This window comes from Coturnix japonica, chromosome 11 (assembly GCF_001577835.2).
Source record: "Coturnix japonica isolate 7356 chromosome 11, Coturnix japonica 2.1, whole genome shotgun sequence".
Lineage (NCBI taxonomy): Eukaryota > Metazoa > Chordata > Aves > Galliformes > Phasianidae > Coturnix > Coturnix japonica.
Genome location: NC_029526.1, coordinates 8,589,905 through 8,731,833, shown reverse-complemented (window position 1 = coordinate 8,731,833; position 141,929 = coordinate 8,589,905). Strand labels below are relative to the sequence as shown.

Below are 141,929 nucleotides of genomic sequence, written 5' to 3'. Positions count from 1 at the left end.
GCAAAAAAAAGTGCCGAGCTCCTTTTTTTCTTGACAGTATTTCACTTCTTAGAGGAAAAAACTGCTTATCCAAATTTCTAGTCAATATTACAGACCCATTCAGAATTTCAGATACATAACATAGAGCTGTAATGGAAAGCACAGGCAGTAAGAAGGCCTGAATGATATTTTCTTTGCTAACCACACAGGAAATTGCTGTTTTTATCAGGACTAAGGTCTCTGCATACATCCAGTAAGCCCCTTCCTAAAGAACTGCCGAATACTTCCAGCCAGCTGAGACATCCATTATTTTTACAGCCTGCATGGATTGTGTGCTGCAGACAAATAGAAGGCGCCCTAAGGACTTTGCTCTCAAAGTGATGGCACAAAGTATTGCCAGACCCCTGCATTTTCTCACAAACACTGTCATATTTAGTGCTTTCTTTCCACATCCAATTCTTGAAATACTTTAATGAGAATTCAGCTTTTGTTTAAAAAACGAGTTTCAACCTCCACATTTGCATTGAAAAACACCAAATCCTGACCCCAAATGCACTCCCAGCAGTTCAGAAGCCAAAGGCATGCTACAACCATTGGCTTTTCCAGCAATGTCCTGTGCCCTGATGCCTGCCAGTCCTGCAGCTTTGGAACACACACATCTGCATGGGGTGCGTGTCCATGGGCAGCTCCTACACTGTACAACAGACCGCTCTGGGGAGTTCCTCACAGGGCCAGATCTCAGCACCTGAACTACAAGCACAAACAAAGCCGTGTATTTTCACAGGAAGGAATGGAGGATGGGCTCTTCAGCATTCTGTTCAGCAAAAGATCTGGAGTAGGAGCTGCTTCCTGAGTTCAGTGGGGATGGAGCATGGCTGATGGCAGAGGGACTGAGCTGCTTCCAAGCTCCTGGCGAGCTTCAGTTCCTTCTGTGTGGCTCTGCTGCAGCAGCTCGTAATGCAGTGCCCAGAAAACAGCATCCGACACAGAAAAGACGCCCTACAGCCACTGGGAGAAATATTACCTAAAATCATAGGGCATCATGAAACCATAGCACTAATGCTATGCACCAAGGAGCAGTTCCTTTCAGTGGCTTGGAGAACCAGCACTATCCCCCCCAGCACACCAAGCTGCAGCTCGTACAGTTCACGACCGTGCTACAATGGTGGTTTTGTTTCCATCAGTTCTGCGCCGGGCTCGGTGTCACCAGCAAGCGCCCTCGGTCACAGCCCGCCTGGGCTGTGAATGCCACTCACAAAGCACAGGCTGAGCTGCCAGCTTGGGCAGAGCTCCCCAGCAGCAGATTGCAGCACTGCATACAAAATGCATCTGGGAAAAGACCACTCAATATTTTTTAAAAAGCATGAATTCCTACATTATGGGACCTTTTCTTTCTCCTTTTTCTTCTGAATCCTTATTACCTCTTCATACTCAGCTGCAGCAGTATGTATTCTTTCCTATACACAGCATCTCAATTAGTCAGCCCTGGTATCTGTGTTGTGCCTTTTCTTCTCTCCTTTCACAAAAACTCTTTAAGGGATGTTACTCCATAAGAACATCAGTTTTTGCTTAGGAGGGATATTCCTCACCCTCCTGGGCATTTTAGAAAATATCTTCTTAATTTGAAACATGGAGCCTTAAAAAGAAAAATAAATACAAAGCTCGGGAGTGAAATAGCCTGAAATAGACCATTTTGAGAGCGTATGGTTTTAATCCTATCTCTTTATTATTATTATTATTCTTTTCCCCAATATTGAGTGGTTTCCATATCCCAGAAAAATGGGAAAGGAAAGGAGGGAATGGCTGCATGTCTTCCCCTCTGCACTGCAGGCACACATCTGCCCCATGACTGAGGGCTGTGTGACCAGCAGTGCTGCAGCAATCACCTGAGGTCTCGCTGACATTGGCAGTACTGCAGGGGTCATTTTTCCCACACAAATGAGCAATGACTGACCAGTTTTATGGCCCAGTTTCTTTAAGTTAAGAATAAAAGGGCTTTTCCTTAACATCAAGCAAGCACTGCTGTGGTTCTACCTTTAGACAGAGCCATGGAAAGAATAGTGTAATTTAAGAATTAGTTTCCTCTAGGTTTGAATAGGTAGTTTTGTTGCAAGAAACTAATAAACTGAAACAAATTATCCCCAACCTCTCAATCACAGCAATGCAACTCCTGTGCTGCACAGTCAGTTTCATTTCTGCTGCAGAGTTACTCTCCAAATTGTCGCCAATTCTTGCTGACCAAATTTTGCATAGAAATACCTCTTTGTGGGTAAAGCTTTTGTCTTCCTGCTTAATCTTCCATCCAAACACATGAAACCTCCTGAAAATTCTGCTTCTCATCAGGCAGTTTCTGACACTTCTTTGAGCATTTCCTCATCTCCACTGTATCTATTTTTAAACACATCCTACACTGAGCGAAGTGAAGGTGCTTCCCAGGCATATTGCCACAGCTATGGCTCATTTCCATGTGAACATTTTGCTGTCAGAAGGGGTGTAGCACTTCCCCTCCTGCTGATATGACTTTCATACATGTTGCATGAAAAAAATAGGAAATCCATAAGGAGTTTAGAACTGAATTTTGCCTTATACTCATTCAAGAAGTACGTTAGACTTCAGAAGCAACAAACTACGTAATTCAACCAAAAAACATCCGTGAATGTTTGCATGAAAGAGCCTCCAGAAGGCTTCCAGTCCCTTCTCATCCTGCCCCTGCAACAGCTACACCAGAAGGCATTAACCTCGAATAGACAACCTGTAGCATAGTGCAGCGCTGCACTGGCAGCCCCAGCATGGCAGGAGGGCAAGCACTTGAGGCCGTGCTGTGCCACGCACCGCTCCTCCCCACAGCCACCTGAGGCCGAGCAGCAGCTCTCTGCCACCCTGCAGTGCCCTCTCCTTGAGGTGGAAACACGAAGCACAGAAAATCAGGGCTTTAATTTAGGCCAAATACACATCTGACAATGCACCAAGCCACCAACCTTCTGGCTATGCATTTAGCCTGCCCTTCATCACCACCACACCACGCTGCTGCCCCTTGTCTCTGCAGGTGCACCTCCCCAACACTCACTTCTTTCCCCTGTCCCTCCAGCCCATCACAGATCTGCTATTGTACCCAAGCAGCTGAGAAGGTGGAAGAAACCAGATACAAAGACAGCCTGAAAGCTGCCCTAGCACTTGGATGCCCCAGATAGCAGAGGGTTTTCTCAATTTCTTGTACATTATCAGTTTGGGAGATACCATGCTGCAGTGGAATTTTCTCCGTTCTACACTTAGTAACACAATGTCAAGGTGACAAATTACATGTGGAGGTGGCAGCTCTGAGCTCGCAGAAGGGCAGGCACTCACATTAACTGATGGCTGCTGAGAAGCAAAGTAGAGTCAAGGTATACATGGGCTCTGGGCAGTATAACCAACACAGAGGCCCTGCACCTTTGTGCAGCTTCTGTGGGCTCAGCACCAGGGCTGCCAGAGCAGGATGTTGTACTGTCCCAAGGAGGGAGTTAAAACCTACTACCTCTACAGTGCTACCGTGCTTTGCAGGCAGGGCTCCTGACCTCCAGCTTGTGATCGCTCCCTTCCCCCTGTTATTTACACAGAAGTTAAATTTGGACATCCTCTTGCTTAGCCATCGGAGCAGCTTGCTGCAGAAGGAAGCATCAGCCTGGCCTCTCACCATTCCTTCTGGCTTCTTCCCAGCCCACCACATCCTCCTGCCTGCCTCCCTCTGCTGTCCTTGCCCCTGGAAGGGAAGGCAGGAAGAACATGGGCAGGAAGAGCTGGGTGTTGCATTTCCCTCATACATCTCCCTGCAGCTTCCCAGACTGTCCTATTTGCCCCCATCTCTCTGTATACAACCCATGGTACAAAGGAGCAGACCTACATCTCAACCCCTCCTGGAGCAGGGTGGGGGGTTCACATGGCAGCGTAAATCAAAGTTTACAATCAAAATACACATTTTGTGTATTTCTTCAAGTGGCAGCTGCAACTATCAGCTTTCATCTAAAGAGATAATGATTGTGGTCTTCCTCTGTCTACAGAAAGACTCTTATTAGTGGGATCCTCAGAGACTCTTATTAGTGGGATCCTCAGAGTGTAATGATTAAAATGAAAAATTGAGAAGAAGTTTGGTCAACATCACTTTTTAAAGTGATTTTTCAACTTGTAGGTTTGTAACATTTCCAGACTTAGAAGTGACTTTTCCAAGCACAATCTTCAATCTGTCCTTTCCAGTACAGCCTCTCTTGGCCCCCAAATTATGGATAACCCAACTTTTTTTTTTTTTTTAGTTTAACCTCTGAACTCTCATCTTTAACTCTCATCTTAAAATCTTTATCACAGACACGTTTTAACTCCTTTCAATCAATTGTTGATGAGAAGTGACAGCAGGCAGCTTTTCAAGCTGCCCAAATTCACACCACAGAACCACAAGCTCTAAAAACAGACGTTCAACAGATTCTTGAAGTGCTTCAGCAGATCCAAGTGCTCAACCTGCTTCATTCCTGATCCATGGCAACTTTTTACCTGGGGCTTAACCAAATAAAACACAAGCAAGCAAACTTGGTGAAGAGGGGTTGGGACAGGGCAGGGGCACCGGCTGGATTTGTTTGCTTTTAAAAAATAAAGTTAATTTCTCATTTCTCACTGCAAACTTTCTGTCCCTTCCAGGTAACATCATTGGTTCTGGGATCTTTATATCACCGAAAGGGGTTTTGGAGCACACTGGCTCGGTGGGACTGGCTCTCATTATTTGGGTGCTTGGCGGCGGGGTCGCTGCCCTGGGATCTCTGTGTTATGCTGAGCTGGGAGTTACCATCCCCAAATCAGGAGGGGACTATTCCTACGTCACAGAGATCTTTGGTGGGCTAGCTGGGTAAGTACCACATCTCCTCAGAGTCATTGGAATACATGCTTACATTCAGTATTTAGTGAGGAAAAGACAGCTGGCTTAGAAGAAACAGAACATTCATAAATAATCTCCTTTTGCAAAGTCACCCCTTCTATTCTCACCCAAAATACCAAATTGCCCCTTTGCAGCACTCCCAGTTCTGCCCTCAGACTGCAGGATGCTTTCATTTTCCTCTCCAGCTCAATAAAAATCAATGGCTGGAAGTGATGCCATATCCATATGATGTTCATGCATGCAAGCAGTGAGTGGCAGCACAGAGTGTTTGAAGGATGCCAGTCTGGGACCACTCGCCATAACCCAAAACCTTGATTAATATTGATTCAAACTGCAAATAAAACTTACCTCAAGTATGTTTCTGTATTTCCTTTGTTGTTGCCAAAATCTAAAATTTCCAAGCAACTTAGGATAACATTGATAATGATCAAACTACCTCGAGCTTTCATAAGTCTATTCAGCTTCTCCTGTGATCAGATGGTGTGCATAAGTTTCCACTTCAAACTGTTTTGTTAATGACATCCAAGTATGGTTCACTCTGACTTCATTTTCATTGGCTGCATGCAGTCCACTGGTGAGGGCATCCAACTGTTAGGGCTCTGAGACCTCCAGCAGACATAACTGAGGTATTTCTATACGGGAGATCTGTAAAAGATTTTTTTTTTTTTTGCTGGGGAAATCCTGTTCTTAATTTTTCCTGTACAATATTCAACTAAAAGGTGGTACTTGAAAATCAGCAATTACCTAGTGGGCTCAGAGGGTTGGGTAGTGCATCAGGACCCATTCCTGCCAATGAGCCATAGCATACAGCACAAGGACAGACATCCCCAGCACACACCTGGGGTGAGCCACAAGAACAATGCAAGGGCACAGCAGTGCTGCCCCAGCACCAACATGATCTGAGCAACAACAGCTCTCTCACAGAACTAGGCTTTGTGCAAGATTTACCTAAAAATAAGACAACATGGGACCTAAATCATAGGCAAGTTTCCTATTTATTTTAATGCTATTTCCTCTCAGCCCCCATTTTGGCAGTGTGACTTTGCGACCCTCTGCTAAAATTCTGCATTTAATTTAATTGGTGCTATCAGCCCTGCATGTATTTCAATTCAGCATGAAACAAATTGACTGTCAAAAATCTGTTGAATTATTCACAATCCCATTAAACCACATTCTAGCAGATACCAACTTCAATGCACTTTATATTACAACATAGAAGCAAGTGCCAATTTCACCTGAAATACTGTTTTCTGAGTCATTTTTCCCCATTGAATATTTTTAACTGCATTCATTTCTCTGGTCTACACAAAGCACGTGGGATAAGACGAAAGCTGACATGGAGGAACCAGGGGGTTCTGCCCAGAAAACCTATCACCTGCATTTCACTTAGAAATGTTTAATTTGAAATCCAGATTGTGCTAGGAACATAGGAAAAGGGATGAGGAGAAGCAAAAGTGGGTGACTGCTGGCTATGAGTGAGATTACAGCACTCGAATCCAGTGTCTTGGGCATTTCCCAACTGCAGCACAGCTTTTTGTGTGTTACTCTCCTCCAGCACACCTAGCCCAGCTTTCTTGTGCTTTTTCTTGTGTTCTCAGGTTTCTGCTGCTCTGGAGTGCGGTGCTCATCATGTACCCTACAAGTCTGGCTGTCATCTCACTGACCTTCTCAAACTATGTCCTGCAGCCTGTGTTCCCTAACTGTATTCCCCCGTATAATGCCTCTAGGATCCTCTCCATGGTGTGTTTACGTGAGTATTTGCTTCTTGTGCACACAAAGCTTGCCTCATTTTGCAAAGGATCACTCAGCAAGGCTGGGTTGATGGCCCCAAAACCAAAGAGCAGGAGTGTGCCCTATGTGGGGCAGCCAGTCCCTCCCCACCTGCCTGCAGGGAGCACAGTGGGCTGCAGCTCATCCCTGTACAGAGGTGGCAGATGAGCTCACCCAGAGCAGGTTTCCCACCACTGCCTCAAGCCCTCGTCATCTTTTAACATTCCCAAATGCAGGCATGTAGGAAGTGCATATCACCACTGGCTTTGCATTCATTACTTACAGAGCTGGTGGGACTGGAGCAGAGCCACAGGGAAAGAAGACATTCTCCGTGTCCTGTAAGGAGGCCGAAACCCCAGTTCAGGTAGCAGATTGAGCTCTGAGCAGGCACAGCCTTCGAGCTGGAGAAGCCAGGCAGCAAAGCCCCAGGGAGGAGAGCTGTGATGGATGCTCCTCTGCAGCTAGGCACCTCATAGGGCAAAGCCAGTCCCCTCCTCACCTCAGTTATTGCCACGCGGGAACTATGCAGCAGTCAGTGTTTTACAGCGCTGTGTGTGTTCTTAAATAAACATAATTTCATTTCACTGAATTCCGTCTTTTGCTCTCCAGTACTCCTGACCTGGGTCAACAGCTCCAGCGTTCGATGGGCAACGCGCATTCAGGATATATTTACGGCAGGAAAACTCTTAGCCTTGGCCCTTATCATTACTGTGGGCTTCATACAGATCTTTAAAGGTACTCTGTGAGACAGCTCCAACACGGGTATGGTACTGTTGCTACACTTGCTTCTCTCACCCTCCTTACAAAGCCACCCAAAAGGACTGCAGGGCAGTGGAGCAGTCTCTGTGCTGCTGAATGGGCTCTGGGTGCTGCGGGTGCTCTCTGGGCTGGAAGGAGCAGGAGAATGACATCCACAGAGCAGCTGTGTGTTCCAGTGGAAAGGCATTTGTCTTGCATGCTGCTGAGGGATTTATTCTAGGCACAGGTGCACTGGAGGTTTATTCTCTGTGTGACAACCGTACACGGAGTCATGAAAATGATGGCACTGCAGAGAAATGAGCTGTATCTTTCCTAAACATATTCCTTTCTGTCCTGTGTTGTCGGTTTTGATAAAGGAGAAGTGCATCTGAAGGAATCTCAGAGTGGTTACAGGAAATTTATGATTTGTTGCATGGTCTTTAAATTTTAAAGTGCTCTGAGTGCAAACTGATAAGCAGTGCTGGGCCCAGTTCAGGAAGATGCCGCATTTGTTTTGGGCACAGAGTGGTTTCCTACAAGAAGCCACTTGTAAGACTGAGTACTACAAAATGCCTCCTTCTTAGGATGCAGAAATGTCTGACTGAATCACCAACTTAATGGAAAGCAGAGAGCACAAAAGGCTTGTGACGTTTTTATCATGTCTATGATGAGTCATGCAAAGAAAGATGAAATAGGGCATTTAGAGAGCAGGACTATTTCTCAGTGATATCAGTCCCACAGTCTTAATAAGTCTTCCAGCCCCATAGATATTTTCCCAGCACTCCTACTGAACAACACCAAGTTCTCACAAAAGTAAATAGCATTAGGAACAGAGAGTTTACCCCATTGCAGAGCCATCCTCCAGCAATGTGCATGCAACGGCAGGTAGCAGTAGTGTGAGCACTGCGGGAGGGAGCTACAGAGCCCACTGCCTCCCCAGGACACCCTCCCACAGAGAGCACTACTAGTGCAGTGCCAGCCAAAGCTGACTTGTGGAACATGAAGAGCACAAAGTCTCAAACATAACTGAGCAATGAAAAGAATGGGAAAAAAAACAAAGTTCACCTGTTTTCTGGTGTCTCTGGTGGGCAGCACTTCCCTCAGGGGAAGGTGTAAACTCTTGCTTGTGCTTTCTGTGCAGGAAACTATGAAGAGCTGACACTGAGCAAAGCATTCAATTTTTGGATGACTCCATCCGTGGGGCATTTAGCACTAGCTTTCCTTCAAGGGTCGTTTGCATTTAGCGGCTGGAACTTCTTGAACTATGTAACAGAAGAGTTGGTTGATCCCTGCAGGCAAGTATCCCTTTCCAAATCAACCACATTATTTTTTGAAGCGCTGAGACATCGGAGCCATGTGATAACATAGTTCATCCAATGAGCTGCAGCAATATCATTACCGGTCCTGTAGGACTGGTGTGGCTAAAGGAGAGACTTTTTGTTTGGAATGCAAGCAGGCTAGTTAACAAAACACCGTGATGAAATTAGGAACAGACTGCACAAAATATCAGTTCAATTAAAATGGACTATGGACAAAGCAATGTCATCATAGCCTTGACCAAACATACAATGCATCCTTAGCAAAAAATTAATCAATGACATGCACCATGTATCTATAGGGAGAATCACTGTCCCTTGTTAGAAAAATGTTGGGCTCTACTGCAAGTTACTTTGCTTTTTCACCCAAAGGGGATGTTATACAAAGCCCTGAATGAGGAGATGGGAAGGCACCTGACCCACAGGCAGCACTCCCTGCCCTGCACCTGTAGCACAGCCTGGCTGCAGGACCTGCCCCTGGGGCGCCCCATGTCAGCTCTCTGCAAGCTGTGTATGTGGGAAGGAGCTTTGAAATGTCCTAACACCAGCAGACAGGGGGGAGCCAGAGGGAGAACAGTTCTACTTTAGTAAAGCAAAGCTCAAACGTTTCAAAATTTCCGAGATGATAAAGTAGAATGATGGATGCCAAGAGCAGCTCTCAGAGCATCAGCTATTTCTGGGCATGCCGCACACACAGCAGTTCAACAAGAAGTTCAAGCACTTGCACAGGCTGGCTGGAAGTGAATGAAAGCTGCCGTCTCACGAGCAGCCCTGCACAGGCCTTCACACCAGTGAGTGGAAAGTGCACACTCAGAGACCTTGGCAGGAATAGAGAAAGATCAGCATTCCCTCCATAAAACAGCAGCACTGTAATGGGTCACCACAATCACAAACCTGAACGGTGAAAAGTTATGACTTCTATAAGGCAAATACGGACTCAGTTAAGAAATAAAAATGGAGGGAATAGACTGAAATACTATTATTTTTGCAGGCTCTAGAGGGAAAATAGAATATAAAGAAGTAATTTGGTAACAACAAAAACAAAAAATCTTCCGATTTTTACTAAATCCATTCAGGATCACAAAGATTAAAGTACTTTTCTTCTGTTTGTTTTTTAACTTCTTTCCAAGTGTGACACAGAGACAAAAACGCATTACTGCATTAGATAGCGATCTGTTCAGCTGCCCACCTCTAAAGAGGGCTCTGGACTGGCAACTAAGTAAAATATTCACCCCTGGAAGGTACCACAGCATTGTAGCAAATGAACGCACGCGGCTGGTTGAGTGCCCCAGGCTGTCTAAGGTTATTGTGGTCTCTCTGTGTATGACTGTAAATTCTTATCTACCCTCCTAATTCTTTTATTAGGAACCTACCTCGTGCCATATTCATATCCATCCCATTGGTGACATTTGTGTATACGTTCACCAACATTGCATATTTCACTGCCATGTCACCCCAAGAGCTCTTGTCCTCCAACGCTGTGGCGGTAGTAAGTAAACCATTCCCTGGATGTCTAAAATACACTTTGATTTCAGTGCTGTGCTTTGCAGTGTATTTCAGTTTCTCTGCCTTCTGTTGCTTTAGACATTTGGTGAAAAGTTACTGGGCTATTTTTCCTGGGTTATGCCAGTCTCAGTGGCCCTATCTACATTTGGAGGAATAAATGGATACCTTTTTACCTCATCAAGGTTAGATGGAGTACAATTTTATGAACATTATCTAATTTGGGGAGGGGCTGTTTTAATTTGATTTGCTAAAGAAATGCTAGATAGACATTTTGGATGTTATAGCATGGTGAGATCACTGTTGGGCATGTTGGATACATTCAGTTATGAAGTGCTCTGTTTCAATCAGCAAATGTAATATTGAATCACAGAATCTCTTGCAAAATAATCTTTATGAGCTACTAAAAGCGCCTGCAGATGTGGAATAACTTGCAGTAAGAGCTAAACACAGCTTTAGTATGGAACCAAAGCAGTTTTACATCAATAAAGTCCCAGTAGCTACAAGCTGAAGTATACTTAGCTGAAAAAGGAGTTGCAGGGCCTGGTTCAGTTCCCAGTTACAGGCATCACTCCCGCAATGAAGAAGCTCCTTCCAGGCAAGATGCTTTGCATGCACACTGATGATAGCAGGACCAGAATCTTCAAAGTCTATTTGTATTAATTGACCTCCTGAACTCAATTGAAAACTTATAAATTCTTTTTAGAGGAAACAATCCAGCTCTGAAATACCTCAGGAAAGTTATCTGAGTGCTTCCATAATTGTTATTATTATCATGAGATAATAATAATGCACGTGTCTGAATGCACGTGTAACACGTTATGCATGTAAAAGTGAAATCTTAAGGCACATGAAACCTCGACCAAAGTCCTTTTGACACTGGAACTATTATCTGTGAGATTTTTGGTGCCTTAGCGACATATGGCTTGATAATCTCACAGCTTCCCTGTGTCCATGGACAAGCAGGCAGTGCTGCTGGCAGATGGGGACTGGCAGATCTCAGTCCTCATCCTCAGAGATAATTGGGCAACTCAGATCAGGTGATTTCACAAATTGCATTAACCATTAAAGGCCTCCTGCACGGAATGATTGAGGTGAAACAACTTACACCAAGTTATTCACAAATCTCTAGTGGAAGTGAGGACCAAGCTGTGGTCTCCCCCAGATTCAAACCAACAGCCGGAGAGCAGCTTCCTTCTACTGCAGCACCCACAAGGGCAGTTGAGATTAGAGACATTGTACAGCTAGATACTGAGAAAAGCTGTTTTGCATGCAGTGCATTAGTGCTCCTATTCTTTTTTGCAGGTTATGTTTCTCTGGTGCCCGAGAAGGCCATTTGCCAAGCTTGCTTGCCATGATCCATGTCAAGTACTGTACACCCATCCCAGCCCTGCTTGTCTGTGTAAGTCCTGTTGTCTGTGCCCCATTGTCCTGTACCCTGCTCAGACCTGGGCAAGCTCTTAGAAATACTGATTCATGGAAAGGAGAGCCGCCCTTGCAGTTGGGAGCAATACCCTGGTATCTAATTCAAGCTGCTATCTAGGCCCAGTATAACCTGTTGACCCTACTGGGAGGTAGCGAGTGTCTTTGTCTGGAAATGAAGATATCTCATTTAAGAAAAAATGAATTATTTTCACCAATTTTGCTGGCTTTCTGCAATATTTCACATGGGGGAAATCCCTGTGGTCACTGCTAATCCCACTGTGGCAGGTCTAGTATAGACTCTGCTGCCAAAGCCAGAGACACGGCAAGACCAAGGAGTTTATGAATATAGGATGAGCAGAATATGTGACGTTTTTTGCTGTGGCAAAGAAGATATTAACGAGAAAAATGACCTTCAGCACTGCAGTCCCTGAGTGCACAGTGCAAGCAGGGGAATTCTTCCAAAGGGCATCTGCTCTAAACACTGGCTGCATCAAAACAATGAGGATTTGATGCAAGATGCACTAAGATGCACATCTGTGTGACTCTCCTGGCTCTAACAGCAATTCTGGCACAATACACCCAGACATAATTTCATCAGATAAACCTTCTGCACATTCCACTTTCTGGACAAAATACCTGCATAGCTGAGGCCTATGGCATTCCCAGGGCTCAGTGCCCGACCACAAACATCTCGTGCACTGCCTGTACAGGATCTGGGGGCAAACCCCACAGCCCATCTGTCCTGCCTCGAGCAAACAGAAGGCGCTGGCTCCATCCCGACCTCACGCCAGGCAGCTGAACTCTGCTGATGCCAACAAAGCAGAACTTCCTCGTCCTTAGAAATACATCAGCTCAAACAACATGCTGAGTTTCTGTGCTGTTTCACTGTGAAATAGCCACACCATGAGCAGGCTGCCTGCACCAAACAGGCCTGATAAATCAGGCGTGTGTCAGCCTCTCAGTCTGCTCCAAACATTTCCCTTAAATTACAGTGCAAATTACAGAACCAACGCTGCATATCAATTCATCATTTGAAGGTGCTTTAATGCAGCTCAGAGTATATCAAATGCTGCAATGAAATATTAATTCCTTAACAAATACAAATGTAAAAATAATATAGTGTAGGCAGCTACAATAGCAAATGAGGTCAGACCTCAGGCAAACCTAATTAATACATCAGATTCTCTTTCCTTTCTCAGTTAATTGCACCTAGTTTTTTGCATGCACAAAGCTTTCTTTGTACACAGAAAAAGACCAGCAAGACCTGTATTTTTATGAATCCTCCCAGAAATGAGGGGTCCAAGCTAAATGCAAAATAAACAAACAGGGTTTTTTGCAAGACAGCAGAGTGACAGGTTCTCCTGCCCACTGCATCAGGCTGCCGTCAGGCCTGGCAATCAGGGGAGGAAACACACACTCCTCTGCAGCCCAGTGCCACTCAGAAACTAAACCATGTGGCAAGGAGCTCTGACACATTCATGTCACCTACACAAGAAGCATCAGCGCCCCAGGTGCCTTCAGTGCAAAACCTGTTAGTGGTAGATGTGTGTCTGCCAGCATGCACCTTTCAGAGGAAAGTAGGAAACATTATGACACACTGGTATAAAGCAATGCCCTATTTTAAATGAATGTTGTAGTGCAACAGGATCAATACACTGAAATCACCCCCACCTCCACATAGCTTTGAGGATTTTAACAGAGGGATGGAGAGTCCAAAAGGTCATTTGACTGTGGTGGTGCATAATTACTGGTGTCAGTGGTACAGAACTTCCCCCTCCCTAGAGACTGTTGCTATTAAAACAGCTAATTAAGGAAAAAGAAGACATAAGCAAAAAGAGTGTGTGCAGTAACATGAAGCCAAATCCTGAAAGCTCTCTGAAAGGATCTGGACATTTCATTTCCCTCCAACTTTGGCCACCAGGAGACAACGTTTGCAGGATGATATGCAGCATGAAATGGGGTTCATGCCTGGGATAGCAATGGGCAGGTGGGGCAGGATCTGAAGAGCAACTCCATGAATCCTGAACCAACTTTCCTGACATCACAGAGTTACTCAGAAATAAAGGACAAACAAACAAAACTATGCATGTAAATTTCCACCATCTGTCTGCCAGTTTCCTAACACAAGCAATGCCCAAGAGATTAATGATGTCAGTCATCTGCAGCATGAGCCACGGGCCACTGGGAAGAAAGGGCAAAGCTTTTATTCTTTATAATACACACAGGGCACCTGCAATAAAATGATGCACTGACCACAGAATATTAACCTACAAGAAATCCCTCTTGTCTCATAAAAGACAACTTCCCCTTTGCCAGAAGTCCTCATTATAGGGGCCAAATCCAGAAACTGGTGGAGTGCAGCCACTGAAGGCAGGTACAGGAGTGTCCAGCTCAGGCAGCACAGTGGGACCATAAGCAACAAGAGTTAAACTGCTTTTAGCTTCTTTAGCTTGTTTTTATTGCTTTTAAGCTACCTTGTTAGTAGTGATTCACATTAGATCACCTTTCTCTTTTTACAGTGTCTGGCCACTCTTATCATCATGCTTGTTGGAGACACGTACACACTAATCAACTATGTGTCATTTATTAACTACCTCTGCTATGGAGTGACAATTATAGGCCTGATCGTGTTACGCTGGAAGAAACCCAAAATCTTCAGACCTATTAAGGTGAAAACGTTAAAGCTAAATCCCTTGGCTTCAATGCAAAATGCACGGGAGGAACTACTGAAAACCCTGTATCCTCCATTTTGGTTTTTGTTTGTTTGTTTGTTTGTTTGTTTCCTTTTGAAGATCAGTTCATTTTTAGATATAACGGTGAAGTTTCAGTTTCAAACCATGCCCCAAAGCACCAAATGTGTAAAAACAGGATACAAAGGCTTCCAAAAGCAAACTTGCTAGGTTGGGCAAGTGACAGTGGCAGAAGGAAGGGGACACAACCCATGAGGCTCTTGATGCCACAGCCCTCGTTGCCAGCCCAGTGCTGCCCTCACTCTGCCATCATGCTCTGCTCTGTTCTCTCCCTCCAGGTGAACCTCCTCATCCCCATCACTTACCTGGCATTTTGGGCATTTCTGCTGGTCTTCAGCCTATACTCCGAGCCGGTTGTCTGTGGAGTCGGACTCATTATCATTTTAACTGGAGTGCCTGTGTTTTTTCTTGGAGTCTACTGGAGAAATAAACCAAAGTGTGTAAATAGGCTAATAGGTAAGCACTGCTCGGTGTGCTCCTCAGGCCCACTGCTTGTGGCTTGCAGGGCTCAGCCCCCACCAATGATGAGATCTCAAGGAGCCCAACCACCACTGGCATGCACAGCCTTCAGACCCCCACAGAAAGCAGGCTAGGTGCTGCTTGTGGACGGCAGTACTTCAGTTTTAAATTAGAAGGAATGACGAGCCACCAGGCAGACAGGCATGTTGCAGGTGAGCCATGGACAGGAGGTAACATGCATTTTTGTGGCTGTTTGTGCAGGTAACTGCTTTCTTCACCACTTGCAGTATTTGCCTCCACTTGTGCCCCTGTGCATCCCCCAGCTCACTCACCACAGCCTCAACCACAAAGCAGATGCACAGGAGCATCACTTTAAGCACATAGAGACTGAACAAACCATCACAAAAGAAATAATAAATGACAGAACTCTGCCTGTCCCTCACCCCGCTCTCACCCCAACAGCACTGCAGAACCCCCACGCGGCACAATGAATTATTTCTCACTTAAATAACAAAAAAGCCTTGCTTTTTCCCCTCACATCACAGTGCACATGTTGGTTGTGATTGGGCTGTGCTTGGCTTGCAGCTGTTCTGTGGTGAGGACTTTCTCTAAGCAGGAGCAGCTGCCCGCCCGGCCACAGCCTCACTGCAACTGCCGGGCACTGGCGCTACCTCAGGGACAGCCCAGACCTGCGGGCCTCTGGGCAGCACAAAGGGCTCTTCACAGCAAAGGGACATTCCTAAAAGCACCTGATATTAACCCACCTGTGTTTTGCAAACACTGACGTGTCACCCCAACAGAGATAAAAGCAGCCAAAGGGAAGGTGGGTGGTGTGGAGGGGCCAAGGCCTCTGTAGGGAAGATGGCTGCCGGGTCCCGCACTGCGTCACACAGCGGTTGAGCAGCCATGCTGACAGCACTAACCGCACACTTGCTCCCTGCAGAGTCGGTGACGTGCTGGGGACAGAAGCTGTGCTTTGTGGTGTACCCCCAATGTGGGGCGGCCGAGGAGCCTGCAGCCCACTGCCACCTGCCCAGCAGCGACAAGCCACCAAGGAAATAGCGGAGCAGCCTCCGGCACCGAGGGAGCTTCCTTGTTTACATGCCCATTTTTTGCAATACGATTTTCTGGAATTAAAAAAAAAAAAAAAAGAAAAAAAAAAAAAGTTTTAGAGAATAGTGAGCTACACCCTTCATGGCATCTGTAGCTGGTAGTCTTTTCCCTAAGAAAAAAAAATAAAAATAAAAACATTTAAAAAAAAAAAAAACGGAAATAAAATATGAAATAAGGCACTGGTTGTTTTTCTTTTTGGCAGCACACTCACTCAGCAGGGGAACGCAGCACAGCTACGGCTCTGAAATACTGATTCTAGCAGCCATAAGGGCTTGTTTGAGAGATTGGGGCATGTAAAAGCATTTCTAAAGCTCCCCATCACAAAAACAAAACAGAAAGGCAGAGGAGAAGAGATGCTGGGATAACACTGCTGCTGCCCCAGCACAGGCACAGCCCAAAGGATCATTTCTCCATAGGAGAGCTGGTGGGGCACCCACATGGCCAGGGCTGCAAGGGGCAGGGGAAGCACATGGGACAGGAGCAAGCCTGGGTTATTGTACAAAAGAAGTCAGCTCGAGTATTCAGACATAATTTGACATCAAGCATCTTCATTTCTGAAACGTTTCTGCAGAGGAGGGGTTGGGCTCCTGCACAGCAGGAAGGAGCCAAGATCAGAAACCAGTGCTGCTCTTTGCTGTGAGTGAGTCAGGTGACAGTCCTCATTTTAACAGTGCTCAGAGAAGCAGCAAGTCTACATCATTCTCACATCAGATGCTCTTTAGAAAGTGTTTTGCATATTTTATTTGCAGCAAACACTAAAAAAAAGGCAAAAAACCTGGTTCATACATTCAATAAATTCAAAGAGATCTGCTGCTGTAGCAATATGGCCACTTTCACACCAAAGCATCTTCCGAAAATGCAAAATAGCTCTAAGCAACATTTTGAACAGCTCGTGTTCTTTTGTAACTTTTGAAAATAAAACCTATCACATTCAGTAGCCTTGGAAACAGCCACGGGAATTTAATTCTTAAAGCAGCTCTGTGATAGCAGCCTTGGTAGAAAAATTAGGGGTTCATTAATCTCTTAGTTTGTCAGGTACCACACGTTATACAGCGACTGAAGGATAGACTTGAGAAAAGTGTCTTTCCTTTACAATGCATTATTTAGAAGTATTCTTATCTTTAAATACCTGTCCGTGTCTGTCCAAGCCTTGAGATGGTAAACACTGAAAAGGAACAGTTTACACTCTTCTCCTTCTATTAAGCCATTAATCATAAGACATTAAAAGACATATCTAGCTAAAGAAAAACATGGCTTTGTGCATACATATGCACACACATCTTAGGTAGCAGTAAAAATGAAGCCTATAACTGCTACCCAGGCAATCACAGACTAACTTGAAGAAGCCACTGCCTCACAGTTGTTATCTAGCTTGGGCTCAAATCTTCCCTGAAGTATTTCAGTGCTCTAAAACAATAAACATTTGCCCTTAGATCAGAAGGCTGAATGTAAAACAGGGGGGTTGGGTAGAGCTCATCTTTGAATTACATACCACTCTCCAAAAGCAGTTCCAAGATGTCTCATTTCATTTTTAGAAACAGTTTCATCTGTGCTACCAACATCACGTATGTTTGTTTTTTTTTTTAAGGCTTTGCAAAAGTTACTTCCTAGCGTGCACTATTTCTAGCCACAGAAATCAACGTGCGCAGCTTGGAAGACAAGTTGATGTGCTGACTGAAATTCAGCAGCGTGCTCAACTTTGTCTGGGTAGGACTTTTCCAAAACCTGAAACAAAACTCCTAGAGAAGACATAACTGTTGTTATTTCTAAGCCCACTGAACAAAAGCAAAACCCTAAAACTGTTGACACCACAAATATGTCAAGAACGTTGCATGACTCAATGCAGAAAAGTTAGTCCCTTCTGGATCTGCTTCTGAATCTGCTCACAGATTCCAAAGAAAATAGAGCAAAGAACATCTCCACCTGAGCTGCAACAAGTACACCTTGTCCTGGTCATTCTCTTCAACTAATTTGTACAATTAGCTGAACTACACTGATAGGAACAGCAGTGTTAAAATGAGTTTAAAGCCTTAAAATCAATCAATTTCTCTACAAGCCTGTCTGTTATATATTACTATATTTATGTAGCTGTATACATACACAAAGTATGAGAGGCTACCATGCAGAAAAATACTCCGCTGTTCATTCTTTTAGTGCTGGCAATATCATTCAGCAAATTTCACAGCAGTAACAGAGGTAATGCAAATACTTAGAAAAGTACCACCTTGAAGTTAGCTTTTGAGACCGAAGCCAGTAGGAGTTGTATTGGATTGTTCTCATTGCATCATCACCATACAATTATCTCAGATCACACTGTCACTGTGCCACGCAGCGCACACAGCAGTGGGAAAACAGACTGTCTCCCAAGAAAGACGGCATCCAACTGGCAACAGGAGCTGCGGGGGCACATGCAGGAGAACCCCGGACTGATGAGGCAGAGCTGTGTGGCACAGCTGCTCCTGCAGGTCCCATTGCTCTCAAATGTTTTCATGACCTTGGTACAGGAATTGGCTGATTCCAGCTGACACCGGTACATAAGGCAAAAGAGCTTGATCTCATCAAGGTCAAATTAGGACACTCATATCAGTCCAGAGCTTTTACCCAACTCAGCAAGGATTCATGAGTCACCATGTATTTAATATTCCATACACAAGCATATTAATTGAAAGTAATTTGACAAATATGTATTGAAAGAAATACAAGCAATCTTCAAAAAGCTGAGCTCAATGATACGCTGTCCCACACAACTTTCAAAGATCTTCAGGAAAGATTCTCTTATTTTTCATAGTTTGCAATTCTGGAAACAAAATACATTTTCTTTTTGGCTCTTTCAAGAGCCAAATGAATGACAAGACAAATTACTGAGCTTCTGAAGTATGTGTCATAAATGAGAGCTTCATTTAAAAAAGTGTGAAGGGTAAAGCCTTGCTTGGAATTTGTCTTTTCCTATATCTGAGTTCCAAGTGCTTTGGCTTCTTGCTTGGGAGCAGGCCCCTGTGTGGAGCAGGCACTGTTTCCTGTTACTAAAAGCAAAGCACCTTTTGTTTAATTTTAAAACTCCTCATTCCTTGACACTTCTCACTGGTGCTCTTACTTCAATTACTTCAAATAAGAGGATTTGAAAGTGGGCAAAGGACACTGTTTTTATTAGATACCAAAAATAAATGTCTTAAAACCCTGGGGTAAGAGATAGGAATAGAAAGGAAGGAAACTCGGAAGGCACCACAAAGCAGGAAATGTATGAAGTGCAAAAAGAAACTTCCACCACTCGATCCCTGTAGCCAAGAACTCAAGAGCCAGAGTCTGAAATGAGAAGGGTGGCTTATTTAACAATTTGCCATGTTAACAGAGACGTGAGATGAGGCAGCTACCTGCGAAGTTTGGGTCATGGATGGAGAGTCTGTGTCTAAATCCTACTGCCGGCTTGGGAGATGAAAAGATGCTTCCTGTTCTTAAATAAGCAAAAGCAATTCTTCTCTCAAAAATCTGTCAAAAGAAATACATAAATTACTTCAGACTTTTCAAGCTAGCTCCTTGGTTTGTCACAAGGCACATCTGTTGTGCTACACAGGCTGTCAGCAAAAGCTGCTGCAAGTGCACAGGTATCATTTATTACTCTGTCTCCCTTTTACGGGCTCTATTCATTTCAGCCATGTTTACAGCAGTATTAGGGTTGTAGTATTACTGCTTGTGTCACTGTTATTGAAGCTGAATTAGCACTTCATGGTGAAGCAAAGCAATCACCCTTTCCTATGAGGCGAGGCAGTGTCAGCCCTCTATATGAGGCTGTGCCCTCCCATCCTTCATGGTTATGGATAAATCCTGATGACAATGAAGTCTGTACAATTCTCTACCACACAGACAAATATTTCCAAGTTTGCAGAGCAAATCTCTGCCAACACAAAAGAACTCAGCCTATGTCTTCTACTAAAAGGAAAAAACAACCACAGCAGAACAGTCAATGGTTCCCTCCAAAGACATAAACAAACACTGGAGAGAGGAAGCATCAGCAAAACAAACACAGCCCCCAGCAATTGGCAATGAGGTGCTACACTTCAGGAATGGTGGTTTTTGTCTGTTTTTTTTCTCTGCAACACAGTCATAAAGAATCACATACTCCACGGCTATGTTTTGTTATTTGAGGTATATGTGTGTGTCTTTTAAAGACATCTGTATACAGCAGGAAATTGCTACTGGCAACATTTCACACGTACTTTCCAGAAAAAGTGATGCACATTTACAGCTTCAGATACCAGCAAAAAGTGTACAGCCAAGAAAAACACCACACACCACCTTCGGATCTTCACACCGAAGGCTCCTAACTGACTCTACATATGGTGTCAGCAATGGGCAGCGCTTACAGATGGCACCATCAAGTGACAGTCAGAAATCCACAGTCTCCAGACACGTTCAATTTTATTAAAAATCAAGAGATTGAAGCAAGAGCAAAGTATGGTGATGCCCAGCATCTTACTTGTATAGTATCATTGTCCAGGAGCCAGCAAACACAGGTAACCACGATGCCATACCTGAACCATTCATCTGTACATACACTATGGTAAAATGTCTTTCAGTGAGTATTTACAACACACACACATCCCAAAAAACAGGCAAAAAGAAAAGAAGGCAGAGAACAGAATAGAAAACAAGTACATTTAAGGGATGTTACAGAGTCATACACAAGCTGGAAGGAAAGTGCTGCAATTTCAAATAGAAATACACCCCATGTTTTAATAGCAATAAGAAAGTAAGAGAGCACTTCAGTCATGATGCTGCCTGTGAGTGGTTCTTCTTAGATCAGGAAAAGGCTTAAGGATTCCTCTCTATTCAGAGTTATTTTTAGGAAGCCGTTTTTTAGGGAGATTGGACGGGGGAGTTTTGTAGGGTTTTTTGGTGTTGTTGCTATTTTTAAATCTTAAATACTTTTTCCCTTCCATGAAAATCTCTAAAGAACGCAGAAAAGCATATAAAAATCAGTTTTTTAAAGGTAAATTCATTAGCTCGTTAGGTTACACAGTCAGTGAAGTGCGATTATTATTTTTCCACTGAGCAAAGAATGAGATTTTCTGTTCACACTTCTGCCATAGTAGCAGTTTTCCACGTTTTTTTTAGTAGGTTCTGAATATAAGAAGGCAGCTCGCATGGAACAGAAGCTGGGTGAGCTTCAATGACAGTCAGTTCTCTGCTTAATGCTTACAAGTGATGGAGAAAGGAGGGGCAGGCATATACTAAGGCAGACTCTGAGGTTTCCTTCACATATCGACATTTTAACACATTTGTTTGTGCCCGCAGCACACACGTACAGGTTTCTTCTGCAAAACTGACTCTTGCCTCCAAGGAACGGACCAGGGGAGCTAGGAGAGAATATACTATTGGAGAATACAAAACATAGGTGTTTACAAAAGCACCAGGCTTTTATGTCTCATTTATGCAAGGCTGTAAATGCCAGCAGTGATGGCTGTGAATATTTCTGTACACTTCAAGCATCAAATTTTCATTAACCTGGATTTTTGTCAGTTTCTAAATATAAAACCCTCTTGCTGGAATTTCTGCTCAGTTACCAAACGGATCAGTACACAAAATATGCATTATATATGTAAGAAATTATGTTAAGTTGCATCATAAAAGAAAATACAGTTCAGGGTTGTTCCCAGAATTTAGCAGTAATTTGAAGCACATATTTCAACTCTAACATTTCAACATATTTCAACTTCAAGAGCCTTACACTGATGATAACTTAAGGCATAGTATGATCTAAATTATTCTTCTATAGTAACACATTTCCGTAAGAGAATTAAATATACACTTACTCTGAAGATCCTTCATATCATCCCAATATTAACCCTGAAACAGTCCTCCTCCCCACTAAGATTAGGCTTACTTTGTTACAATTAGAACTCCTAAGTAACTAAAATTACCTCTAGGAAAAAAACTAGACTGTTTTTTTCTACTAAACTGCAGCCTTCGATGCAAACAACCCTGGCAGCGTGATGACTACAGTACATGGCAAAGGTGGAATGCACCTAAAATGTTGATAAATGTATGAAATTAACATCTCTTTCAAAGCTTCATTTCCTTTGATGGAAGGAATTCTGATCACAAAAGCACTTGAGAAGAAATAAGTGAGTAGTACTTACTTAATGTAACTATGACTTTTGCCCATTATGCATTTTGCTACAATCCTTTCTATGCTCTTATAGACTTCGAATCTTCTGCCTCTGGAAAACACACCATGAAACCAATTTGCAACTGAAGACAAAAAAGTAATTTCAGAGTAATTCTCTCACATTACATTCCAGTAAAGCCAAAGTCTTAACCCTTATTTTCTTAAAGCACTCCCAGAGGGAGTCCTAGCAGGAGATTCAGGGCACATGTAGTCTGTATAAAAAGCATTCTTGACACTTCAATGTAAACTGTTCACTGCAAAAGCCTGTGTGCTGCAGACAGCACACCCCACTTCTACAGACACCCAAGTCCACCCCAGCTTTACTAGCTCAAGTTACCAGTTAATAACTTCAGGCAAGTTGAATTCCTACAGCATTAACAGCAAAAGAGCACTTACTTGCAGAGAAACAGCTGAGATAACGTCTTTGTTCATTTCTGCATGTAGCACTCTAGTTCGTTACTGCCTCACCACGGGACTGAAGCAGAGCTCCTAAAAGGGCAGGGGGAGAGCCCGGCCTGCACTGGTTCATGGCACCATCCTATCCATTGCAGAGGGGCCAAACTATCAGACCATAACCAGCTGTGATTCTGCACCTGGTCACTCCTACTTAAGCAATACTATCCTTCTTCTGTGTAAATACCTTGCTTACTTCTAATTGCATCCTAAAAAACAAAACAAAAGGCACCAGTTTAAAGCAGTACACAATTCACAGTGTCAGCTTTGAAATTGGCACTGTCCTACTTCAGTCCTTAACAGAAAGCAAAAGCAAACCCCTAAAATTGGCTAGAAAAAAAAGTTTCAAAAAAGCTGCACTTAAGTAACAGATCTACAAGCAAACCTGTGAAGTAGATTTTATTACAGAATAAAGAGACTGATCCTGACAGTTCCCAAGTGCTCAGTGCTTCCTACTGCAGCCAGCCGTGAAACCTCAGAAACCTTTAGAGTACAACCAAAGTGGTATAACCATAAAAGTCCCTGAAATCAGAGGAGAGAAAAAAGGGCAGGAAGACAGCAAGCAATTCTTCAACCTTTGCAACATCACTTTGAACAGAGTAACATATGACAACATAAAAAATATTGTTGAACACAGGGTTTGATGCATTTCACACTGCTGATCTCTTAGCACAAAGCCATAGCAGACAGGAATATTCTGTATACTCTGTACAGAGACTTTGGTTCTAGTGGATGTTTCAAGTTCTATATGGCCATCAAAACATTCCTGAAGGAGCAAAGGAAGGAAGCTACTTCTAGAAATAGTGAACAACAAAGGATTTTATTTCCTCCCAAAGTTTTTAATGATATTTAATTAAATTTTAGTTAAATAATGGCGTCTAAAAGGACAACGTTATTTTTTGATTGGTACTCACAGTCACAACTGGTGCCTGCCCCAAGTTCCAACAGTGTTAATTTCTGTAAGACCACTTGAAAAGTAAAGAAATACCAATTCCCTGAATGGAAAGTAAAATAAAGCATAGAAGAAATAAACAGTGGAGATGCCTCCCCAGCTACAGTGACACTTTCTTGCTCTCCTGACATCACATACTGGCCTACTTCTGCCCCATTGGAGTTTCAGGAATAGCAACAAAGAAAAACTTGTCCCATTTAGTCCTGCACTGTACTCCCTGGGGATTAAAGCACATTGGTTTTCATGGACAAAGCTGAGAGCACAAACCACCTAAAATCAAAGTGCACAGTCATATAAACAATGAAGTTACAAAGTTTACAGGGTCAAAACAAAAGCTTCTACTAGCAAACAAGTAAAGATTCATCATCGCTTGTACTGATTTCAGAGAGGGGAGCAGAGGACTCTAACATTGGCACTTCCACAGAATGGCAACAAGCCGCATGAATACCCAAAGGCTCCTCCCGATGAGAGTTAGGGCAACTCTGGTTTTGTCCATCCACTTGGATATGAACATTCAAGGGGCTATCTGAATAAGCAGATTCCCACTTTTTTAAGGGTAACCTACATGGCTCTTCACTCGGTGGATGACTTCTACTTAAATTACTGCCCTCTGGGACAGTCCTCCTGGATGCTGACCCTCCATGGATCGTTTCTGCGACACTTTCAGACAAAGGATCTCTGAAAGACTTTCCTGAATCCACTTTACTGGGCTGCTGGAGCTCACTGCCTGATGTCTCAGCACCTGCAGATTTATCAGTGTGTACAGACTCAGGCTCTGCTTGAGTAGCAGTGCAAGTGTTCTCTAAGACATTCGAAGGCAACGGCTCTGTGATTTCAGTCTCTGGCTGCAAGGTGCTACATCCAGCTTCTTGCAGGTCACTGGCAGGGGCGTCTGCCTCTAAACTAGGTCCTTCAAGTGAAGGCAGAGGACTCCTAGTAGTCTCATCAGCATTGTTGATGACTCCATCACCCAGCGTTGTCTGCGAAGTGTGGGCAGGTGTCAGGAGAGGGATCTGTCCTCTCACCCGAGGTCTGTGGAAGAGTCTGTTCCAGAGACGGCCAAGGCGCCGCCGAGACGAGCTTCGTCGTGACGAGTGACGTCTCATCTGCCTCCTCATGGCTGTCCGGATGTTCTGCAGCACAGATGCCTGTCACACAGATGTAACCGATTTAGCACACATTCCAAACACTTCTCCCACAGCTCATTCACTAAGATCTCCCTTTTAAGAAAATTCTCCTCATTAAATTTGTATTTTCTAACAAACTATTAAGATTGTCAAAGCCAGCTTTGTCTCTACCAAAACATTCTCCACTAGAATGCTTTCTTAATGAGTTTAATCTCTTCTTGTTTGCCCAGCAAGATGCTCCACACTTGCTATGAGATCACCACCAAAGAACAAGCTACAGACCACCAAGTCCTCTGTCATCAGCAATAGCAGAGGATCCTCAAAACCTGGTAACAGGAGAAAGGCAAACGCACAGTACTGCTGCCACTGAGTAACAAGCCATGAGTGCTTTATCACACTCAGAACGGCATCACAGTGGGATAATTTTAAGAGTTCGTGAGAGATTTTTAAGAACTCAACAGTAAAATATCAGTTTGACTTAATGGCTTCCCAGTGTAATGTATCTGTAAACAAAAATTAATTTTAGAATTGCCCAAAAATCCTCCTAGAGACCTACTTTCTTATCACCTCAGACATTTACAGTTTCAGCTGTTTCAGTTCTTTTTTTAAATATACTTTATCTGTTCATTCTGTCTTGACATACAGAAAAACAGCATGTGCATTTCTCACTGCTGTTCCCTAACAAACAGATTTAATGTGTTCAAAACTACCCAGAGCACCAAGATAAATGACTACGATCCTACAGCTCGAAGTAAAACTTATATATTTCAGTGAGAGCATTTCCATATAGTTAGCACAGCTTCTCTGCTACTGACAGAACACGGTTCCAGATCAGCTCTAACTTAGAGCAGTCTGGCTGCTACTAGGTTCATCAGCACTCATGTCACCATACTTGTGATGCATTGTACACAGGGAAGTCTTCGACTGGGGGGATCAGTCCTTGTGCAATCAGCTGCCCATAGGAAGGTGGAGCTTCCCGCCGCACAAATTCTGCCTCAAGTCGTGTCATCTGGGTCTCAAATGCTCTGGGAACAGAACCACAGCAGAGAAAAACAGAAGAAAACTTGCAGTCAGTTCTGCCTGCTCTCATGTTAATGCACAGACACAGCACAGAAGGCTTCAAACTAGCAGCAAAAAGGCAAATCTGTACCAGAGCTCTGTGAAAAACCTTATCAGGACACTAAAACTAACAAAAGGCACAATAGTAACAGTGAATCAAATCAGCAAACACAGTCTCAGTTTGGACTCCGTAGTAAATGAACGTTTTCCAACAGGACAACTTACGCCAATAAAGGCATTAATTTATTCTGCTTATTTTTGGATAATATAACATGAAACACCACAACAAGCACACACCAAGGGCAGGTCCTACAGCTGCCCTGCCAGAACCAAGGCACAGGGCTTCCCAGCACAGCATGTCAGCTTTTGTTCCAACTCCTGGAGTTATCAGGAGAAAACAAAGCACACCGTGCCCTAAACATAAGTGTCAGCAACATGACACAAAACTGGTGCATATGACAAGGGACAGGCACCAGGAAGTCCCTTCTGACTCTCTCCAAAAGGGCACAACCACAGTTGCACAAACATACAAAGCACACACAAAGAAAGGAAATTTCTCAAAGTAGTCTTGGTATCTGTTACATTCAGGCTCTGCCAGGCTACACAATAGATGTGTATTTTCCATAGATCATAGGAGAGATGACATTTTCCCTACTTCTGAACATCCTGACTACTCTTCTCTAAGCCTAAATGCAGTAAGTTCTATGTAACACATTACACAGTATTTTCTCAATTCTCTGGCTAACAATTTACTTTTTTTTCTCCTCTGAACAAAGAAATACGCAGTCAGTTATTAAAGAATCATAAAACCAAGATGTTTTTATGTACCTGTATTCTCTAGTCCTCAGAGAATATAATTTAAACGCACAACCCAGAGCAATCACCAGCAACAGGCCACACACGAGACTCCCAATCAGAGCAGCTGTGATGACCTTCCTGGGTACGATCACCAGGCAGTTATGCTCATCGCTTCCATCCTGGCAGTCTTCCTGGCCATCACAGCGCCAAGTCTCAAAGATACACAGATTCGTGCCACAATGGAAGTTCCCTGGCTGGCAAGTGAAGCAGTTTTTTTCATCTGAGCCATCTGGGCAGTTCTTTTGGTTATTGCAGCGGTCAAGTATTGAGTAGCAAAGCCCACTATTTCCTTCACATGGATATTCATTCTTCTGGCAAGCCGGACAGTTCTCCTCATCCTTGCCGTTTGGACAGTGCCACCAGCCATCACAATGTTGCTTATCCGTGAAACACTCCTCGTCACTTCCACAGGGGTGTTCCCAAGGAAGACAATAGCCTTTCACCTGGTAGGTTGCATTGAACCCATGGCCGGTGCTCTTTGAGCGAGCATGATATGAGACCGTGAGCTGGCCCTTTGATGACTCCACGCTCACCGGATGCCTATTGTTGTGAAACGAAAACGTTTGCAGTAATTTATCGCCTCTCTCTTCAATGCCATCATACACCTTTACGTAGTCATTGTAGCCTAACTGCAAATCAAGCTGCAACAGAACATGTCGATTATCTTGTGTATCCACGTACCACGTGCAACGAAGGTCTGATTTGCTGTGATCAGCACGGAATAAGTCTGGGGAAGCAAAAGATCCATAAAAATTACCCAGCTTTTTGCCACAGGAAAGATCAGGACAATTATCTTCGTCTGAACCATCACTGCAGTCTTTAACTGAATTACATCTCAGCTCGTTCATTAAGCACTTGGTGGAGCGGGCTACGCTGCACTGGAATGTTCCTGAGGGACAGATGCTGGATGGAGGCTCTGTTGGAGGGACAGTGCAGTTTCTCTCATCTGAGTTATCCCCACACTCATCCATGGAATTACATTTCCAAGTACTGGGAATACACTTTCCATTTGCACAGTGGAATTCATCTGACTGGCATGCAGCCTGACCCATCTTTCCTGTGAAAGAAGACAAGCAGAAAAAAATCAATATCAAAATTTCTGTAACCATCCAATGTCACATTTTAATATCTTCCCTATCTGCGTGTCACAAGTCAGTAGGTCAGACCAGTATACTTCAAGAAAACCAGTAAGAAGCCAACTGGAAAAAGTATCAGCGTTACAACGCTAACACCTTAATAACCAAGACTGGCCCTGAGACTCTCATCAACAAATAATACTCATGTCTTCAAGTTTAGTAGAGTGCTTAAGCAAAGCCAACAAAACTGTAAGGTTTTACCTCTAATATAAGAAAGGCGAAATCCCTGAGACTGTCCTGAGCTTGATGCATCTGAGTGAAAAAATATCCAAACGTGATCCCTTGCAGAGATGAAAGACGGAGGTATGGAAGATCCACACACTTTATACTCCTCTCTCTTGGAAGACGGGCCAATCATCAGCCAATCTACTGCACATTTCTGAGATTCTTCCAAATCAAAGTTCTTAAAACTGTTAGCAACAAAAGAAAACACAAGCAACAAAAGATATTTATCTGGAACAGTCAAACAGTGAAAAAACAGATTGTAGCAGTTCGGTTTCTTCACAAGCAGTGCTGACATAAAGAGATCACATTCAAAGATAATGAAACATCTCCAGTATCTTCAGCACACAGAAACATAGCACTCAAATTCTCCCAATTTGGAAAAGCACCCGTCTCACTGGCACAAACAGCCTCCAAGTAGCTCCAAAAGCTGAAAGAACGCATCTCTTATTCACAGCCCATAAGCAAAACTACTTCCTAAAACACAGATCTGAGTAAAAGAAAAAATAGCAAAAAACATTACAGGGAAACATAATAAATTATTTCAACAATCTTTTCCAACCTTAGAAGCTACTAAGAGATGGAATGAGACTGGAAACTATTGTATTGGAATAAGAACAATAGGAAACAATACAAAGAACCCTAAAGGGACAAAGAAACAAGACAAAAATCAATTTTTCAAGCTGGTGATAAACAGGGAGAGAACAAGATGAGAACAGCAAGAAAGGAAATGGAACATAAAGTCGCTTTAACTGTATGACTTTTTAGTTCAAAGAACAACACATTCCCCTTCTGAGAATGCAAATCCAGAGCATATGAGACTATAACCTTTTACCATCCAACATCCAGCTCTCATGCCAATAGCTATTCCTAGCATTTCACCCAGTGCAAAGAGGTGTTCCAACTGTTTACTGAACACAGCCATATAATACTCCCTAACTTGGAGCTCAGGAACCATATTGGGTGTTTGCTCACACTCTAATAAACAGATTGTATTTGTATTCAGTAACCTGCAGTAACAACAGCTTTGTACTCCTCGCTGTAAAAGGGCACATTGTTCAGGACACTTAGAACTGTATTGTATTCTTCTTCAACATACCTAAGCTACACACAATTAACTTGGTAACAGTCTGTGCATACTCCACACAAACACCTGAACAGTAAAGTCAGAGAGACTGAAAAGCTGCTATAAAATAGGAACCTCCTTCCACAAAGGACTTCTCAGAAACAAACAGGAAGAACTATTTGAAAAAGATAAATGGAAGATAATTTTCTGACACCGAGGCACATTTACAAAAGCTGTAAAATCCTGCCAGATCTCGCCCTTTGAAGGTGAACTTTGTAAATCAGCCAATTCATTTTAGAGGCAGCTCAAGCCTACACACAGCCCAGAATTCTGCTAAATGCATTGACTTGAAACATTGTTTTTTGCAGAGTTTTCAAAAAGAGAATGAAGAATAAGAGAGCCCTGAAAATGTTAAATTAAAATAGAAATTAAAGTATGTCCAGCAGCTTGTTGGACACACATCCCTCCTCTTTTCTAACTCTTTTTCTCCTATTATACTCCATGTATCATCCCAGCTAGGAAGAAATCTTCCACAGTACCCAGTTCTTTGCTATTTAAGCAATCTCACCAAGCTTTAGAAAACAGCATATTTTGCAAGGGAATCTTACGTTTTTTATTCTGACTTCGGATTCACTTAAGCATTCAACCATGAGAAGAATTTCTGACCCAGACGTTCTGTAACACCTTCTTAATGACCAAGTGTACAAAGAGGCACTTCAGCATGAAAAGGAGTTACATGAAGCAGCTACGAAACTGCCAGCACCCACGGAAAGTCTGGTGTTTAAGATCTGAGATAGCACTACTGAGCTACCACGTTGGTTTCACTTTCTTTTTCTCAGCTGTCACACACCAAGAATAGTTTCTATCACCTACTTGGAATATTATTTGTAGTGTTTTCCTGTCACAAAGAATTTTTTATTGTAATCGTTGGAAATAGCTATTTGCCCAACATCATTTGTAATGGAAGGGAATGGAAGGGAACAGTCACTAAATCAAATAATGGAAGCTCGGAATTTGGGAGTGGAGAAGGGGGAAACAACCAGAAAAAAACATGCTTAAGTGAAACAAATGAGAACATTCACTACATCTTTTAACTCACTTCTGTGGAGACTTTAGATGTACCAGGAACAATCTTACAGAGCTGAGCAATTTGTTCTTCCCTGCCAGCTCCAGCACTGCAGCCAAGTCTCAAAGGTCACTCATTTTCCCCACTACACTCACGCTTGGTTTACAAACTTCTGCAAATGAGCAATCTACCCTGTATTTGTAGATAATTACCAATAGTTACCTCTATTTGCACATGTGCACAGCTAATAAAGAGCGAGGAAGAGATGAGAATGAAGAAGAAACTTTAGTCCCACCTTTTAAAGCAGAAACCTATGGAGGATAACTGATTTTCCTGAGTACTGGCTGTGGATCTGAGATTCAGAACAGAATCCCACACTTCTCCACCCAGAAATGCAAGCATTAGGCTCAAAGCCATCCAAGTACACGAGTGGTGAAGCAGGATATACATGATATACATGACAGAGGGTAGCAGATTTAACAGCCTCCTTGAGAACACCAACATGCAATGCCTCACTGCGATGCATGAGCTACTGAAGCAACTGCCTCAGTATTGAGAAAAGGGAGATAAAAAACATTGTCAAAAACAAACTCCCTGTTTTCTGAGAGGCAAGAAGTACCTCAATTGCATGCTGGTGCCTCAAAGTCTGAAACATCACTGAATAAACACAATTCCTCTGAAATGTAAGCGTTCTAGTTTTGGTGTAAAGTTTTAAATACAGTAGATGCCATAGCAATTATAAAATTCTTTCTGAGGACAAAAGCAAAGTCAAAACAATTACATTCTATTTCATGCAGAGTATAATTGAAACAAATTTTGCTTTGATTAAGGCATTGTTACTCCACAACAGCTCTCCACAAGCACCCTTTTACATTACACTGTCAATAGAAGCAAATTTTGTTCTATCTAAATCAATGGTGATTTCACTTAAGAACAAAAATACCATGTGTTTGAATGGACTGTCAGTCAACCTCACAAGAAAAAACTCACAACAAAATATGAAGCAACACGCGTGCATATAGAAATACAGAAAACTGGCTTTCAATTTCAAAACAATCCATTTGCAATGAGGTTTTGTGCAAAAAGATTCTGCCATATTGATCTGACATTAAATAGCTGACTGATTTATTTTACCTAGGAGTTCTGAATAGGGCATTCAACCTCTGCTACTTCACTTCTTTCATCATCTGTAATCAGATCTAGTGTTGCTGTTGTAGTCTTCTGAAGAATAATTCAATCCTGCTACCCACAAAATAGAGCATGGGGACGTTTACTCATTCACTTCAACTTCCTCAAGCCGGAATACAAATTTCTGTGCCAAAAGGATCAGCCCAGCAGTTGAGTGATTGATGGTATCGAGTGTAAGTAAGAGAGAACATCCCTTCTGCTGCTAATTCCTTTTAAATAATAATAGCATAAAAAAGTACAATAATAATCTATTTGACATTGGGAGCATTCAAATCCCAAGTATCAGAACAACTCAGTGGGAACGGACAAATGTAGCACAGTCTGCTTTTATGGAATACTGCAGTAACAGGTAGAATCATCTCATTTTTCTTTAAAGGTATGTTATTAGAAACAGGTACCTCCCACACTGAGCAGGACTCTGTGAATTTGCAGGGAATTACGGGATGGGTTGTGATCAGATCTAGCCTGTAACATTACTCAAACGAAGCAACAGCAACCTACACCTACCAACTGTTACATACTTGTAAATTTTTGGATGGAACTTCACTAAACCAACTTACCATAAATACTCATTTACACTCTAATTAAGAAAAAACAAAACAAAACTAACTACCTGCAAAATTAATCCTTAGAAGAGATTTTTGGCATCTGCACCAGAAAGAGCAGAAGCCACTAGAGGAAAAAAAAAAGCACTTGTATGAATAATGGGGGGAATTCCTTACAACCCTCTACGTAATTTAAGCACAAGCAGATACAGATCAAAGCTGGGAAAAGCATTCTTAATGTAAAAAGATAAACATGGGATGATGATGAGTGTGAATGAGAATAGTTAAATGCTTGAGACCCAGCAGATGTAAAACCTGAATGAAAGTAAGAATATTAAAAATGCCCAACTTGGCCCTCCTAAGTCATTAAATTTGGAGAATAAATATTATGGGTAAATTAGTAGAGCACAGTCCCAAAATACATCAGAGCGGCCAATTAAGCAAGAGAAGTTACTTCTATTTGCCAGCCTCTCACAGCAAGTGCAGATTGTGAACAACTGATGACTTAATTGGCTCATTAAAAACTCCTGTTTACCCACTGGAGCACAAGGACCTGGAGTCTGGTTCTATCCTATTCTGCTCCCCACTTCCAAGCACCAACCCTGCAACCTTAGGCAGCAGATACGGCTGGTTTTTCAAAAGCACAACAAACTTAATTAAATACATGGCTACTATGAGTTTTTCCAATTAATATCAAATTCTGAATCACTGAGTTCAGTAATCACAGCATCAAATGGGCCCTTCAATTTGTCACATAAATACATACCAGCAAGCCTTGACACAAACACACCTCAGCTTTACTCAATCTCCATCTCAGTTGGCACCTCAATGTTTTTTTCCCCAAAGCAATGACACACATCACTGAAGTGAAAGCCAGCAAAGCCTCCTTAATTAATGCAGAACTTGAGAGGGTCACTATGTAAATCATTTCTCAACACTTGTATCTTGAATTCTGAACACAGAAAACATTTTACTCTCAGCCTCATTAACTCCTATAATAAAATGCAATTATTTATAGGGCCCCCACATCAGAGCTAATTACAACAACCAGATAACAGCAACTGATAAAGAACCTTTAACTTTTCCTCAGACTGGTGGAAACAAACAAATGCAGCCTGTTAAGGATGGTGCAAAAAAGCAGTTAAAGGGTTTGACATCTCCCTGATCTTCCAGGACTTACACGTTGTCTCCTGTGAAAACAAGACCTAAACAGAGAGAAACTCAGACAGGAAAAAGAAAGTTTCCAAAACAACTCTAATTATCTGAATATCAAGTGACACAACATAACCCTGGAAAACAGTGGCTACACACGTGACCCCAGGTCGCAACAGCACGATTCTATCAGAAACAAAAACTTGAATGAAAGGACTGAAATGTGCATAATTAAAAAGCAAGAAAAACATAAGTTCCCATTCTTGCAAAGATCCTCCCAAGGATTTCTAACAAGTAAACTACAGAGCAAAACTGTAAGTGTGGAAATGTGAGGATATGAAGATAATCAACACCAACATGAAAGGTAGATACCAAAACTAAGCTTCTAAACGACACTTCCACAGGAAACAGCACATCACACCCACATGTAGATCCCTGCACTGTTCTATTAAAAGCTGTTGAATAATGGGTTTATTAAAAAAATGACCGACTGCACGTTTTAGAAATCAAAACCACTTTCAGTTGCAATTTTATCCCTCAGTGACTCCTGCTGTATCCCAAATATGCTACTTATATAACACTGCTGTCATACCATTAGTGAGAATCCAAGATCAAGGCAAACGCTTTCAGAATGACATAACACAAAGGAGGTGGTGTTTTTTGTTTTGTTTTCTAAACCTGTTAAAAATTAGAACTCGTCCTAAGAATTACTTTTTTTTCCTAGGAATATTTCCTATGCCCCTGTCAGCACACAGCGTGGACAAGGAGCACACCCCACTGCTAGGAGGAAAAAACGTTTTAATTTGAACCCTGTTTTCCATTTTCCTGGGCTGGCACGACAGGCAAAGTCAGCTGCTGCTTTTATATCTTTGGCATTAACAGGGCTACAGTCTTCTAAAGAAACCCTCAGATGCTGTAACATTTTGCATTTCCTACACTGTAGTGAATCACTCCAAGGACATTTATAGTCAGAAACGTAGCACTACAACACGTCGCTACCCACAAGGCAAACTACTCCCTAGGATGTAAACACACAGCTCCCATTGTTTGCATGTGCAGATGAGAGCAGGATATGGCTTTGTATCCAGTGACAGAAAACAAACCCATTAGAAAGAAATCTTTCAAAACTATTGCTAATGGACACATTCAAGCTGTGTACACACTATTACTGGTTTCCTCATCCCAGTTTCCTTCAATTCTTTACCCTCGATTACATTCATACCTGCTAAAGAGGATCCTAATTCTAACTTGGAGCTCTGAGACATTTTCAGAGCATAAACTGCAGCACTATTCTCCGGAGCCAAGTCCTGTGTCTCATTTATATGCTTTCTCAGAGCTTCCAACAATCTCTGCTTTGAAACAAATTCTCCCAAGTCCAAAACAATTTAATGGGGTTGAAAAGCATGTTTCTATTTATGGTGCTCAAATGTTGGCAGGTATCTACTTCCTTACTTTTGATGAGTAGATCCCATTTTGAACTAGGGATGGTGGAGCCCTCCTATTATTCCATCTGTGGCAGATTTGTTTTTAATTGCTGAGCATCTGCAGCTGAAGAGGTTTGCACTCCTTTTAAGCAGCTGAGCAAAGAATGAGCAGATGGTGTCAAATACAACAGTGCTAAAAAACCAAACAAAAAACCATTCCCAGGTTTGCTTTTTTCTTTTTTTTTTTCTTGGATTGGGAAGGATACTACAATTATTCAAGAGAAATTAATCAAATTTACACTAAGCTGATATTATAGGCTAAAAATCCTTAATGAACCATGTGTAATATATTCTAGTTTTTACTACCTGAAATTGTGCAACAAATTTCAATTATTATTTAATTCTGTTAGAAATAAAAGTTATACAAAAAAGCATTCATCTTTTTGTTAACAAGCATCATTAAGAAACAATTATCTTTATCTGTTCATTAAGTATAGCAACATTTCAGGACATTACAGAAAAAGCCACTTTTGCTCCAAGAAACCTAATTATCCTACTGAGGCTGCTCCAGATTCTATAGTATTCATCTGTTCCTCCTTATAGGCAATAATGAGAAAGGAAACCATTTGAGTAAATATATCACTGCTTCCCACCTCATCATCTATCAGAGGTAGATGAAATCTCGCAGGTATTATGAAGACAAAAATATTAACAGACTGCAAATGACTTGCATATATCGACATGGAAGCCAGAAGTAACATACAGAAACAGAATAGCAGAACAGTTCTAAAATGCAGGTGCCCAACCTGCAACGCATGCTCCAGTTTGACCAAGTTTACTGCCCATCCCTTCAATCGCTTGGTTGCTCTGGCAAATAGTTTGATATTGTTATATCAGATCAAAACATACAGCTCCATTTCAGCTAAGCAACACAGGACATCACAAACCATACCTAATTGTTATCATGTCTCCACGGTCTCCTTGAATGTACCAGCTGCAGTTTACTGCTGGAGGATAGTTTCGTGGCCAGGAAGGACTATAGATGACACCCCGTCTCTCTGTGTGCTGTTCAAGTTCTCCACTGCAAGCAACTGTTAATAAGAAGGGAAAAAATATTATTGTTAATGCTTTGCCTAATCAACAGCTCACATTAGCTTAAAGAGCTTCCATCAATTTCTGGGGATTGCAGACAAATGAGAGTCAACAGTTTCAGACTCTTATTGCTTTCTTCCCTGCTCAGTTTTTAATTAAGGCACCCACTTGAACTGTAGGTAAGCATAACCTGCATTTCAATGCAGGATCAATCAATAACCTTGTATGAATTTACCAAAGGCTACAATCAATATCTCTGCACAGATCTGCAAGAGAGGATGTAATGCAGAAATCCTTACCAGCTACCCAAAGCCTGGCTGTGACACCAACTGGAGAAGATCCATATTCAGTGCGAAGTACCTAGAAGCCCATTTTGCTATTACCTATTCCTGGATACATTCCTTCTCCTAACTATATGACAGACCTGAGTGGTGTCATGGTTAAACCAACAAAAGAAGACAAACACTTAACTGGACTTTGATTTCAAACGTTTCCACTGAAGATTCCTGAGTACTTTAAATTCCTCCTGAGCTCTCACAGATATAAACTTTCCAGAAAGGGAAAGCTCAGTGTTTTCAAAGCCTTCTCAGATCCTCCGATGGAAAGCTGCAGGCCAATCAAAGCTGCATCAAATACTTACAATTTGTAATTAAGCAATTCAAAACTGGAAGTGAACTGCTCCAAGGACAAGTGGGAAAGCTGCTCTGCTGGGAAGATGTACTCTCAGCAGACTATGAAAGAGGAAATCTCTGTAATGCAAAAGCTATTCTGAACACTCTCCAAATATATATTTAAAACTATTTCTAAATCAGATAACTATCTGGAGCAGGACTTCTGGATTACAGATGAACGCTCCCATTTTTGACATGTTTCATTCCCAGCTTGAGAAATGAAGGGGAAAAAAAAAAAAAAAAAAAAAAAAGAAGGGGGAAAAAAGGGTTTTCTACTCTTTAAAAGAAGTACACTCCGATATACATCACAGACCTGCACCATTGCTTACATCCAGCACAGATGCATCATTTTGGGTTGAGAGCCAGGACAGCCCAGCTGCACAGGGACAAGCGAGGTGCCAGCAGAGCCACACAGACGCAGGCACTGCAGGGCCCAGCCTGCAGCATCCCCTGGAAAACCAGGGCTGGTGCTCACCCACCTGCCCACAGCAAGCACTTCTCAAGTGAGAGCCACAGGAATACAAAGCATGAGGTGAGCAACTTACATGAGGTGAAACAGAAAGATTATTTTTACCCTCCAAGCAGGATGTTCCACTGAATTGCGTGTATGCAATTCCTACTAGTTTCAAAGAGTACAAAAACCTCCCAAACACATACACACGAGTAAACATCTATTTTCCAAGCAAATATTTTGCAGTGAAGTGGTTATAGAAATACAAGAAAACCTTTGTGAGCACATTTCTAAAGCAGAGACTCCACACCGAACACTGACAAAATACAGAGATGCAGTTACATTTGCTTTCTTGTTTCTGTAAGACCCCACAGGGCTTGTCAGCTCAGGCTCTCAACACGTTTCATTACACACACCAACGCAGCCTACCCAGGCCTTGAGATGTGCTCCTCCACACACCTATCACTGCACAGACATACCACAGCAGCAAGGGAGGACCCAGTGAGCAGCTGTACAAGAGGAGCTGGGAAGTGCATCTCCTGCTGCCAAGTTACTGTAACTGCTCAATGGGAAGGAAACAATGTGCACACAGAACAAACTCAGCACACAACACCATCCAGAGGCTTCCTGCAGAGCCTCACAAACATTTCTGTTCCCCTTGCACCTACTCTCGCACTGGATTAATATCCTGCATTGACAATAAATGCACCAGCACAGAGAGCACAACCAGCTCTTACACAAAACTGATCAGAGCTCATGTTCTGAGAAGGTCCCGGTGACACACTGCTGACTGCCCACAAGCAGCTTCACTCTCATTCATCGCTGCAGTTCAGCAGAGAATTCCCCCATTACTCTCCTTTGAGCCCCTGTGCACTGACTGCTGCGTAGCAGACAAGGTGAAGGATTCAAGCACTGCTTCTGAGCAGCTGCTCTTTCACCTGCATAAATGACAACTCCATTTTGAAATACAAACCCACACTAAACAGAAAAACCACGAGGGCACATTGCCATACTGCTGGGGTTTCAGTGACAACAACGGAGCCTCGATTCCCTTCCTAGTTCCTGTGTGAATTTTGCAGAACCACAAATCTACATGCAGTCTGTGTTACTGAGCTGGGCTTCAGCACAACACCAAGTATCAACCTTAAGGAAATACAAGGCTTCTCAAATTGCCAAAACATCATAAAGGAAAAGGGAAGTCTCTAAATAGCAATGTGTGCTCCTGGATGATGAAGGTCTTACAAGCAACGATGCACAAGAAGAGCGGTGACAACTTTTCTGCAACAACAGTTTGTGCCTTTACACATAAACGTAGCAGCAAAGTGAAAACTCGATTTACAAAACCCCCCAAAATGGCTCACACTTTCCACATTCTGGATGGTTTTCCATTAAAAAGCAAACCTGGACAAGCAAACCAACCCAACAAAATCTTACTGAGGTGATTTTTTAACTCTAAAGATAAACAATAATTAACCTTTTATAGATTAAAAACAATGAAGATTTCAATGTCGGAAAGGGGGTTGAGTTTAGTGTTTTCATCAAGGAGGCTGAGGAAGCTGGGCTGCTCAGCCTGGAGGAGAGAAGGCTGCAAGGAGGGGAATTAACTTGTTACTTGGATAGACAGTGGTAAGACAAAGGGGAATGGGTGGATGTGGGTTAGTGGGTATGAGGGGTTGGACTGCTGGTTAAACTACACGACTGTGGTCTTTTCTAACACTAATGGCTCTATTCTTTGCAATGTTTAGATGACCCCAGCAGAAGATCAATCTTTGCACCCTTCTGTGATGCCCTGAGACCTGCCCCAGCCACAGAGGGTACAACTCAACCATCTGCTCCAGACTAAGAGAAGCCACAAGGTGCTTTCTCTCAAAACCTAATGTCTAGCAAAATATGCTGCCTAAACAGCTGCCTCAAGGCTGGCAGAACACTCTCTCCCCCAGTTCTCTACCTGCTCCCTCAAGGTGTGCTCACACACACTGCTTAGCACAGATCCCTTACGCCTGCGGTCTGAAGGCTCCCACTCGTTTTATCCATCCCACAGCCAGCTGCTGCTCCCCCAGCACCAGCACACACAGCTCGCTGACCTGGCAGAACCTGAGCACTCTGCGGGACCAAGAAGCAGAACCTGCTCACCTCAGGCAGGGGAAGAGCACACGGCGGGAGCACTTCTCCCTTTCAGAGACAGCTTCAATGGCTTGAAGTGCTGTACAAACACAGCTGAGGTGGTGGCTGAACCTGCGTTCTCCAGAAATCTTTATTTCTTTCTTTCTTTCTGAAGAGAAACCCCACTACATCTTTTTGTCTCTAATAGATGTTTTGTCAGGGCACGTTTGGGACAGCAAATGCCCCTCTCCACTTTTATTAGGGCTGCTAAGAAACGCCTCCTGCAAGAGGGATCCCAGCAGAGTTATCTGCCTTACAACATCACTACCTTCACCTGTTATCTTCCACCACACAGGAAAAGAAGTAAGAAATGAACTGCATTATGGCAAAGACCTTTTATGATCATTTTTCACACTGCTCCAGTTACAGTGTCAGCAATCAGAGTAACTCAAAGCTGTACCAGAACAAGAAATCATGAAGGCTACAGTACTGTAAAGGTTTTCCGCATACTCAAAGGAATAAAAGAGAAATGTTACAACCCTGTTTCTAGCAAAAGGACAGCACTAGAAAGGAGCAGAGCCAGCAGGAAGTAGTGTTATATACTTCAGGCTGAGGCAGTAATACCAATCTGCCTCTGTATAATTACTCAAGTTACACTCTGTAAACTTAAATACCATACAGCCAAGGGATGCCAAACTCCATGAGAAGCTACAATCCCAGCAGAACAGATCAAGACACAGATCACACTCTGGACTTTTTCTAATAGAGGAATGGAAATATAGTATTGCAAACAACACACACCCTATGTGGCACATCCAAGCTGCCCTAAAATAAGCTTCAGGAAGACATCTAATCATACAGTTACTATCCTTTCCCAATTTAAATCTTCTCTCAAAACTCCGTGTTGATCTGAACACTCAGACTCCAACGTTAATCAAGCCACTGCCTTACAACTGATTTTGTATTTTCTCATTTCCTTTTCTCCTGCTTCCCATATTTGGTTATTATGTTTTAATCTACGTTGTACCATCTTTAGGCTTAAAGTATGCCTACAAACATGACTGTGGCAGGCATGAGAGGACCCTTATCACTAGGAGGACTCTGATTATACTGCTCCAGTAACATCAGTAAGCCACAGTACAACTACAGAGAAGGAAATTACACTAAGTGTCAGGACTCTGATTGAATTTCCACTCTAAGACTCACAAGATGTTCTTAACATTCTGGTTTTAGCTCCTCTGGGAACAGGCCTCAGCCCCCAGCTTGATGTTCCCAGGCACAACTCCTAAACACAGATTTTCCCCTAAGCATACCAGCACATAATGTGACCTTAGCTTCAAGCTTAAGATTTTTTTCCAGCACAGTAACACTGATAGAGACCAGTAACCATTCCAGCAAGATTTAAAAGTTCTAAGCTTCCTAAAATGTCACTGCTACCCTTTCTTAAACAAAGGTCATTCTGCTTTGCAGTACAAGTCTTCAAACAGCAAAAGAACTGTAACAACATCAAAACAATAAATATAAATAAGAAAAGTATATCTTACCTAATGAGGTAACAGCACTTTCTATCTTCCCACTCAGAAAGAGGTTCACTGCAAAGATAAAAAGAAAAAACATTACCATAGGTTGCAGTGGCACAAAGAGGCAGTTCACAATCTGCCATTTCTAAGTGTTTGCTGCCGTGTTTATATAAAGGTATTACAGCATTCCAACAAGAATTCTACTTATCTACACTGAGAATTCACATGAATCAACTCCCATCTTTCAATGAACAATACTAGTCCAGCATCAGCCAAATACGCTACCAAGACAGAAAAACAATCACACTAAAACATCTGTAATCACAGCTAGTCACTTTAACAGCTTGTAAAAGAATTAATAAGATTAACTTTAAATGCATCCTCTCTGAATAAAGCAGTTTGTTCCTCAGGTAAATGTCACCTTGAAAATAAGTTGCAAAAGCAAACACAGTTAACTTGGCTAATCAACATCAATGAAGTTTTCAAAAAGGCCTATTAATGAAATCAAAGCAGGATGAGATGGTGCTTGCAGCTCACATCTGACTTCCAGGCCAGTCTTCAGCTGCTCTCCACTTTCTCCGAAGTCTCCTCTCAGAGAACACACCATTAGAATCATCTGATAAGTGGAGCCATCACCAACATTTTTCCCCGTGCTGCTGTTAGTGCAGAGCTCAGTGCCAGCACACACTTCTACAGGAGTTTCCTCACAGGTTATTCAAGGCCCTTTCCTAGTGATTACACCGCATTTCACTAACTGCTCTCATCTTAACAATGTTCTGTAACCCACAGAGACAGCTCACTAATAACATGACAAACACTAAAGCAAATTAGAAAGGTTTAAAAGGTTACCAACACTTAATTCACAACATCCCAGCCAGGCACCCTGTTGGCTTCATTTTGCATGTGTTAAATCCAGAATCTTTCTATAGCCAATCCACAGCAAGTATTCAGAAAAAAAAAACATCATTAAAATGAACAATGGAAGAGGAACTGCCTGTGTTCCCAGCAGTGACTGAAAGCCACCGACAATTAGCACTATTTCTGTATCAGGGAGACAGGCTGAATATGGGCCCCATTGTCTTAGCACTGTCCAAACATCGCAGGACAACAGCCCTGGCTCCAACCACCTTCTGGCCTGACAGACCAGCACAAGGGAAGGAAGCTGTGGGACAGCACAAGGGAGGGAGGGCAGCTGAGTAACAGCTGTGGCTTGAGAAGAAACAGGCTCAAGCTACACGTGTGCACTCAAAAGCATTAATACTATGTTCAAAGGGTGTTAATAGTGCTGGTTTTATTACATAATTAATGCACAGCAGCATTTATTACACGACCAGGCCAAGGCGCTTTGTAAGCGCTCTGTCAGGAAGCACAGCACACTGTGCTGGGGCAGCTCCACACCTCAGCTGCACTATAGGAGCAGGCCCAGAGCAATGCAGTGACAAAAAGTTCCCCCATGTGGCATTAAGCACTGCTGCTCCTGTAACCATAGCAATTCAGTCACACACACTGAGACATCAGCCAGCAATTAAGTCACAAATGTGAAGGATGTTATGAACATTAAAATATTTTGCTCCTAAGTATGTGAATGTACACAGCCACAGTCCACAGCAGCGTGTCTACACAGACACCAAAGTCCACAAACAGCCCCAGGAGAACAAAAAGTAAAAGCGAAGAAGGGCTGGAGAAGTGAGAAACAGGAACTGAAAGCAACGACAGGCAGAAAGGACTGGCAGGCAGGAAGTAACACGCAATAACAGCTGAAGCGCTGTGCTCTTGTGGGGGCTCTGCAGCACAATACCTGGTAAGTTCCCCCCCTCCCTTGAGTGTCAGCTCTCACTACAGTGCAAGGGCCAGGCACAAAGCACTGCAGAGATCTACCAGACTTCCAACCTCACAACACATCCAGAGAAGGACAAGCAGTGCTCCGGCTTGGACTCTGGAACTCACATGATCTTCAGTGATGGAATTAGTCACTTCAGAACAACTGCGCTATTTTTATTCAATAACAGAAGTTTTAACAAAGCTCTGAGCATCCCCAAGGAAAATAAATGGCTGAAACTTGTATTTTAGACTCAGGAGTCCAGCAGGCGATGCCCTCATGCTGCACACACTTCTGGCACCCCTTTATGTCTCTGCAGTACAGCAGCAGCAGGAGGCAGAGATGTTTCAGCTGTTCTGAAGCTTACACTGTATTTCTTAGTTAACATTGAGATGTCTTTCGTCACCACAGCAGACTTTAACTTTCCACACTTTCCTGGGCACGCGCTGACGTTAAAAAGAACTTCTACAGAAAGAGAATGAGCTGCGTGGCCACAGATACCCGCTACTAACAGTTTATGTAACTGATGCTGCCTATCACTTGGCGTTACTGCACACAAACCCGCTTTATCGGCGAGCAGCAGAGTGTTTCACAGCGCTCCGCGGGCTGTACGTTTATCAGGCAGCACTCGGAGCTCTCGGAAGAGTTGGGCTCAGCCCGGCACAGGCCCCCGGGGCGGGCACGGACGGTAACTCCAACCGCCGGGCCGCGCATCCGGAGCGTGCAGCCGGCTGCGGATATAGGGGGGCAACAACAAGCGCCAGCGAACAGCGCCTTGCCCCATACAGGGCTGCCCGCGGGCGGACGGGATCGTGCCTCCGCGCTGCCACAGCCCGGCACCTGCCGCAGGACAGCGGAGCACCGGGGGACGCGTTCCCTGCCGGCCGCTCACACGGGCGGTGCTGCGGTTCCACTGTTCGGTTCCGCTGTGCGGGGACATCGCCGCCGTGCAAACTTTTATTTTAAAGCCCTGCACGGTCACCGCATCGCACCCAGCTCGAACCCAGCCCAGGAGGGAGGCGCGTGACCCGCACGGAACACGGCTCGGCCCGCTCAGCCCCGCCGACCCCGCTCTCCCCCCGGTTCCCGCAGCGCAGCCCCCGTCTCGCCGTGCCGCTGAGGCCGCCGCAGGTGCCCGCAGCCCGGCCCCGTGCCCGGCCGTGCCCCGCGGGAGCGGCCGCCGTCACTCACCCAGACAGATGGCGGTGAGCGGCACCAGCGCGCCCTGCCGGAGCTCCACGGCCGCCGCCTTCTCCATGGCGGGTCGCCGCCACCTGCACTTCTCACAGGGGTTAAGCGCTCGCTCCTACGCCCGCCGCAGCCCGGGCAGCCGGCATCGTGGCGGCCGCCTCCCGCCGCAGCCTCATGGCCGGGTGGGCGCTGCGCTCTGCGGGGCAGGTGGAGGAACACGGAGCGCAGCGACAACGCTCCAACGCCGCCCCACGTGACAGCCCCGCCGCGCGGCTGCGGCGCCCGGCCCGGAGGACGGAGGCAGCGCCGCCCGCCCCGCTCGGCTCCGCTCGGCTCCGCTCGTCGCACACCTGGGGCCGCCGGCAGGAGGAGCGCGGCCCGCGGCGGAAGGGAAGGCGAGGGCCGGGCCCTCCCGCGCGGCGCCGGGCGGGCGGCTTCCTGTCAGGCGCGGGGCGATCCAACGCCGCCTCGGCCCGCTCCGCCATCGCGAATCCCGGGCCCCGCAGCCCCTCCGCCGGGCCGTGCCGTGAGGCCGCGCCCAGCGCTCCGCGGCCCTACGACCCCCCCTGCCGGGGGAAGGCGCCCCGCCGTGCCCGGAGCGGTACGGCTTTAAACGGGACGGGGGCTGCCCCGGACGGACGGCGGCATCCCCGGTCGATGGGCTCAGCAGCAGCAGTGCGGGGCTGCTCACGGCACCGCTGAGCACTGCGCTGTGCCACGGGACAGAGACAGCAGGAGATTTACACCGAGCAACAGAACGAGGTTAGCCGGGAACTTTGTGAGATAAAGATAAAAATAACGAAAGATGGAATAACTTTGTTCGGGTGAAGCCTTCCTGCAATGTACCAACTCCACCTGGAGCATTTCTTACCCTTCCCTTGTTCTTCAGGTGCCTCGCTAACAGCTCCTCACTGCACAATGCGCTGATCGTTACAACCATGTGCCTGCACCATCCCTGCTGTGCTGCCAGGCAGTGCCACCTGCCAGCTCCAAGGTGAAGCCCTGCAGTCGGTCACTGCTCTCAGTGCAATTTCCCCACGTGCTTTGTAAAAATGGCACAGAGCCACTTGTAAGGATGACACAAGAGACAGCAGACGTGGCTGTGGGGATACCATCCACAGCAGAGACTGATCAATGTCAAATACTGATCGGTATGGACAGCATCACAGACCAATAACATCCACGACGGTACTTGGTTTCCCACTACAACAATGCAGTTTCTAAGTGAAACTCGTCATTAGGGGCTGCCCGTTCAGCGTTAAGGCCTACCTGAATTAGTGGTATAGTGCAGGAGCCTCTGGCAGTGCAGGAGCCGTAGGGTCACAGCAGCACCAATGCAGGTGTGTGGCCACCTCTGGCCCAGCCTCAGCTGCAGGAACCTGTGGGCTGTGGTATCTCAGAAGCACAGCGGGCTGAGGAGGAACACAAAGCAACAGCCACTGTGAGAGGGAGCGGGACACCGGGACGTAGCAGAGCACGTGCTGTCAGTGAACAGTGCAGGTATTGGTTGCTGTGCGTGCCTTACCTAAGGTAACGGCTGCACAAACCTAAACATCTGGTGATGTGATTAAAAGAGGAGAGAAAAGCGTATTTAATTTGCCTGGGGTGCCATACAGTTTAAAATTATTAATTAGAACTCTGGTTTTCATTTGCCCGCAAGCTCACGAGTGCGATTTCAGACACATATCGCAGTTAAACAAATACTTTCAAACGTGCCTGCAATAAAACCACTCCACAGAGCTACTCTGATGGCACCGTATCCTGCTTTAAATTAACCCACTCAGCAGAAAGTTTTGGCCAGGGAAAGAGAGAAAAAGAGCACATTAAAAAATGGGAAACACCAGATAAGGAAGAGAAGGAAGGCGGCGGCGGATGGGAAATCACTGGGCCAGACAGAAAGTACTTGAGGGCATTGGTGGTGACAGCTCCGTCCTGGAGGCTGGGAAGCGCGTTGGCTGCAGAGAGCACATTAAAGTCAAAGCACGGGCTCAGGTTCCCTTTTGCTGATCCTTATTTGATAGTGAAAAACTCTGGCAGAGTGGCAGAGAAGGAGGGGTGAGGGCTTGATGCCTGAAAGCACCGCGGTTCACCAAAGGACGTCTCTGGGCACACTGAGATATTGCTTTAGACCTTTTTATTCCAACAATATAAAGTGTGGCCGCAGCAATATCTTGGGGGTTCGGCTGATCCTTATCCTCGCTGAGCTACAGACTTGTGCTTTATCTCAGCAGCTCTTTGATGGGATTATTGTAATTGTAATTCACGTTTGTCTATCACTCTGGATCTTAATGGATGCCTAATGGATGACTGGCCCGAGGATCAATAGTACCACGTCTTGTCTACTTGGGCTGAGAGAAGTGAATGTTAAAACAAATACGCCTACTATGCTAAAGATGCAGAAATAATAAGCAGATCAATGCAAACTAAGTTTGTCGGGAGGTGAGAAGGCCCCACATGCAGCATGGAAGGACCTGTGGCCCTTCTGCCCGCTCACCCGGCCCTACCAGCACGTGGCTGTGCCCTTTTTAAGGAGCATAATAAATCACACAGCGTTTTCCACAACTAAATTCTTTCTAATCTAGCCAGACAATTCTTAAACCATTAATGGGCTGATGATTGTAAAATCACTTCTGTCTGGGTTTCTGAGCAGTAATCTTCAAATTATGGGTTTGAAACAGCAATAATAGAATGTGTCATAAAAGAGTTCTTCCTTGGTAGGTCTATTATTGTAATAAAATAACGTATCTAGTCACCTCTACATTCTGCATTAACCCTTTTTATGATAATTATGAGTAAAGCGTGTCTCTGGTTTCCCTTCAATAGCATCCCCTCACCTCTCTGAAACAGCAGGTTACATAGGGCTGAGAGCAAAGCAACGTGCACACCCTTGTATCACATTAATTTGGTTGAGATTTCTTTAAGCTCTGACCCCAGTATTACCTGTTCCAGAAGTTGGTTGTATTTATCTCTTCTCCACCATAACTCAGTTTCAAAGGAGAGGCAGCAAGAGCAGAGCTGTGTAGATAAGCAAGCCTTGAAATCCTCTATGTTTTCATCACCTCTGTTCTCTTTTGAAATCTGGCATTAAGGAAAAGTCAGGTAGAAAATATTAAGTACAGTGACACACGTAATTTGTTTCAATCTCACATAGTTTACTGCTGGCTTTACTTTTTAAAGGAGTTCATACTGTACCACCACACAGTGCTTTCTGGCTGGATTTAATAAGGTTTACATTTAGTGACAACAACAGTCTCCCTGAGAGGGAAGAAAATTCTCAAGGGTACTTTTGCATTGACCTTAACACTACTCCTGTCTTGATCTATCATAGATCATTACTAAACTTCAGAGGGAGCTGCTTTCCTTACTCTTCCTCAGGAATTTGTTATGCATGTATTCTATGAAGAGCTGAAGAAAACCATTGTAATTCACATCTGTTTTATTCAGTGTGACAGGAATATATATAAGCAACTTGATATGACAGGAAAGTGAATCCAGGTATTTGATGGAAAAACACTATAATAAGATCTCCAAAGTACAGGTTTTTCCAAAGAAAATGCAAAGTTGTGCTATTCCTCTGTGACACTACAATGTTCAATAAAAGCTTTTATTTGTATCAAGCAAAGCAGATTATGAGTAGCAATTACACTAGGGCAACTGCTTGAAAAATAGAATAATTTTCTCTTGAAAGGGCCATCCTTTGTAACTATTATCAAGGCAGCATTAATTGCATCTTCATTTTTCATACTTACAACTTAACTCTCTTAACAAAACAAGGTCCACATAACCTGCTCCATTAAGTACGTCAATTAGGTTTCCTGATTACTGAATGGTGTTATTGAGGTCAGAGTTTTGAATCATACAGAATAATTACAGAAGAGGATCAGAATCGCCTCCATTTCTAATCCTTGTGGAAATAACTTGAGGAAATTTATTGGTTTTTTTTTTTATTATTATTATTTTTTTTTAATCAAAATTGTTAAACTGCACTTTACAAATCAGAACCACTGCACAGCAAGTCATTCTGAACAACAGAGAGAGCCAGGCCAAAAGCAGCCCTGTTTCATTTCTCTCTTCTTTAAATATTTTCATTCAGTTTCAAGTGTGTAATCTCATGGCACTGCTTCGTGCCAGCAATCATGTCAATTGTTTCACAAGGAACTAGGCTGTCACCTGCCAACCAGATGTGACGGTGCCTGCAGCACACTCTGCAGCCCCAGCTCCTGGTCCTTCAGCCGCTTCCCAGTCCCACTGCACAGCCATTCTGCAGCTTAGCAGCATCAGTTCCTCCAAATTTATTTCACTCATGACTCCATAGAAAAAGGCTGTTCCAACACCACACCTCCTACCCCCCTTGCTGATGTTACCATTTAATAACTATACATGGATTGATTCAGGCTGTGCTGATGCTAGTTTTTATCATGTACTGGAAAAGCACTACACACCAATGGTAAATCCAGTGAACAATTAAGATGCTAAATTGATTTCTTTCTTCTGCCTGTTCCTTCATATCTATTGATGAACAGAGTTTGGACAATTTAATTTAATTTATAATAAATCCTTTTTTGCTGTAGTTGTGATAGGGCTTACTCTCCGGTAGCTACAGTCATTAAAGGATTTTCTAGTCTCCTTGATGTACAAAATCTTTGGTGAACGAGGGCTGAAATAACTCAGAAGCAAGTTTCTTCTGCTTGTAAATGATAAAAGAACAATGCCAAGATAGAGGTGAATCACATTTCAGATGTACAAATGTTTTCAGATTCCTCTTCACAATTCAGGGAAATGATAGGATCAGTAAAACCTTGTCATGGTTTTATGATTTCTGTTATCAGTCTTCTACATAAAACCCTGACAAACCTAAAGTTATATTTATTTTACCTAATTCCTACAGAAGAAAATGTCACAGTGTGCCGAACTGTCAGTACATTCTTAGCCAAACGTGCACTGGCTGCATGAGTTACTACAACCTTATTTTAAAACTTAAGTGGGAGATCAAACAGCTTGGAATTGGAAACACAATAGCCACAGGAGGTTACTCAGCAGGGCTGGCAGCCCCCAATTTCATTTAAATAATGATTAAAAAAAAGATCAGACATTTTAAAAAGGTGTTGCATGCAGCCAGACATACGTAAAATACAGCATGTGTGGAAAAGCAAAGCAAAATTAGAACTGAAGAAGCACCTTCAAATGAGTTCAGCATCTGATTTCTGTGTTGGGTGAAGAAGGGCTAGAAACAACACAACTCAGGTGATGAGGCTGATTCATAGTACATATAATCTATTAACAGGGATATGAGGATGATGCTATACTGGCTCATCAGGACAACAGTCTGTCAGCTAATTTTGCTAAAAGTAATTTTAAAGCCTGGGGGGACAGAAATACCAGCACATACTTAGGTGTAAATGTGAGATAATTCTTCGGACTATGTGCCAGTACTTACAGTTAAGGAGACGCAGGATGTGTTGATTCCACAGCTACAAGTCATAAGGGATGCTCCCGTGATAGAAAAAGCTCTGGAATATTTCTGTGTTGCTGTGAGTAAATAAACACTTCTCGCTGGCAGCTTAGTGATGTAACCATCAGCTGCAAGAGCAAGAAGTATAGTATAAACACTCAGTGTCCCAGATAAAAACTGAAAGCATGTGGTCAGAGATAGGGGGTTGGTAGGCACAGATAGGAAATCATACCTGCCCTGAAGGTGTGACAATTTCATCTCTATTCCTTAGAATACCTACTGTTACTTAGGCTAGTTTTCAGTATTAGACTGTGTACAAAACCTCAAAAACATTAAAGCTGTCTGAAGTGTGCAAGTGAGCTCATTGTATAATGACTAATATAAAAATAACATGACGACAAATCAACATGCTAATTCAGACCACATTACTGAAAAGGCTGAGAAAACAAAGAACAGAGAACAGGAATAAACCATGGAGCAAAACTAAATGTCAGACTTCCAGATGAATCAAAGCTGCTTCACCCTTCAATGAAGCATAAAAGCATGAGAAGTCGGATTTTCTTTTGCATAAAAAGAACCAAGTAATCCAATATAGCTTTTAACTATGACTTCTTACACACAGCAGAGCTATGACTGCCAGTTGTACATTCTGACCAAAGCATGTGAATAAGGAAGAGCCCGTGGTAAATGAGCTGAAGAATGTGAAGAAAAAAATCACTGCAACAACTGTGTAATAACCACATTGTAAGAAAGCAGCTGAATGAACAAGAAAGCAGCTCTGTAAATTCATATGCACGTAGTCTACAAATGTGCTTGGAGAGAATTAACAACAAAAAGGTATCTGGCAATTTAGAGATTGAAACTGTTCTGTGAGAACACGTGTTTTTGTTTTCACAAAACGTTCATGAGATATTTGATAAATCCTTCATATGATCTGAGGTCTGGGCTACACAACTATGTGCACTATTACAGTACAACACAGTAGGGAAATATGATGCCACAGGAAGTAAAATATCTGTCAAAAACTGAGAAATATAGTCAAGAAAAATAAGAGAAAATTCTGCTCCTTGTAAGTCCCTTTTTCTGAAGGTAGAGTCATCCGAGATCCTCCTTCATATGCATTAACTCCACACACAGGATCAAGGGAACTCCCCTGAGCTGACATTTGTTTATTTACCCTTGAGGGCAACAGTAGCACGGCTCTGCTGCCCAGAGATGTCATCCCTTCCCAGGATATTTACATGGCTGTCAAATCATTCTGGTTATTCCCTTGATTGAGTGGGAGACGAAGGTGCCAGATAGATAAGCCAACTAAATTATTGAAAAATAAGGAAATAACATCGGAAAATGTACAATAGATCAACTCACAAAAGCACTCACTAGTATCGAGAGTAGCAGCTGCAACAAGCAACAGTAAGGGAAGAAAAATATAAACATAGTGAGTCCTCTCTTTACATTTTACATGTTTATGAATTCACTACAACAAAAAGCAGTCAAACAGGTAGACAGAACCAGCAGAGTCACAAATTCTAAAGAAAAGTAGCTAACAGAAATATCCTTTGATCTTTGTACAGATGTAAGAGTTCAGGGTAATGCAATACATACACCTCAGAAACTGCCAGGAGATCCAGAGTAACATATGCATCCACAGCTATCAGTGCTCAGATACCCCTCATTATAGCAGTTCTTCCCATAGCAACACACTCCTTGTTGTGCCAGTGTCTGGGGAGGTGCTGTGAAGATTAAACCAGTTTTAAAAGGCATTTAAATAAAAGAATTAGCATTTATTTCTACCTACATTTATATTTGTGCTTCTCAGAATCATTTATAGACAGGTTGTGTTGATTCTTTAGTCAGTAACCTGACCAACCAGTTGTGCTTTGTTGTGTACTAAAAATACAGCAGCTCACATACAAATATCAAGCAAGTCAGGAAAACAAACCTATGCATTTATAATATTAACCTGTTACAGTAACTTGTCAACTGTCAAAAGTGAAATTAATTACAATAACTGTTTCTTTATCTTACTTAAACAATGTTCTTCTGCTCTAACTTTAAAGACTACTACTTATGTCCATAAAAATGGTGTTATGCTAAAGAAATAGCAATCCTAAGAGCTAGTATTTAATAACATTATTTCATTACACGATACGGCATCGATCCATTTACACAGCCGGAGGTGCAGCAATTGTGAATTCAATTCTTCTCGTTTCCCTTACTGCAAAGAACTGTGGCACTCTGTGATTAGCTCATTTGTCCGCAGCCCTACATTCACTGAACATAACAGCAAAGCAGAGCCCATTGATTGTAACAACACGGAGGTATGAATCACAGAGCTTTCCCATTTCTCCAAAACGAGGCCCACTAGCAAATATTTAAGTGCCAAGCGATTTTAAATATTTCATCCCGTGTCTATAGATTTACTGAAAGTACAGTAATCCCAGTTGGAAACAATTACAATTACTCACTGCAATGCCCACATTTAGCTCAGCACAACTCTAGATGGATCTGCAGGCAATTTACTCAATGCATTCCAGTACAGAAGGGCTCCGCAGGCATTCTGTAATGCCCAGAGTTCAGGCGACAAGAAGGTAATGCAAATAACATTAGTGAAACACAAATCTTGATGTGCAAGTGTTCACAATCTCAACAGAACTGCAATGTAATTTAATTTCAGAAATACTTGTATTTACTGAATAAAGTGTGCTCTTTTCTTTCAAAGCACTGTCACTCCAGAGGCCATTAGTGAATGTTCTTCCTCAGGTTCTCCACAGAGAAGAACAGAGACAGCGCAAAGGCCTGGATGGATTTCAGATTGCACAGAACCAGCCGAGGGCTCTGCAGGCAAATTAGCTCTGATCAGTGTCAGGCAGCCCTAAAGCCAGTGGTGCCAAGACAGCCCCAAATCTATTTTTAAGCTCTCCTGAGGGCCCCATGTTCAAAGTTGCTGAAATACAGAAACCAGCAGCAACCGTGTAATCAATTTATGTGAAATCATTTGGAAATGATTAAGTCAGAGATTCAACAAGCTGGTATTAAAAGAAATGACTAAATCCTTCTCTTATTTTTATCATTGAACTGAATTTGGACCACTGCAGCTAGTTATAATGGTATGGGTCTTACCAGCACCATTGAAAGGGATGCGCTAACTCACAGTAGCTCTTGGCTCTGCTCGTTCCCCATTTGCCTTTGCAGTTACTAATTCATTAAATTTCCCTTAATCTTCCCAGTTACATTCCCACAGAGCGCAGTCAGACGGGCTGCCAGAAGAAACAGCACTTGGCCTTGTGGAAAGAACATGGAATGTGCACATGAAGGTCGCTCTCCTCTCGCCATCCCAGAACAGAGGCAGATTTTGGCCATAGCCAGAAGGAATTTGCTACAAATACCTGGGATACGTTTCCTCAGCCAAAAGAAAAGGATGTCATGTGATAGTGGCAGCTGTACAGACTGCAGCATCCCAGCCTTCATCACACATGCATTTGCTGTTATTGTGATTAAGGACACACAGCTCTCACATTTTAAATGATGTTCTGTTAAGAACAAAAAAAGCAATAATTTTAGAATGCAACTAATATTGATAACACTGTACAAAAATTGGGTTGGGGCTGCTTAAAAGTTATGGAAATAATGGGTTATTGGTATGCTGCTCAATTAAGATAAAGGATGGCTATTATATAAAGACAAACCAAACAACCATGAGAAGCACTCAGTGAAAGAGCATAGCCCATTTCAAAGGGGAAAACGTGTTCATTTTGGTAATTCATTCTGTTCTGCATGAAAATGCAAATTAAAATGCTAATTAAGGGGAACATGCACAACAAAAAGAAAAGTGTTAGTACTGACTTAAACAGCCTCTTAGGGCTGGCCAAACAGAACCGACTTCAATGTGATTTGGTGATTGCTGTGTTACCAACAGCAAATGTTCTAACAGAAAGGCAGGATATGGAGTCACTAAATTGTCGAATCAGAACCAAAAATTAGTCCATCAGTTCATATCAGACTTTTTTTTCCCCACAAAAAACACATTAACTGAAATTGATAGAGAAGGTATAACTTGTTGTTTCTGGGCTATGATGTTCTAGTAAGTTTATTCAGGGAGAAGCATCAAATGAAATTACAGGTGCAAGAGGTTGTGCTCGCTCTTACCTTCAACCATTTCATTTTGCTACCATGGGAGAAAAAGAGCAGCATTTTAATGTATATAGCATATATATATTAAAAAAAACCAAAAACATTTGTTTAACAAGTCATCCAGAAACAATACCAAAAATCAGCAGTTATGTCATAAAAAAACCCCATGATTTAGATGAGAATTCTCAAATCCTTGTGTTAAAATACTGTCACAAGATCTTCAGATAAACTCAGCACTCAGTAGTTTCCACTGACAATAACAAGAGCTCAGCGCACGCTTTGGCAGGAATCACATGAAGGTTAACTGTGTTCAATCATACAAAAGTAAAGAACAAGCACAAATACTACAGCAGATAAGGACAGACCTTGTTGTTTTGATGCCAGTGCACTGTTAATAACACGAGAAGAAGTCTACCCACGTAGCTTGGGTTGATTCATCTTTTCCTCCCCTTATTATGAATCAGATTCTTTGTTATCATTTATTGAATGAAAACCTGACTGCAGCACAGTCACTGGGAGCTGTGCCATTGACGTCAGTGAGATCAATTCTTCGTTACCTCACTAAAATTGATAACAACCTTATATATTTAAACAAGGATCTTAGACTAGCTACAATTGCTTGAAGGAAAGAAAAGACCTGTTGCAACAAGGAATAAAAGACATCTCCCTGGATTGCAGCCCTTTGGCTCCATTTTGCAGGAGCTGGGCACACAACTCATTATTTTCTAGCTAACCTGTCTCCTTCCTTGGAGGAACTTTGGTTTTCACTCCCAACTGAAATACACACAGGCTTTCAAAAATGTAAATATTTTTTTCTATTCAGCGGTAAATAATTCCAAGCTGGGTTAATGGAGGATGGAACAACAGCACAGGTCCTAAACGGCAAGAATCTAAATTGCACTGCTGCCCTCTATTGTGCTTCCTGTCATCTAAGTGATGCTCTGTGGGATATCCATTTCTAGGTCCCAGACCAGTTTCATCTCTATAAAAGGTCTGAGCTGTGAATATTAATGACAGAATGAATACAGGTGAGGAGCTGATGTGCTGGGTAGTGGGGGGCAAACTTCTTCCTTCTCAGTAGAACTCTTAATGCTGCTGCTTACCTTGTAAGAACTGGCAGTGAAAATCTTACAACAGTCCTACAAGCAACACATGTCATTTCTGCAAATTAGTGATAAATGGAGAAAACATTTGTGTCAACAAAGCAATAAGTAGAAAATGTCTTTTCTTTCTACTACAGAGACTGCAGTATCCCAAACAGTTCCCCCCCCAACCCACTACAAAGTTCAGAGCTGATGACTTACACTCTGGCAGATCCTTTCATGACACATGCATCACATCACATTATATGGGCATGACACTGTAATGGTGCATGCCTGTCAAAGCACAACACTTTGCAAAGCAGCACGCCAGGGAATAGGAAAGGGCAGCCTTGCAAACTGGGGTTAACAGGCGACGTGGTTTCACTCAATGTTTTCATCAAATTTTTTCACTCGAATCTTGGTGAATAATGTGCAGGCAGCAATGTCAGCCCTTGCAGACAAACTGCAAAAGTATCTTCCCCTAAGCCCACAGTCACCGCTACAATAAACAGACACTAAACATTTGACTGCCTTTAATATTTCCCTTCTTTAGGCAACTGTCCCTGTGATACAGATGTCTCCAATACGCACATCTGCCTGCAGGAATCACTTCACTTCTTCCTACCCACAGACATGGAGAAATGAAAAATTAAATGTGATCACATCTGTATGTGAGAGCTCAAGACTCCAGGCTGGAAATCACTGGAGACTGGCAGAGCGCTCTGGCAAAATATCACTGCACGTTTGCCCTATGTCCTACCCTAGACATGCGCTGCTGGCCACAGCTACCGAAAACCCATGGGGGTAGGTGCACCTTTGGTCTTCCATCTGCATAAGAAAATAATTATACCCTAAGTGATTCTCAGCACACTCAGCTTCATTTTGACAGTAGCCCAGAATCACTGTGACAAGCTGCACAGCAAATACTGCTCCAAGGAGGGCTCCTGCAGACAGCCGTTAAGCCAGGCGCTGATCCAGGATGTTAGGCCTCACTTTGTGCTTGGGGCTTCAAAAGCTCCATCCCAGCAACAACTCTAAGCTCCAAATGTGCCAGTGATCCCATTTATAGTCCTATCAGCTTCTGTGTGGGCCAAAATCTGCCGGAGGGTACAGCTGGTGGGCTGGGATATGCTTTATTGACAGGTTTAGAGCCTCCTGACCTCAGATGTGAGGAGACTCTGCCTGTTGTACATTTGGAATGACTGCACTGAACCTAATTAACCTGCCCAACATGGGGGGGATAGGGAGGGAGGGGGTTGGCCTTTGATTTTAAGAGATGTCTCAGGAAGTTCTGTCACTTCCTGCATCAGCAACGGTCCGAGGGAGAACATGGGGCTCCAGCACAGCCTTCCCTCAGATTAGCCAAAAATAAAACTAAGAAAGGGATTGAGGAGAGGTGGGGAGGCCTGGCTACAGGGGTGGCACACACCTCATGCTGGACATGTGGCCAGCGTTCACACAGCAAGGGAGAAAACCTGAGCAGTGAGTGAGCGGATAAAGCTTTAGAGACAGGAAGTAAAGACATTTAAGAGAGAAATTCTGTCCGCTCTGTAGGAATGGAAACAACCCTTGTTGCAGCTCCCTCAGAATCTGGGTGACCAACCAACAGCCCCACAAGCTGCGCTGCCCACACTACACTACCACAGGCAGCTGCCGTGACAGGGAATAGAAACTGGGCAGCAGGAGCAACGCCCGGCTGCATAAATAGATACGAGGAACGTACACAACTGTGGTTTCGCACGCAGCGATCGTTCTGCTCCTCACGGCCGCCCATCGCGGCACACAGCCCGCTCCCCCTCAGCACCACGAGCGGCAAAAGGCGGATATCCACCGCGCAGGCACCGCTGGGATTCGAACCCAGGATCTCCTGTTTACTAGACAGGCGCTTTAACCAACTAAGCCACGGCGCCGGGCGATAGCGCTGTGTGCTTGGCGGGCCCAATACATCAGCACAGCACGGCCCGGCCCCGCACCGCCCCGAGGAGCGGCTCACCTGCGGAACGTACCTCCATCAACAGCTGAGCGAACATCCTGCTCCAGGGATCCTCCCTCTGCTGAGTATCTTGGAAAGAAATGTTGAAAGCGCTGAAAATGCCGCTGTTAGGAACAAGGCTTCCAGACACTTTGAAACACAAAATATTTTATTAATTGATATTCACACGTACACTAAGTAGATATAAACCTCAGGTTGCTCCCCAGAATACCGTGCTCTGTGCTGGGTGGACCCTTATTAGACAGAACTAGTTTGTGCTGAATTGTGTCAGACAAACTACAGCTTCTTCAGATGGCTGGAGGTTATTGCACAGCAGAGTTACAGGAGTATGGCAGCAAGAGGGAAAACAAGTTCATTGTGTTACTTACGAAGCTCCTTCTGATGCCCTCTGAAAGCCAAGATGCTGTGTGCCATAGTGAAGAAGAATTGTTTATCTAAGAAATGGAAGGAAACTTGACAATAATTTATAATTCATACATGTTCATTAATAAACTGAGCTTGGAACTGTTGTATTCATTTAAAATTGTTTAAAATTTACCAGCAGGCAAGTAAATAATTTTGTCCTCCAGTCCCACACTACACAGACTTCAGCTGCGGGGCAGCTACAATCTTGATGTGAGGAGGCACAGCTGCTCAGGGGATCAGCAAAGTGTGGGATCATAGAATTGTCTGAGTCACAACGGACCCTTAAAGGCATCTGGTCCAACTTCCCTACAGTGAACAGGGACCTACAGCTCCATTGGGTGCTCAGTCATTGTGCCTGCAGGGATGGGGCATCACCACCCTTATCATCATCTTTCTTCCTTGTATCCAGTCTAAATCTCTCCTCTCTTAGTCTGAAACCATTTGCCCTCGTCCTGTCACAACAGACCCTGCTCAGCAGCGTAGTTTATCATTCCTCCAGAATACTATGGCAGCACAAGATTAAACATTCAGCTTTATATGTGCAGTACATGAAGGTGTACAGACACTCCACTTATACTCACGTATGTTAACATCCAAAGACTGCCAGATGAATTTAAAGATCAGGAGGGATGGAAGGTGGCGATGGCAAAATATTTCTTGCTGGAGAAGACAGACGACAGAATACACACTTGGATATCACTTCAAAGTCACTGTGCTGCAGACTTAGGAAAGGTCTTTCACATTCTTCACACTGGTATGAATACAATGAAAATGGCAGTTTGGTTAATCATGTGATAGATGTGCATTATTGCCCTCAGAATTCAGCTCTGCACACACACAGGTAGGCCAGATTTCTGAGATCCCCTGAATAAAGTTACACTTGATGTGAGCTCTGATTATTTTTTTTCCACTCATGCAGAATCATGCCTTATTTTTGGGGTAACCCGATGGTATCCAGTTCTAAGCTGTTCTGTCTTGGTGGCAGCCACTATGTGATTTTTGTGGGTTTTTATATTGTTTTTCAAATCTGACCATAATCTGATGAATAATTTTGATTTTAGTGGGCGTGTGTTGAAAGGAAAAAGGAAAAGAAAGAAAGGAAAGCTGCTACAGGTAGATAGATAGTAGTAATTTTGGATGGAATATTAACCCGGAATAGTCAGGATGAAGTAGTTTTGCTGCTGACCACATACGTGAAGTCACTCTTGCAGTGGACTCTATGCAGCATTAATTTCAAATTTAACAGAAAACACAGAAAAGTCAATGACATATTTTATTGTTTGATGCAGCTCTGCATGTGAATTGGTGCCCTTACCACAACCAGTTTTAAAGGAGAACTGTTACTACTACATTCCACCCCCCCAAAAAAAGGTGGGCAGATCTTTAACAAAGAAAGAACAACCTGTTAGTGCTTTCAAGTAGCAAATCTCAGGCTTCCCTTTAAAAGTCAAAGTTTGTTCCTGGATGAAGTATGAGGTGTGACTAGGAAATAAATTGATACAACCTGAGCAATTTTTGAGCCTTTTTCTTTTCTGCTTTCTATCACTGAAGGTAAGCAATCCATCTTTTCAATGTTCCACAGTCTCAAAGTGGAATCCTGAGAAATAAAAGCAATCATTGTGACATGTTTGTGCATCACCAAAACGCTGATCTACATGATTTCTGAGAAGATGAGCTCTCAATTCTTTAGATGAGTCTCTCAACAGGAGAGTGCTAAACCTCTGTCACGTTTAAGCATCGTATCTTTGGAAACAACCTGCAGCAATCTTAAAACTGCATGGATGCTTTAAGAAAACAAAAAATAAACACAGTTATCACATTCTTTTTAAGATTTTCTATAATTATTTGATGTAGATGTTGATTAGAACATAGAAGGTTTATGAGCAACTGTATTATTGTGAAACATCATTAAGCAAAACCTGACACAAAGGGATGAAATCTTCACATCCATTTATGATTTAGCTCTTGAAACTGCATCAGGGAAGTGGTGATCACCTTTGAGGCTGAAAGAATCCACTTCTTGCTTCTACTAATTGCGACATCTGTCACCCAATCCCAGTGGCCCTACAGTAAAGCAAAATCTAACTTAAAGCCAAGGTAAGAATATATTGTTCTAACAAATTACACTGCACAAAGTCAGCATGTATTCCTGCCCGTATCTGCAAAGGATGGGCAAGGATATTGGGTAACAATAAATACAACGCTTTGAAAGGAGCACACACTTTACAGCTTCTCATCAAACTACTGGCCAAATAAAACCGCAGTACCTTTAAGCTTAACTTCTTATATCCTGCATCTGTTTCCCATACGACTATTGCGTTGTCGTATCCACCAGATAGTACAAGTGATGCTGAAACATGGAATCAGAATATTTACAGTATATTTGCTTTGATGTACAGGCTAGTAAGAGACTCCTTCTAGCACTGTGTCAGACTTGGTTAACACAATATAAAGAATGAGCTATTAGTCCTGCCTTGACAAGATGCCTGAAGTTCCTTTTGGCTATTTGTTGCTAATGTTCTTGATTTTATAAACAGTAAGCCTAAGTTTACATAATAGCAATGTAATAGTAAACAGCAATAGTAAAAATAGTAATAGTAGTGAAGTAGCAAAAGGGAACAGCTAATTAGACCAAAACATAAAGAAACTCTCATCAGCCCATTCCAGTGAAGAGATTCTGTTCCAGTACAACGGCAGTTTGCAATAATACAAATTTCATGCTTGCAGAGGAGCTGCTAGTCTGTGATCTGGTCATCAGCTTCAATTTAAGCAGAGATCATTTTCTTGTAATTAAATATGCTATCTTGGAAATGACAAATTACTTACATGATTGGAGCGGTGACTTGTGGCTCACCTGTTATGTCACATACACAGACACTGAGTTACACCATGTGCTGGTATTCAGATAACTCACCATCGTGGCTAAAACAACAGGAACTAACAGAACCCTCATGTCCCTGGTTCAAGGTAACAGGTCCACGACTCTGAAATGCTTCTGTCTTTATGTCCCATATTTTTAAGCTCCTGTCCCAGGATGCTGTGCACAAGTAACGACCATCAGATGTAAAGCAGCAATCAGAGATAGCATTGCTGTGTCCCCTAAAACATGAAAACACCCCAACAGTGAGGTTTTGTAACCATTATCAAGCTCTCAGAGCCTCTTGCAGCACTGAGCGCTCGCTCCATCCATTAGAACACCATAAATGTCCTGAATGTTAACTGCATGGATAGATCTGTAAAGCCTCTGGAACTACTCACAGCCCTGCAGCCTGCATGGGTTTGGGCCCCTTGCAGGGTGAGCCACAGGCTGGAGTCAACCCCAACATTGTGTGAGCAATTGCAGCTACAGAACAACCACACTTCTTTAAAAGCAAGTTACCAAAAAAGTCATGTGAATTTTCATTCTAATACTCAGAGGAAAGTGATGAATCAATTTATATTAAAGTCTATAAAAGGAATTTGGAAGCTCTGGAACAGGCTAAGAACTCTGGGGCTTCCTGCAGTCTGCACCAGGGGAGGGATCACGAGCATCTCTTACAGGAAACAAAGCTGTCGTCACTGTGATTTAAAGGAAATATTATTACAATGCTCCAGATTGAATTTCCCATCCAAAATAATTCCTAATCCCTCAATAGAGCATTTTATTACTGTTTAAAGGCACTCTCTGTTTATCGTTGTTATAATTCAAAGCTATATTTGTTGAGTTTATTTAAAGCTACTGCTATTTTAACAGTTCACTTGATATCTATTGTATAATTTATTCTTAAAAATGATAACAACGCCCCACATTGGCCTAATTTTTAAATGTAATACTTATTTCAGTGAGAGATGTACGGGTTTAGCACAGGGAGCTGTAGGAGCTCACAAAGAGCACATGAGAGATGAAAAGAAGCCAAAGAGGGAAGCCAAAGATGGTCTATAATTATATAGGAAAAACTATTAAAATTCTAAACGACCACTGTATTATTTCTCCTTCACTACATAATGCTTTTAAAGGCTTCTTTATTCCATGTAATATTTGATCTTCTCACTTGTCAATTATAAATTCTTCCTAATTATTAAGAATTACACCAATAAGTTTATACTTCAGCACTATATCGCATATGCTTCTTCCAATGTATATAAAACAACATAAGAGCTCTAAAACTAGCACAAAAATGCTGCCAAAACACAACTTTTCAATTATTTACAGCAGGAAGCTTGAGTGGAAATTTTCATTCACGCATTCCATGTATATCATCTGCTTATATATAAATTAATTAGGTCAAATCTTGCCATAACTCACTGATAATTGTCAAGGATGCAAACAATACCACGCATAATTAACTATAGCATTATTTCTTACTCTTTAATAGTAATTGAGGTGGATCGAGCTACCATATCCCACAGCTTTATAGTCTTATCATATGATACTGAAGTCACTCTCTGATTACCAGGCTCAAAGCAGCATCTTGTGATTGTACTCCTGTGATGACCTATGGAAAACACACCAAGAGGAAATACTGTAAAGCTGCTTCCCAGCTTTGAATCATTAGCTTTCCATCTCAGTGCATGGGTCTGAAGGGCAGAACTACCCACAGCAGCTATGCACCAGTCTATCTCCAAAACACTGACGTTTATCAAGGAAGGGCATCTGAACCGAACTGAGTTCATTATAATTATTAAGAAATAAAAGAACTCGAGAGCTGCATAAACAAGACTTAAAAGTCATAAATCTTACCTTGGACACGTGCCACCTTTGTTGCACGTACTGCATCAAAAACAGATATGGCATTGCCATTTTCCGAGCCAGATACCACATATTTGCCATCACGGGAAATATTACATGAAGTTACGATACCTTCATGTTCTATTGTCCACTAAAGAGAAAATAAAGGGTTTTGGAAACACACTTGAGGGTTAGAGATAAGAGTCTTTAACAGCACTGGCTTTAATCTCTAAGTAGGCTCAGAAGAAACGGGCTTGGTATTACTTTAGTTTGGTGAAAGGTGATAGAAGCATTTACATCCAATTCTATTTGTAAAATAACAGTAAGTTTAAAATTAGATAGGGATATCTTGTTCAAATCTTAAAACATTAATTCAATCAGTCTAACATCTTCTGAGACAGATGATTATTATTACAGCCATTTTTATCTGAAATAACCGAGACATCTTCATCATTAAGGGACTCAACATGATCAAACAACCAATCAGATCAAAAGCCAGACTAAAAATCAAGCCTGAATACCCTGATTGTAATGAATTGTACAAAGATAGAATGCTTTGGATTTTTTTATTTGCCAGTAATGAAGGAACGCATCTGAATTTTACAGCTACACCTTCCTGAGGATGCACTCAAAGGATACATACAAGCACTTTTCCCGTTTCCATATCCCAAGTCTTGACAGTTCTATCATAGGATGATGTTACCACTCTAAAAATGACCATGAAAACAGCACTCAATGTTTTCGCTCAAGAGAAGATATTTGAAAATAAATGCTTTTAATTCCGACAACGACTTACCATCCTGACTCATTCATTTGTAAACACCGCAGCCAAAATTGCCTTTTGCAGTTTAAAATGTGTAATTATTTATATTTCAAATACAAACTAACAATAATGTCATGTACGTGATGTTCAGACACTGATCTGCACAAACACAAACCCACATTACACAGCAAAGCTAATTGATGAGAAGTGGCAGGTTTCCATGAATGAGGAGGTCACCAAGTTTGCCCTCACAGTATTTTATTTTAGTATTTCCAATTATCTAAAATAACATCTACATGGAATGTCACAGTATTTGTAGCACAGGGCAAATGGTTTTAGTTCTATTGTGGCTTGTTTTTCTGTTTTTGATCAAGTTTACAGAATGCCGCTTGGGCAAGATTTTGCCCAGGAAACTTTATGTGAACTAAAAATATGTGAACTAAAAATATATTCTCAAACCTATTCTTTTCATTATGTGTACGTTGCCTTCACTTGCATCATTTCTGCTCCTAAATGGAAGCACTTAGCACGAGAAGTAACAAGAAGATAAGGAACTGGTGGCATTTTCTGTTGGGAGGCAGCAGGCAGAAGGGCACATACACAATCCAGTGATCAAAAAGTGATCAGTCAACTCTTTAATTTGATTTAAATTGATTTAAACTACAAATTAATGATAAAATATAGCAGAAATAATAGCACTGGAGGCAACACATGACATCCTCTACTCAACCAAATGTTAATGCGTGCTGCAGTGTTAATTATTATACCCAGAGATTGACACTAGATAAGATACATTTCTTCCTAAATTGAAATTACAGGCTTAATGGAAAGGATACGGAACATTAATAAACAATACAGAACTTTTATGACCACATAAATCTCAGTGACAGATGAACCCCTGTGCCTTGGCTTCGGTGTTGTTCTTCTATGCAATACCTCTGCTCCTTTCAGAACATAAACCATGGACTCCCAGCCACAAGTAACTCACAAGTAGTAATTCCTTTGCCCTGAAAAGGTCGTGACTTGGACTGTTCCTTCAGTGGCCACCAAATAAAAACCAAAAGATTTAAGCACTGCTGTACAAACTGTATGCGAAATGAACTGAAGATGAAGGAGTCTGGCAGTGAACAAGCTGCTACCAGACAAAGATAAAGGGATAACGAGCAGAAAATTAAGCAATAGAAGCTTGACTTTGATGAACTAGAAAACCACAGAAACAACTGAGTAACTGGTTTGTTCTAAATTTGTCCAACGCTTTTCACACATAATCACATTTAACCTTGAAAATCATGTTAATTGTCACCTACTTTTTTAATAAATAGTGATAGCAAATAGTCACCTTCTGCCATCAGGACTTGGGTTGCATTCAGAAACTGGGGCTGTGTGCTCTTCAAACATTTGAACAGGAAATCCTTTGGCAACATCCTTAAATAAATCCAGAGGAGTTTGATTGGGAAGTGCTTTTTTGTGGAAAAAAAATAACACAGCACCACAAAACCAAAGGAAAACAAAGCTTGGGAAATAAGGTTAGCCTGACGTGTGATCTAATCTAAAAATACAAACAGCAACTTATTTGTGTATTCCAAAAACCAATTGTGAATGCTGTGTTCATTCACAGTAACCTATGCCTAACTCTACACTGATAGCCATGCTCATCAATAGTGTCCATCTAAGTGCTGTCTCATGTTTCACGAGCCTGTTTCCACACCAGCCTGGTCCAGGCACCAGTACCAGGACTTTTTGTTGTTGTACAGAACCAACCAGAGGTTCACTGCTGTACTGCAGTGATACGGATGAAGACCAAAACTGCAAAAAGGCCAACATCCATCACACTGACCAACATTATCATTCCTTGCTCATCCTACTCTGCCACCTTCCTCTGTGAGGAGGCTATTTCAGATTCTTTACAAAATTATTTCACCCCTCATATTAAGGCATCAGCGCGATGGACGTTGGTTTGGTTTTTTAATTTGTTGTTGTGTCCACAACATACCCAGAGCTTCACTGTTCTGTCGTAAGAGCACGAAAGTATTTTTGAGTCTTCACAGCAAAAATGGCAGGAGCTCACAGTATCGCTGTGCCCTCTCAGAATTTTAAACTGAATCTGTAAGCAAATAGAGCAAAGTTTAGGAAATCTTCTCCTGGAAGCCCTTGGGGCAGCCATGCCCACACAGTGCAGTGCAATGCAGCAGCAGAGCTCTGTGTGGAGAGGACACATCCTGCTCCAGCACTGGGCTGCAGCTGCTCGAGTTGGTCACAGCCTGGTGGAGAAAGAAAAACTGATGGATTTGATTTGTATTTTCTGGAGAGAATGGGCTGGGTTGTTTTCTTTTGTTTATTTTTCCAAGTTTCTCTCAAGCAAAGTAATATATATTTTTAAGTCTCAGGAAGTCTCTCCCTCAAGTCTTTCAAAAAAACCTTTGTGTTTCAGTGATTCTGGCCCGTGGAGAGGCAGCACCAGAGGCCCCAAGCCTGTGCTGTTTAGCCACGACCACCACCATCAGTGTGAGCCATACTCTGAGAACGTCTTTCTCCAGTCACTGAGCGCCCACCACAATTCTGTGTGAACTAAGCCACCGCAAGGCCAACCTGCCCCAAGCGTTAGTGCTGAGCTTTCAGGAGCCCTGAACACACTCTGCTGGTGCTCCCTTCCTCCCAGCAGCCCGGCCCACCTCCCCCGTTTGCTCCTGGTCCTCCCAGCTCTCCTCGGCTGAGAACATCTCGGGCTGGGGCTCAGGCAGCGGCTCTATGGCCAAGGGCTCCCCGCGGCTGCCCCCTGCCGCCATGCCGCCCACATCACCTCAGACACGGGCTGCCCGCTGGCGGGAACGCGGCCCTGAGGCCTTGGCTGCACCGTGTAGGTTCGCTCTGTCACCGCCATGCTGGTACAACACAGGGTCAGTTTTATTGCTTCCCTGCAGCAGAGGCAACCTCCTCAAAGCTTTAGATGTTTTCTCTCCCATCCACAGATGTTGGTTTTGGCTTTATTTTAAAAACCACACATTCTGCAATTCAACACACAACTATTAAGCACCTTGCTCTAACAAAGAGCTGCTACAGAGCTGCAGATACTGAAAGATACATCTGGAGTGAAAAAGAACCTACAACAGAGGATTTCAGTTAAGGTTTTTGTTCTTAAGTTTAGATAAGGTTGTTTTGGAGTCCCTGTGCACCTGGAAGGTGATGGGCTGTGGGTCTACTTAACAGCTTGCTGGTTTGTAGCTTACATTAATACTGCAAGCTGCAAGTATTTCCTAAATGTATTGCATGAAATAAAAGTAGTGCTTCCATTGTAAATATACATAATTGCTGAATAATGCAGATATAATTATAGTATTAACATATTAAGGCTAACTCAGCCTTAATTTCTGTCAAACTGACAGTTTAGGTTTAGGTCTGCTATGACAAATGCTATATGTACTTGGGAGATGTTCCAGCTCCAGTTACAGCCAGATGCTGGGAAAATGCAACCTGAATTTCTGCATTATAAATGTTAGAAGCAATAGAAAATACACACACTCAATACATATTTTACATTACTTCAGTTTTTAAGTCCTTAGATTAACTCCAACAAATGTTTGCCCTTCAGAGAGAAGGGAAAGGAGAATGGTTGGAAATAGCTTTCAAAGATGATCGAGTCCAACCACCTGACCTCTTTAGGGCTAACCAAAACTTAAGGCATACTATTGAAGGCAGCTTCGAGAACACTGGCAGACATAGGGAATCAGCCACCTCACCAGGTGCTGCCCATGTCTGACCACCCTTGTGGCTGATAAATTTTTCCTACTGCCTTATGTAAACCACCGCGGAGCAGCTCTGTGCCGTTGCCATCCTTCTTGAGAGATCTAAGGTTATAAAGGTCTGAGGTTATGATTTATTGTACAAAAATGATTTGTAATACTTGGTTTATTAAAATATCTTGCTTTGTGTTAATTAAGACAGAACCTGCAGTATTTCACATTATGCTGCACGGAAGAGGTCTTTTTCAACATTCCATAATCATTATATTTTAATCCTATGAAACATCACAAAATAAACATATAAACATTTACTTTCAAACAAATTCAATATGAATACATTATCTACAATGCTTCAAAGTACATATATACATCACTGATCTACCATCATGGAGGAGATCAAAAATTTGAGATCTAAAAATCACACAGCAATGAAGATGCCTCTTCAATACTGAAGTTGTTTCAATCTAAAAGAAAGAAAGAAAAAGGACAGACTAAATAGTCACATACATCATTAAGAATACTTAATTACTTGAGCAGTTTTTTTTAACCTTAAATTAAGAAATATCAATGACTTTGGATAAAAAACACTTTATCTCAGTGCACAGCAAACACAAAGACTTCCAAACTATCAAACAAAGTCAAACTACTCTGTGCACTGCTCCTTGCTAAAGCACAGAATCATCACAAGTATCAAAGCCATACAGTGTATCCGTCTGAACTGATCTCTTGGTGATTATCAACAAAATGAAGCTGACTTAAACATTCAGAAGCAGACAACATTGCTTCCAACATTTCCAAGTAAAGACAGTAGACAAAGTCATGGAAATATGACTCGCCATCTGCATTTCTTGAATTCCTTCAAAGCATCATTCACCTGTAACTATAAACCCTGATAACTAACATAACGTTCTGTGTAGACCCTTTTATCTCTACAGGCCTCCATTATAAAATGAATTACCCCACAGCTTAAGATACCTGCAACATTTCCTCACTTCATTAAACAAACTATCAGGATTTAGAAACAAAGAAAGACCTGCTGATCCATATTTGCTATGAATAAGTTTACTGAACTGCAAACTCCTACACTGAGGTTTCATTTATCCACTGTAAAGTCTGCAAGTACTTCAGTCAACTATTTACCTTCTTAGAAGTTCCTTAGGTGACAGGTTTGTAGAATCTATATCACTAAGGCTGTCACTGCTGTCTGTAGTATCTGAGCTGCTGTCTTTTTCTGACTTTTTATTCTTGTGTTTTCCTTTGGTTTTGTGTTTCCTGTGTTTCTTTTTCTGTACAAAGAAAAACAATTCATTATACCACAGTTTTCATTTTGAAAGAGCTGGTTTCTTCTGAAAGGTGATAACAACAAAAAAGCAAATGTCTCCAAAAGTCAGTTTAATCATAGACACTACAATTGAAATACTTAACAATGACTTTTGCTGGGGCACTATCCAGCCTGAGCTAACAAAGAAAAATAAATGCCAAAACTACTCATCTCTTTCCAACACTTCAACCTCATCAAAACAAGAATTTGATTATTCGTTTATATAGAAGTTGTGAGTTATACACAGCTCTCAGAATGTGTCTGACATCTTCCATCTTCAGCATCAAACATTAAACACTAACATTCTGTCTGTACTCACATTATATAAATGGGAAAAGCAGCACTTAGCTGAATGTTCTCAGATTTCAGCCTGAAATCACCTGAGAATCTGTTATTCCAGCTCAAACACACTAAATAAATCACAAGAAAATTTGATCAAAGAACCAATAAATCAATTATTTTAATTAAATACCTTTTCCTTTTTATGTCTGTGATCTCTCTTAGTCTTGTGTTTTTCTCTGTTCTTTTTATGTTTTTCTTTCTTACTAGGCCCTGGAGAACTTGCTGGCACCACTGTTTCTTGTTGCCACGTAGAGCCTGAATTGCAAAGCAAACGCAGAAACAAAAAATACAAACAACAACAAAAAGGTAATTTTTATATTTAAATTCTATATTAATGTAACAGGCTGGTTTAAGAAAAGCTTTCAAATAGGTGTGAAATGGGTAAACTTCTAACTGAATGTTCCTACTGTAACGAAACACCTTTTCAATCCATTAATAAGGAAACTGCAATGCTCATTCTATATCTCCATTACAGTTCATTAACCTTGACTCTGTGGAACTACAACGAAGTTAGTACAGGCAAAAAGATTCCTGCTAGTCCCTCACAGCATGGAAACTAAGCGCGTGTTGACATGTTTGACCTGACATGTAAGTAGTAAGGTACTGATTCACAAACATTTACTAAAGATGTATGTATATTTTTCTTTAACACATAGAATTTATACGCTACAAGTCTACAGAACCTACCAGAAGAAAAAGATGGAGGCAACTTTGGGCCAAATTCTTCTGCATCATTCTGTTCCTGCTTCAGAGTAGCCAATGAAGAAACACCAGGCTCATCTTTGATAGCCACGCTGTCTATGAAAAACAAACAAACAAACAAACTCAATTCATTTGAAAGAAAATACTTCTTTCAAGAATTATCAGAGAAAGTTACTGATCAGCAGCCTTTATCTCCATGGATTGCCAGGGCCAACTGCACAACTGACATCCGGAATGATTTCACCATATTGCCTCTGGTTTTGTTTGTTCTGTGGGTTTTTGTTTTTTTTTTATTAAACAAAAAATAGACCTATTGTACAAGTCAGTTCAGAGTGTAACGCTGTCCTAGCAATCCCAGGAGTATTTAATTCATAAAGAAAGCTTTTACAAGATGCTTATTTTTGTAAGCACGCATTAAGGACTACCTTGTATGTTAGAAGAAGAACTATCAGGAGGACCAGCTTGTCTGGTGGTTTCTGAATCTATTACTGAAGTATCTGGTTGCTGTTCTTCATCACTCTCTTCCTCAGAAGAAGATTTTTCATCTGAGGAACTCACAAAGATGGCCTTGAATAAGTCCATGGATGGTCTGCTTTCTTCTTCTTGCTCCTGCTCCTTATCTTCATTAGTTACCTGCAAAGCAGTGTAATGAACCACATTTAGATGCCTCAAGAAACTAAAAATCTCTCTCTGATCAGTTAAGCAATAAAATAATTTCAAATATGCTGGATGTATTGACTAACCAATCAAATATCACAACACATAAGAAGTTTACAACCTCACTAATTCTTAGTTCAATCCATTGGACCACTAAGCTTTGTTTCCTGTAACAAGTAATGAAATTTGTGCTCCATGCTCAATTGAAAACAGATCCCAAATTATTACAAATTCTTATTCATTACTTCAAACTTCACTTACACACCAGAGTAAATTTATTCAAAATGAAAACATTTCCTATCTCTGCAAAGTATGTATCCTCCCCCTCAAAGCAGAAAAGACACATACATATTCTGTGCCTGTGAGCAAAGTGGGTACAAAGTGCTGAACTCAACTCCCAGACTGCAAGTGACAATTTATCTGTCCTTAAGCTGCTACTTCAAGTATATCCATGCTTATTGCCCTTGTGAAAGTCTGAAAGTTTTATAACCTCGAAATTCTTTCAAAAGCAATCTCCCTTTTTCCTTACCCTGAGACAGTCCTTTGGCAAACTAATCTTTATTAAACCGATCCATACAGTACACAACATTATTTCCAAGGTTTACAGTCATTCTCCTTTATACTCCAACACCTCTAAGAACCCACCTCGCTGGGAAGCGTTTCAGTTGCCTTTGTTCCACTTTCTTCTGTTGCTGGCACTGGGGGCTTCTGCAGAAGATCAGCTTTTGACCTGGCAAGACTAATGAATTCACTGATAGAATCTTTTTTCTCCTTCTCTTGATCCGATATGTCCCATCTTGAAGGTTTCTTTGGTTCTAAAAAAGCCCCAAACATTCAAATCACTCACATGCCAAATTCTACTGCATTTCATGACCTACTTGATTTTATTTTAGTCTGCTTCTCCACCCTGGTTTGATAATTTTTATCTTTTTAATGAATATTTGACCTATAAAGGTCTCCTCCTGGGTGGAATACATCAGCATCATCTCACTGACTTTAGTTTTTATGTCTGAATTGAATGCATTGAATGCATTTCTTATTTTCAATTTTTATACCTGTTTTTCTTTTATGAAAAAACAAAACCAAAGCCAACAAACCGCCAGATGGATGGATTCATTCCCCATAACAAAGAAAACCATTTCTATATACCACTACTTTATAGCTACACAATTTAAGTAAAACACCAGACTTACTGCTCACACTGTCATTCTCTTGTTTCCTTTCACTTGTTTCTTGTGTTACAGATGTGGTAGGCTCAGACAGAGTTAAGAAATTAAATACAGAATACTTGTCTCTCTTCACTTTTGGTAAACCAACAATGGAAGACCTGCAGGGAAATATCAGTGTTTTTTTATTACTGTCTTCTATGCACAATTAGCTACAACAAATGACAGTAGTACTTAATATGCATTTCATTTTGTCAGAAGAGCTTTATGAGGCCAATTAAAACATTAGGGGATTCTATGATACATCTATTATAATACAAAAAGAAAACATGAAGCCTCAAGACTATGAAAACTCAGAATTTCCAAGAAGTGTTCAAAAATGTAAGAACTTCTAAATTAATCATCTTACTCAGGGTATGGATCAGGAACATTAAATCTTTTGCACAGCAGCTTTTCAGGGTGCCATTCAAACTTGTCTCTTGTGAGTTTGCCAAACATCTTCATCTTCACAGCAGATTCCTTATCATCAATATCATTCTGAAAAAGTCAAACACGGTCAGCTGTGTAACAACTCTATGAATTAACCATTACTGTTGTCATACTAACAACAGGACAGATAAACATTTCAGCGTAGTTTAACAGATCACTGCTTTACATGCATTAAGTCTTTTCAAAGGTTTACTTAACAGGCAACAAAGCATTATGATGTTATGTAGTTATGATGTAACTACAAAGGAGTTTTAAAGAAAAATACTTTTGTAAGGCAGCGTTAAGGCAATAAATAGTTTCAAAGTACTAAAATACCATGACAACATATACCTCCTGGTCCCGAGGAACTTCAACTTTGTCGACATCATCTTCATATTTGGCCCGGGTAAACCTGGATGCCAGTGTTGAGTTGGAGGACTTGTATAACATCGCTGCACGGAAGAATTCCTCTTGTTCTCTCCCTCGTTCCCATTCAGTCATACTTGGGTCTAAGTAACGCTCCAATGTATCTACTGTAAGTTAAGGAAATAAATACGTAGAGATTAAACCTTACCTAAGTTTGATGCTTTTCAAGGGAAAAAAAAAAAAAAAAAAAAAGGCAATCATCCTTGCAAGTATTTCCTGAATATTTATTTTAAGGATAGAATTAGCCTCAATTGTATTTTTCCTTGACAAGTAGAGGCAGTTTTTCACAGCAGCCAAAATGAAAGCATTTGCCAAATGCAAGACAGATATTTTACACAATTTTACTTGTAGTGCTGATTCTTTGCTTGTTATTTTTTAATCCTTTAACCCTAATTTAATAGGGTTTAAATTCAAAGCTTCACCAAATATTTAAAACACAGAGCAAGCAAAAACAAAAAGTACTCCTTCAGAGAAAACTAAAAACGTCAGGATTTCTCTCTTCATTACCTTTTTCTCCTTGTTTAAGGCTTTTCACAAAACTTTCGTATCTTTTTTGTTTTTCTGGATCTCTTGCAAATGGTTTGAAGTCACTAGAACCAGCGTTTGCTAACTGTCCCCCCAGCAACATTTGCCATTTGTGAGAAGCATCATTTGGGGAGGCTGGCTGGAATCTGCTATTCCGGGGCTGCTGAGGCAACATTTTTGCTTTCATTTGTTGTTCAGATGCTTGCTTTACTTGTTTGAGTCTCTCTCTGTCTTTCTCAGACAAGTATTCTAAAACAGAAGGAGCTGGACCTAGGACCAAAAGCAGAAGTGAGAAGTAAGTGAAAACAAAAAGTTAGTTCAACTATTTCTGACGCTTCAGTGGAGTAGGAAGCCTGAGTATACACAGAGAAAATGCTCTTCTGCAACAACACACACTATAATGGCAGAAAAGGCAGATGAAAACTGTTGGTCACTACTGCACCTTTTCGGCTATTTACACATACTTATATTACTTCATAATTTTTATTATTGTACATAAGAACACAAGTGAAACATACATGTTACATTAGAGCAATGTTCAAGTTTGGAACAATTTTTTACTGCTAAATAAACAAATTGTGGACCTAAAGAACAAGGAAAGGCACGTCTGCATCTACCAATACCTTTTAGAACAGTCTCTCCTAGTTGTTCCCTTCTCTCAGACGCATTCAGTGCATGCCTGCCTTGTTGTGCACTGTCACTCCCCAGTTTTCCACTTGATTCTTCTAACACCTTTTGTAATCGGTAGTTTTCATTCCCAGCTGCTATTACAGGCCGAAAGTAATGGACTGGTCTGTAATTTCGTGGCAGATCAGGTGGCAGATAAATCTTCACAAAGAAGTGGAAAAAAACAAAACAATCACAAGAGCAAGATATAAACTTCTATTAAACTTTTAGAAATGGGATTGAGAAATGTAGTTTCAATCTAAAAATCCCACAATTTACAAATAACACCAGAAGGAGATACCACATTCTTTTAGACTGCATCACTAAGTAGCAGTAATACAAACTTCTGGAACAGACTGTATATATTGTCAATATATACTATGCCAAACAGAAAAACATGCACATGAAGCAGCAGCAAAAATTAAGCAGTCTTAATATGCATCGCTTGCTTTGAGAATCTGTGCTCCTGATTGCATTTTTAAAAACAGAAGTCATGTATGATTTAGTCAAACTGTTGAATACTTCTGAGCTTAATGTATTTTCATGTCTTTCAGAGTCCTTTATCTCCATTCTTCACCAATCTTCATTGCTTATTACAACTTACATTTAGAAGAACATAACAAGTGTTATCCCACAGTAAAATACACACATCTCACATATCAACTTTGCTTTAAATGTTAATTCTTAGTGCAAAAATGTCATTATCTGCTTACCTTGTTTGGAGCTGATGGCTTTGATGCCAAGGAAAAGCCATCCAAGATTTTGCCTATATATCTAACTTCTGTTTCAGACCCTACAAAAATAACCACAGAGTTGGTCAATATTGAAAACACGCACATTTTGTAAGAACACTCCTGAATGTTTCACGTTTTGCAGAACATTTTATGGGATGTAACTGAACGTGGCTACAAGTGAGACAACGGTATCATGCACATCTAACATGCTAAGTGCCATTAATTGCACACAGCAAACATCAGCAGCTGCTTTAGATATCACTAAATTATTCCATGCACTTGACAGCTGCACTACTAATAGAGAATTGAGATAAAATTTATGAACGTTGCTGTCTGAAAATCAGCAAATTTATCTAAATAAATCTATTTACAAGTAGTGAGTCATATTTGCAGCCATATGTCATAATAACCTCTTTTTTCAGTGCAATTGAATACTGTGTTTCATGGAGCAGCACATGTTGTCCCTTCTCAAAATGTTATTTGGACACTTAATCTAAATTGGCATTAGTGGAAGATTAAAATAATTATTTCCAGAATTGGAACACATAAATATTCCGAGAAGTCTAAGACAAAGCTCCAGGTATCACAGCTAGGAGATACCAATCTACTAGAAGTATTTGAAAAGATGGATGTGTCTTAAACTCAGACGACACAAACTCTTTCAAAACAACTACAATTCTTACTTTTTTTGGATCTATACTCCTTAGGTGCTGTCCAGCCATACAAGCCATCTCCAGGTTCTTCATCTTTTAGAACCGTATCATATTTTGACAACGTTTCAGTTGCATAAATATCGTCATCTTCCTCCTCTAAAGCTCCTACACCAAAAGCCTACAATAGATTTCAAACAAAAGTAATGAGAACTCAAAAATGTGAGAATTACATTTTAAGTCACTTGTTGGAACACACCTATGTCTGTATGTTACCACCTACAGTATGTGAGGTGTCCAATGTACATACATGTATTGGGAAAAATGTACTACTTCACATAAAGAAAACCAAGCGGTCCCAAGTCGGTGATGATGGGTCTGGGAGGAAGCAAACATATCCTACACGTTTCAAGCCCCTCGCAGGGTGTAACAATAAGTTGGGTCTGTACAAGGTGAGGACAGCAGCCTAATTCTAGAGGTCAGACTTTGAGTCTGGTTAAGTGCTGTTAAAATTATTGAGGGGGAAAAAAGGTATGAAAATTAATGGAGTGTAATTCTCAGAATTATATAAATTGACAGAGCTCTTCCTACATAAAAACTACAAATACAACAGAAGAAAGTAAAAGCCCTCTGCCAGATTCAGCATCACTGAAAGAATTCAGTAAAATTGGGAAAAAAAACAAACTAAAATCATATTCAATATCAACTTTCCCTAATCAAAGTACGGCAAGAATGTTCGTAGTTCAATCACTCATTTTACCCTACTAGTTCTCTTTAAAAACATTGACAAACATGGTTAAGAGTTGGAAGGATTTATTTAATATGAAGATATGGGCAAGTTAAACAATAAGGAAAAGATAAACTCCTAAACCTGTTTTCAAACCATGCTTACAGTTTCTTACAATAAGTCTACAATGATGAGGTGCCTCCCATTGCAACACTACTAATGAAGTACCTGAGACAATACCTTACCTGGCCTGTGATCCCTAGTTTTCTTTGTCTGCTGCTTCTCACATCACCAATTAAATTACTCGGGTCTTCTGAATCAGCTGCAAACAGATTAAGGTGTTCTCTTCCAGACGCACCAAACAAAGCTTGTGAGGGGTCCAAACCCTTATAGCCAAGTCCATGGACATTCTCTTTTGGAGTCAAATCGACAGGCATGACATCTTTTGGTGCAAAGGTCACATTTTCTGGCTGATATTCATCCTCTTCATCCTTGTACAAAATAGAAGTATGTAAGAACAACAAAGTTTTGTATATTTGGCTTTTACAACATCTAGTTAATATGAGACCAGGCACGTTCAAGTTTCTGTAACTACATACTAAATTATTTATGAACTACACATGCCCAGGTAACAAAAGAACAAATGTAATTACACTCAACCTTTCTCATAATAAACATGGTAAATATTCACAAATGCTTTAACAAAACTTTAAACTGTGTTAAAGTTCTGCTTAAAACGTCAACAAGTTTTCCATAAAGGGTGTTAACGTACATAAGTTACTTATACATAAGAAAACAAATAACTTCTGCCTGTACAATACCTCGGAACCTTCTGACAGCCCAGGTGGTAATGCACAGCCATATATTTTCACTTCAGGGTCTGTAACAGATGCAACAGCATCACAATTAATTTAAAGTTCACTACCAAATTTCACTATGATTAAATAAACAGATTAAATAAAAGGAAGGATTAAAAAGGACTTTCTAACGGGTGTGTGAATGTAGCTTTCTACAACTGAGCTCAGGCACCTCAGTGAACTTACCAGGTTTCTGCCTACGTGGCTTCCTCTTGACTCGTGGTCCAATTCCTTGTCCTTCTTTCCAGCCCATTTTTCGCAACAGTTCAACCCCAATTGTTATTCTAGAAAGAAAACAAAGGAAAGCAAAAATAAAAAACTCAAATCACAATTCTAACATTGCACAAAATAGAACAGAAAGTTAAACCAATTTAGAGTGTGCTTTTGTAACATACTTTCAATTAAAATCTGAATGCATCAACATTTGCATATATGCTGCATCAGTTTGTAAGTGTGCGCCTGGCACAAGTCTGCACATACAAAAACATCCACAAGGAGGCCTCTCTGCAAAGGCAACACTGCAGACTTTGCAGCCTCTTCCATGAATTACTCCAGTCAAACATTGCTTCTCTTATCAATGCAAAAGGAATTTCTAAGCTAACTTTTATTTCAGTTTACTTACTTTGACGGTCCTATTAAGTCATCAAATGCACTAGTTCCTGGAATGGCAGCAACTACTCCAGCAATCTGTCTAGCTTTCTCTTTTATTCTGTCCTTAGCTTTGGATGCAAAATCATCTGTGGTTGTAATATCTTTAGGGGCTATCCCAAACTCACTAAGATCCTAGAAAAGACAGGCAAAACAGAAAAATTACATTAGAAAATGTTTTCCCTGAACTACTTACTGTAACAGTAAAGTAAACAGGGTGCAGCCCTTACATTGGCAACATTTTTCAAGACATTTAGATAGTTGATTTCTATGTAACTCAAATGGTCATATTTTAAACAGCTTTGAAAGCATTTGTATCTCATGATAAGAGAAAAAGAAAAGTTCGAGATATTGGGGTTTTTTAATACTGAGATTACGTGAACTTCCTAAGTGAATCTGTTAAATATCCTATAGAACATTGGAGTATAACAAGGAACTCATGAACTAATTTTAAGTTTACCACAGTTTTTGCTATTTAAGTTATTTTTTCATGGCCAGAAAAACTTACAATCATGGCAACAACTTCCAAAAGAGATCTATTTCCTTCTAAATTTACCTCTTCATCCATGAAGTCTTCTGGTCCAAGAACGGTTCTGTCTGCTCTCTTCTGCCGCGATGATACAAAAGCTGAGGGCGTCCATCCTTTAAAGGAGGCAAACCACCAAAAGTGAGGGACTGCAGACTATAACAAAGCATCTGAAAACAATTCAAACATTTGAACCTTACACCTAAAGGATACATCAGAACATTCATAGAGCTGCAGTCTGAGAAACAAAGCTTAAGAAACTCCAAAAATCCTGTTCCAAGTATTAACATAATAACAAAGAGCAGGAGAAAAAATAATCAATGACATTTCTTTCTTTTTCACTGATGTTACATTGCAGTCATCAAGCAACCCTTCCCAGCTGACACAGAAGTATCTCACCTTCCTTAGTGCCAACAGTGTTAAAATAACCAGCAGAGAATCCACCAGTAAACGCCCCATGAAAACGCTGATATCGCCCCTTTGCATCTTTAACCGTCTGTTCTTGAAGAGGAACTGGCTTCTTAATTCGTTCACCTACAATGAGATAAATCAGAAAGCAAGTCATAACACTATGTAAAGAATGGAATCTCTACTTGCTCCAGAAGCCATTTCTTCCCTTGCAATTAGGAACAGGACCAAATAGCACCTACTCTGAAACTGTCCATTGACAAAACATAGTATTCGAAACACATCCCATTCATCAAGGGAAGTTAGTGAAGCCCACACTGAACCTTCCGAAGGATCCAGGCATTCAACTGTACTTTACGTTGGTAATGAACTCACACTGACAAGGCCTAATCCCCTTCTCATACAATCTCAGTCAGACATACAACAGCATTATCACCATTTACTGAGAACTGAGAGTCCCTGCCTTGGCTAAAAATAAAATTGAACACTACTGTTTCTCTAAGGGTTGGTCCACAAAAACCATCGCTCCCAGACCATGGTTTATCATCGTTCTGTTTAAGAAGGACCTCTCTTCTCACAGCCCCCTACTGCTTTCCAGCCCCCGATAGGCAACAAAACCTCTTTACCATCAGCAGACAGCTCCCAAACAACACTCGCTGCCTGTTGGCTTGTGTTGGGTCGAACACAAACGTATGACACAGCACAGAGCTGCACTCGCCTCAGAAGTTACAATGAAAGCCAAGCAAGGCACGGACAAACTCAGGCCGCGAAACGAGCCCCGCGCGGGCAGCACAGGCCCCGCCGCTCCCAGCACAGGGCCAGGCTGCTTTATTTCGCAAGCCAATCCTTCAGAACACCCAAACAGACTCAGAAAGGCGGAGGAGGCCAGGCGGGCTCGCTGGGCTCCCTTACCCTCCTGCAGGGGCTGCAGCGCCGTCCCATAGCTCACCACATCCTCCTCCTCGCCGTCACTCGAGTCCGCCGCCATCTTGACGCGACGGCAGCTCGCGCGGGTCAACGCAGGGTCACGTGATGCGCTGGGATGGCCCGGCCCTCAGCGGGCGGAGCTGGCTGAGATTCTCCACAGAGCCCAGCACAGCCGTGTGGAAACGGGATGTAACTCTAATTAACGGCAATTAATAGCACTAAATAAAGGCAAACACTGGACACGGTGCCCATCTACCTACGGCCTACAGAGGCACCTCACAAGGGAAGCAGTTTCATGTTCCATTCGGAACTTGTGACAGCACAGATCCACAGCTGGTTGAACTCCTTACAACTAAATCCTTACACAGCTGTAAAACTAAATCCTTACACAGCTGTAAAACTAAATCCTTACACAGCTGTAAACCTTAAATCCTTACACAGCTGTAATGGGCTCCTGCACTTGGCAGGCACGGCTTCCTCAAGGTGTTTGTTTGTACGCACAGAACTGGTTTCTTCCACAGTGAAACTCCCCCGGTTTCATGTGGTTTCAGGTTTCCCTAGGAAATATTTACCCTGTTGTATGCAAATAGAGGGTACCGGGTTATTTAGGTTTAGGGCTGGCTCTAAACCAACAAGCCGCTGGCATTTATCTACGTGCACTGACTTCTCTCATCGTTACTAATTAGCAAGCAGTTATCCCGGAGCACAGAGTGGCAATGAGTTGTTAGCACAGTTTCTTTTTCTCTTTGTTTGGGAAATAATTGTCCCTAAATAGTCAAATCTTGAAGGGTATTTTTTCCTTTAAAGCTCTTATCAGATGAGGAGTGCTGTTGCATCACAGCGGTATTTCCTTTAAAGCAGGTGACAGTATCTGCAGCTGTTAAATAAGATTATGCCAATGACTTTTGGTAATGGTAACACCACTAACATTTCTGCAGGTTTGGATACATTATGTTTTCAATACGTATTTGTTAATAGTAGTGATTCTTCTACAAATCAAAACAATCTTTTGCCAAATATAACTGAGTGAGAAACAAAGATCAGTTTAAGAGCCATTTTCCTCTCTCCTCACCTAAAACTTCCCTACTGGAGCCAGACATTCCCTTACTACAGAACTACAACCTTCAGAAATGAACTCGACATCTGTAAAGTTACAGACTGTCAGGGATGCTGACAAAAATCTTTGTTGCTCTCAGAAGAACATTCATGAATATTCAATATTCCAAGCCAACAACTGAAGGAGCAATAAATAACTGTGTGCCCTGTCCAGAATTCAAGAATCTACCTTGACAAACAGCGCGTGTTTGAAGCATACTTCTCTCTTCATACAGTATCATTCTGATGTGCTTTTGCTGATAAGCCTCCCTTGTCTGAGACAACAACTGCTTTTGAAGCACCTGTTGTCATCCTGTAACCACAGTGTTTGGAGTCACAAGAGCAATAAAAAGTTTGTTCCCACAGAGCAGTATTGTTGTTACAAAGTCAAATCAGATTCAGATGTCCAGTGAATAACTGCATCAACACAAGTGACAGCAGGAAATTAATTTCCCAAATTGAGACCATTTCCCATTGGCCAAAGAGGAGTATAAGGACTAAGACAAGGACTGGAATTTCAAATACTCACTTTTTTTTTTCTTTTTTTCTTTTTTTTTTTTTTAAGATGAGGAAGGGCAAGAACAGGACTGACTGAGCAGGCAGAATTACACAAACATGACACATAATGTGTATGTATATATACACCATCATATATGTATATGTATCTATGTATATACTACCGTGTGTCTGTGGTAAGGCTATTCCAGTTCTGACCTCTCTCTCACCTTGATTTCTGTGGGACAAAAACTGGGACAGCTCAAGCTCTGCCTTCCAACACCTGTTTTCAATGCAGTCATTGTTTGCTTCACCTGGCTGGTTTATCTGTGAAAATGCAGAAAGCCTGAAGCAAGGAGTTCTGGAAAACAAAGAGAGAGATTTGCTGCAGAGATAACATCAGCTGCTCTCAGCTTCAGTATTTTAGGCACAACTCACTGATTTCCACTAATGCAAATCCTCCAGTATCTGGTAAAAGATGCTCTCCCTGTGCACCAGTTCGCTGAATTTGGTCTCCTAAGGTTACAGATGTCAGCAAAACATCTGCCTCTGCAGATCCCTTTTTCTGAGTACTTGAGTTACTGATTCCCAGCCTGTTATTGCTCAGTCTCTGCAACGCAGGAAACCAAACCCTCTGATTAATACAATTGTGAGAAACTGAGAAAGTCTGTGGTTTCTCAGTTTCTCCCACCTCTATTTCAGAATTCTAATAGCAACCGAAGAGCTACTGGAAACAAGTCATTTAACTAAATGGTCAGAAGAGTTGGGATATGTTTTCTGAGACAAATCAGTTTTTGGAACGCTCTAAGCTGCAATTAACATTCCAGGGTCACGGAGAGCTCCTACCCCATCATTACAAAGCTCAGTCCTAACTACTGAGACCATGCAATCAGCGTGTCTCCTGACAAATATCACATCCACTCAGATGAGCACTCTGCAGACAGACAAAACTTACTGAGACTTACTTAGAAATACAGGGTAAATCCTGACACAGTCATGAAGCACTCTTATCAAAGCAAGGGCAAGGCACAGTCTAATCTGGCAGCTCTGAGGGTGTTGGAAGATATTCTCAGGGTGCTCACTGTGGGGGAGGGAAGCCTTTAAGAGCTATCTCAGATTCTTCAGTTTGCTGGAGAAGTTCACTGTGTTTGGCTGGCTTTGTTTCGTTACAGGTATCCACCAGCAGCTGAGAAGGGCCGCAGTCTGTGGTCTGTCACTGAGATATGCTACAAGTACGTTATCTCTGGTACCATTCTCTGCAAAAACTGTGCTTTACACACACCGCAGCCATAGTCACTTGTCTCATTGTTAACCATCTGACCCTCCAACCAGGCTACAAACTCTATTTGGAGTAACAGCTTCATGTTAGATCCATTTTCAATAAACCCAGTGGAAGCAGTGCCATGCCGACTGCCCAATGGTGCCAGCACAGCCTATGCTGACAATATGCTCATTTATCTCTCACTGATATTAATTTCAACAACAAAGTGGACATTTACACCGATTTGGCAAGATTTAAGTTTTTCAAGCATTTTTCTTTATCAGTAGGGTTGTCTTTGCAGATACCTTCCTGGCTCCTGAAGGTTATGGCTACAGAAAGACAGAAACCATCTTAAGGACAGGATACATTTGCTAATAATCACTTAAAGCACTTTGATGCTTAACAACCTCACACGCTGGAAGCCCACATTACCGTAGCTTAGGCCTGGGCAGCACTAGCAGCCAATACTGCCATTTGTACCGGGGCCCGGGCTCAGCTCGTTGAGCCGTGCCCACACGGAGCCCACACGGAGCCCACACGGCGCTGTCGGGGGCCGAGGCCGCCTCTCTCTGAGTCGGGCACCGACAGTGGCGCTGCCGGCGGCCCTGGGACCCCACCGCTCCCATCTGACCCCACCGCTCCCATGTGTCACGCCGGAGCCGCTCGGCCGCCGAAACCCCCCGACGATCCCGAGCCACAAGGCGGGCGGACACGCGGTGCCAACCGGCCGGAGCGACGCGAGGCAGAGCCGCGGGGCGGGGCAGCTGCTCCCCGCCCGCCGGGGGTGGAGCCGGGCGGCGCCGTGGGGCAGCTCCGACATTTCCCGTAGGGTCGCGGCTCCCCACAGCAGGACGGAGCGGGACGGGTGTCTGGGCTGGAGATGATGGACGCCGTGCCGGCCCGCGGCTGTCCGCAGGAGGACTGCTACTTTCGGAAGGTGAGCGGCGGGCGGAGCCCCGGGGTTCGGGCGGGATCCGGAGCTGCCACCACCACCACCATCCCGGGTCCCGGTCGCCCCTCACCGCCGGTCTGAGCTGGGCTGGGCGCAGCTCCACACGGAGCCCGGTTCCGCCCGGCAGCTTTTCCGTCTCTCCGTGCTATTCGCGCCTCGCTCCGTCTCCTCGCTCGCTCTCGAGTAATTGCCGCGTGTACCTGTCGGAAGCCGAGCCGAGCGAGGCGGCGAAGTTAACAGACTCGTTAGGAAGCCTTTAATAAACATCTGCCCTCATTACTTCTCAGACGACGTGGGCGGTGTGTGCCGTGCACGGCGGCAATTACCGCTCTGTGCGGCCGCCGGCGCCGCCCCGGGCGCTCCCCTCGCGGATCCCTGCGGGGCTGCCATGAGCGGGCAGTGCCGTGAGCGGGCAGTGCCAGGGGAGCCGGGCAGGACGAGGTGAAACTGCACATCTCGCCCGGTTTCTCAGTCTGAGCAATCCTCCCGTAGAGCCGGTGAGTAATCGCTTGTAGGGAATCATGAAGCATGGCAAAGCCGGGATCGTCCAGAGTTCTCGCAGCGCCAGGTGCTGTGGGCTGCTGCAGTGCTTGACGTGTTAGCAGAGCCTCGCAAGCTTAGAGAAAGTCAGACTCCTTAAGTCAGGTACACGTTGTCCGTTTCTCTTATTCGCCTTGTTGCTGGGGTCCGGATGGAGCCTGATGGCCGAGCTGTAGGCAGTGATGAGTGGGAGCCATTCCTTGCACTTGGACTGGCCATAGGATGGGGTCCTTTGTGGTTACAGCACTGTACTTTACAAATAACGTCTCATAAACAGCGTCAATCAGAGCCAGCTCCATGTGCTGAAAAGTTAGAAGCTATTCCAATATGAAAATACTCGAAGATAGATCTTGCACCTTATTATCAGCATCTTCCCCACTTTTGAACCACTTCTCATAAACGAGTGCAAGATGGACAGAAATCCAGTGTTCAATCTGGATAAGCTGGGGCTGCACCTTTTTCTCTGTTCACTCAGGAGATCTTTGAAAGGCTCTTCTGGCTCTCCTTTCTGTACCCTTAATACAGTTCTAAACATCAGGTCAGGTTAGAAGCTGAAAGCCTTCTGTCCCTAGAAGTTAAATGCAAACAGAAAGCCAGTATTCCCTGTTACACATTAGTCGAATGGTCTCAAAGATCAGAGCTTTTATTCTAAGTAGAGTCAGGAGAAGAAAACAAGCAAACAAAAAGAAAAACCTGGAATCCCAAACAGACTCACCCCGTGAACCCAAAGCATTGCTCTGGATAGAATATCCTTTCTTTGGACCGTACCTGTTCATTTGAATGGTATGCTGGATGGCTTTGTGTAACAAACTGGTTATTGAGCCAGTCATGTGTGTCCATGGGCTCCCCCCACCTCTCCAAAGTCCCTTTGCATTGTTTTCTGTTCCCTTAAAAAAAAAAGTAATCACACTTTTCATCCCCTGGAAGAATCTGAGGGCTGTTCTACTCGTTCTGCCGGTGCAGAAACACTCCAGTTTCCAAAGCCATTGCATGTGTTTTGAGATGAAAACACTTATTGAGTTGACCTTTTTGATGTATGAGCTGCAGAGCAAGGTGAAAATGCTTCTGTGTCAGGACTGCTCATAAAAGGGCTCCCAAGCATTTTGTATGCAATGAGGTTGTCTTCTGTGCTGTAAAGGACTATTTAATACATACACTGAGATCTTAATATTGATTAAATTGAGCGGCTCCTACAGTATTCATTTGTTCAAGACTTTTGATATATTCTTGTGGTAAGTGGATTGCTGTGGGAAGTCTGCTCAAAGCTGACATAGTGCCCTTTTGTAGCCTTAAATACAACATACCAGACAATCCACACTGGACACAGGATGCAAAATGTGAGAACTTATTTCCTAAAGCCTTATTTTCTTTAGGGAGGAGGCTCTGTAAAGCCATAACTGGCTTTGTGTAAAGGGTAACAGGCAGAAATGGTGAAACAGAAACACAATCCTGCTTCCTTCTTTCACTCCTGTTGCCACACTAGGAAATCAGGCTTGCAGTGACTGCCAGGTCAGTCCCAGGTGGGATGGCTGGCAGCTTCTGCTGGCAGCTTTCAGTGCAGCCCTCGGGCTCTCTTCCTCCATTGGTTCCCAGCTGTATCAGCAGCAGCTTTGTGTCCATTCTCTCCTTTCTCCTCATGACAAAGGCCCCTCATCTTTGCCTATGCAAACTGATTTCCCTTAAATCAATCAGTGACTTCCTCTGAGCTGGTTTTGAAGACCAGCCCTCCCCTCTCCCTTTTTTCTTCCTTTTAGAATACCTGGTTTTAAAACAATCATGCAGCCATACAGGGTATGCACAGCTCCATTAGTACTGACACTACTCTCTTCCCCTTGCATCTCCTCAGAGAAAAAGGAGCCTCTTCAACTATTTGATTAGCCACAACTGAACTTCTGAGAGGGATTTTTAGGTTTAAGCACCTGCTGGTGCTCTGAAAAGGATCTGGCAGGGTGGAAGGGGTACCCTACGTGGGCTTTCCATCAGTGAGGAGATGGAGACTCTCACTGGAAGTTTGCTTGTGTTTTTATTTTTTATTTTTTTTTTTTGCTTTCTGGGAATATAATGCCTAAGGAAACTGGTTCTGCTATTGTTCTGGCTATCTCTGCCATCACACGTTCCTAATTCAGTATACCCTGTGGTACAGTATCAGGGCAGACTGTACTTGTAGTTCCAGGTGGTGCTTGTGCTCCTGGATGACCGGCCTTGTGCCGCAGCCTTCTCTACACAGAGTTCCACAATCCTCCCCTGGCTCTGGCTGTGAGCCTATGAATCAGCCATGCCTGTACCATATTCTATCCAGATCCACTCCCTGGCATTCTTCCTGTGAGAGAATCTTTGGCCAGTAGAAAGTCCTGTCAAAACTAATGATAAGAACAAATAAGTTGTTTTAAAAGCAGAGCAAGGCCTTCACATAGAAGGATTGTTCAACACACAGTACTTACAGGCCCATTTTGCTTACCTGAGGTGCTTATTCCACTCCAAACAGTGTAGCCTGCCATAGCTCTGCATCAGATTGCCTGTTCTTTATTTATACAAGTTCTTGTGGGAGAGGCAGCTCATTTTTTCAAGGTGTTTTCTGCTTTTTCTCTCCCCTCTCTTTATTCCAGAACCATCCCACTAAACCAGTGTGGCGGAGTAACCCAAAGAGCAGGTCAATATACAGAACTCAGGGTAGTTATGAGGCCATGCTTGTCCACTCACAGGATCCAAACCAGGGTGGTGATTTCACCTGCCATAGAACATTGATGAGTAGAAGCAGATTTCCAGCAAGCCTTTTAGCTCATAACTTTTCTACCTTGGTTAGTTGTATTACAATGTCTTACACAGATTGTAACTCCTCAGGTTTCTAAATTAGGAAGCAACAATAGAAGGAAAAACCAACGTTTATTCTTCAAGCTTACCTTTTTTTTGTAAGTTTGCAGACACATGCTGGTACAGCACTATGCATCCTATCTTCAGTTGGGCTGTTTGGAAAGCAGCGTGCTGTGTGGACAGGCAGAGCAGTTGGACAGCTTGAAGAACCTTTACATTCATGTCAGTTGAGTGAAGATAATTGCTTTCTTTTCCCTTTCTGAAAGTCTGGAGACGAGAAAATTGTCATGTAGGCCAAAATGGTGATTCAGAAGGAAGACTATATAGTATAGTATATAGTAGTCCTTCCTGCCAGGATGAAAAGGCTAAAAACAGAACACAAGCAGTTCTGTAAATAGAGTAGCAGTCTGCAAAATAACGATGTTGGGAGGTATGATAACTTGCTTGTGAATCAGCACTTCCCTAATGAATCCTCTCTCTCCTTTGCTTTTGGGCTTTCTAGGGCAGGATTTATCCCCTGCCCTGCTGTGATTTATGGATCAGTTTACCAACCTGCTACACCTGTGCTTCCACTGGGGCTTGTCTAACCTGGCTGGTTTTAGTCATTAGTAGCCAGGCAACGATCAACATTAGCATTGACACAGCAGTTGCCTATTTGTTCTTTCTCTGCTTGTCTAGCCAGGCCAGAAACAACACTGAGGTGATTCACACCCCACATCATGCCGTGCTCTGTCCACTCATTATATACAAATTAAAAACAAAAAAAAGTAAAGCTGAAAGTAGGCCTTATGAGCAACTAGGGATCATCTGCAACATGGGCCATAAAGGCATGGGCTTCTCTGACCCACTGTTCATTTTGGCGAGAGGTGTGACAAGATACTATTGTATGGAAAATGTGTTTGGTGTAATACAGTTATTAATTATGAAAATTCATTATTAGTCTTTGGACACTTAGAACTGTAAAATACCTGAATACAGAACAATTAGTTCAGGCTCTGGAATATCAGTTCTTCCTTAACTCCTTTTTTAAAGCAGAGATTAAAAACATCTGCTGTTGAGAGGTTTGTGGTTACTGCCCAAGATTTCAGCATTGAACTAATAGAATCTCCCAGAGAGAAGCTTCAACTGCAGTAGTAGAAGATGGTAAGGAACTAATCATTTAGAAGCTATTCAGAGTCCTACTGGAAATACAAGTGGAAATGGTGCCATTTACTGTGACTTCTGTCATAGCCAAAGATTTTACCTGCATAAGAGAAGTTGCATACACATTTAAATGCCCGGAGGCTGTGGCCATCTGCAGGGTACAGGCAGCACAGGTTGCACGGGCTGGGAAGGAATGTTTTATTTTAGATAAGAAGGCACACCCAGTTTCAACTCTGTGTCACCTTCAGTGTGTGGCTGGTCTAAAAGTTCAAACCATTACCTCATAAGTTATATTTATGCTAATTTCAGATGCTTCCTGTGATTGCTCATTGTTAGGCAAACAGTCATGATTTCTGTGTGCATCACGACTTAATGTCTGACGTTAACAATATTCCTATTTTGAAGAAAGATCTGCTAGGCACTGAAGCTAAATACAGCTGCTTCTCTGTTCAGGACCTATGCTTTCAATAGCTTTTTTCCTTCTGTGGTGGGCCTCTTCTAAACTTGGATAAACATGACAATATTACCTGTATCCTTTAGACTGGGGATTTGAAGGCTTTGTCAGGTGGGAGGTAGAGGCAAGATGCTGTCTATTGACAGCTAACCTGCAGTGCCCAACTACAGGCTTGCCTATCTATCTTCTTTGTATCTGTGTAATCCATAGAGTAAAATCTCTCCCAAATCCCATGTGAGTCCCATGGAGCCCATCAGCTGCTGTGTAGCTCTGCTTTATCTCCTGCTGCACCCCATCTGAGAGGCAGCAAGTTGCATCAAGATCCCAGGGGCATTCATTATGCTGTTTGCCAAATAAGCATGTGTGGGATAATGTTTATAGGGTTAAAAGTACAAGGTGAGATATCCAGCCTCCCAAGCTCAGGCATTAATTCTAACAAGAGATGAGCAGGAATCCCTTTGGAATCTGTCTGCGTGCTCCATTAATTAGTCAGAGGATTGCTGCAAAATGTGCATAGGCCCTGCATGGGCCAGCCTTCATCAGCTGACGCGTGTTTATTTTTCTCATACCAGTGTCTGTTTCTTCTGAGCACGTATCTACCAAGGTACATACCTAACATATGGTAAGAAACTGTTGTGCAGGACTTGCTTTTGGTAAGGACGTCATAGAAACTTACCAGCTTCCTGATACTGCGATTCAGCCAAGCAGGAAGAAATAGTAACTGGCTAATTGAACTTAGTTATTTTTTTTTCAGAGGCTAAGAACTATAACATTCAAACACTTCAAACAAACACACCTCTTCATGAAATGCAGTTGCACTCAAGGGAAAAGGGCTCTAAAACTGATAGCAGAGTTCAGTTTGAAGTGTCTTTACAAGAGGTATATTTACTCTTTCTTTTTTTTCCCATCAAAACATGCAATGAAAACTTCAGTCATACTTTATTCTTGATCACTTTTGTGACTTCATTAGTAACAAGTCAGTTTCTTAATGATAACACTGCTAATGTGTCAGTGAGGGTAAAATCCCCTTTGCTTTCCAAGTTGTCTTCCATCTGCAAAGAAATAAACAGTAATGCAATGGAACATCTCTCATTCTGTTGACAAGAATTGAAGCAGTAGGTGTGGAAACTGCTGGGAAGTTTGGCTGCCAGCTGTTCTAATGTACTGAACATCAGCGTTCTTGGGAGTGTCCATATGTGAGCTGCCTACAAATGCAGGCTGAGAGGACCTTTGACATGGAGGAAGACAAAATGAAGCTTTTAGTTAGACCTTAAGTAACTTTCAAGCACACAGAGGTTGTGCTTTTCACAAGGAGGATTCTTGTTCAGATTTCCTGTAACATTTTTTGCTAATGTTGGTTATTTTCAGTGCTTTCTCTACGTCCTTGTACCTCTCAGTATTCTGGCAGCCTGTACAGTGAAGAGTTGAAGCCTGCACATGAGTACAAACTAGCTGAGCATCCCCAAACGCTATACAGAGGATCTAAAGCACAGTTTTCCATGAGGAGAGTCTACTCTGAAAACAAAGCCTTTCAGAAGCGAAGCACGCTGGGGGTGATCCAGATACCTCAGTTTGTCAGTGCCTTCTCCTTTTAGGCCTCAGGGGATTCTTTTTGCACTAGGTCATCACACAGCGATTAGTGGCTGAAATGAAGGGAAACAGCTCTGCTGCTTTTCTTTGCAGAGTTTAAGGTCACTGCAGATTTGCATTCAGTGTTCACCTGGAGTCTGTTTGATTTCTGGGCTGGACCTTGATCTAACATCCATGGAAATAAGCCAAACAATTCTGAGCTTTGTTGGCTTGAGAATCAGGCAGGTGATCTTCCTGAAAAAGTTCCCAGAAGTGAAGCTGCAAAGAAGGATTGGAATGAGGGCAGGAAACTCGTTTTGCATGCAGAAAGGTCAGGGAGTTCTAGGGAGGAGCTGCAGCCCTGGAGAGAAGCTGAAGGCTGGGCAGGGGATGATACTTAGCAAAGGGTGCTTGGACTAAGGGACTGGGTAAGAAGTTGGAAGAAGGGCATCCCAGAGGTGCAGAGCCGAAAGCCCCAAGAATAAAGTATTCAAGCTGAATACAAGAAGTAAGACAAAGTCATTGGCAAAATTGAAATGAAAAGGGGCATGGATAGAGTGGAAGGGGAGAGACTTTGAACATCATTAGTAGAGATAGACTATACAGTGTAAAGTGAAGAGAAAGCAAAATTGGAAGAATAGCATGAGCCCAGAACAAGATGCAGGCTAAGAGCAGAAGGCAGTCTGTAGGTGCAAGGCCACGTTGTTCCTGTGAGCATGCCTTACTTTTGCCTCTGAATAAAAATGTGTTAAAAGGCATCAAGTATTTTGTACTTCAAAGACTACTTTTAATCTGATGTGAACAAACAAAATGGCTAAATATGCACGTACTCCCCAGTAAAAGTTCATCTTCTTTGTATTCTGTTTGCTACCAATGCTTTCTCCTCAAGGAGAGTATGTAGCACACATCCAAGTTTTGGGCTTCTGCTGTAATTGGTGCTTCATTGCAGAAATGTTTCTATGATGAGAGTAATTTAACGTGACATGTGTTTTCAAATTATCTGGCACTCGATGCTTCAGAAAGTGTTTACAAAAGCTTCATGTCATTTTACCTATTTATTACAAACTTTTAAAGTAGGGATTTAAAGTTAGCTGTATTAGGCCATGTGCTGTCTCAGATAAGCTAGTGTAAACTGGATTGATCCTCTTGTTTCTCTGTTGCCAGGTCATTTTGCCTTCACCTGCCAACCCAAATAAAAACGTCATGGTCAGAACTCTGTGTTCTGTTTAAATACTTGTTTTTGATGTGCTGGTATGTTATTGCCTGACCGCTCATAATTAGAGCTTGTTGAGAAACTTTTCAGTGCTATTGTGTCTCAGGCAATGTTTTCTAGTCAACATGTAAGAGGGAGATCCCAAACTGCATAATCTAGTGGCTGGAATCCTTGTGGGAAAACTTGTATCAGATGGATTCAGGCCTTGTTAGTGTATAATGTGAGATCCAGCAGGACCCAGCAAACCTTAACAACACCCATGAAGGCCACTTGAAAGGACATGCTTCATTTAAGGGTAAACCTTAAGATGGAGTGATCTTATTTGCTTCAGAATCAGTAGTTCAGGCTGTGGGGATGTGCTGGTTGGCTGTAAAGGAACATTGAAAAGAAAAAGGTGGGGTGCAAGGAAAAGAAAAAGTGGAAGGCTTCTATTTATTAAAAAAGGGAGTTAAGATTGTGTTCCTCCTGGAAAAAAAACAGAAATCAAGCAAATACACATTTCAGTTTTGTCTTATCAGCACTCTCTGGAATACAATGGTTTGGTTCTCCTTGTGTAAACGTGCAGTATCTTTGTTCTTCTACTTTCATGTAGCTTTGCACGTACTCAGAAGTATTGTGAATTCTGGATTTAATGCCTTACTTTTTAAGGCTCAGTTTGCTGAGTATCTGAAGGTATAATAATCATTTTTCCCTATCCAGGTCTGTTGTTCCCTTATCCCATATTATTCCATCTTCCATCTTTGATGCTGAGGCACCCATATGTAATCCTTGTTTGTCCAATAGGTGATAAGATAAAGTAATGGGCAGATAAGTCATTACACTTGGCACTGTGATAATATACAGATGAAATATTGTACAGAGTTGATTCATATTTCACATTTTTGGTGCAGTATGCAAAAGTGATGTTGCATTAGGGCAGCACAGACTTAAAGATCTGAGAGCATTCCTTAGATCTGAAGAAGACTGACGCAGATAAGCAGTACTGTGCCAAAAATGAGTTTAAGGTATAAAGAAGAAAACCGGGGGAAAGGGGTGGGAATTGTACCATCCATCTGAGCACCAGAAGGAACAAGAGAAGAGATTCTTTCAAAAGATCCTGTCTGTGGGGCTGCAAATCCTGCCTTCTGATAGAGTTGTATTTCCAGGCTTTATCTCCCAGTATGAAACTCCGATATTTTGGAAAGGTTAAGCAGAAGCATTAGTGAGATTTATTGCCTTGCCAGACAGCAGTTTTACAAAACACTGAGGAACTTAAATGCTGTCAAATTCAGTTGTAACTGGACAGTAGCTTCAAAGGATTTTTAGGAGAGAACAGACCGGCTCGGATGTATGTAAGCTCCAAAACAAATACTTTCGTCCTTAATTTTAATGTCAGATGCTTTGGTCATGGCATTTCTTTTGCTTTTAATAACCAAGTGTGAGAAAGGAAATGCTGTCAAAACGGTCATTTGTCATTGTCAACATAGGGAACTGGTATTTATACAGCACCCATGCCAACAGATTTAATTCAAATGCAAGGTTACTCATTTCTCAGAATCCTGTAACAACAGAACTTGTTTCTTTAATTCCAGGGTTGTAATCCTCTTGCTGAGACTGGTCGAAGCAAACTACAGAATCAAAGAGCTGTCCTAAACCAGCAGATCTTGAGAGCAGTAAGAATGAGAGCTGGTGCTGAAAATCTGTTACGGTATGTGCTGTCACTGCCCAGTCCTCCAGGCTGAGCAGCAAAATGTTCTTTTGTGGGGGAGGAGGGAAACTTAAATTACTACAGCTGGACACTTTGTGAATCTCCCTGCTTATCTCTGTTGGGACATTACCTGCTGTAAAGTGCACTTCCAAAGCTGTGCTGCTGTAGCAAGTGGCTGCATGTTGGACTTGCTCTAACTAAACATTGGGGTTTCTGAGGGAGATACCAGAACCCGTCCTGTGGAGGGTGGTAAGCTACACCAAACACAGAGCCTTACAAATACTGTAATTAAACTGCTGCATGCATCAGAGCTCACCCAGTTATCTACATGGTGCTGAAGATCCTTTCTATTCTGTTTTTACATCTGGTGTGGATTATGCAGGCAGCAGATTTAAACCCTGCTCAAACTAAGCAACCTCAGAATATGACTGAAGTAGAAAACTTGCAGATAACAGACATTTGTAATATGAAGTACGAGGTTAGAATTTAATCCTTGGGATTCCCAGTTTTTCATCAAGGTACTCTGCAAAAATGGGGGATGTGCCACAAGGAGCCCAGATGTATCATAAGGTTGTTCATAGGTATTTATGAAGGTTAATTTTAACTTAAAGGTAAATATAAAATGCTGCAAATTTATAAGTTTTTTCGTTGTCTGGTGATTTGAACTGTCTAACAAAGGGGTACATTGTCTTAAAGCTGGATACAAATTCAGGCCCTTCATCTCCAGCTCACATCTGTACTTATTGGTTTCTTGTGAATGGCAATGCTGGATGGAGAATCAGGTTAGAAGTACAGATGTAATGTCCTGAAATATGTAAATAATAAATCACACAGAAATGCTTTGGGGCTGCATTAATTTCCGCTGTGCTAGCGGTCCTAGAAGTTGGAATGTAAATATATGGATGGCAAAAGAACAAGCAAATCCTATTTGCATAAGTAAAAAATATTATAAAGGTATTACAAGAAATATGTGCATCTTCCTACCTGTATTACTTGGTAGTAACACATTATGTAATAACAGCTTCTCCCCATAAAAGTGTTCTTTCATTCTTAAGATCAGAAGTCTCAGCAAATCATTATTCAGTTAATAAAGTGGGCAAGTCTCTTTTGAAAAAATACTTCCAAATTCCCTTCTCTGCCTCTTCTAGGAGGAGACCACAGAGTCTTAAGATCAGATAGGGATTCTTTTTAAGATACTTTAATATCGTTGATTAATGTATTTGAAAATGATACCGACTCTTTATCTCACGAAAATTTAGCACATGACAAACCTTCTAGAGGTGTCTGCATGCTGTTATCTGGAAGCTGCCGTTCCCTCCTGACATAAAAGCGAATGAATTCTGAAACATGAGGTTCTGTATCATCTCTGAAAGGGATAAAAAAAATCCTAAAAATGCTGAGAATGCAAACGAGGGGGTCAGCTCAGCTTGTGTAACAACCTGTTCCTCAGCAATACAAAAACGATGTCTCTTTCTTTTGCAGGGCTACCACCAACAACAAAGTACGAGAACAGGTACTACTGGAACTGAGTTTTGTAAACTCAGACCTGCAGATCTTAAAGGAGGAGTTAGAAGGACTTAATATCTCAGTAGAAGTTTATCAAAATACAGAGTAAGTTTCAAGTTACTAAATTATTAACAGAACTTGCATATACCACTGAAAAATGAAACTGTATCTAGATGAATCTGAATGCTGGACAATAATTACCTGAAAGAACAGAGTTCTTGATAGGAAGAGAACATATTTGATGGTAGATTTGTTGACTAAGGGTTAGTCTGTATTGTTTGTCTTTCACTTGGGAAAGGTATGTGCCTCTAATCCTTAGATATGGAGTCCCTTCGTGAAGTAGATTAGTGTAAGAATTGAAAGGTCTTGAGGCATTATGGAGAAACACATGGGACCTAGCAGAATTTCTAGTACTTGATTGGCTAACTGGCTCAATGCATTCTAAAGAGAGCAAACCTGGAGAACCTATCTGTTCTGAAATGTGGTGTACACAACAATCCTCCTTAACTGGAGGACAAAGGCACGACACTGCTTTGGAGCTCAGAGCAGGCTTGTCATTCTTAAGATGTGTACTTCAGTAGCAGAAAGGTGTAAACTAACAGACTAAAAGAGAGATGTGCACTAGATGAAGTTGGGATTACACCAAGATGTTATTCCAACATTGAAAAGCATGCTAAATTTCCATGCATTCCTCTAACATAAAACTTTGAAGTTAAGGATTATTCACTGCCTGAATACTGCAAAGATTTCTGTATTGGTAAGGTGTCCTCCTGCTCCTAGAACTAAACTTTTAACATTTGATTAACATTAGCAGCTCAAGATGCAAACTGAAGTGCTTTGTGGAGGTGGGGGGGGGATCATTTATGTTCCCTCTTAGCACTTTTCTCAGTCAGGGTTAACTTCTGGATGGATTACAGAGAAGCCTGGTTGCAAGGAACTAAGCAGTTTCAGTAGGGTACATTTCAACTTAACTCTAACCTGATGCAAAACATCTACATTTCATTTTTCTCAAAAGAAACTTTGTACAAGTTCCTACTGCCCAACCCCATTGCAGACTTTGACAGCTCTCTATTTGACAAAAGAATTTTACTAATCTTTATATACATATGTCAGCAACTAAGTAGCAGTGAAACTTAAGGCTTTGGGAATGAGAGACTCCAGCTGTGGTAATCCTGCTTCTGGCTGAGGAGGATTTGAAGTATCCGCTTTCTCAGTGAAGGACGAGCAGTAGCTCATGGTGGGCCCTAGGGTGGGCAGAGTTGTTGCAGCTGGGTACTAATATGACTTCTCTCCTGATCCCATTTCCCAGTCTGTTTTGATCTGTTTTATTTTGCCTTTCTGATGCTGTTCATTCTAAGCTGTAGATGCTTTTTACATCCGCTAAATTAATCCGTGCCCTCTGCAACTGCTCTCTGGCCTTTTAATAGCAAATAGCTATTAATAGTTATCCTCTGAATCTTTTGTGTGTATAGTCATCAACATGAGGTCACACCCATATTACTAGGTTACAGGGTATTGTATTGCACCAGTTGGAAGTGTTGGCCTTCCCAGTTATTGCACACATCTCAGTTAGATTGAGGAACATGACGCCACTTCTGCACTGATCTGGAAAGTCAGGACCACCTCCCTGACTGCCCAACACCTCCCTGATGCAATCCATGGTGACTCCATGGGTGTGACACCTCGGAAACGTGAAAAACAGAACTTCCTCTGAGAAACAAATGCTGATGTCTACAGGAATTGTGGGTGGTGTTAGGATTCATTCAATCAGTAAGTTGAGATTTTGCTTGCACGCCTCACTTCCTTTTGAAGGAAAAAATACAGACTTAGAGTGACGTAAAAGCGTTGTAAAGTGGTGTGGCTTTTTCTAAGAGCCTCGTCAGGAATAAAATTATTTGCACTGCCTGCGGTGATGTTTTCCCACTGTGTCTCTGAAGCCCTTTCCAAACTAGCGGAGCTGCTTTCTAGATCATGTCAGCCAAGGCTGCTCCACTGCTAAGGAAGCTGCACAGCTCCTCCCATCTCCCCCAGGTTGAATTTTCACCAGTAAGAAAATGATTTTGCTGTCTTTGGTGATAAGACCATAAATGAATCACACCCACGCCACTTTGTGCTGGTAATGAAACACTCTGACTGATGATTATACAGCTTGGAGGAAAAAGGAGAATATCAGATAAACCTCTTAATTGCCAGAAACCAATCCATTAAGCCTAATAAACAGACTATGTACCTGGAAGCAATCCTCATCTCACTATTTTATAATTGGGTAATGTGCTTAGAGGAAAAGCAGTATATGTAGTGGAAGTAGCTTTCATTCATGCTGAGGGATAAATGGTACTTCCTTTTTTTCAGTCATTGATGGTTCCATTGGTTACTGTTTAATAGTGTGATCCAGTTTTAAGTCCATATTCTCTTCAAGTTAGGTTTTTTGTAATGTTACAGTTCTCATCTTTATTGCCCTTCTATATTGAGAAACAGCTTGAGCTGTTTATGAGGTGAACACCTCATCTAGAAGCTCAGTTCTTTTAGTCAGGCCTTTCACTGTTGATAGGCTCTGGCCCTGCTTTTCCATTAGACACATAGCACTTCTCTATGTAAAAACATGGCTAGCGTGTAAAATACTAATGATGCTTGTTGTTAATTACTGTAACTCAATGTGGCAAATTCGTAGCAGCCGTGGAGCTGTTTGCTATCTGTATAATTGTGCAGGTATGTAAAGGCAGCGCTGAATGGCAGGAAGGCAGCTTTTAAGAGTCTCCTTTTCTTAGTAGAAAAACAGTCTCAAATGAACAATGCACCTCACTTTCTCCTTCAGAACTCGCAGGCTTTCTTGGGAAGGACAGAGCTGTTGTAAACTATACACCTGTTACCTCACTACCCATTGCTATGCTTCCTTTCTGTCAAATGCAACAAAAGTAATTATCTTATTAATCTCCATAGAGAGACTTTCAGCATTCCCTTGGTACCTCTTGGCCTAAAGGAAACCAAAGAAGTAGACTTTACGCTCCCCCTGAAGGTAAATTTCTGAGACATATTTCAGAATAAATAGTTAATGGAGTAATTTCCATTTCAGATTTGTTTGAAGAAGTAGTTTATGTATAATTTTGTTGTTGTTTTATTTGTCCTAGAACTGAGATCCCAACGTGTTTAAAAATTACCCAGCCATTAACTGGGCTGTTGCCTTACATCTTAATTTACATTCCTGTGGAAAGAGAAGTGGGCATGCAGGAGCTGCTGTACTTAGTAGAGATGAAGATTTTAACATTGGTGCAGCGCTTCGCATGGCACTAAGAACTGCATCCTTTTAAAACTCATTGGAGTTGATTTAATGACTTCCTGGTTCCTTTATACCTTTTTTAGGACTTTATTCTGGAACATTATAGTGAAGACAGTTCAGAGTATGAAGATGAAATAGCAGACCTCATGGATCTGAGACAAGTAAGTTTATGTATGGCACCATGAGATTTCTTCCATCAAGCCTTTGAGTCTAAAGTTGTAAATAATAACATTTGTAAAGAATCAATGTTGCTATTTTTTATAGCTTACCATATTCCTACTGACTTCATTTCTGAGACAGGGAACATGAATCTCTACTGCCCCATGGCTTTACAATCTTACAATGTCTCCAGTATTATACATATAATTTCTCTGTACCCTTCATAAGATACCTGCATTCTCTGTTTAATTAGCTCTGACACTTGCCCAACAGAACCTTCTTTCCATAAAGATTATGCATTACTTCCATGCAAAAGAAGAAAGAAAATAAAAACTTATTTGCAGTTCATCCCTGTGGCCTTAAGCTTACTGTTCTCACATTCCCCACATTTCTGTGATACACAGAAGTCCACAGGAAGTAGAGCTTTATCCTTGGTATTTCAGTATTCATCCTGTAGCTCAAGCCAACGCACTGCATTCTGATTTGTTGTATTTTAAGGCCTGCCGCACTCCCAGCCGAGATGAAGCTGGCATTGAGATGCTGATGAGCTATTTCCTTCAACTTGGTTTTATAGAAAACAGATTTTTCCCACCTACCAGGCACATGGGAGTGTTATTTACATGGTAAGTGTGGAGATCGTGTTTGTTTGTTTCCACACCCCCAGAACACCATTAATCTTTAACTGCCTTCAGTTTAATTTAAAGCATTTCAGTGTTTCTCCCCACCCTCATCCCATTGTTGTCACTGTTTGTTTTTGTTTTTAATATCAAGTGTAAACCTGACTGTGACGTAGCCCTTCTCAACTGTGTTAAATTATGATCTGGGTTACAGGTTTACACAAGGGAAAAAGAACATAATTTTGGACAACTGCACGTATTTTCCTGGACTCTGAACTTTGTTGCATGAGGCAGATGGGGGTCAGACCTTCCTTTAGTTTGTTGGGTATTTGGGCCAGGAATGAGGAGTGACTTACTTTATTATAGTGCAGCATTTGCTAAATGTTTGCTACATTAATGAACAAGGATGGAGTCCTGAGTTCAGAGTTTTGATTGTTTTGATTGCAAATGGGAATAACTGCTGTGCAGCCAAGAAGAGCCATTAAATTCCCAGTCTAACTGCAAAAAGGAGCTTTGAAATACCTGCGATACAGGGTCTGACAGTACCAGTAGTTAATCTATGGCAACATTTAATAGTCATGCCTAATAAAAACTATGAGAACACAGCGAGCACATACGAATACTTCCCCAGTGTGCTCTCAGCCCCTGAAAAGCTTTATAGGCACTTCATAATACACTTCTGGAGAAATGTCTTCAGAAGCTTAAAAACCTTCTGAAAGTTAAGGCTCAGATACATCCTCTGTTTCTCTGTAATCTGTGGCACCTAGATTGTCCTCAAAGAACATAATGGTATTTCTAGCCACCTTTTATTTGTACTGCAGCAGTGCAAATTAAGAATCACACTTGTTCTTTTGGAAAAACAGAGCAGAAGTGTCTGTAGCTCAGTGGACTCTGCACATCTTAACACATATTCTCATCATATAATTTTTCCAAAGGTATGATTCCTTCACAGGTGTTCCTGTGTGTCAGCAAAATCTGCTGCTGGAAAAAGCAAGTATTTTATTCAATATTGGAGCCCTCTACACCCAGATTGGAACAAGATGCAATCGTCAGACCCAGACTGGACTTGAAAATGCTGTCGATGCTTTTCAGAGAGCTGCAGGTAGAGTTGCATAAAAACCAGGAAGAACGTTATGCAAATGTTCCTAATCTCAGCCTGACTTCCAGCACATTTCTGCATTTCCCACTTACTTTTTTACACATAAAAGATGGAATGGGGAAATTTGAGAAGGCTAGTAAAGGGCTGAGATGAAGCTTTAATTCAAAAGCAGTTAAAACATGCTGATAAAGACAGTGAATGCTGTAGTTAATGATTAATGAACTGTAGTTCAAAGGTCTGAGGAATAGCCCTATTCCATTTTGCTCATTCTTTGTTTCATGTGTATAGCTGCTTTAACCTCAGTGATATTACACTGGACAAGAAACAGTTTTAAAGGATGATAAAAGGCTTAGAACTTAACTTTTCATATGGTCACCTCATAATTAATCTTGCTTTGTTGTCTGGTGAAACTTGCAGTTCATTTCAGTTAGACTGTATATTTTCCATAGATTCCAAAGGCAAACTTGGAAAACAATCTCTCTCAAGCAAAGAAAAATGTAAATTCTAATAAAGGGAACTGGATGTAACTTCTGGTGCTCTCATGAAATGTAATTTTGAGATTTGTGCATTTTATGGGAATGCAAACCAAAATCAGTAGGCCACTTTAATTTCTGCATGCACCAAGAATTCCTTCAGATTGCTGTAGTTCAAAGTGAAAATGTATGTTTTCAGTCTTATAGAACATGCTGGAATTAAGATCTGTTCTTTCTGTTTTCATAATGCCAACAAAACAATGCTGTCATTTCAGGAGTCCTAAACTACTTAAAGGAGACCTTTACTCACACACCAAGTTACGACATGAGCCCAGCTATGCTGAATGTGCTGGTGAAGATGATGCTTGCTCAAGCTCAAGAGTGTGCTTTTGAGCAGCTCAGTCTCCCTGGAATACGCAACGAGTTTTTCACGCTAGTGAAGATGACACAGGAAGTTGCCAAGGTAAAATAAGAGACTTCTAGGAATGTTAACAGAGTTTGTTAAACTTAAATGTTAACAACCGTTACTGAAAACCCAAAGTAGCAAGGGACAGCACTAAAGCTATATTGAAAATTGCAACCCTTCAGAAGATGAAAATGTGAATACCTGCAATTCAGTTATCATTACATTAGAATTATGGGCTATTTTAAGTTCAATAAAAACATCTAAAGAACACTTGGAGAGCAAACCTGTCAAAGGATTTTTTAACAAGCGATTTACTATATTGTTCTTTTAAACAGTACAGACCTTGTCCACAGTTCAGCACAGAAAGGGGCAGGGTTGTTTGTGTGGTCCTTCCATTAAGTGCTGAGCACTCAGCCTGTCTGTAATTTCCCGTCAGCTTGAGGCTATGCAAACTCAAGAAGCTAAAGTCCAAAAGAATAACTAAATTGTACCTGGGGGAAGGATGCAGCATCAGATTGGTAGGTGCTGTTGTGGGACTTGTGTGAAATATGGAGTGGCGGGCTGTGCCTCAGAAGGTAGAATTCATTCTTGAGGTTTGTGACATCAGAATGTGGATATGCCAACAGATCTGGATATGCTTTCTGAGCCAGATATAAAAATGATTCTATATTAGCTAATGTGGGCAAGGCCTTTCCTACCAACCTTGCAAAGCTGCCTTTACTTACTTCTATAGCTGTTAAGTTCCAGGGACAGATTCTGGGATTCAATTAAAGCAGCATCTACTGCTGGAAAAGCTATTTCCATAAAGGATAAAAAGGAATCAAGGATCATAGCCCAGATTTAACTTGACCATACAAAATTAAGGATAGATGTGACTCCACAGTTTGAGAAGCAAAGTGCAAATCTAGCGAAGTAATTGATGTGTTTAACTCTCTTAGCTGGATTAACATGAGATTTTTTCACAAATTAAATAACTGTTTGTCATATGACCTTTTTGTGAAGCCATATTGATCAGCTAACTTCGTCCATCTGTTCTTGTACAGAATCGATTCATGTTTTCCTGTGAGGAAAGAAATCAGAGGTGGAATTTCACTTTTCCTTAAGACTTTGTTTCAGTCCTTTTTAACAGCACTTGTAGCTTTCTCTTTTTCCCCTCTTTGATGTGGAATTGTCTTAAGGCTTAATAAAATATCCTTTAGTTGAGCTCCTGGTAAGTAACATTAACTTCTCATACTTAAATTCTATGCTTTATTCTAGGTGGGAGAGGTTTACATGATGGTTAACACTGCAGTGACTCAGGAACCAGTCAAAGAGAATATCCCGTATTCCTGGTCTAAACTGGTACAGATAAAAGCAGACCATTACAGAGCTCTGGCACATTACTTCCTTGCCACCATTTTGTGTGACCATGAAAGTAAGAATGATAGATTTGTTATATATTCATATAAAGAATACCAACAAATGTATAAACTATTATAATTTCATCTTTGAATAAGACAAGGATCCTGGAACTTATTGATGTCAATCTGTCATTTTGTGGTCATTACTTGTTCAGATATGAGCCAGCCTTCTTTGTCCTTCACAAAGGAATGAAAAATTCAATAAGCAAACTTTTGCAGAAACGGAAGATATGTTATATCCATAAATCCACTATATGCTACTAAGTTGTTCAGTTGTTTTGATTCTCTTCTGACATATAAGCATTTCTTGCATACTGATAAAACCTACACGAGCCTAAAAACTTGAAATTCACATGAGTATATACCTGTAAAAATATTTGACCAGATTTGCAAAGAAAGTAGTGGTTACTGCACAACTGTAGACCTAAGAGCAGGGTATGAAGGGATGTTCAGTGGCTTTCAGTGTCTAACATTCTGTATCAATTATTGTAGTGCAGTCCAGTGATGATGAAGATCAGCAGGAGAAAGCCTTATCTCAGCTGTATGACTACGTGCCAGAAGGTGTGATGATTCTCACCATTTTAAAGGACAAAGTTCAGAGGAAACAACTCGGTAACTGCCAATTTCACCCAGCTCGTGCATACAAGATGTAAATAATCTTTATTGCATCTGTGGAAGGCAGCTCGGTTTCTGTTCTTTTTTTCAGGGAAGGCTCATTTACGCAAAGCCATTGTTTACCATGAGGAAGCTCTCAGAGTCTGCGGCTTGTGCAAAAAACTTCGAAACATTGAAGTTCTTCTGGAGGTTCTGACAGCTGCACATAAGCGCTCACTTCTCAAATATGCTCAGCAGGAGACAGAAGACGACTTTCTCAGTCTAATCCAGGCTCCAGATATTCTTCGTAAGTATCCACAGCTAGAAATAAAGGTATCTAACCAAGTGTCTTGTGATGATCCTTTTCAAGGGATCAATACAATAATCTTCGGATCACACTAAGAAATCCAGGAAAGACTTGAAAGAAAAAAGGAGAGGGTAGAAAATGGATGTATGTGAAGGAGGTGAAAAAAGATGGTGTTAGAAGATGAATTAAGACCTACCAGCAACGGTAGCAATAGTCTGCTTCTATTACCTGTTGTGGCATGAAATATTCACATGAAGGATCAGATAAGTACTTTCACGGGGATGTGACTTTATACTTGTATGCATATGCATATGCATATAAAGAGAACAATATCATAGTTTTGTTGGAAAGGATTATTTTAAACTTTCTGTATTGATACTTTGATTTTTGAAGGTATTTTTTAAGGTGACTTCCTTGCACATTTCCACAAAAATGAGTTATTCAACAGCCTAGTATGAATTTAAGATAGATTTCTAACTAGCTTGGAACACAAGAGAAATTCATGTCTTAACTAATACTGGAGAGAAAATGAACGTGCTTTTCTTTTTGTTTTAGCTAAAACAGAGCATAAAGTAGAAATGGTTCCTCCTCAGTTTTCCAAGCTGAAAGTTAAAGACTTTTTTCACAGACTGGTATGTAACGTGCTGATGCCCACCAACCTCATTTATACGTTATATGTGAACATTAGACAGTATAGCACTGCATGCTCACTGCTGTGTTACCTGCAGGGCCCGCTGTCAGTGTTCTCAGCCAAGCAGAGATGGACGGCTCCACGGACCATTCGCTGCCACTGGGAAACAGGAGAGCTGGGATTCAGCCTTAAAGGAGGCTCACCAGTACAGATTCATTGTCTTGATCCAGCTTGTTCTGCAGCAGTAAGTAGATGGGTGCACTATTAATGATTTATCTTTAGACTCTAGCATTACAGTCTTGTAAAAGTAATTTTAGCTTGTTCGTATCAGTGCATGGAGTATTTACTGAGATCTAGTGGATGTCAGTGTAGTCAAGTCATACAATCTGAACACATTTTTAGCGCAATATACATCTTAGTTGCTAGAGAATCTATATCCCTGACATCACATTACACTGCTGTACATTTCTTTCATTGTTTTCACAAGATAGAAAGCCCCAAATATGTTATTCCCCATCTAATTTGGGAAACTGGAAGAAATAAAGAAAAGTAGCTACAGCAGTAAGGATGAGGCTCAGGATGTGCCCAAAAAGGAAGGACACTTTAATGGTTTTTTATATGTTGTTTGGAATGGAATAATAAAGCAACATACTGAGGTGGGTACAAAGCAAAGGCAGAAGCAACCATGTGATACAAAAAAGCTGAAAGAATAGAAATAAAAGCTGGAGAACATGCATTATGGGGAATGATAAGATTCCAAAAAAACCCACAGATTTAATTTAGGAGGAAAAAAAAGGATGTAAAACCATTCCAAAATCACAGGTATAACAGTAACTCCACAAAATGTAATTTCTGTACTTGAAATATCTGCATCCTTTTATGCTAGTTAGAAGTTTTTGTTCCACATGTTTGGCTACAAGGTGGTTTCATGGCTTTCATGGAGGGAAGTAAATACTGCCTAAGGGCAAGAAACATATTACATAGCTCAGTCATTGCAGATACTAACTTGTGCAAAATGTTTTGACAGTCCGCGGGCCTAAAAGAAGGTGATTACATTGTTTCTGTTGGTGGAGTGGATTGCAAATGGCTTGGAGTGAACGAGGTACTGGAAAAGTTCAGAAGCGTGGGAAAGCAGCCCATTGAGTTTGAGGTTATCAGCTGCCAGGATACAACAGCATCTATGGTACGTAATGAGGCAAATACATTTGTGGATGTGATATGCGAGGCTTTTTTTTCCCCCTGGCTTCAGTTCCTGCTTCATGTTTACTTTCACCTAGATATCCCACTTTGCAAGTGAATAGATAGTGCATTTACGCATCTGGTATGTTTTAAACAGTCCATTTCAAATCAGTAGAACTTGCATCCTGACTTAGCAAGCTGAAGTGGAATCTGTGTGCATAAGAATGGTTTGGGGCAGTGGTTTTTGTTGTTGGCAGCTTTACTTTTGTGTCTGTGGAATCACTTGTATTAAATATGCCCTAGAATTCATATTGCAGTTGCAGTCTACCTGCATTGTGGCAGGTAGAGCCACAAGGAAACAATAATTGAGTGCAGTAGAGCATCCAAGTCTACGTGCTCCTTTTCTATTTGCTGTTATCATAAATGACCGATATCATTTGTAGAAGAATTTACAGATCAATGTATGTTTTTTATCTTGGGGTATTTTAACTGTCTAGTCAGTTACAAAGCTGCCATAGAAACTTTGGACTAAGGAAATATGATCACAAGGTTAAAAAATGTTAAGCTCTACAAACATTATTTGTAATAAGGGAACACGTAGTTCAGCTAAATCCAGCGCTTCGTGCCTCCAGCATTCCCTGGCAAGCTTAGGCACTGAACACTGTTGCCTTCAAAGTGATCAAGGTGCCTTCACTGCCACTGGATTTCCTTGTTTTAAATTCATTTTCCTTGCTGGCCACAAGGAACTGCATACTTGTCATTCCAAGCTGCTGCAGGACACAAAAGGGCTACATTACAATCAGGCACAGCTAAGATAAGGCAGAGGGCTGTGCCTGCCAGATAACCCAAAAGAACATTCTACAGTAGCAGCTTGTTGTAATAGCTGCAATTAGCATGGGGTTTGTTCAGCATTTACCAAAAACACTAAAGACTTTCTGGACTCAAGGGACAACAAAGACTTGCATTGAGGGATTTATGCAAGAACTGCATGCCCAAGTGTTGTAGAGAGGTTGCTGTTTATGTCATGCAGCACTTACTGGCTTTTAGCATAACTAACTGTAACAGCACCACCACTGTAAAGGGACTTGTGAATCTTTTAGATGTGCACAGTATGCCCCTGCAGTCTGCAAGGGCAAAATACCAGAAATCTCCATGCTCTGAAGGACTTTGTGTTCTGTACTAATTAATTAGCACAGAATGCTTGCTGTAGTCTGCCTTGGAAAACTATTTGCACAGTAATCTTTTGTTGTCTTCAAATTGTTGACCCATTTTCAGTGACTGGTGCTTATAATTCTTCTCTTCACTCTTCACTCAGCACAGCAAGAGTGCCACTTACTCTGTGGGGATGCAGAAGACGTACTCCCTCATCTGTTTAGCCATGGATGAGAACAAGACTGATCAGGCCAAGAAAGCCCCACTCAAACTGCCTTTCCTAAGTTGGGGAACTAAAAACAGACAGAAGGCTGCAAGCACCCTCTGCCTTCCTTCAGCTGTGGCTGGAAGTTCTCAGGTTAAGAAGAAGCTTTCTCCCTTCACGCTTTTGGGTACAGAAAGTTCATTGTACTGAATCTTCCTGAAGGAGCCGTTAAAGTGAAGTTTTTTCTTCTAAATTTATATAAAATACATTGATCAATGTTATCTTTATCTATACATGTGTAGAACTTCAGACAATGCCACTGACTTCACTGACGACGAACATCAGAGTTTGGCAGAAACTGTAGAACTTGAGTCAGATTTGGAGGTTAGAACAGAACGGTTTGGGAGAGATAAAATAAGGGTTTGTTGATGATAAAATGCCTTGCATGGAGACAGGATTCCTTTGGAATTTCAGAAGACATTGTCCTTCCCCAGTTTTTATAACTATTGTAGATGGGAGTTATTTATTACCAAACCTGATGCTGCATGTGAAACAGTAGGGAACACAGCGAAGGATGATTTCGCTGTAAAAATGCAGAGTTCATAATGAGTTGCTTAACGCTACTTCAGAGAATTGTCTTAAAGAACAAAGGGGAGAAGAAGCTGTTAGAGAAAACAGCTTTATGCAAAGGGTGGGCTGACAATTGTTTTTATGCATAAACATTCTCTGAGAGTACGAGGTATATTCTGTGGAATAGCTGGAATAACTTGGGAAGAGAATTAGAAGGCTCAGAAGTCGTATAGTCTTTTAAGCTACAAAGGACTTTGACTCTTCTCTTTTTTTGATCTTGGTTATGTGTGCATTATTAAAAACAGGCTTTATGCCAAACTTGAAATTAATTAACCTAGTTACAGCATGATCTGCAGTTCATTACTCGTTCAAATTGATAGCTGTGGAACGAATCTCAAACACATTTTCTAGTATGTTGATCAAGAATATGTAAGTTGTAGTGACACTTTTAAAACATGAGGGAAAAAATACCTAGAAATCACAATAGGAAACCATTATCATGCCAGGTAAGAAACTGATAGGAAATCTTCTACTTCTTGGAACAGCTCACGAGAGTGTATTGACAAGGAGATGAAAAACCTCTGAGTATTTCTGTTAAATTCTGCTATTTTGTGAAATTAATTGAGAGTTGCTAACACTTTAGTGTTAGTTAATGTCGCTGTCTACAGAGTAGATATTTGCTGTTTGATACTCCAAACTTAGGGGAAGGCTTGTGTCTGGGTATATAAACTTCAAAGGTGTCATTTCTAGTTTCTTTAATAATAGGTGTAAATATTTTAATGACTTATTTAAGAATAAAAATCAGATGCTGCCATTGGGTAGTGGCTCTTTGATTCTACCGCTGCTTGCAAAACAAAGCACGTGACACAATTTCACTATTGACTGTTAACATACCTCTCCAGGTTTCTGTAACACTCCTCTCAAGGAAAGTATCTCCATCCCTGAGGACTCTCAGCTGCACGGTGAGCTGCCTTCCCCTTCCCACCATCACTGGTCCCTGAGGAAACATGGGGGTAGGGGTCTTCATGCTCAAGCAAAAGTTTGGGCTTTAAGTGCCATACAAATACATACTTACTATTTTCTGACAGCTATTTAATTTTACAGGGAGCGGTAGGCAACAGCTAACAAGATAAATACCCATTTCACAGCAAATTATGACTAAAGCACTTTCATCATATACTTCTAATCACATAGAATATACAAGGCTATTTTAAAATCGAGGTTTGCCATAGATTCAGCCTTTAACATTATTAGTACTAGTTTTTACTACTTCGGTTGAAATTCATGTGGTGTACTGAGCCAGGTGGTCATTGGAGTAGTACAAAACGTACCTTGGTGTTTGCCTTGCAGGATCAATGGCCACGTGTGTTTTGGGTGTGAAATCCAGTGTCCATAGCAACATCAGTAACCAGTGACAGAAAAAGCTAAAACATTTATAATGAAGCTTAAGTATTCCCTGGTGAGAAAGTAGTATCTTGTTTTATAGCTCTGGAAATTCTGATGTTTACTATCAGTGAATTAATTACTGAAAAGCCATCCTGCAACTATTTTCATCCCAACTATTTTCATTCCTGCTATAATCCAAAGCCCAAAAGACAGGACAGGAATTTACAACACCTTGTCAATGGGTGCATAACAGCAATAAAAATCACTAGATGAGATAGCATTTAAGATAAAATGCTGTATGCCAGGAGCACCAGTTCACTTCATTGATAACTCCTAAAAAATATTAATACTGGAAACACAAGATAAGTAATGATCAAAGCTTCCCACTGTATTTTCTTTGCAACTTATGATTAATATGTGGTAGTTGCTATATTTAATATTATAATTAACCATTCCAAATTGATAGACAAAAGCATTAATATCTAAAACCTTAGTTTATTTGATATAAGGGAATAAGTTTGGTAACATCCTGTGGAATGAAAAAGGAACTATGGAAACAAGTTAGTATATTCAGAGATGTATTCCGAGAGCACTAAATACAAAGTGGTGTCTGCAAAGCCCTGCTGTACAGACACGGGAGATAAGCGAGCTGTGGTAACTGACACCAAGTGCTGCATTGCCCTGCTGGCTGTGATGTGAAGTAATGACTGTGATGTGAAGTAATGACTGTACTCAGCTGTGTTTCTCAGCAGTCAAATAATAAGGTCTCATTTAAAAGGTCAGGAACCAAAAAACGTGTGTATTTGTTGTGCCACTGTTTGTCCAACCACCGGCTCGAGTTCTTTGACAGATGCGTTACAGATCTGGTGGATGCTTCCAAACTGTTGCAGTAGAAGCAGCGCTTTTGTTTTCCCAACTCCTGGGATTTGTTGCACTGTCCGAAACATTGATGCCTCCACCAGCTGTGAGCACTGCTTGCGGATAAAGGGGTTACTGGTGTGATCCTTACTTTGTTCACGGACCTGGAGCAAAACAAAACCATAAGCAACACCGAACGCCCTCTACTGGAGCTCTGTTTTGTTTCAGTGCATGCACACAAAGCCTTAGCAGGAAACCCACAGAATCACAGAATGAATCACAGAATGACCCGGGTTGGAAGGGACCTCAAGGATCATGTAGTTCCAACCCCCTGCCTGGCAGGGCCACCAAACATACACCTTTACTAGATCAGGTTGCCCAGGGCCCCGTCCAACCTGGCCTTGAACACCTCCAAGGACGGGGCATCCACAACCTCCCTGGGCAGCCTGTTCCAGGGCCTAACCACTCTCCTAGTGAAGAACTTCCCCCTAACATCCAATCTAAATCTTCCCTCTTTCAAATTAAAACCATTTCCCCATGTCCTGCTATTGTCAGCCCTTTCCAAGAGTTTACTCCCCTCATAAATTTCCCATGAATTTGAGCTGTGACTTGGTCCATTGTTTGATTCAATCAGAGAAAGAATAAAGTAAAAAGAGAAACAACTCAGAAATTTCCCCAGCCTGACACAGAGCAAGAGAAAAAAAACCCACAAGTTGGTTTTGACAGCCAAGTCTGGATTTCCTGGCGCCACCCAGTGGCACCTCAGTGCTACATCACACACAAAAGCACAGTATCGGCTTCTTCCATTTCTTTCCCGTCTCCTCCTCCTGCTGAACTGCACCACCTGGCAGCATTTTAGGGTTTGTTTTCCTTACATTCAACCCAAATGTTGGGCTCCTTTAAGATCACATGTATTATTTTTTCCAAAAACAAGTGATGATTGAGTGGAAAACAGGTAATTCTCTCCCCATAATGTATTAAGTGTCTCTCCACTATCATGAGAACTTACAATTTGAGTAATAAGTTGAGAAGCTTCTTCTTGATTTGCCACAGGGAGCAGCACCATTCCAAGCTGCAGCACAACAAGCTTTTGCACTGCTGAGAAGTACTGCTCGCTTAGTGGGGTCTTCTCAACAATCACAATCCCACCGAGGCTGCTGGCCTGTATTGAAAGGGGGGGATGGGTGGGAAAAAGAGCTTGTTAGTGACGAGCTGAGGAAACACAGCACAGAGCCGACCTGTCAGATGTGAGTTAGATAAAAGCAAATCAGAGGAATGAAGGTTGCAGAAGCAGAACTGGAGCTAAATAAAGCGTTGTTACACTGATGTGTGAGTCGTCAGCTTTTGGGTGGAAATACTACAGCTTTTAGATCCACCAGAAAAATAATAGTGAATGTTTTCAGAAGCACGGAATATACAAGCTGCAATTGGAAGCTTTTCTCCCTATGTGGTACTTACGTTCCTAAACCGAACCAATCTCCGCTTGAATTCATCCCCTGCAACCAAATCTGCTTCAGAAATGTACAACACACAGATTCTGTTGGAAAGATGGAAATCCACGAGTCCCAAACCATCTTCAAAGATGAGTTTAGTTTTCCCTTAAGAGAATAAAAATACAGTAAAGATATGTGTAAGCACTTAACTATGCAGCTCTCCTAATGCATCAGTAATGCTGGGTCGGCTGTGTAATTCATTTTAACAGCTGTTCTTCTCTTCAATCAATGCAAATACAGCACAACTTGTCTAACACAGCAATGCAGTGTTCCACCTGGCCCAGCCCGTTGCACTGAGCGGATCCATAGCGATACATCGAGTCCCGCTGTGCCCCGCTCACCTTGCAGCCTGCGGGCCAGCTCCGACCCCCGCCACTTCTCATTCCCCACCACATGTCCGTAAGGGACAATGACGGATCCCGGAGCCGCAGGGACGTTTCCTTTCGCCGCCATCGGGCCTCACTCGCCTCCTTCAGCAGTTACAGGTTAAAAAACTGAGATTTTAGAGCTCTACGGGCCAACCCATAAAGGCCGCGGCAGCGCCCCGCTCTGTGAGGTAAAGACCCCGCTCCCCTCAGCAGCTGCAAACCGCCCGCCTCGCAGCGCGCCTGATTGACAGCGCCGACCGCAAATAAGGAGACAAAGCTCCACCGCCCACAGCCAATGAGGAGGCGCAGGGGGCGGGACTTGCTGCTGGCAGGTTGCTAGGGCCGCAAGTAAGGCGCGTGCTGATTGGCGGAGAGCAGATTCTCAGCAAATCCGGCGCACTGTTATTAGCGGGTCGGTCGTGCCGGGAGAAGCGTCCGGAGTGAGCAGCCATGGCGTTCGTGTTCAGGAGAGGCCGCGAACGGCCCTTCGTGAGTAACTGAGTATCATCGTATCATATCATAGTGTCACAGTATCACAGTCTCGTGCGGGTTGGAAGGGACCTGAGAGATCATCGAGTCCAACCCCCGGGATTCGAGGCTCTGTGTAGCAGAGCGGCACTGCTACCACTTGCGCCACAGGGGGGATTCGAACCCAGGGCCTCCGGTGTTGGAACGCGGCATTGCCACCACTGCGCCACCGGGGCACACGGGAGGTGCCTCAGTACCGGATTACCTGAGTGCCTCAGTACCGCCCCGGTACCGCCGGGCGTCCCACAGGAACCACTGATTCAACCTTACCAGGACATATATATATCTATATATCTATATATATTTTTTGCCCTTAGCGTTTTGTTCATCTCCCGCAGTGACTGCAGGCTGCCAACCTTTGGTACAAGGCAGTATTGTCACTGCATAATAATACTTAGTAAATTAACTTGGACAATAAGCATCCTGCAGTTCCTTTAGCACATAGCGATGGAATAAGCGGTGAAGCTGCAGTCAGTGCTGTGCAGTTTATTGTAACTACATCTGTAACCTCCATTAGCAGCCATTCATACATGCTGTGAAGTTCCTTACATCCATTTCCAGCCTTCTGCTGGCATTGATTGCATGTGAATGCCCTTCCCCCTTTACATCATTTTGTGCGGTTAGTTTTTGTGTTTGTTTTTTCTCACTGTGATCATTCAAGTCATTGCCAATAACTTTGTTTTACTGTTTAGAAGCACATAGCTCACGGCCTGGTCCCTGCTGCCACCATAGCTCCTAAACCCGCCGTGCCCCGCACCCCCCCCCCTCGTAGCCCAAACCCTTCTCCAGATCGGCTCAGGTAGGTCTGCGGTTCTGCTTTTGTTCCATCGCACACTGTTAATGCATGATGAGCAGAGCTGCGTGTCTGTGTTGTAGTGCTTACACAAACCTTCTCATAAATACAGTGGTTTTTAAGTGGAGCTGTTCCGTAGTACGATCAGCAGTTAAGACAATTACCTCTCTATGTAACTTATCAATCTGAGTCAATTAAAGACAAATGGACTTCTCAAAGCTGGGCTCGTTTCTAAATGGGGTGCTGCAGTGCTAGGACTGGGGTGGAGAACTTTCTACTCCTTAGAAAATCTAAGTTAAACGTTACTAACCTGCCATTCTATTGCATTGAAAACAACAACAACACGGGGTCTTAAAAACTTCTGTTTAAAACCACTACTAGGTTTGAATTAGCAATACAGGCAAGTAGCACCAATTCAAAATATAAAGTTAGTTTCATTGTAGTACCTTGCAGTTTTTCTTCTTTGTTTGCTCTGCGTTTCATTCACTTCTGGTTGTTCTCTGCATTCCATCTGGTTGTCTGTATTATTCCTGGTCCATTCCAGGTCATTTCTTTGCTTTGACCTCCAGCTGCTGCCATTCCTGTTATGGTCCTCATGGTTCCTCTCCTTTGATCTCTCTTCCCATTTGTCATTCATCTTTATCTTACTCTGCTCTGCAGCATCCCTCTGGCAGGCACATCCATCTACTTACACCTGCACTAGTTTGTAATTCTCCAGCATTCACACACAGCTTCTGGCTTCTCTTAAACAGTAACAACATTTTACATTGCGATAGGATATAAGGTGCACAGCACAGAGATGACACCAATATTGTATTGTTTCTTTTTTTCTGTTTTCTTCCAGATCTGCTTTAGCAGCAGCCATCCTTACCACAACGCTGACAGGGCGCACTGTTGCTATTCCTCAGCCTCGGCAGCGATCGCTTTCTGAAGGTGATTCTGCCCACGTAGAACAGCAGGACTTTGAACCATATGCAACAGTCACAGAGCTCGGAATGGGGTAGCGTATGATGCTTTCAGTTTTGCAATCTTAAATTAGAAATAATATCTTACAATGAAATAATTTTAACCAAGAGTTACTGAGAACTAATTCAGATCCTACTGTTATAAGCAGTTTGCTTCTTAAATTAAGTCCAAAGTGTTCACAGCTGTTATTCTATTTCTCATAAAGTGATGTATACCATCCCTAGAGAGGGAGGTCTGGACTGTACAGTTACTGAACATATAAACATATTATTTCTGCCAAGTGCCTATCAGTTATACAGTTAATCACTGTTCTGAATTATATCAGGTAATTCCTTTGTGCTAAATTATTATTTCAGACTATTCCTGCTGCAGAATTAGCAGCCTTTGATCTCTAGTGTTTTATTTTCTTTAAACTAGAGATTAAAAGTTTCAATGTTGTCTGTTTTAAAGTGTATGCGTAGCTTAGATTCCTTCTTTGCTATAGCTTACGTATTTGTTTCTGCTGTTGGACTTGTGTACATGCTCTGTCTGATTGCTTTGCTTTACGAGCATTTAGCAACACTAAAACAGGCTTTGAACTGTTTTCTACTTACAGGCCCAACTGGAAACTTGATGGCAGTGACAGATCTCTGGTAGAGTCACTGGAAATAACAGGCAGCTACTGTGAAGATGAGGACATGGAAACCTATCCTTCAGATGCTGGTAGAGAGGCAGAGGCAGAGTCCAGCTCTCAGAGTAATGAGAAACAAGAAGAAAGGTTTAGCAGCAATGCGATTTATGCAGTTCCCCGTAAAAACAAAAAGGTAGTATTTTTAATGCTAATTCCTTTACTGTATTTTAATAGATTGGTGTGAATATTAAATATTACTAAAGCTTGTCATTCTATTCTTACTATTTACTTATTTATTCCATTTTTATTTACATCTTTTCACAATCAATTTACTATTAAACATGTTAATTTTGTTTGTTGATCCTCACAGATTCCTTATGTGATTATTAAAATATTTTTCTTAATAGGAAATTAAGAAATTGACAAAATAGACAAGATGATCCACGTTGTCCACCTCCTGCTGGTCATGGAAAGGCTTATACTTTATTTATGTATAGTCCTGAAGCAAAAAATTATGTTGTATCATTTATTATCTTAAAATTCTAGAGTATAATTCTAAATGTGACTAAGACGTTATTATAGGAAAGGTTTCATACACATATCAATATGCTCTGTCATGGGCTATTTTAACAGTGTTATGATTTAGATTGGCTTGTCTTATTTCTATACAGAAAGAGTTTCAACCATCTCCTAGTAATGATGCTGAGAAGAAAGAAACATCTCATGAAAGCCAGTATCAGGTGTTGGTGGATGAGTCAAACATGCAATCTGAAGGTAAGTAAGTTTACTTTAAGACAAAATGCCTTAACATTTAACATCATGGGAGACAATTTTTGAACAGCCCAAATTTAACATGATAATTATATATTCCCTTAAAAAAAACAGTGAAAGAAATGTCACAAAGTAGCCATTTCTAGTAGTTAAAAGAAAAATAAGAATTTGCATAGAGGGAAGATTTCTCTATATCCACTCTATAACCGAAACTCTTAAACATCTATTAACAGTCAGCATTAAAAACAAAACATCTAAATAGAGTAATGAGCTCTGTCTGATCTACCACATCACTGATAAATGTGCCAGAATCAATCAATTTTATTCTCTAAACGCTACTGGAGTTTTAAGGTTCTCAAAGCTTTAATGGAAGAAAAAAACCCAGAAGTACTAACAACTACCATAGTTAGAAGGGTTAAGGAGATAAAGAGAAAATATCTTTAGCCAGTCCTTTTTCTTGGATTAAGAAAACAATATCTAAAACTCAGCTGTAAGAACATTTTTCTGAAAACATAATTTCATTTCTTCCATGATTATATTTATTATGCTGTGAGTGGTAAAGTAAGGTATCACAGCAGTTTTCTGATACACCACTAAGGGGATTTTAGAAGGACTTTCTTGCACTTACTTACGGTACATAATGTGTATATATCCATAGAATTGACAGGCTTACCAATACTTCCATTCATAATTAACCCACAGATCTGCTTTTCTTTAACAGAGAACAAAGGGCTTGGTGTGAATTCAAAGGTAAGACTTATGAGAAAGTTTATTTGTGACACATTCTGGAAAATATTGTGCTTTGGTGTTATAAAAGATAGCTGTAAACTGGCAGCTCTTGATGACTCTCCTAGAGTCTCTCATACAAACTAAAATGAGGGAGCAATATTCACACTGTTAGGACAAGAAACCTGGCTTAGTTTTAAATTTACTATGAAATTGTTTTGAGAACTGTACATCTTTGACAACAAAGAAAATACTGTTTCAGGTGTTCAGGAGTGATCAATAACAGTGATCTGTCTCTTATTTGTTATTTCCCTGGTAGGAAGAAAAATCATTAGCTGAAAGCCTTATCCGGGAGAAGCCTCCACCATCCCCAGGTACTTCTGATTTTTCAGACATTACTGCAAATCTTCACTTTAAAAAATGCGTGTTTATAAAAACACCTTTTCCAGCTTATACTTGGTAAGCCTAATTCATGAACAAATTCTGCAGACAATTATAATCTGACTTTTTGAGCACTGCGAAGTAACTTGTGTGCATTAACAGCACACTGAAACTTGCTCCCTGAGAAGAAGAGCAAAGCTTTAATTACATTCTTGATTAAAACAAAAGGGGGCACAGGAAGATCAAGTAACCTATGCAGGCATATGGACACTTTGCTTCCTGCAGTGGCTGTTTCTGTCTGGTTACCTGTGCTAGGGAGAGGAAAATCCACATGCATTTTCCTTGTGCTTTATGGAAAGTTTTTTGTTGTTTTTTCCCCTGGTGTCTCAGAGAAAATGTGAACTTGGAGCCACATTTCTGTATAGCTCTTTCCAAATACACCTTTTTCATTCTTTCTTAACTTAATCTTCTGGAAGCCATGAGTTGATTTATATATCTTATGTTGTACCACTCATTCCAGTAACAGAAAAAATGGATTATAATTTGCTGACATTTGCTGTATTCAAGTCTGAATATAATTAAAATATACTGAACTTTGGCATCTGCAGATGTTTCTATTCGTGCAAGGCAAGCACGGGAAAATATGACTAGAGAAAAGCTCAGAGAGCTACAACAGGAAAACTGGTCTTTGAACAAGGCATACCAGGCTGCAGGCCAACAACTCGAGGGAATAAAACAGCAAATGGAAGAACAGCAATTAAAGCTGAAGAGACTAGAAGAAGAAAACAGAAAACTTAAAGAAGCTGCAAAGAGACATAATGAAGGTTTGAGAAACATACTGCTAGTGATCTTGCTTGAATTTTCTAATTCCTCATAACCTGTTACAGGGGCAGCAGGTTTCTGTGTTACTGATTTGAGCAGGTAGCTATGCAGAAGGATTTTTTTGTACGGTATCTTCTGTATTAGTGGATTTTTGCCAGGGAATAACCAGAGAAAGAATATTATTCCATGTTCTTTGTGTTAGTAATCTTTCATGGGTTTACTCCCTAACAGTTGTGAGAGATGTTGTCTTGTAGTTATTGAGATTTTTTTCCCTTAAAATTAACTGATCAATGAAAACATTTCTTGGAATTTGATTGAAATGGACAGGGTATTTGTTTTAACAGAAGTGACTACAGAATTACTCTCTTTGAGACAACAAGCACAAGAACTTGTAGATGAAAACGATGCTTTGAAACTGACAGTCCACCGTTTGAACGTAGAGTTAAGTCGCTATCAAACTAAATTCAGGCCACTGACCCAAGAAGAGGTAAGAATGTTAGTTATAATGGCAGTCTGTATGGAAATGTCTAGTTGTGCCTTAATTCACCTTTGAGTTTTTTGGGGTAAATCCAGATAAAATAACTTCAGTCTACAGCTGGCATAGGCTTCCTTCTGAAATTTACAATAAGCGCTTACCTTTAAATCTAACTTTAAAAAGTTAAAAAGCCTATGTCAGTAAGATGCTGAAATTTCAGTTTTGCTGACTGTGAATGCATTACATGTGCAACACACGTAATTAGAAACGTGAATGGTAATAGAGAGTAATAGTTTTATATATATGTATATATATGTGTGTGTGTATATATATATATACATATATATATAAATAGTTGTACATTTCTGTAGTGACTGATGTTGGTGCTTTAAAAAGCAGTAAATATTTTTTTTTCTTTTTAAATATATTTTTTAGCATCTGCAACTAAATAGTTTGCCCACTAAAGGACCACCACCCCCATGGCTGGTAAGTAGTCTATTTCTGCTTATTTGGTTATTATTTTTCAAGTAAAGCAGTAGAATTTCTTTACTAGAATCAAAATACTCAATATTGTTTAGTGATGCTGTTGAACTGTCACATAGCGGTAGAATTTGATGAACATTTGTTTCATGAAGACAGATGCAGAGCAAAAACTTGCAATGAATGTATGCATCTCTGGGTAAACTCATGATAGTTACATGTGGTTACCAGATTTGCACTCATGAAAGCAATGCAAGTACAGCTACTGAGAGAATTTTAAATAACATCTTCACTGAGTGCTGACATAGACGTTGCTTCAAGGTCTATTTCTTAATTATTAATCTGAATTATTCCTTTCCAGAGATTATTTTAAGTAATACTAAAAAAAACCCATATTTTAGATATTCTGATGATAGAAATTATCACAGGCCCACTAGTAGAAATGATTTAATTTAAGGAGCTCTTGAGCTATTTACTCCACCTTCAATTATACACAGAACTAGTAGCAACTGAAAGCCCTTAACAGTTTTTAAAACTACCAACAAAAAAGCTACGAGGATGAAAAATTAAAACTGTTGATGAAAGTCTGATTTCTATTTGATTTATAACGAGATTTTTTTTTAACTTTTTTTTTTCTTAAGCTGGATGTGAAGTATTTGTCACCTCTTCTGTTGGCATATGAAGACAGAATAAAAGAAAAGGAAGATTTAAATGTTGCACACGAGGCAAGTTGTCATTCAAAGAAAAAATACTTATAAAATAGAGCAGAAAAATCTACTTGTTTGTTTTTCAGGGATCTGTCAAAGCTGTTTTCTGCCTAAAATTAAGTTTACATTTAGCATACATAATTATTTTTCTGTCTTCAGATGCTTGTTGTTTTTTGTCAGGTTGTTCAGATGTAAACAACGCACAATATTGCAATACATGGGAATTGCAGTTTCTCAAATCATAAAAAGTCAGCCAGTAGAAGAAAGAATTTATTTGCTGCCTTTCATAATGGGGATATCAGTGCTCTGTATCAGCTGGGCTTTGGATTTAGTGGAAGTAGCATATTTATTTCAAGTTATTTAAGGATCGGGCACTGCCTGTTTTTACTCTTCATAAACGTAGTTTATCACCAAACCTTTAAATTAAAAAAAAATATTTCTTGAGAATCTTTTTTCAAACAGTGATCAAAAGGCAAAGAAGGATTACTGAGGCACTCATCTTTTCTCATTTAAGCTGTATATAATTAAATCCAAGGAACTATATGAGCTTCAGAGCAGAACTGTTGTTCAGAATAATTTATTTCCTTCAAAAAGTGAAGCCAGAGAATGAGCAAAATTTTATACTGAAAATGTATATTATTATCTGGTGGATTCCACAATTCAGGTTGAATCTATGTTTTAATTTCAATATGCTCAATTCAAATGACAGTATTAATTCATATATGCACATGAGTTCAAGATGAGTGACTACTCAGATAACATCGTTAACGTGGGAATTATGAAGGCACTCAAACATGTATTTTGTTGATGTAAAAATTAAACTGAAATATTTACCTTAAAATATTTACATTTGAAATCCTTTATATTCCAGGAGGATTTGAAGAATTTTAAAATACAAGTCAAAGAGCTGGTGAAGGAAAACGAAGACCTGCACGAGCAATTAAATAAAGATAATTTAATTACCACTACTGAATGGTAAGTTATATTAATAAGAAATAAATCAAAAATTACGAATCGTTTTGCTTGCTCCATGCAAATGCACAAGATTACAGATCTTAAGAGTGGCAGGGGACTGGATCACATGACACGCAGAGGTCTCTTCCAGCCTCAAACACTCTGATTCTTTGACTCTAATTTACATATACCTATCTTTCCTTCTTTCTACAGTTTATTTAGTTTGTAAAAAAATTACTTCAAATAATTTACATTTTCAAAGACATTTTATGTCTCTGGCAAGCTTACCTTGTGTTCTGAGATGCTTTTAATGAAGGTTTTCCATTTGTTATTGAAAGGCATTCAAATATTATTTTAAGTTGACACTGTTGTTAGTCGGTTGTTTGGACATGAACTACTGTTAATTTATAACCTTCTTGCTATTGCAGGAACCAGCTACAAACTCAGGCCAGGTTGGTCTTGGAAGAAAACAGATTGTTGATGGAGCAGCTTGAAATTCAACAAGCTAAAGCAAAAGACAGTCATAGACAACACGTTCAAGAAGGTATGTGCTTGAGCTGCTAGTCACAGCAACTGCATGTTCTATCCCATAGACAGTACTACAGATTTTTGGGTTTTTTTCCCCCTCAACTTAATAAGATGCTTATAAAGCATTACTGAATGCAGGTAACACTATTCTGAAGTCAGGCTCTGGCTGTCTGCTGATAGGAGAAAGGAATGCCACCATCAGTTACTGATCACTATACAGGACAGTCTGTTTTGACTTCCTTTTGAAAAAATGACCAGAATTGGTAAAAAAAAAATGAAATTAGTAAAGCAAGTGTATTTCAAGAGCACTTACAACTTTATAGGCTTTCACATTCAATTTAGAATCTGTGGGATTTATCTGTTCATTTTTCTACTTTGTAACCAATGTTTACTACCGAGAAAATATAGTTGATTATATCACAGGTAGCAGCATGTGATTTTACATTCATACTTTGATATTGCTTAGATTTAGATGCATATGTCATATGGTAATCAGTCTGGTTACTTACTGTTTTTTAGAGGCTTATATTTAGTTGAATAATTATGTTCTATATCAACCAATTCCTCTTGATAATTTTTGATATTAGACTTCTGATTGAGTATTGAGAAAAGAAGTCTGGCATGTTACAATTTAAAATCCTAGCACTGAAAGTAAGATTTCTTAGTGAAGATTAACTGCTTAAAAAAAAGCAAGACTGAAGGTATGAGTTCTGTGAATCTTAATTCACAGATTAGGATGTCCTGGAAAACATCTCATTCAGTTTAGTTACTATAAAGCTTATGATGAGAATCATTTGATTAAAATTAATCTATGTGGCCAATTTTTAATTCTGAAATTCTCTGTTTAACTGACACCTTGTTCCAGAAGTAGTTTCCTTTCTGCTTTTAAAGTTGAACTTTCCTCCTATTTATCCTTACCTGCCTAAATGTGGAAAAATTTGGCACTTCTTCCAAACAAATTAGGCCAGAAAAAACCAAAGTGTTAAAACATAACAAAACCAAAAACCCAGACAAATCCAGTGCTAGAAAATGCTATAAAGAACAATGAATTAACATATTAAATTAATTAACAAATTAATGGTTTGAGTTCTGAGTGATTGAGTTGATTCTTCTGTACCCAGCTGCATTTTTTTTTCTTCCAAAAGCTTCAAAATTGACCAAACAGATAATAATTTTCGAAGAGAATAAACAGAGCCAAGAAGAACAGATCAGAGACTACCAGAAGCAGCTGAAAGCTCTACATGCTACTTGTGAAGAGCTCAAAGCCAAACTGGATAGCAGAATAGCAGCAGAGGAGCACTTTGCTTTGGTGAATGACTTGAAAAGGTATGAGTTTGCATATGGTGCAAAAGAAACAATTCTGCAGAGCATTCACATGAGCAAATCCTTACATGCTTGCATTGTTTTGTGGGTAGGAATATGCTGGTAATTTTCTGTATTTTGGTAGTTAACTTGACACATAAAAATGTCAGTATTTTGAGAAGACTATTTTGCTTTTTATAGACAATTAAAAATATAAATCTCAACAATGAAGGCATGAAAATGGTAAAACAAAAGGTCTGTCACACATTGTATTTGGGGAAGTAATGCTTATATGAAGACTTCCTGTAAGGTTGTCTTCTTACAGCCAAGGACATTCATTTCACTGTTTCCTGGCACAACCCCTTCCTTAAAAGTTCTACTTAACAGCTTCTTGAAAAAAAAATAGGCAGGAAATGCATTTTGGACTACGTTTTATAATTCAGAATTATTTCAAATGCAGCCAGGATGAATTATTTTATTAGTCTTTCTTGTATTATGCTTCATTCACAAACTGGTATGTAATCAGATTGTAAAACCATTCTTTGGCATCACTGAACACTAAACATTACTAATGTACCTTTTTCATACCTTGAGCACAATAACCTTACCAGAATTTGCCTTCATACTGAAGTAGGTGTAACACAAGAATCCTGTTCTATGTGGTTGGTTTTTGCAGCCATTTACAGCAGGAGCAGGAGAAAAAGCGCGTTGAGGTGGAAGATCTGATGGGAAAGATTGCATCGCTGCAAGCTGATAACAAGAAACTGCTTTTACAGAAAAATAACTTCATGGCTGACAAGACGGCCCTGGAAACTGAGATGGAAATGACACAGAAAACAAACAGGTTTTTCCCATTTTGCATTATATTCTCAATTTCTCAATACTTTAATTTCTAAACATATCAAAGCAGCAGTACCTGTAAAAATATTGTCTCACATCCAGTGTGCCATTTCTGCTTATTGTAGAGCAACCACATCTCCTCAGATACATCCTCATCACACTTATTTGTCTGGGTTTGTTAATTAGCTTCGCTAAACTTCTTACATTTTCACATATGTTTGTCTTTACATGCAAATTAAGAATGCATCTTCAGTGATGGTAGTTAGCTGAAGTGATTAATCTTACATGTGTATCCTGAAAAACAGAATATTCCAGTATCTGCAGACTTTTGCATGTACCTGAGTGGTTCAGAGGGAGAACAGACTTTTAAAACTAACAACAGTACTACTGTTAGATTTTTTAATAAATACGAGCTTGTAGCCACTGCAGAAATTATTCTTGTGGATAATTGTTACAGTTGCTATTCACACAGCATATTACAAAAACAAAGTTACAGACAATGATACTTTCAGCACTCAAAACATTTCAAGACAGCACATCTACAGTAGTACATCTGATTGGTTTTGGGACTTGTGCAAGTTGAGCTGTGCTTATCATGCATGTCCTCTGAACGCCATTATTAATTCCCATTCTGAAGAATCTCCTGTTAATTTCATAGGCGATTAAAGAAGAAAATAGGTCTTTTGAAACAGCAGTTGGAGGAAGCAATTGAAAAAGAAGTTGCAGCCCATCACTATCTGACAAACCTTATCGGTCTGGTGGAAAAGATAGCTCAGGAACGCGATCATCTTATCTTTTTGGTAATTACCTTTCATTAATTTGATTTATGTTTTGGTTACCATCTTACTAGCACAACTCTTAATTTGCTTTACTGAAAATAGACAATTTCAGTTGATTGGTTTAGCTACGTAAATGGATATTGGAAATATAATAGAAACAAGAAAAGATTATTTTCTAGAAGGGCAGCTGGAAGTATGCGCTCTGGTTTCAGGGGGTAATGTAATTTAGCCTTAATTCACATCATCATTATTGTCTGCAATAGTACCCATTATTTAATCTGATTTTAGATACTGGCTTGAAATGCTGAAATGACATATATTGAAGAACAGCATGAAACCATAAATACTTTGTATGTATTTCTGATTCAGATGGTAAGCTGTGGTCCTTAGTGATATGTAAGAACCTTCTACTTTGGATGCAAATACACATTAATGCTCATTTTAGTGAGCAGTAATTTTGACAAACTTAGGGAGAATTTTGGAACTTCTGTTTAGTCTACGTGCCTGGCTTGTATATTAGCTGGCATTTTAGTATAGACACATAGTTTCCTTTATAAGATCTCAGGGATGGTTTCAATTTTACTTACTAATACTCTTTCTTCAAAAAAACTCATTAAAATAAGGCTCCTTTGGCTTCTGTTGCTGGAAGTAATGGACAGGAGAACTGCAGGTCCACCTACAAACCAGACTGCAAAAACCATCCAGTTGCAACTCCCCTGCCATGGGCTGGCTGTCACCCACCAGCTCAGGCTGCCCAGGGCCCCATCCAACCTGGTCTTGAACACCTCCAGGGATGGGGCACCCACAGCTTCTCTGGAGAATCCGTTCCAGTGCCTCACCACGCTCTGAGTGAAAAAACGTCTCCCTAACATCTAACCTAAATCGTCTTTTAGTTTAAAGCCATTCCCTCCTAGTCCCGTCACTGTTACACAGTAAAAAGTTGGTCACCCACTTGTTTATAAGCTCCTGTCACGTACTGGAAGGTTCTTAGTTCATCAGACTTTTGGAACTCAGAATAGCTTTGTCTTCCTCAATCTACGTATTTTGTCTCCTTTAACTAATGATTATATTTAGTTATATCTACACAATATGTTTGCAGGCCAAGTGCTTGGAAAATGAGAACCATGGAGTTCTTAAGAAAATAGTAGAAGGCAGTCTACACTTAGGAAGGTTGGAAGAAAAAATGAAGGTAAACCAGCTTTAATGTGAATGTTCTGTAAAGCTATTATAATAAGTCAGTAGCAACTTTGTGCTGTTATGAAAGATGCTGATTTTGAGTTTTTTAGAAATGGAATCACAGTCATCACTCATCACAAATAATTCTTAATTGTACTTGAATGCTGCTTTCAACAGGTCACTGAATGAACATCATTAACAAGTCTAACTGTGGAGCAGAACATTTAATGCTAACTCTCTTCCCTTTGTAATTGGAAAAGATTCAACTCAAGTGTATGGCTTTTGCATTTCTTTTTCTAAATAGTCATATAGAACATGAACTATCCTGCAAATGAGGCTTCTTTTTTAAGTAGGTCACGTGGTTTTTTGTTTGTTTTATCAGTACATAATTGATGAAATGGTTTTGTTCAACAGTTGTTTTAAATAAACTTTAAATATGTATTCCATTCCCAGTTACTAAGATAGTGGTCTAAAACTGTTTGTTACTTCAGGACGAGAAGTAACATAAAATCTGTAGTACAATTTAAATGGCTCCTACATAACTCATTATGCAAAACATAAGAGAATTAGACTACTAAGAATGTAGCTTCTTAGAACTTCTTTGCAGGAGTGTAGGTTATATTCCCTTCAGTACCAGCTGCTACATCCATCATAAGTGCTCATCTTCAGTGCTTGCTATATGCCTGTGATGCCGTGACCTTAGGCAGCCTATCTCTATTACCACTTCCAGCTATGTTATTCCCTCTCTTCCTGCAAATTGTCATCTCCATACACTACTGCCTGCTTTACTTCAGAGAAAATTAATGAGACAGTCCTGAACAATTCAGGAGCCTGCTCTGAAGGTTCTGAGTGCCTGCGGTTGCAGATGTCAGCATGCACTGATAAATACAATTGCTGGACAAATGTTAAACACCACAGAGCTTTCATCAGCTTGATTTAGTGGCAGGGGATTGGAACTAAAGGATCTTTAAGGTTCATTCCAACCCAAACCATTCTATAATTTGTGCTCTGTGAAGTATAGCTCTGCACAAACCCATTTTTGCAGCTGATTCTTTTCACTCAGAATCATCCATACTGGTTTTATATGCATAACAAAGTGCAAGTGTAATGCCATCACAATCTGTTAATAAAAACAAAAACAATGCAACATACTTGATGGATTTAAGAAAAGCATCACTGAAGAAAATACTAAACTGTGATTCAGTCTCTTACAGTTTCCTTTTGTTGGTAATGAAGCACTCTTATTTCTGCTATCAAAACATTTTTCCTGTTAACTCTGTAGATCTATAAAAAGAGAGCAGCTGGGAAGCTTGGAGATATCAGTCTCAAAATGACTGAGCAGGAGAAAGATTTTGCTGGGAAGACTGCTCAGTATCAGCAAGAAATGAAGCACCTCCAGCGTCTGCTGCAAGACAAACAGGAAACACTTGATGAAGTGCTGCAGCAAAAAAAGTAAGTCCATTAGAGGCAGAAACAATCAAACAGACTTGACAGGGAAAAAGGGGGTGGGGGCAGAAGTAAGAATCTATATGTATGAAAAATAGCAATCTGAGCCTCATTTCTGATGATGACTGTAGTACACTGTGTGCAGTCAGGAGCATCCACAATATGCTTCTTTGACAATGGCATGCTTTATTCTAAAGTGAACTTAACAAGCACTTTCAGATTCTGCATCTGTCAGATTTGTTTAGAAGTTAATCTTCCACGAAAAGTTCAGATACACCACTGCCGCTCTAAATGTATGTTTCCTTAAATCACCACTGCACGAACAAACACAGAAGTTGACACCATTTCCATCTGGCTCCCACAAAGAGCCATTAGCTGAGCACAGAGCCTGAACTGACCTATTGCTTGATAAGACTTGTTTAAATTAGTGGACAAGATACAGAAGTCATATCTGGCAGAAGAGGAGGTGCATGTGTTATGGAAACATACCTGTTACAGGAAGCAGAACTGCAGTCACAACAGCCTGATTCAGAGGCAGTCACAGTCTCACAATCGTTGCTCTCTGTGTTGAATTAACCTCAGTCCTCTCTGATGTTACATTTACTAGGATTTTAAAGGAAAATAGGACTTAAGTTCAAATTAGAACATTTCAAACATCTAAATCTATGCAATGCTTATGTGCATACTATAATTGCATACTGTTGAAAAATTGTTTTAAGATTTATGTTCATTTTTCTTTTTAGAAAAGTAGAAGGTGAACTTGAAGTCATTTGGGAATCCACATCCAAAGAAAACAGGAGAATGAAAGAACTTTTACATAAATCTTTGGGAAATAACAATATGTGGAATAATGTTACAGGTAATGAGTTGTACTTGGATGAAATCTCTCAGAAGGATCTTCTCTATGGACATGACTTTAGCTACTGTGATGTGAAACAGTCACCTACTAAAAACGAAACTCAACAACAATCTTAGCAATAAGAATAAGGATAGCTTATGTTATCTTCATACCAAAGATAGGATTATTACAGAAAGAACTCTGTGCCTGAATTTGACAACACTGAACAGTAGAACAGTTACTGTCTTCAAAATTAATGTATTTTTTATAATCAGTAATATGACAACAGCATATTCCCCAGCTATAGCAATTATGAATATAAATCTGCACTTTTAATTTTTTTTTATCTTTTTATTTTTTGAAGAAAAAGCTGTTCCTTACTCAGGCAAAAACGTGGTACACTTCCACATTAACATAAAACAACTTTCCAGTTAAAGAGAAGAAACCTAAGCAGCTGATAAGCTTGGAGTTGTAACACAGGCAAAGCACGTTCCTAGCTTTAGATTAACCGAACAGCAAAGAAGAAAGCCTCTGTGTGGTAAATAATGTCTCTTGTTATACATCTTAATTAAAAGGCCTAATTTTAGGCAGTTCCTTCATTCTGTAGTTCACCAAATGAACTATAGAGGAAATACAACCAAAACCAAAGAAAAAAGAAAAGAAGCAATTTTGGTGTCTGTTCTCCAATCTTAACCTGATTTGCAAGGATGTTCTTAAATTGATTGCGGGACAAAGATCTTCCAAGAAATATTTAACTGCAAAGCAGATGGGGACACAAACAGCTTTATGGTGTGTGAAAGCACAGCTGTCCACAAAGCAGAATTGTAGGAATCCAGCCATCAACACGTTTCCTCCCTCAGTTTTAGCAAGGCTGATGAAATAGATGCTGACAGAAGATGCAGTCCTCCTCCTGACTGAGCAGTCTGAATCCCACTTCAGATTCATCTGCTTTGCAAGAAGTCACACTGACTTCTTCCAGAGCATTTTCTGTAGCAGTGCCAGTCCTTAAATTAGTATGATGTGTATTCATTTTCCTAAGAATTGTTTTTTCTCAATACTGCACATCAGTATGAAAGTATTTCAGTATTAAGTCATATTATTTCTGTTTTGGAACTCATACATAATTTTTTGGATCAGTTTTTTGTTTGTTGTCTCATGTACATAATAAAAAGCCAAATGGAACCAGAACATTTTAACACTGTACTGAAATCTGTAACTATAGAAGTTGTATAAAACTAGAAATGTTTAATCATCACATTGACTTTGGTAAAGGTAACAAAAAAAAAAAACAAACAGAAAAAGTTAAATACAGAGAAGAATACATACTGCTACTGTAAAGGACCAGAAAAACGTCCTGCTTTCTTGAGGCATTTTTTTTTCATAGGAATCAGTACTGGGAAATTATTGTTTATTTAAACAAACAAACCTTAAAATTAGAAGCATTTTTAACTTGTTAAACATGCTCCCTACACACACACAGCATTGAGGTCAACTGCCTGTAAACATCACCTAAGGTGGATGAACTCTGAATGCGAACACCAAACATTGTTAAGAAGCTTTAAGCACTTTTACAACTTCTCATTACGAATCAAATGAAATACAGTTACATGCTATTTCAAAACTGGTGTCATAAAAGTGAAAGGTTGTTTAGCGATAACAGAAGTTCATGCACGTTGGATACTCAAAGCTTTCCAAATACAGTCCCTCCTGTCAGCGCTTAATCCATTTATCATGCAATACAGTAGTGTCACTAGGGCATTATCTGCTATCAGCTGAGGTAGCACCTATGCAGGTTTATACCCAGCTCATCTGGCAAATGTTTTGGTAATACTTAAGAATGTTGAATGAAGTTTATTTTGGGCATCTTCAATCTTTTAGTTACCAGGACTGTGTAGTTTTTATTAATATACTTGCACATGTTCAATAAAACTGCTTTTTTTCCTACCTCTGGAAGATAGAGGCTCTTCAGTCTGTCCTTAGGTTAATACATCTATAAACACAGTTGCTTAGTTACATTTTATTGCAACTTGGATTAGGTACATAAACCCATTTAGAACAAGAAAAGAAAAGCAATATAAGAAACAGAGACACTGAATAATAGGTAGGACAGTCTGAACTTTAACTGTTCCAGTACAAGGTCTTTTTATTTTGTGTATTTCCAGCATATGGAGTTAGGCACTACTGCTGAGAAATGCACATGTAACATACTTGACATGACATTTCAGTCAAGTGAGGGACCAATAAAACACAAACAGCACTTCTGAAACTTATTTTAATTAAGGAAAGCAGCATGAATACTGACCGATTATAAATAAAGTGCTGGCAGGCAGATAAGTAAAGAGGCAAATGTATCTCACAGCAGTGTGGAATAACTGTACAAGAATGCAGGATCAGCAGCTATGAGAAATGGCAACCAGGAACTTCACATGATGACTGTACAACATAGTATTACACTCTAGTTCAACTGTCAGATCTGACTAGCTTCCTTACCATTTTCCTTTTACAGCCATACTAAAAACCCAAATAAAAACAGTGTGACAGAAACCACTATTAGCATTTGAAAGATCTGACAAAAAGTTTATCTTAGCAAAAAGAATATTCCTCTTATCCAAAAGCCAGTAGCCAAGTTGTTTTCATCTCACTTCTGAAGCCATACTGTGATTGTCATTGCTGTGGCACCACCATAGCATCAATTGTGGCAGTTAAAAAGATACTTATGCAGTCCATCACTGCCAGGAATGGGTACTTGGCCTTACTAACATGTAATGATAGTCTGGAGTCCACTATTCCTAATGCATGCACACCTTCTTTAACATAATTTTCCTTACCTAATTATTTTATTTGAAACTGTATGGAAATCAGGTCTCTGCAACCCCTGGGTATTGGAGGTACTGCCAGAACATTCTCTCCCAAAGATGATAAAGCTGTGTCAGACTCAGAGTCCTGATAACTGCTACCTCACACTTGGAGAGACTGTGACTCATCTTCTTTTTCTGTTGTAGTAGCCAACTGGAAGATAGGAAAGAGACTCTATGTAAGTTGCAAGCAAACAGCACAAGTTAGGATAAGACTTGAACAAGGACCAGTAAAAATTATCTGCCTGTTGTGTGTTCTTCTCTATGAAGTAGTATCAACAGTATATTATAAGAGGGGATTATTTGTGGTCTAAACATTGTTGGTGAAAGGAAGGATACCACTTTCAAAATAAGCACGGGTCTGTTCTTTTCATCTTCACTGTTACCATCAATTTGTATAATCAAAAGTGCATAAATTCTAAACAATCTTCTAGGCTTACTGGTTCTCCTCCCATCTAGTCACGATTTTTGTCATCTTGTAATTCCTAGAAGAACTGCATATTGAACTGTTATGGCATTAAGATACTTAAAAGAAAATCAATTTTTTAATGACTTTGGCATACATGTACACTGTATACAATTACAGGACTCAGAGGTTCTTGCCACCCTGCTACCATATACATGAATTAGAGCCGCAAACGTTGTTAGAAGTAGTAGGAATTTCATTGTTCTTTTCAGACTTAGCATGTAAAGCTAGTCATAAAATCACTGTGTGGCCTTTCAGACCAAAGCCACCATATTCCAGGTGTGAGGGTAAAAAAATAAAAGGAAGAAAAATACAACAGATCGGGAAGACATTTCTATCCACTCCACTGTAGTGATTTGTCTGATCAAATACTGAAGTAGATCTGCTTAGCAAACCTTTCCAACAGCTTTATTCCATTCCCTTCTTTGTCACAGAGGCCCAAACAAATATACTGTAAGCAAAAGCAAAGAAGGGAGAAAAATATCATTTATTTCAAAAATATATATACTTTGGGCAATAAAAATGACATACTTGTCTAATCTTCCCTATTTACATGGTGGTATGACAGTCAATTGGCAGCTAAGGCCCACCATGCCACTCTCACTCCCCTAGTTCAAAGCAGGGCAAGAAAATATATTTAAAAAAAAAAAGAACACTGATGGGTTGAAATAAGGTGGAGTTTTATGAAAGGGGAAAAAATGCAGAGGCTGCATATGGAAGCAAACAGAAGCAAAAGTCATTCTCTTCATCCCATCTGCAAGTGATGTTAACTACTTCCTAGGAAGCAAGGCCTCAAAAAGCATAGCAGTTTCTCAGGAAGACAAACACCTGGCTAACAAGAAGCCCCACAGCAATTATTGCTAAGTAGAATGCCAAGCAAGTATTGGATATCCCTCTGGTCAGTTCTGGTTGTCTGTCCAAGCTGTGTCCCCACTGCATCTCCTGCCCACCCCAACCTCCATGTTGTGCCAGCACTGCTCAGCATTAGCCAAAACACTGCTGTGACATCAAAGGTGTTCTAACTACAAGTCAAAGCACAGCACTTTGTGGCCAGCCAGCACAACTGACTGCCACAAGACACAAGGAACTTGCAACTGTGAGTATGACCTGCTTGATACAGCTATTCAGAAAGACTGTTTTCTTACATTCCACTCAAAACATCCCTGGAATTACTCAGAAGAAAAATGAAATGCACTTAAGGTCAACAGAAGTGAGATAACTTCTTAGAGCACATCTGTTAACAGTAGGAGTCAAAGAAGAGCAAGTGCAAGTAAACACACCATTCCTCTGATAAAATGAAGTAACCTGTTAGGTAGCAAGGTTAGAATGGAAAGTATCCATTCTGAGATACCACTAAGCCGTAAGTAAAACCTTTAAGTTAGAACAGTCAATACCATTCATTTCAGAACTGCCAGTCCAAAGAAGAATACGTGCATTACTGCAAGCAATAAATACCAACCCCAACAAACATTAACCTTTATTATTAGTGATAATGGTAATAAAAGCTAAATGTATATGCTATTTTCTTGTTGTTTCCTGAATTAAAGTTGAAAATTACTTTTTATGATGTACTTAGTAAACAGTATTTGAAAAGGTTCAAACTGCAGTGACAGGAACAGCCCACAAAGTGCTTCATCCTTAAGTCCCTTGAAATTTGAACTCTTTCATACATATACAATTGAGAGGGGAGGAATCTTCTGCCATGGCAGCAGAATGCAATTCCTCCTATCCACAAAGGGAGAAAGACAGTAGAATTCCTGAACTCAGTATTGTGGGTTTTTGTTTTTTTAAATGGCTCAGAAAAGGATTGCTGATAAAAGTCCAAGTCCTATAACAGCTCTATACTATCCACAGACTAACCCTTAAAATAAAACTAGATAACAAATGGATATGCTTCTCCATTTTTATAAGGAAACAGGCTATCTGAAATCAAGCTACTGACAGAGATTAAACACGTCCATTCAACAGATGAGAACTTTCCAAATGAATATTCAACACTGACTCAATAAATTGGTGAAAAACTAACATATTCAACATTGCCTGTATTATATCTGAATAAACAAACTAAAGGAAGGTGTGATGCAGAAAATAAGCTGAGAACATCATGAGGGATGTTCAACATCCACCTGCAGGTAAAATTCAAGGATTACTTACTTTAAAAACACTGCATGTAAAAAATAAAATCCTAAATTGACTCCTTGTCACGTAAGGTTTTTAAGACAACAATACTCCATTATCTTTCAATCAAAATTAACCAAGGATTTGTACTTGTTTGTTGGCCTGGAAATTCCAGGCAGCAGATGACATGAAAGGTCTATTTACCCCATTTTGAGAGGAAAAAAAATAGCCCTATATATGATTCCCCTTCCCATTCCCAAAACGCTTTTTCTTTTCACATGAGCTAATTCAGCAGTCTGTGTCATTTCCATAAAAACAAAGGAGCGGTGAGCAGATCATGTGTCTTAATCATCAAGCCTAGAGAACACAAATACGTAATCTAATATTCAATACAAAGCCAGTTATATGCAATTGATAGATGTAGAAACATCAGTAGACCATGATTACTAACAAAATTCTTTGAGTTTTTGTAAAAGATGCAGAAAAAGGAGTTAATTGTTGATCTCTGACTTTAATATTCTTTATTCTTCTTTGGTAAAACAAACAAAAAAATAGCATGCAACTCTGCTGTTCAGATGGAAATTTCTAAACAAGTTGGTTACAAGGAAAAAAAAAAAATCTTTCTTGAAGTTTAATGCTGCTTTTAATTCTTACCAAAATAAAGAGGAGACAGTAAAATTGTTACCTGCAAAATATAGCTTTGATTTCAGTACTGATATTGTTTTGCAATCTCATCCTCATCAGTGAACTAGATGAAGGGACAGAGTACACCCCAAGTAAGTTTGCTGATAATATGAAGCCATGAGGAGTGGCTGACATGCCAGAAGGCTCTGCTTCCATTCAGCACAACCTGGACAGGCTGGGCAGCTGGGCAGAGGAACTCGCTGAGGCTCATCAAGGTAAGTGCAGCATCCTACACCTAGAGAGGAATAACCACACACAACAGTACAGTTTAGGAGCTGAACTGTTGGAGAGGAACTCTGCAGATAAGGGCCTGAGTACCCTTGGTGCACAACAGATTGGCTAGGACCCAGCAGTGTGCCCTCATGGCTAAGGCTGCCAATGGGATCCTCGAATACATTCAAAAGAGAATGGCTAGCAAAGTGATGGAGGTCACCTTCATCTCTGCTCTGGTGAGGCCACATCTGGGGTACTGTGTCCAGTTCTGGGCTCCTCTATTTAAGAAAGGCAGGGAAATACTAGGGAGTCAAAAAAGTCACAAAAAATGACTGGGGCCTGAAGTAACTCCCTTATGAGGGAAGGCTGAAAGACCTGAGCCCATTCAGCATGGAGGACATTGAGAGATGATCTTCTTAATGCTTATAAATATTTAGAAGACAGTAGTCAAGTGGATGGGGCCCAGGTTCTTTTTAGCAGTGCCTAGCAGCAAGACAAGTGGCAATAGGAACAAACTGGAACACAGTTCCATACAAACATGAAGATAAACCTCTTCACCATGAGGGTTACACAGTACTGGAAGAGGCTGCCCAGAGAGGTTGTAGAATCTCCTCTGAAGATACTAAAAAGTGCACTAGGATTCTTTCCTGTGTGACCTGCCCTGGGGAACTGGCTTTAGCAGATGGGTTGGACTCTATCTCCAGAGTTTCCTTCCAATGAAAAATTGAAACCGCAGATGAAAGAAACACAAGCTGCCCACTCAGCTGTCTTCAGGTTAATGAAAAACCAAACGAGAGATTTCTGCTCACACTTCTCCATCTCCTCGAGATGAAACGAGCTGCCTTTATGGGATGCACTTTACATCTAAACAGATACTTTTAACATATCCACACCACTACAATTACTTCAAGTTTATCTTTACACAGTTTCTGAACCGCAAACAACTTGACATGAAATTAAAATGCACTTAAATTACGACTTCCTCTCACTATATAATAAAATAGTTAGGTAATAGACAAACATTCTGAACAAATGGGAAAAAAAAACTTTTTGTTTTAAAGATAAACTAATTGGACTATTGGTTTACCTGTGGTTCCCATCTCAAAACTTCTTGGCTGAGAACAGGTTTAATGATTACCTTTTATAACCTCTGTACTTAAGCTGCTGTTGCTTCTGCGTATTCTTGTTTCGGACATGGAACTGTGTTGCTCTCTAACTGGCTGGTAAATCTAACGGGAGGAAAGAGAAACACTATAAGAGATCCCTGGAGCCTGAATTACATCAAAGAAATACAAATAAGGTAAGTGACAGCATGTTTTACTAGAAGATAACAACATACTCTAGACAAAAAACTTGAAAGAGAGAAGTTGGGCACAAAGCTGTAATAGAATTCAGTGACCCAAGCCCTGCATTCCTTACATGGGCAATTTTCCATTATTTCTTGAATCTTAAGTTGGACCATACGTTGATTTTTAAAATCTTAAAATCATAAACCAGGTCTCTATATAGCAGAAACATTTCTGAAGACCAGCAGTACTGAGATGGACATTCCATCAATTTAAAAGGCTAAAAAAAAAAATGCCAAGAATTGCTGGATACTAGCTGAATTGCCCAAATACGAAGCACGCCTGCATTGTCTGTTTAGCTGCAAAACAATCATCAATGTTCAGATTCTAACAGTTACAGATGGAGAGTCTAAGGAGAGAGGGGATTGACTGCATTAACTGTGGGAATCAGGACTAATCTGTTTTAACCTCCACTTCCATCACTACTTCAGGCTGGATTTTATTCCAACACTTTGTGAAACAAACAAAACTTTCAAGAAAATACTACATTCAGAAATCTAAAATTAACATTTTTGAAGTCAAATTGTTCACAGTCTTATCCTGAACAGAATATAGTGTTCACAAGAAGACATTTACCCCAGTTCAACACAGGGAAGAACAGCAACACTTTCTGAAACAAAGAGCTGCTATTTAGACACTTACAGGAAAGGACACCTGGTCAAAAATGCTTGTGTCTCCAAGAAAGCAGGAAAAAGCCTAATTTAATAAAGATTTTTAACTGTTTTTTTTCCCCTTTATTTATTTATTTTTTTCCCCTTTATTTATTTATTATTTCAACAAGTAAATCAAATGGGTGAAGGAAGCTTGAGGAAAAGAAAAGACCAGGACAACAGAAAGGAGGATGGACAATCCATTCAGAGTCAGGAACCCCAAGCAACAAACCTAAAAAAACAGGTAAATGCCTACAGCCACTCCCTTAACATGCGCATGTGAAGGGCCGGCACAGGGAGGCATTAAGAATGTACATGTGATGATGTATCATCATATAAAAGTTGAATTTGCTCTTATGTGCAGTATCTTCATGGTGTGGCTGAATTACATTTTATGAACTTATTAACTGCTATGTATATAGCTCTGATATAAACACAAAAGAAAGTATATATAATTTTCAAGTCTTTAAATTACTTCTCACTATTTTACACTTCAGAGTTGCTCAGCTCAGCATAACATTATGGACTTCACTAATTCTTCCTACGCCAGCTTCTCAGAGGCTGAACAGGGTTGGTTCAGCTCACTACTGCAAATCTGTTAGTGTTTATGTCCATAAAACAGCTAAATGTATAGAAAAACAAACAGTAATTTTTCTTCTCCGGAAAATGACTGATACTTTTACAGAAAGGATATGCCACTTCATTTACCTCTGACAAGACTCCCACGGCGAAGTGTAATTTATCTTTCAGTTTAAGCAACCTGGAAAATGATACCCTGCATAGATACATTTAGGTGCTAAGAACCTGGACTGGCAAAATACCGAAGTTATTAGGCTAGCTATAACTTAATAAGGAACATTTAAGATGCCCATGCCAATGACCTTTGAGCCTCAAGTTTTAGAGTCATCTAATGTGGCAATTGCTACAAAATCTGAAGAATGTAATCTTTTCATTACTTATCAATATTAAAATCATTTCTGGAGCAAGGAGAGCAGAGCAACTGCTTAAAGAAAAAGGGTAGAATCCCTCCGAGAAGGCACATCTTAGAAGCTACAAAACTTCAGAATTCAAGTGTTCACCAAAATGTGACGCTTAAGTTAAATAAAGAGAATTGCTCACACGTACAACGTTAATATTGAGACCCACATAATTCAAAGGATGGGTTATGGAAACAAACATGCAAGCTGGCATGCCACAGGCCATGTACGTATTTGGAAGAAAAAAAAATCCACAGTTTACTAATTAGTTGAAACTTCATGTCAAAAGCTACAGCAAATCACTGACGTCAGTTAGTATCGTATTAAACTGAAAAGTAGTTACTAGAAATTACTTCACCAAAATGTCTCCTTTTATTTCAAGGTGGGCCTGATTAGTGGAATCTGTATGATCGTTGGTACAATTATTGGCTCAGGTATCTTTGTTTCTCCAAAATCAGTACTTGCCAATGTTGGAGCTGTTGGTCCTTGTCTAACCATCTGGGCAGTCTGTGGAGTTCTGGCAACATTAGGTAAACAGAGTCAACACAGAAGTTTGAATTTTTGCTTAAATCATTTAATTTACTACTCAGTGTCTGCATACAACTCACTTCACAAATTACGTAACAGCACCTAGACTAAGATCAGTAATACCCTGATGTGTTGTTTATAAACAACAGGTTAAGCTATTAAAATCACAAAGAATGTTTTTAGCTCATTTTTGAAGCAGGATTTAGTTTTATTCACTTTACCCACTAATTGCAAAGAGAAGACCTACTTAAATCACAGGCACGATAATACGCATAACTTACTAGAAGTGGCTTGGTATTCCTACTGTTTGTCTACAGTCACACAAGTCTAATTTTAATCACACAAAATTTAGTACTAAGCATCTCAGAATATTTCAATTAGGAAAAGAAAAAAGAATTGTTTGTTATGTCAGATACAGGGCATAGAAATAATCATTTCTGAGTAATACACCAACTACCACAATGAAACTAAAAGTGCCACTGTACCTTAAAAATGAGCTTAGTAGACATTAAACTTCAAAACTGTGCCACAAGATCTTTTTCCCCATAGGTTTCTATTGTACTCCATCCATGAGTCTTAAACACAACTAAAAGTAAATTCTAGATTATCACTTAAGTTCCAGTATGAGAAGGATATGTTACATGTATCTATTTACTTCTGCAATTGTGCTGTCTATAAGTAGCCCGTAGTTTAAGATGTGTATAAACCAAATAAAAAAAATAACAAGCGTTTTTCTTGTTGTTCAGGTGCACTTTGTTTTGCTGAACTTGGTACAATGATTGCAAAATCAGGAGGGGAATATCCTTACCTTATGGAGGCCTTTGGCCCAATACCAGCATTTCTGTTTTCTTGGGCAAGTCTGCTTGTCATAAAACCCAGTTCTTTCGCTATCATATGTCTCAGCTTTGCAGAATATGCATCAGCTCCCTTTTATCCAGGTTGTGATCCACCTCCAGTAGTCATCAAGTGCCTTGCAGCAGCTGCCATTGGTAAGACTTTTTTATTCTTATTTTCTAAGTGATAAATTCCATAACTGCAAAGCAACTTCTGTTCACCTTCATGCACTTCAGGGTAGTAAGAATTCATCTTTATGAGGACAGCAGGAAGCAACTCTACAATAAAAGGAACAGAACTGTGAAACAATGTATTAATTTTTATTTATGTATTTTTAATGCATAATTTAATGTATTAATTTTTATTATTTTAAAAGTACTAATAACAATTTATTTTAATTTTTGAACAATTTGGTAATTGTGGGAAGGACTCTCTGACTCAAACACAATAGATGGTTTGCTTCTAGCCTATATTTCCTCTTTACCAAGAAAAGTGCTTATCTGTAGCAGAAAAGGAGGAAAAAATGTTAGCAAAGGTATTTCTGTATTTATCACAATGCAGAGCAGTTAATATGTACATAATTGTCGTTATTGTTAAAGGTAGATAAATTCAAAACCTTTTTCCTCACTACTTTAAAATCAACTAATTATTTATGTTAGAAATTGTATGAATAACATGTACAATCTATGAGGAATAAGGGAAAAAATGCATACACCTACTTCTTTCAGCTCTGATAAATGTAATACAAGACATGAATTTATTTCTTTTAGTGGTAATTACAATAGTGAATTCACTGAGCGTGAAGCTGGGAAGTTATCTCCAGAATTTTCTCACAGCTGCTAAAATGATAGTTGTGGCAATCATTGCTGTAACTGGGATCGTTCTCCTCGCACAAGGTAATCAAACATACATTCACTTCCAACCATTATTTTAGTTTCTGCTGTAATCTTTAAGAATTTCCTACTGACAAAAAAGGCACAAAAATAAGGCTATCGTCTTTCTTCACTGTTGCTGTCCCAAAGTCTCTCTGAAACCACAGCACTTTCTTTTAGAGGATCTGGGGTAAGAATTTCAATACTACCAATAAATTCATAACATTTCTATGAATTGATTTCTAACAAAATGTTTCAAAAGACCCAGCAGATGCTGGAGTTTTTCTTCATCTAGTGGTGTGCAGCCAAATTACAACATTTCGTCACTATTATTTATCTTATTTCCAGGAAAAACCCAAAACTTTCAAGATTCTTTCAAGGACAGTAAAATTTCTGTTAGCTCTATTGGTTTGGCATTCTACAATGGACTCTGGGCATACGATGGATGGTAAGGTATCTTTACCAGCGTTACAGTTGCAGTTTAACTCTCTCCCATAGCAGAACTAACAGGATGCAAGTTAACACCTGAATTTTCATAGATAATCTCTTAAAGAATTGTGGATAAAGAACAGTATCCTCAGTTTAAAAAAATAAAATCCTCAAGTTACTGTTTACTAGGAAAAGATTTTATAGTAGATCCCAAAAGGCCTACTGCTTCGGTGCTAAACGTGGTTAGATACTGTAATGAGAGACATAAAAACAGCTAGTTCCATTTGTCCAGGCAAAAGCTCTACAGGTTACTGTTACATGTGGTCTACTGAAAATGTGTATCTGGAACTGTAAATTCCAAATTAAGATGTTTACAAAACAACTTAAAGACATATTGTTAAAGATTAGTAGACTTAAACTTGAGTCCTTGCAACAGGCACAGTGAACTAGTGCTTTTATTTGAGAAGGTTTACATATTGCAAAACGTGAAGCTCAAAGGAAATGTCTGGTTATTCCAGGACATCGTACCCAGGAGCAAAGACCAGCTCAATTCAAAATTATACAGGCACTTCTGTATTTAACTGGAAAGGCAAAACATCTGATTGCTAGTAATATCTTATTAATGTCTTTACTTCCAGGAATCAACTCAATTACATCACAGAAGAATTGAAGAATCCTTACAGGTAAAAATAATAATAAATAAATATGAAAGTTGTACTTCTAGCAATAAGGCTCAATATTTGTCCAAGCAAGCACTTATTTTGGCTTGACTGCAAAGGGAATGCATACTTAAAGTTTGAATACCAGCAGACAAAGAACTATCATATATTCTGGCTTTCACAGATGTGATTTCTTTATTTAATTCTGGTTTCTGTTGCTCTACAGTAAAGAAACGTAAACATACCTGAAGAATATCTGGGGAAAAAAGAGTCCAGTTTACTACAGTAACAACACCAATGACACAGCAATGCTAACCAAGTCTTTCTTTTGTATTCTCTAGAAACCTACCACTATCTATAATTATTGGAATCCCCCTGGTTACTGTTTGTTACGTTTTGATAAACGTTTCATATTTCACCGTAATGACTTCAACAGAACTCCTGCAGTCCCAGGCAGTTGCTGTGGTAAGTCCCCTTATTTTGGGAAAACAATAACAACAAAAACAACAAGCAAAAGTAATGCAGTCTTTGAGGTAACACTGTGTAAAGGCTACAGCTCAGCAGTTAACTGCTTTTTCCCCCGTAAGTACTAAAAAGTACATGGAAAAATAACTGCTGCTTTGCCCTTGCCAACGCTTCCAGTAGTTCTTAGAAACAAGCACGTGCAGAATCACAGTAGATTAGACCTTATCATTCTGAAGATAGCAGCCAGATGCAGTTCACTTCCCCATTAGATTTAATTTTATCTTAGCATGATTAGGAGAATTTTTTTCATTACTACATGACATACTATTGCCAAAATTCATTAAAGATTATTGTTAAGATTTCAGAAATTTGCACAAACACATCTATCCCTCCAGTTCCACTCATTACATGTTCCACGGGGCATTTGTCTCCCAAACCACCAATCAGTGTCTTGCAGCAATTCTTCACTGTTAGTTTTAAGTAAAAACAAAGAGCACCTCATCTACATGCAGAAAGCAGTGAAACACAATTAATAGGTATCTTAACATAAAAATACTCAACAATCACATGGAAATCTTTTAAAACATAATTTTGATGCAATTTAGTTATCTTTGTTTTTCCTCCATCAAGAGGTACAGTACCTAACCCAAAGTTTTATGTTGATAAAGAACCACTTCTCTGTGGTGTGCCACTAAGCTGACCACCTATGGTGAGCTAGCACAGAGCTAGCAATGAAGTGATGAGAAAATCTCAGTGGCTACTGGGCAATACAAAAGAACACAAGCAAACACCAAATGAGTGCCCTGTATAAACAAATCTCTCCATCTCTCAAAGTATCTTTCTTGCTTAATGCTGATGAGTACCCTGGATAAAACGACTATACTTTGATGTTAAGCTTGAGCAGAAGTGGAACTCTATGCTGGACCTTAATAGTTAACCAGCTGTTAAATAGAAATGCAAAATGTCCCTCCTGTCCAAGCTTTTAAATTCTCTTTCAGCAGACCAATGTACCTGCATTAGTCCTGATTCATCATGGAAAAATCGATATCACTGTAACAAGGTGCAGGCCTACTTTGCAAACTTTGCAAGTTTGTCTTTTTCATGTTCACTCATAACAATGCCTCAGGTGTTAAATCTTCACTACCATTATTATTCTTTCTCTATAGGTTGTATGTGTACAGTGCTCTGCAGCAATCATATCTTTTGTTTTGTTTTGCAGACATCCCCAAACCAAGTGTCTTAAACAGAATTGAGTTTCAGTGTATTTTTCACATCTGCCTCCCAGTGTTTCCTACGCATGCTGCATCAAAAATACCAGGACAATAATATCCCACTCTTCCTTGTAGAGTCTTACATGAATTAATTCAATTAATTTGGCTAAACACATTTGAATATATACAATGCATATATTTTATTGGTAACAATACAGTCTACTTTTAAAGCGGCACCAACATTTTAACATTTCAAAAAGTAGTTAAAATAACAAAAATGATTAATTTTAATCCCATATCCCAGACATTTGGAGACAGAGTCCTTTATCCAGCCTCCTGGATAATTCCCCTCTTTGTGGCCTTTTCTACAATTGGATCTGCCAACGGGGTATGTTTTACTGCAGGCAGGTAAGCTCCCATCCTAAATATCTTAAAATTGTTTTTTTTGAACAATTAAAAAAAAAAAAAAAGAATAATGTATTCATATTCAACCAGAATGAATATATAGAGAAAATAACTGAAGTACTTGCAAATCTAGACCCAGGGTATTTTGCAAAAAGAAGCTTTACAGGTTTGAAAAAACCTCATTTCAAAGTAGATTCAGCATTCTTTTTATTCAGCTGAATTTAAAGCTAATCATTAAGCAAACAAAAAAGATTAAGAATTAGAACACGACTACAGAATTAACAGCCCAGATAAGAACTTGAAAAAGAAGCTGTTCCTTTTGATCTATTGCTCAACATTGCTACTTACTGTAAAAAGTACATTATCTGAACACGGTAGGACTGTACAGACCAGGCTGTACAGAGACCAGATGGTTCTCTGATATGGAAGAATTTAAAACAAATACTCCTTATTAAAAGACTAAGGCACTAGAATTTTTTTTTTTAATTATTTTTTTTATTTTTTATTTTTTTTTTTACAAAACAACTGCAGTTAAATGAAATGTGAAAATGAATGTGTCTGAAAATAGAGTTAGTTTCTGTTCTGTGCATTAATATCAGTTATTTCCACTATTTCAGTTCACTGCAATATTCCCTAAATAGGAAATAGTGATGCACACTAGAAGAAACTCAATTCAGATGTAGCTGCACAATAAAAACAAATCTTAAGATCAGTGGTGCTCCGCACTTCCCCCACTTTTTGGGGAAGTAAACCCACTTGAACTCCACCAGGCTAACAAAGCTTGCCTTGCTTTTGTTTTTCTTCAGACTTGTTTATGTAGCAGGCCGTGAAGGGCACATGCTAGAGGTGCTCTCCTACATTAGTGTCAAGCGCTTAACACCAGCACCTGCTATCATATTTTATGTAAGTATACACCCCAAGTACTGAGAAATTATGACAAAAATGTTAACTAACACTTTCAAAGTTTCCTACCAGCAGTCGTGACACATCTTCACATCTCTGTGAGATTATGATCTGCAATATAACTACAGAAGACAGGAATATTGCTAAGCAAGTATTATGAAAAAGAAAAAAAAGATTGCAGAAGAAAAGCAGCTCCTTAACTGGAGAAGTTCCATTCCACAGATAAGCTTTCAAATCAAAATGCTAAGAATCCATAGTGTGAAAGTTAAATTAAAAAAGATTATAATATTGGCATCAAATTCTTCACTTCACAGGGTGTCCATGGAATATTTCCTGCTGTATTTCCATTGAGAATGCATTTACATCTTTCCATTTAGTAAACACATTTTAAAATAAAGCTAGACTATTTTTATACTTTACCTGTTTACATAAAGCTTAAACCAGATGAACTCAATTTTATTGCTCCATCCGCTCCCAGTAAATTCAATACCCCCCAAAAAAGTGAACAAGCAAACACAATTTAAGTGTCTTAACTTAAAACAGAATTAAAACGACATGCAAGTAGCTGCAATTCACACATACTCAAATATTTAATCAAAAGCACACAGAAATCAGTCTCTGAAAACTGTAACCATACAAACACACAGGGACAAAAGCATAGTTCAATCTTCTTCAATATGCTATGCTAACTTTTGTTTCTGTTTTTAGGGTGCTGTTACTATTATTTATATTATCCCTGGTGACATTAACACACTCATAAACTATTTTAGTTTTGCTGTCTGGATATTTTATGGTTTAAGTGTATTTGCACTTATTGTTATGAGGTTTACCAGAAAGGAACTCAAGAGACCAATCAGGGTAAGTCCAGCATTCAGTACGGCTTTTCTTCTGTTTCCATAAATAGCATAAACTAATTCCAGAAGTTTGGATACTTACACAACAACCTGAGGCAGAGGCCTCTGTCCCACACGGAGCTATAAATACATGGCTAGATTTCATCTTCAAGTTTTGCAACAGGAAAAAAGCTCAAAGACTCCAAAGGAGCCCATGCAATGTTTATTTTCACTCACTCAGACCACAGGCAGAAATTCTGTTTCAGATTTTCAGGGATGGCAATCTACAGTCAGCAGGTGTGAAGACAGGCTAAGAGTCTACTGTACTGGAGTAAGGTCCCAAATCCATTAGAACACAATGAATTATTACACTGCAATCTGCAACACAAAGAGATATTTTTAAATGATTTAAAAGACTTCATCCATATTCTTGCTGCTCTAGATCTGCCAGATCTAGTTCCAGAAACATCATAAAATAGTGAAACTCTGCCTCTCATATACACAACCTCTGTAAGAATGGTAAAACAACTAGCAAAATATTTTTGTGAATCTATATATATTTTTAACTTGCAGATACCCATCATCATTCCAGTTATAGTGACATTAATATCCATTTTGTTGGTACTGGCACCAATCATCACGGCACCTGAACTGGCCTATTTGTACTGTGTTTTATTTATACTAAGTGGACTTATATTTTATGTACTTTTCGTTCATTTCAAGTTCAAGTGGTCCCAAAAAATATCAGGTAAGTATACCTCAATTACCAAATTCAACAGAACATTCCTAAGTTTTACAGTAATTACTCCAACAGAGCTCATTTTATGGTCCATCCTAACTAATTCATATAGTGGGGGGACAGAAAGAGAGGCAATTTTTCCAGACAGACATTAGTAAAGCTCACTATGTGTCACTAAAGAGCATTTAATCCATTTCTGCAAATGAAAAGGATGTCCAACTTAAAGCAACGACAAAACCTTCCCACCCCTTGTTTGAATTTTAGATATGAAAAGACACACAAAAGTTTCAAAGAATATTTTAAACTAAGAAAAACAGTATTAATCAGAATATAAATACTCTTTTCCTGATAAGGTTTCTAATAATTAATTTCCTTCTCAGAGCCCATCACTATGTACCTTCAGATGCTTTTGGAAGTTGTTCCACCAGAGGAAGTTGCAGAATAAAATATTTTGTATGTGATAGAGTGTTTTTAAATGCTACATCAGTTGAAGGAGATTCCATTTAGTTTGGGGCACACTTTGACTTTCTGAATTTATATGTTCATACTAGTGTGCAGCCTTTTTGCAATGCTATTCTGTATGTGAAGTACATTAAATATAAGAATAAAAGATATGAAACATATACTTACCAAATGCTGTTTCGTCCTACTCACACTGTTACTACTGCTACTACTGCTCCTCCCAGTTGACAAAATATAACTTCAAATGAAAGAGCTATAAAGTTCAGAAAAGCACAAAATAGAATTATTATTATTAATAATAATGACTCAATCTACTATCACTTTCAAGGCTAAAAAACATACCTGATTGGGGGTGGAGAGGAAAATGATGACAGAAGCCCTGCATCTTACTTTACAAAAATGCAGGAAAAACAAGGTATTTGTTCCTGTTGCATCTTGAGGGTACAGGACATCAAGACCACAGAGCAGGGATGGCTTCAAAACACAGAAGAAAGTATTTAATACTACAGAGTTCCTAAGTGCAGGAGAAACATTAGGAATTGACATAGCTCAAGAAACGGTAAGTTTAAGTCTAGAGAGAACCCCATCCTCATGAAAATCTTGATCAGAAATTTATGGAAGCCAAAATAGCATCTCTGAAATTCAATGCTATGTACTTTACATTGCTTTTCAGATACTGCCTCTTGGTACCTGTTGAGAATGCAGGGCTACAGGCAGCTTCTGCTTTTACCTGAAGTAGGGTGCCCCACTGTTAAAAAAACATTAAAAAAAAAAACAAAAAAAACCCCACATTAGATATAATTTACAAAGTCTATTAAATAACCATCTTACACTGTATTTAGATACCAGACAAGTCAGAGAAGGACAAAATGCACAAAGAAGGAAAACCTCCTGTCCCATCGCTATTTTAATGTAATCATTTGACAGTCTCCTGAACACAGGCAAAGACTATAAACTAAGCTCAACTGTAAACAGATTTCCAGCAGTATTGCAAGTGTTTAAACAATGTGTTGCTTA

At 40.7% G+C, this 141,929-nt stretch overlaps 8 protein-coding genes, 1 long non-coding RNA gene and 1 other non-coding gene across 15 annotated transcripts in view; 4 read left to right on the top strand and 6 right to left on the bottom strand.

Annotated features, from left to right (window-relative positions):
* Window positions 1–15,990, top strand: part of SLC7A10 (solute carrier family 7 member 10) — a 27,430-nt gene extending 11,440 nt beyond the window's left edge. The window contains exons 2-11 of one of the 2 annotated variants that reach the window (XM_032447155.1): window positions 4,645–4,849; window positions 6,478–6,629; window positions 7,259–7,384; window positions 8,529–8,682; window positions 10,069–10,192; window positions 10,288–10,391; window positions 11,512–11,608; window positions 14,151–14,300; window positions 14,660–14,837; window positions 15,784–15,990. In XM_032447155.1, the coding sequence (XP_032303046.1) occupies window positions 4,645–4,849; window positions 6,478–6,629; window positions 7,259–7,384; window positions 8,529–8,682; window positions 10,069–10,192; window positions 10,288–10,391; window positions 11,512–11,608; window positions 14,151–14,300; window positions 14,660–14,837; window positions 15,784–15,902 (1,409 nt within the window). In that variant the 3' untranslated portion in view covers window positions 15,903–15,990. Of the gene's footprint in view, window positions 1–4,644; window positions 4,850–6,477; window positions 6,630–7,258; window positions 7,385–8,528; window positions 8,683–10,068; window positions 10,193–10,287; window positions 10,392–11,511; window positions 11,609–14,150; window positions 14,301–14,659 lie in introns of both variants that reach the window. The other variant, XM_032447156.1, reaches the window with a different exon arrangement.
* Window positions 15,991–20,350: 4,360 nt separating this feature from the next.
* LRP3 (LDL receptor related protein 3) lies at window positions 20,351–48,774 on the bottom strand. Of its 2 annotated transcripts, XM_032447154.1 has the most exons (9): window positions 48,652–48,774; window positions 46,155–46,292; window positions 44,484–44,626; window positions 40,229–40,276; window positions 35,320–35,458; window positions 27,906–28,114; window positions 26,539–27,625; window positions 25,544–25,676; window positions 20,351–24,672 (listed from the first exon to the last, which is right to left on the bottom strand). In XM_032447154.1, the coding sequence occupies exons 5-9, from the start codon at window positions 35,331–35,333 to the stop codon at window positions 23,866–23,868; spliced, it is 2,250 nt and encodes a 749-aa protein (XP_032303045.1). In that variant the 5' UTR covers window positions 35,334–35,458; window positions 40,229–40,276; window positions 44,484–44,626; window positions 46,155–46,292; window positions 48,652–48,774; the 3' UTR covers window positions 20,351–23,865. The 2 variants fall into 2 exon arrangements, with proteins under 2 accessions (XP_032303045.1, XP_015729420.1); XM_015873934.2 differs by lacking the exons at window positions 44,484–44,626; window positions 46,155–46,292; window positions 48,652–48,774 and adding an exon at window positions 43,215–43,439.
* Window positions 48,775–55,718: 6,944 nt separating this feature from the next.
* TRNAT-AGU lies at window positions 55,719–55,792 on the bottom strand. Its single transcript has one exon. It is a non-coding gene; the product is annotated as a tRNA-Thr (tRNA).
* A 436-nt stretch (window positions 55,793–56,228) lies between these two features.
* WDR88 (WD repeat domain 88) lies at window positions 56,229–65,527 on the bottom strand. 2 transcript variants are annotated; one of them, XM_032447158.1, is made up of 12 exons: window positions 64,424–65,527; window positions 63,745–63,855; window positions 63,091–63,176; window positions 61,632–61,695; window positions 61,001–61,139; window positions 60,626–60,755; window positions 59,195–59,379; window positions 58,548–58,630; window positions 58,276–58,344; window positions 57,785–57,877; window positions 56,862–57,031; window positions 56,229–56,309 (listed from the first exon to the last, which is right to left on the bottom strand). In XM_032447158.1, the coding sequence occupies exons 1-11, from the start codon at window positions 64,535–64,537 to the stop codon at window positions 56,894–56,896; spliced, it is 1,212 nt and encodes a 403-aa protein (XP_032303049.1). In that variant the 5' UTR covers window positions 64,538–65,527; the 3' UTR covers window positions 56,229–56,309; window positions 56,862–56,893. The 2 variants fall into 2 exon arrangements, with proteins under 2 accessions (XP_032303049.1, XP_015729430.1); XM_015873944.2 differs by lacking the exon at window positions 56,229–56,309 and having other exon boundaries at window positions 56,320–57,031.
* A 115-nt stretch (window positions 65,528–65,642) lies between these two features.
* Window positions 65,643–77,537, bottom strand: GPATCH1 (G-patch domain containing 1). Its single transcript, XM_015873933.2, has 20 exons — window positions 77,227–77,537; window positions 76,306–76,440; window positions 75,937–76,022; window positions 75,355–75,515; window positions 74,919–75,016; window positions 74,697–74,755; window positions 74,121–74,366; window positions 73,182–73,329; window positions 72,478–72,557; window positions 71,722–71,926; window positions 71,081–71,368; window positions 70,499–70,680; window positions 70,089–70,216; window positions 69,707–69,840; window positions 69,159–69,328; window positions 68,282–68,489; window positions 67,842–67,952; window positions 67,285–67,409; window positions 66,632–66,777; window positions 65,643–65,955 (listed from the first exon to the last, which is right to left on the bottom strand). The coding sequence occupies exons 1-20, from the start codon at window positions 77,300–77,302 to the stop codon at window positions 65,934–65,936; spliced, it is 2,808 nt and encodes a 935-aa protein (XP_015729419.1). The 5' UTR covers window positions 77,303–77,537; the 3' UTR covers window positions 65,643–65,933.
* A 2,906-nt stretch (window positions 77,538–80,443) lies between these two features.
* On the bottom strand, window positions 80,444–108,389 carry FAAP24 (FA core complex associated protein 24). Its single transcript, XM_015873959.2, has 8 exons — window positions 108,115–108,389; window positions 107,739–107,878; window positions 107,290–107,442; window positions 104,931–106,444; window positions 101,022–101,166; window positions 84,485–84,662; window positions 84,043–84,312; window positions 80,444–83,944 (listed from the first exon to the last, which is right to left on the bottom strand). Exons 1-4 carry the CDS (start codon window positions 108,224–108,226, stop codon window positions 106,202–106,204), a joined length of 648 nt encoding a protein of 215 aa, XP_015729445.1. The 5' UTR covers window positions 108,227–108,389; the 3' UTR covers window positions 80,444–83,944; window positions 84,043–84,312; window positions 84,485–84,662; window positions 101,022–101,166; window positions 104,931–106,201.
* On the top strand, window positions 80,923–104,850 carry RHPN2 (rhophilin Rho GTPase binding protein 2). Its single transcript, XM_015873938.2, has 15 exons — window positions 80,923–81,029; window positions 90,346–90,461; window positions 91,944–92,072; window positions 94,908–94,983; window positions 95,328–95,405; window positions 95,902–96,026; window positions 96,956–97,122; window positions 97,868–98,055; window positions 99,256–99,412; window positions 99,891–100,010; window positions 100,105–100,299; window positions 100,855–100,931; window positions 101,028–101,174; window positions 101,958–102,113; window positions 103,425–104,850. Exons 1-15 carry the CDS (start codon window positions 80,973–80,975, stop codon window positions 103,674–103,676), a joined length of 2,040 nt encoding a protein of 679 aa, XP_015729424.1. The 5' UTR covers window positions 80,923–80,972; the 3' UTR covers window positions 103,677–104,850.
* Window positions 108,390–108,536: 147 nt separating the features above from the next.
* Window positions 108,537–125,207, top strand: CEP89 (centrosomal protein 89). 2 transcript variants are annotated; one of them, XM_015873936.2, is made up of 19 exons: window positions 108,537–108,630; window positions 109,362–109,468; window positions 110,307–110,462; window positions 111,024–111,231; window positions 111,710–111,812; window positions 112,531–112,559; window positions 112,855–112,909; window positions 113,525–113,740; window positions 114,083–114,225; window positions 114,649–114,699; window positions 115,335–115,418; window positions 116,272–116,375; window positions 116,783–116,898; window positions 118,028–118,208; window positions 118,861–119,028; window positions 119,683–119,824; window positions 120,903–120,992; window positions 122,262–122,431; window positions 123,169–125,207. In XM_015873936.2, exons 1-19 carry the CDS (start codon window positions 108,592–108,594, stop codon window positions 123,398–123,400), a joined length of 2,394 nt encoding a protein of 797 aa, XP_015729422.1. In that variant the 5' UTR covers window positions 108,537–108,591; the 3' UTR covers window positions 123,401–125,207. The 2 variants fall into 2 exon arrangements, with proteins under 2 accessions (XP_015729422.1, XP_015729423.1); XM_015873937.2 differs by lacking the exon at window positions 109,362–109,468 and having other exon boundaries at window positions 108,541–108,630.
* LOC107319265 lies at window positions 120,902–130,816 on the bottom strand. Its single transcript, XR_001557711.2, has 4 exons — window positions 130,738–130,816; window positions 129,388–129,621; window positions 126,092–126,272; window positions 120,902–123,028 (listed from the first exon to the last, which is right to left on the bottom strand). It is a non-coding gene; the product is annotated as an uncharacterized LOC107319265 (long non-coding RNA).
* SLC7A9 (solute carrier family 7 member 9) lies at window positions 130,812–141,073 on the top strand. Of its 2 annotated transcripts, XM_015873942.2 has the most exons (13): window positions 130,812–130,899; window positions 131,727–131,839; window positions 132,955–133,102; window positions 133,847–134,089; window positions 134,705–134,830; window positions 135,155–135,254; window positions 135,874–135,918; window positions 136,236–136,359; window positions 137,875–137,978; window positions 138,782–138,878; window positions 139,587–139,736; window positions 140,285–140,459; window positions 140,831–141,073. In XM_015873942.2, exons 2-13 carry the CDS (start codon window positions 131,735–131,737, stop codon window positions 140,893–140,895), a joined length of 1,482 nt encoding a protein of 493 aa, XP_015729428.1. In that variant the 5' UTR covers window positions 130,812–130,899; window positions 131,727–131,734; the 3' UTR covers window positions 140,896–141,073. The 2 variants fall into 2 exon arrangements, with proteins under 2 accessions (XP_015729428.1, XP_032303048.1); XM_032447157.1 differs by lacking the exon at window positions 139,587–139,736.
* Window positions 141,074–141,929: the final 856 nt, after the last annotated feature.

Excerpts from the sequence above, each read along its gene's own strand:
- RHPN2 (XM_015873938.2), top strand. The coding sequence starts at position 80,973 with ATGATGGACGCCGTGCCGGCCCGCGGCTGTCCGCAGGAGGACTGCTAC. Across the intron at positions 94,984-95,327 it reads ACTTTACGCTCCCCCTGAAG|GACTTTATTCTGGAACATTA; the intron begins GTAAATTTCTGA and ends TACCTTTTTTAG. Across the intron at positions 101,175-101,957 it reads ATCCAGCTTGTTCTGCAGCA|TCCGCGGGCCTAAAAGAAGG; the intron begins GTAAGTAGATGG and ends ATGTTTTGACAG.
- SLC7A9 (XM_015873942.2), top strand. The coding sequence starts at position 131,735 with ATGGGTGAAGGAAGCTTGAGGAAAAGAAAAGACCAGGACAACAGAAAG. Across the intron at positions 131,840-132,954 it reads CAACAAACCTAAAAAAACAG|GTGGGCCTGATTAGTGGAAT; the intron begins GTAAATGCCTAC and ends TTTTATTTCAAG. Across the intron at positions 136,360-137,874 it reads AGTCCCAGGCAGTTGCTGTG|ACATTTGGAGACAGAGTCCT; the intron begins GTAAGTCCCCTT and ends CCCATATCCCAG.
- GPATCH1 (XM_015873933.2), bottom strand. The coding sequence starts at position 77,302 with ATGGCGGCGGACTCGAGTGACGGCGAGGAGGAGGATGTGGTGAGCTAT. Across the intron at positions 72,558-73,181 it reads GGAGTATAGATCCAAAAAAA|GGTCTGAAACAGAAGTTAGA; the intron begins GTAAGAATTGTA and ends TTATTTTTGTAG. Across the intron at positions 67,953-68,281 it reads TTCTTCTTCTAACATACAAG|ACAGCGTGGCTATCAAAGAT; the intron begins GTAGTCCTTAAT and ends TGTTTTTCATAG.
- CEP89 (XM_015873936.2), top strand. The coding sequence starts at position 108,592 with ATGGCGTTCGTGTTCAGGAGAGGCCGCGAACGGCCCTTC. Across the intron at positions 111,232-111,709 it reads TTCCCCGTAAAAACAAAAAG|AAAGAGTTTCAACCATCTCC; the intron begins GTAGTATTTTTA and ends ATTTCTATACAG. Across the intron at positions 118,209-118,860 it reads TTGGTGAATGACTTGAAAAG|CCATTTACAGCAGGAGCAGG; the intron begins GTATGAGTTTGC and ends TGGTTTTTGCAG.
- WDR88 (XM_032447158.1), bottom strand. The coding sequence starts at position 64,537 with ATGGCGGCAGGGGGCAGCCGCGGGGAGCCCTTGGCCATAGAGCCGCTG. Across the intron at positions 63,177-63,744 it reads ACAGAACAGTGAAGCTCTGG|GATGTTGCCAAAGGATTTCC; the intron begins GTATGTTGTGGA and ends GATTTATTTAAG. Across the intron at positions 57,878-58,275 it reads GGATTCTTTCAGCCTCAAAG|GATTCCACTTTGAGACTGTG; the intron begins GTGATCACCACT and ends TTTATTTCTCAG.
- FAAP24 (XM_015873959.2), bottom strand. The coding sequence starts at position 108,226 with ATGGCGGCGAAAGGAAACGTCCCTGCGGCTCCGGGATCCGTCATTGTC. Across the intron at positions 107,443-107,738 it reads GATTGGTTCGGTTTAGGAAC|GCCAGCAGCCTCGGTGGGAT; the intron begins GTAAGTACCACA and ends CTTTCAATACAG. Across the intron at positions 106,445-107,289 it reads CTCAACTTATTACTCAAATT|GTCCGTGAACAAAGTAAGGA; the intron begins GTAAGTTCTCAT and ends GTTTTGCTCCAG.
- LRP3 (XM_015873934.2), bottom strand. The coding sequence starts at position 43,281 with ATGGAGAAGGCGGCGGCCGTGGAGCTCCGGCAGGGCGCGCTGGTGCCG. Across the intron at positions 40,277-43,214 it reads GCTCACCGCCATCTGTCTGG|TGAACCTCTTTCTGAGTGGG; the intron begins GTGAGTGACGGC and ends TTATCTTTGCAG. Across the intron at positions 24,673-25,543 it reads CTGTGTACAATGCATCACAA|GCATCTGTGCTGCAGAACAT; the intron begins GTATGGTGACAT and ends TCTGTGTGACAG.